The 120,018-nt window shown below is 46.8% G+C and overlaps 4 protein-coding genes across 6 annotated transcripts; 3 read left to right on the top strand and 1 right to left on the bottom strand.

Annotated features, from left to right (window-relative positions):
• The first annotated feature begins 20,180 nt into the window (after positions 1 to 20,180).
• On the top strand, positions 20,181 to 30,876 carry LOC137535254 (zinc finger protein 271-like). The gene is made up of 4 exons (XM_068257070.1): positions 20,181 to 20,608; positions 23,998 to 24,089; positions 24,215 to 24,868; positions 28,052 to 30,876. The coding sequence occupies exons 2-4, from the start codon at positions 24,029 to 24,031 to the stop codon at positions 30,052 to 30,054; spliced, it is 2,718 nt and encodes a 905-aa protein (XP_068113171.1). The 5' UTR covers positions 20,181 to 20,608; positions 23,998 to 24,028; the 3' UTR covers positions 30,055 to 30,876.
• A 7,648-nt stretch (positions 30,877 to 38,524) lies between these two features.
• Positions 38,525 to 53,504, top strand: LOC137535263 (zinc finger protein 391-like). Of its 2 annotated transcripts, none has more exons than XM_068257082.1 (7): positions 38,525 to 38,601; positions 44,407 to 44,584; positions 45,082 to 45,345; positions 45,455 to 45,566; positions 47,933 to 48,054; positions 48,154 to 48,271; positions 50,549 to 53,504. In XM_068257082.1, exons 2-7 carry the CDS (start codon positions 44,465 to 44,467, stop codon positions 51,349 to 51,351), a joined length of 1,539 nt encoding a protein of 512 aa, XP_068113183.1. In that variant the 5' UTR covers positions 38,525 to 38,601; positions 44,407 to 44,464; the 3' UTR covers positions 51,352 to 53,504. The 2 variants fall into 2 exon arrangements, with proteins under 2 accessions (XP_068113183.1, XP_068113182.1); XM_068257081.1 differs by lacking the exon at positions 38,525 to 38,601 and adding an exon at positions 39,801 to 39,839.
• Positions 53,505 to 67,557: 14,053 nt separating this feature from the next.
• On the bottom strand, positions 67,558 to 80,679 carry LOC137535255 (oocyte zinc finger protein XlCOF7.1-like). 2 transcript variants are annotated; one of them, XM_068257072.1, is made up of 8 exons: positions 80,626 to 80,679; positions 77,649 to 77,762; positions 75,199 to 75,366; positions 74,847 to 74,970; positions 74,618 to 74,715; positions 74,029 to 74,515; positions 71,480 to 72,868; positions 67,558 to 68,306 (listed from the first exon to the last, which is right to left on the bottom strand). In XM_068257072.1, exons 1-8 carry the CDS (start codon positions 80,647 to 80,649, stop codon positions 68,185 to 68,187), a joined length of 2,526 nt encoding a protein of 841 aa, XP_068113173.1. In that variant the 5' UTR covers positions 80,650 to 80,679; the 3' UTR covers positions 67,558 to 68,184. The 2 variants fall into 2 exon arrangements, with proteins under 2 accessions (XP_068113173.1, XP_068113172.1); XM_068257071.1 differs by lacking the exon at positions 67,558 to 68,306 and having other exon boundaries at positions 71,008 to 72,868.
• Positions 80,680 to 103,743: 23,064 nt separating this feature from the next.
• Positions 103,744 to 104,379, top strand: LOC137536161 (uncharacterized; the record flags this gene model as incomplete). Its single annotated transcript, XM_068258248.1, has 1 exon — positions 103,744 to 104,379. A coding segment is annotated over one exon (636 nt), but the record flags the coding sequence as incomplete, so codon positions are not given.
• Positions 104,380 to 120,018: the final 15,639 nt, after the last annotated feature.

Genomic DNA, 120,018 nt, shown 5'->3' with positions numbered 1-120,018 from the left:
TCTATTCCATGTCAGCCTACCCTACACTATCTTGCTCACTGTCTCTGCAGAACTTTATAGTTTAACTCACTATGCAACACTGCTACCACAGCTGTGTGTGGGGGAGGGGGGTCACTAAACACCACCAGAGAAGCTATATTGGGTGGAGGGGGCATTAGGAACCAAGGAAGCTATATGGGGGGAGCACCAGGCACCTGGAAAGCTATACACAGCACTAATTAAATTACATGATGACAGTAGCAGGAGGAATTGGTGGTAGCAGAATAGGCTGTGGAATCTGGCAGTGGGACTACAGCATTCAATTAAACAACGCCAGCAGCAGGAAGAGTTAATGGTATTAGAACAGGCTGTGGACCCTGGCAGTGAGACCACAGCATAAATTATATAAAATTAAATGAGTTATGAAAGCAGCAGGAGGCGTTGGTGGTAGCAGAATAGGCTATGGAACCTGACAGTGGGACTACAGCATTAATTCAATTATGACAACAGTAGCAGCAGGAGTTGGTGATAGCAGAATAGATTGTGGAGCCTGGCAGTGGGATCACAGCAATAATTAAATAAAATTATGACAGCAGCAACAGGAGTTGGTGGTAGCAGATTAAGGTGTGGAACCTGGCAGTAGGACTACAGCATTTATTAAATGAAACCATAACAGCAGCACCTGGAGGAGTTGGTGGTAGCAGAATAGGCTGTGGAACCTGGCGGTAGGACTACAGCGTTACTTAAATCATGACAGCAGCGGCAGTAGTTGAGGATAGCAGTATAGACTGTGGTACCACAGCAATAATTAAATGTATGACAACAGCGGCAGGAGGAGTTTGTGGTAGCAGATTAGGATGTGGAACCTGGCAGTGGGACTACAGCAATAAATTAAACCATAACGCCAGCAGCAGGCAGAGTTAATGGTATTAGAACAGGCTGTGAACCCTGACAGTGAGACCACAGCATAAATTATATAAAATTAAATGAGTTATGAAAGCAGCAGGAGGCGTTGGTGGTAGCAGAATAGGCTATGGAACCTGACAGTGGGACTACAGCATTAATTAAATTATGACAACAGTAGCAGCAGGAGTTGGTGATAGCAGAATAGATTGTGGAACCTGGCGGTGGTACCACAGCTATAATTAAATAAATGTATGACAACAGCGGCAGGAGGAGTTTGTGGTAGCAGATTAGGATGTGGAACCTGGCAGTGGGACCACAGCATTAATTAAATTATGGCAGCAGGAGATGATGATGGTAGCAGAATAAGCTGGCAGTGGGACTAGAGCATTAATTAAATGAAAGACTAACACCAGCAGCAGGATGAGTTGGTATCAAAATAGGCTGCGGAACCTGGCGGTGAGAAAACTGTATAGATGAAATAAAATTTAATTTTGAGTTATAACAGTAGTAGCAGCAGGAGGAGTTGGTGGTAGCAGAATAGACCGTGGAACCTGACGGCAACAGTTCCTCTCTTGCCTTCATCTATACCACCTTTGAGTCCCTGCAGAGGCGGTGCAGCATATTATTGGCCATTCTGAAAAGGTGGGCTTGCAGAGGTACACCTTCATGGCCAGAAAACACCTCCTCATTCTCTAGCTTCTGCTGCCGCTAACTCTCTGGATTCTACCAACCCGGGACTATTGCAGTTGCACTCAGATGCTCCCCCTCCTCAGCTTGGTCAGGCACCTCCACCACACTCTCCCCCCCCCCCCCATTTTCTCAGATGGTGCCTGACCCCTCACTAGATCCAGCTCTTCCTGGGCTGGCAGATGACATAGTGCCCTGTCCAGCAGAAAAATCATTGGGAGCCAGCTGCAGATATAAGCATGCTCCCTACTCACCAGGTTGGTTCCCTGCACAACTGGAGCCAATACCAGGCAGACCTGCTGCATTTGCCTCCACTCTGCAGAAGTCAGCACCAGTGGTGAATGAAAATACCAATATTTTTTTCACATTAATTTCTGAGAAAATATGGCTGGATAGTATACTGGTTAAGGGCTCTGCCTCTGACGTGGGAGACCAGGGTTCATATCCAAGCTAAGGTCAGTACCTATTCAGTAAGAAGTACTTGGGCAAGACTTCCTTACACTGCAGGGTGACCCCTTGAGTGTGTCCTCAGTGGCTGCAGCTCTTGAGCGCTTTTTGAGTCCAACAGGAGAAAATCACTATACAGATGTTAGGATTATAGGATTGTTAAATTAGATTTTCAAGTGAAAATGCCATTGACAGTAAGTTTATTTTCCATGTTTTTTTCGCACTTTTTGTGAATTTTTTCCGGTAAAAACATAGACTTTTCGTGGGGAAAAAAATTCCTGGTAAAAGTACAGTTCTGCATCTTTGTGCTTCTCGCAAAATTTCATGGTAAAATATAGAAATTTCGTTTTTGCATCTAAAATTCCATTTTCGATTTTGAGAAAATATTTGCAAAAATAATTTGAATTCTTGCATTTTTTTGTGAAAACCCGAATATACAAGCTATTTTTGCAGAAATGTTTTTGAAATCTAAAATAGCATTTTCAATCCAAAAATTCCCACAACACTGGTCAGCACACAGAGCGTTGTAACACCGGCAATGTTCTGCTCCAGGAGATACAGGGGCCTCCTGTGCTGGAGCAATCACTCTAACATTGCCAGGGTGGAGTTCCAACGCATTGGACAGGCAGCCACGAGCCTGTACGGTGGCAAGCCCTGAAGCAGCTGGATGTCAGACAGCAACCCGGTGGCAATGGGCGAGCGGTGGAAATGGGACACATCTCAATGTCCTTTGCAGCACATCTTCCATCCTGGATAGGTCTGAAAGAACCTCTGCACCACCAGGTTTAGGACGTGTGCGAGACGGCCTGTGGCTGAGGTCTGCATCACGGAGGGTGGTGAGCAGGTGGGTGCCATTGTCACACACTACCTGGCCAGAATGTTTCATGCCGACTGTCTCTCGGGGTCACCAATTGCAGTTGTGGTTGGCAATAGAGATGGCCCGAACGTCCGTTCCCGCGAAAGTTCGGTTCGTGCAAACTTTCGCGAACCGCAGTAGACTTCAATGTGGAGGCGAACTTTGAAAACTAGAAAAATTTATGCTGGCCACAAAAGTGATGGAAAAGATGTTTCAATGGGTCTTACACCTGGAGGGGGGCAGGGCGGAGTGGGATACACGCCAAAAGTCCCGGGGAAAAATCTGGATTTGACGCTAAGCAGCATTTTAAGGGCATAAATCACATTGAATGCTAAATTGGAGGCCTAAACTGCTTTAAAACATCTTGCATGTGTATACATCAATCAGGGAGTGTAATTAGAGTACTGCTTCGCACTGACACACCAAACTCACTGTGTAACGCACCGCAAACAGCTGTTTGCGTAATGACGGCCTTGCTGGAGTGGTGCGCACCATGGCGAGATTGCTCTTCCTCACTCAGTGATGTCAGGTAATGTCTGACTGCCTTATCAACTTTTGATGGTTCTTTCTCTACCATTGTTAAAGCTTACATCTATTTTTTTTAAATACTTGTTCTGCTTGCTGTTCAGTACCTGTAACGATAATCTGTTATGGAGGGCAAGTCTGCCATTGTGAGTGACCACGGGTAATGGCCGGGGAATCCTGGTTCGATTCCGGTCCGGAGTGGGAGCCTAAGAAACGACTACCACCATCACACATCCAAGGAAGGCAGCAGGCACGCTGTGGGCAAAGGAGCAGGAACGGCTACCACACACATCCAAGGAAGGCAGCAGGCATGGCATGCACGTCCCGAGGTAGTGACCAAAAGGACTTTCAAGGCCCTGCTGAGTATGACACTGATCAACTTTATTACCTTTAACGAGAATCTGTTATGGAGGGCAAGTCTGACATCCATTCAAGTGAAAGGTATGCACTGACTGCCAGGTATAATACAATGTGCAGTCAAAGATGCAGTGATAGGTATGCAGTGACTGCAAACAGCTGTTTGTGTAGTGATGGCCGTGCTAGACTGGTCCATGACGAGAGTGCAGTTGATGATGGTGGCTTTCCAGCCCATATGGTCGCCGGGCTGAGGTAGCTGAATGACAGAACAGTGACTATCCAGCTGATCAAATTTGGTCTGTCCACAATGAAGCAACGACCTTATTATCTTTGGTGTGCCACCCCCCCCCCCCCCCCCCCGGACATTCATATAGCCGGCGGTCATTGCTTCATTTCAGCAACTTGTCTCCTCCTACTCCTCTCTGACTCCCCCTCTGAACTGTCCCCCTGTGCATCTCCTCTATTGGGAACATACATGGGGTCCGTATCATCATCGTCATCATCATAATCAACCTGCCCAGCTTCGCTTGCCTCAGACACCACAAAAACTGCACCAACAGCAGGTACTTCATCATCTTCACACGTTACGTCCATAGTGTCACCGCCTAACTCAGACATATGAGGTGGTGTAACTTGCTTAGCGCCTTCATCTGGTTTTAACAATAATGGCTGTGAATCAGTTAATTCCCCACCAATTAACACCTGCGAAGTGTCAAATGCAACGGATGTGGTGCCTGTAGTAGCGCTGGTGGCTGTGGAAGATGAGGTGTTCTGTGTTAGTCAACCACGTCCTGACAGTCTTGGGAGTTGATGGGACAAGCCTTCTTCTGAGCACTGTACTTTAGTCGAGGGCCGCACGAAATCACATCAACACGACCTCGCACAGACCTGCCAGGTGCCCTTCCTCTGGGTCTGCCTCTACCTCTACCTCTGCCTGTTTTGTCCGTTGTGTCCATATCGAGGGGGGAAGAAGTGAAAGGTATGCACTGACTTGACTAATACAATGTGCAGTCACACAAGTGCAGTTAACAGGTATGCATGGAGTGGTATATCACACTGCGTGCACTCGCGTAGGTAGGTGGGTGCACTGAACCCAACAGGTAGGTATATGCAGTGACGGGTATTACAATGTGCACCTGTCACACACAGACAGGTAGCGGACAGGCACAGTGACACTGCGTGCACTCAACTCACATAGGTGGGTGCACTGTAATCAACAGTTAGGTAGGTAGGTATATGCAGTACTGGGTATTACAATGTGCACCTGTCACAGACAGGTAGCGGACAGGCACAGTGACACTGCGTTCGCTCAACTCATGTAGGTAGGTGGGTGCACTGTGAACAGGTAGGTAGGTAGGTATATGCAGTAATGGGTATTACAATGTGCACCTTTCACACACAGGTAGCGAACAGGCGCAGTGACACTGCGTGCGCTCAACTCACGTAGGTAGGTGGGTGCACTGTGAACAACAGGTAGGTAGGTATATGCAGTGATGGGTATTACAACGTGCACCTTTCACACACAGACATGTAGCGGACAGGCACAATGACACTGTGTACGCTCAACTCACGTGGGTAGGTGGGTGCACTGTGAACAACAGGTAGGTAGGTATATGCAGTAATGGGTATTACAATGTGCACCTGTCACACACACACAGACAGGTAGCGGACAGGCACAGTGACACTGGGTGCGCTCACGTAAGTAGGTGGGTGCACTGTGAACAACAGGTAGGTAGGTATATGCAGTAATGGGTATTACAATGTGCACCTGTCACACACACACAGACAGGTAGCAGACAGGCACAGTGAAACTGCGTGCGCTCACGTGACAGATGTAACATGATGACTAAGGCTGCTTTCACAGTGGGACGTTACAGGCGCACGTTAGTGCAGCCTGTAACGCAGCCCACCGCTCAGTAATGAAAAGTCAATGGGCTGTTCACAGTGCCCACATTGCGTTACATTGTAATGCAGCACGTCAAGTTAAAGTGCTGCGTGCTGTACGTTATAAGCCGCGTTAGACTGTTTGCACATGCTCAGTAGTGTTGGAGGAGGAGGTCTCCCCTCCTCCTCCTCGGCCAGCCACATGGCTAATTAATATTCACTGCACAGTGTGCCGTGCAGGCTTTACTTATTGGAGCGGCCGCTCTGTGCGGCGATTGGCTGGCGGGACCACGTGATGCCGCATACGTCCAAGAGTACACATCACAGACGCCAGAGTGAGCTGCACAACGCGGCTCAGTCTGACGTCCACATCCAACACCACCAGGTGTTGCGTTAGGGGCACGTTATGCGACCATAACGTCCCCTAAAACGCAACGTCCTGGTGGGAAAGTAGCCTAAAATGTATAACAGAGTGTGAGCTATGAAATGAATAACAAATTCCAAGACACAAAAGAGTGAGAGAGTCCTGCCCTTGGGAGCTTACAATCTAAAGGAATGGGGGGACAAAAGAGGTGGGGAAGTATGCAATACAGACAGTGTTTGTTTAGGTTATCTAGTAAGGAGCACAACTTGGTGAGAGGTCGAAGGGGGAATGGCCTAAGTTAGAGTGTATGCTTGTCAGAAAAAGTGAGTTTTGAGGGAGTGCTTAACCTGCTGAGCGGTCTGGACGAGCTCAGCTCGTCCAACACCGCCAGAGGCTGCCGCTCAGGCCCTGCTGGGCCGATTTTCGTCAAATAAAAAGCAGCACACGCAGCCGGCACTTTGCTAGCCGCGTGTGCTGCCTGATCGCCGCCGCTCTGCGGCGATCCGCCGCGAGCAGCGGCGAAAGAGGGTCCCCCCAGCCGCCTGAGCCCAGCGTAGCCGGAACAAAAAGTTCCGGCCAGCGCTAAGGGCTGGATCGGAGGCGGCTGACGTCAGGACGTCGATGACGTCACTCCGCTCGTCGCTATGGCGACGATGTAAGCAAAACAAGGAAGGCCGCTCATTGCGGCCTTCCTTGTTTATTCTGGGCGCCGGAGGCGATCGGAAGAACGCCTCCGGAGCGCCCTCTAGTGGGCTTTCATGCAGCCAACTTTCAGTTGGCTGCATGAAATAGTTTTTTTTTTATTTAAAAAAAACCCTCCCACAGCCACCCTGGCGATTTAATCAGAACGCCAGGGTGGTTAAAGATATCAGAGCTTGGAGAGTGATGGATGTGCTGTGAAAGGGCATTTCAGAGGAGAGGTGAAGCACGTGAGAAGTCCCCTCCATTGAAAATGAGGGGGGGGGGGAGGATCCCCGATGTTATAGGCATACATGGATTTTACATCATTTAATAATGGTGTTTCTCTTGCTTGGTTATAGTTAAAGTAGCCACCACAGTCAAATCAATAGATTTCCAAGTTTTTTTTCGATGTAAATAATCAACTGTATAGGAAATAAAAAAAAATATTTTTTCCCCAAATGTTTAATTTGATCATTTTGAGGTTTTTTTTTTATGTTTTGGTTGGAAAAATCGATCATACTGTATATGTATACTATTTTGACTAAATTTTTCATGTCATTTGATCAAGCGGAAAAATCAAACAGATTTCACTGACAGAATTTTATTTTTTTTTTAAACTGGCGATAGCGATGCAGTGCGTTGTTCCGCCGCATCGCTCCGCCAGAAACAGGCCTTCGAGGAATACCGCATTACTATGCGGAATTCCTCATCTGGCATTGGGTCAGGCAGGAAGTGATGCGCACTTGATGTCATTTCCTGTTTCGGGGTATGTGGAAGTGCACGGAAACGTATTCCGCACATGCGTACATGCGCCGTTCTTTTTTTAAACTACCCCACGTCGCCATAGACTAACATGACTTCTGGGCCGCAACTTGACACAGAAGCGTTGTAACGTAGTTCTGGACCTGCGTCGGGTATTCGGCGAAAACTTCACTTCCGTCATTTTTTTGTAGAGACAATTTTGATTCTCCAATGACTGGCCAATTTTACAGCTTCTGTTTGGTATCAGAGCTTACCTATACAACTTGTTCACAGTATTCAAAATCTGTTGGCCCCCACACTACAGGGAGGTGGGAAAATTGGTCAACCATTGGCCAATCAAAATTCGGATGTGTTTTTCAGGCTTAAGTGTATAAAAAGAGAGGGATAATGTATTATTATTATATAGTATTTATAGTATATATTTAGGATAAAGTACAAAGGGTTCATGTAGAGTAATGGGAAGACAAATGCAATGTGTGGTACAAGAAGGGGTAGGCCTCGTTCACATTGCACGCGTTGCCGTCCGTATTTCGGCAACGCGTGTAGGAGGCAGACATACACGAACATCAGAAGTGCATGTTCACACTGCATGCATTCCATACCAGTGCGGTAGTGATGCTCAAATACCCCTTTTTAAAATTCGAGTTTGGTCGAATTCGAATAGTAAATTATTCGAGGTCAGTCGAATATTCGAGTCGAATAATTTTTACTATTCGATTCGACCTCGGACTTCGAGCTCACTATTCGAGTCGGTATTCGAGCTAACTATTCGAGCTGACTATTCGAATTGGCCTTAAATAGCTTCCAACACTTGTTTTGAGGGTGAATGATGCAAGAAACCTCTTTTTTTTCCAAGTAACAACAGCAAGTGATTATGTGGGGATGTTCCTTTAAAAAAAAATGTGTAAAGAGAAGTTGTGTCCTTAATTTTGTTCAGTAGTGTTTCTTCTTCTTCTTCTTCTTCTTCTTCTTCTTCTTCTTCTTCTTCTTCTTCTTCTTCTTCTTCTTCTTCTTCTTCTTCTTCTTCTTCTTCTTCTTCTTCACGTATTTCTCTTTTCAATTTTTTTTTTTAAAGAAATGCAGCTATTTTTGAGCGTAACAAATAGCTGGTGGGCGCACGCATGTTGGAAGCGCCATTGTATGTGCTCCCTGGCAGTGGAAACACAAAGACAGCAGGAGGTAAATTCAGCAGCAGGAGGAGGAGGATGAGTGTGTGGCAGCAGGCAGTCAATGAGGCAGGCAGCTCGCCGTGACATAATAGCCCTGGTACCTAGCGGTGATACCAGGGCTGTAAATAAACACAACAGGAGGTCCCAGACAGCGGTCGTGCAGCCCACATTGTGTCCAATACACAACTGGGACAACACAGTTTTCAACCCGGGCACCTCAGAAAAATTAAACCTTTTTTTTTTTTTAATGGTTTGTTTGGTTTTGGTTTTGCAACCAATATAGCTATTGTTTGACGTAATAGCTGGTGGCAGAGTGGCAGCAGAAGGTAATTCTGTGTACCCTGGCAGTGGGAAACACAGACAGACAGCAGCAGCAGGAGGAGGAATGGAGGAGTAGGCGAGCAGCTATTGTTTGACGTAATAGCTGGTGGCAGAGTGGCAGCAGAAGGTAAATCATCTGTGTACCCTGGCAGTAGGAAACACAGACAGACAGCAGCAGCAGCAGCAGGAGGAGGTATGGAGGAGCAGTGTGAGTGTGGCAGCAGGTAGGCAGCGTGACATAATAGCCCTGGTACCTAGCGGTGATACCAGGGCTGTAAATAAACACAACAGGAGGTCCCAGACAGCGGTCGTGCAGCCCACATTGTGTCCAATACACAACTGGGACAACACAGTTTTCAACCCGGGCACCTCAGAAAAATTAAACCTTTTTTTTTTTTTTTAATGGTTTGTTTGGTTTTGGTTTTGCAACCAATATAGCTATTGTTTGACGTAATAGCTGGTGGCAGAGTGGCAGCAGAAGTTAATTCTGTGTACCCTGGCAGTGGGAAACACAGACAGACAGCAGCAGCAGGAGGAGGAATGGAGGAGTAGGCGAGCAGCTATTGTTTGACGTAATAGCTGGTGGCAGAGTGGCAGCAGAAGGTAAATCATCTGTGTACCCTGGCAGTGGGAAACACAGACAGACAGCAGCAGCAGGAGGAGGTATGGAGGAGCAGTGTGAGTGTGGCAGCAGGTAGGCAGCGTGACATAATAGCCCTGGTACCTAGCGGTGATACCAGGGCTGTAAATAAACACAACAGGAGGTCCCAGACAGCGGTCGTGCAGCCCACATTGTGTCCAATACACAACTGGGACAACACAGTTTTCAACCCGGGCACCTCAGAAAAATTAAACCTTTTTTTTTTTTTTATGGTTTTTTGGTTTTTGGTTTTGCAACCAATATAGCTATTGTTTGACGTAATAGCTGGTGGCAGAGTGGCAGCAGAAGGTAAATCATCTGTGTACCCTGGCAGTGGGAAACACAGACAGACAGCAGCAGCAGCAGCAGGAGGAGGTATGGAGGAGCAGTGTGAGTGTGGCAGCAGGTAGGCAGCGTGACATAATAGCCCTGGTACCTAGCGGTGATACCAGGGCTGTAAATAAACACAACAGGAGGTCCCAGACAGCGGTCGTGCAGCCCACATTGTGTCCAATACACAACTGGGACAACACAGTTTTCAACCCGGGCACCTCAGAAAAATTAAACCTTTTTTTTTTTAATGGTTTGTTTGGTTTTGGTTTTGCAACCAATATAGCTATTGTTTGACGTAATAGCTGGTGGCAGAGTGGCAGCAGAAGTTAATTCTGTGTACCCTGGCAGTGGGAAACACAGACAGACAGCAGCAGCAGGAGGAGGAATGGAGGAGTAGGCGAGCAGCTATTGTTTGACGTAATAGCTGGTGGCAGAGTGGCAGCAGAAGGTAAATCATCTGTGTACCCTGGCAGTGGGAAACACAGACAGACAGCAGCAGCAGCAGGAGGAGGTATGGAGGAGCAGTGTGAGTGTGGCAGCAGGTAGGCAGCGTGACATAATAGCCCTGGTACCTAGCGGTGATACCAGGGCTGTGAATAAACACAACAGGAGGTCCCAGACAGCGGTCGTGCAGCCCACATTGTGTCCAATACACAACTGGGACAACACAGTTTTCAACCCGGGCACCTCTGAAAAATTAAACCTTTTTTTTTTTTTTTATGGTTTTTTGGTTTTTGGTTTTGCAACCAATATAGCTATTGTTTGACGTAATAGCTGGTGGCAGAGTGGCAGCAGAAGAAGGTAATTCTGTGTACCCTGGCAGTGGGAAACACAGACAGACAGCAGAAGGGCAGTACACAGCAGCCCACTGTAGGTGTAAAATGTGTGGCTGCAGGCGACGTAATAGTCAAAGTGAACCAGGCTGGCTTAGTGAGCAGGAGCCAGGAGGTGGTAAAGGGTGGTAAGGCACATTAACGATGGTTCCGGCAGCCAGTTCATGTCCCCCTCTCGCCGACAACAGGGGCCAGGAACTCGCCTTCCACCCACGCCTGGTTCATCTTGAGAAACGTCAGTCTGTCCACAGACTTGTGAGACAGACGTGAGCGTTTCTCGGTGACCACGCCACCAGCTGCACTGAAGCAGCGCTCGGACAGCACGCTGGAAGGGGGGCAGGACAGCACTTCCAGGGCGTACTGCGCCAGCTCGCTCCAGATCTCCATGCGCTTGACCCAATACTCCATGGGATCAACAGGGGCATCGCTGTCAAGCCTGCTGTACGACCCCATGTAGTCAGCCACCATGCGGGTCAGGCGCTGGCTGTGACCGGAGGAGGATGCTGCTGCATGCATCTCCTCTCTAGTCACTGCTGCCGGAGCCTCTACAGTCCTGTAGAGCTCGTGGCTGAGAGATAGCAGGTCTGTGGGGCGCTTGCTGCTGCTGGATGCAGGCACCTGCTGCTGCCTCTGTGCTGGCTGCTGGACAGTGGGGGTGGAAGGCTGGGGGAAGGCTTCCTCCAAGCGCTCAACAAGGGCCTGCTGCAAGCTCCTTATTTGTTGCGCTGGGTCTCCTCCTGCAGGCGGCAGGAACTGGCTCAACTTCCCCTTGAGGCGTGGGTCCAACATCATGCTGATCCAGATGTCCTCCCTCTGCTTCATCTGGATCACCCTGGGGTCCCTGCGCAGGCACGTCAGCATGTGCGCTGCCATTGGGAAGAGGCGGGCCACGTCTGCTGGCACATCGACGTCAGTGCTGTCCTCATCCTCCTCCTCTGCCGCCTCATCCTCTCTCCACCCCCGCACCAACTCAGCTGCGCTGTGCTGATCCCCCTCATCAGCAGCCAGGTCAGGGACCTCCACCAAGTCCTCCTCCTCCTCCCCCTCAGAGGTGGACTGCGCAGCTGGTTGCCGCTCCTGCTGGTCCAAGGCTGCCGCTCCCTGTTCCAGCAAAGCATCGAGGGCCCTGTTCAGCAGAGAAACCAGGGGCACCCACTCGCAGACCATAGCATGGTCCCTGCTCACCATGTTTGTGGCCTGCAGGAAGGGAGCCAGCACTAAGCACACCTGCTGCATGTGCCTCCAGTCATCATCGGGGACGATGGACGGGAAGTTGCTGGTCTTGTCCCTTCTCTGAGCTGCGGAAACAGTGGCCAGGGCAAGGTACTGTTTGACAGTGCGCCTCTGTTCAACCAGACGCTCCAACATCGCCAGGGTGGAGTTCCAGCGAGTCGGAACGTCAAGGATCAGCCGATGGCGTGGCAGATCCAGCTCCTTTTGCACGTCTTCCAGGCTCGCACAGGCTGCAGCCGAGCGCCGGAAGTGACGCACAACATTCCTTGCCGTTTCCAGCAGTTCGCCCATCCCCTGGTAGGTGCGCAGGAACTTCTGCACCACCAGGTTCAGCACGTGGGCAAGACAGGGGATGTGGGTCAGGTTTCCCCTGTCTATTGCGGCAACCAGATTGGCCCCATTGTCGGCCACCACCTCTCCGACTCTGAGGCCTCTGGGGGTCAGCCAAATCCTCTCCTGCTCCTGGAGTTTGGCCAACACATGGGTTGCCGTCAGCTTGGTCTTCCCAAGGCTGACCAAGTGCAGCAGCGCTTGGCAGTGGCGGGCCTTCACGCTGCTGCTGAGGCGGGGGGTTTGGCCAGGTGTGCCGGAGGATGGCAGAGGATCGGAGGAACCTGCTGCAGTTCCCCTGAGCCTGCGGGGTGGCACCACCCACTGTGTTGCTGCTGCTGCTGTGCCCGCTGCTGCTCTCCCATCCTCACCCCCTTCCACCAAGCTGACCCAGTGGACAGTGAAGGACAGGTAGCGGCCTGTCCCGAAGCGGCTGCTCCAGGAGTCCATGGTGACGTGGACCCTTTCACCAACCGCGTGCTCCAGCCCTCGCTCCACATTGGCCATCACAAAGCGGTGCAGTGCAGGAATGGCCTTGCGGGCAAAGAAGTGTCTGCTGGGGAGCTGCCAGTCTGGGGCTGCGCAAGCAAGCAGCGCACGAATGTCGCTCCCCTCCTGCACGAGCGTGTACGGCAGGAGTTGGGAGCACATGGCCCGTGCCAGCAAGCCGTTCAGCTGCCGCACGCGACGGCTGCTGGGAGGCAGAGCCCTAACCACCCCCTGGAAGGACTCGCTCAAAAGGCTCTGGCGTGGCCTTTTGCTGACACGGGAATCAGCAGACACAGCAGAGGAGGCCACTGAGGACTGGCTGCCAGAACAGGCCTCAGTGTCGGCGGCAGGAGTTGCAGAGGGGGGAGGAGCAGTGCGTTTCCGCACTCCTGCTGGTGCTGCTGGAGGAGCAGGAGGGCGGGTGGCTGCTGTTGCTGCTGCTGCTGCTGAAGGCTGTGCAGTGATGGGTGTGGTGCCACTGCCAGCAGCAGATGCCTTCAGCCTCTGGAACTCCTCATGCTGGTGGAAATGTTTAGCCGCAAGGTGGTTGATGAGCGAGCTGGTGCTGAACTTTAAGGGGTCTGCACCTCTGCTCAACTTCCGCTGACAGTGGTTGCAAGTGGCGTACTTGCTGTACACAGTGGGCATGGTGAAAAACCGCCAGATTGGTGACAGAAACTTCCCCCTACGGCATGGAAGCGCTGCTGCCTGTCTCCCTGTGGTGGTTGGGGGGGGGGCTTGGGTGCGGCTGGTGGTGGTACTGGCTGATGCTGCTGCTGCTGCTGCTGAGCCTGAGACACCAGCAGGCTGTGGGACGCTGCCAATGCTTGCAATGATGCGCCTCCTTGCAAGGCCCACAAGCGCATCCTCCTCCTCCTCCTCAGAGCTGCTGAGGACGACATCCCCTGGAGGTGGTGGCACCCAGTCTCTGTCTGTCACCGGGTCATCATCATCATGCCCCTCCTGAAACATGTCCTGCTGGGATGATGACCCCCCAAACTCCTCTCCTGATGCATGGATGGGACGCTTGACTGTCGCCACAGTCTTGCTGTCCAATCCCTCCTCCCCCAAAGTGCCCATCAGCATCTCCTCCTCAAAATCGCCAACAACAGCAGACAATACCCTGATGGTGCCTGGGGTAAAAAGACTGCTGAGTGACAGGTCGGCGACTGATGGTGAACTGGCCTCCTCCCCAGGCCCTGCTGGGCGGCTGCTGCGAACAGGGGTGGTGGTGGTGGTGGTGGTGGTGGTGGTGAGGGTGGAGGCCTCGGATGCAGAGCTGATGGCGGGCTGCTCATCCTCCGTCATGAGTTGCACCACAGTGTCTGCATCCTTTTCCTCAATGGGACGTTTCCGACCCGGCTGGAGGAAAATGGGAGCAGGTGCTACACGCTGCTGCTGCTGTGTCTCTGCAGCGTGAGTTGCAGATGCTCCTGCTGGGCGGCGCCCAAGGCGTCCACGGCCAGTGGCTATGGGAGGAATGTTAGCCACTGACGCTGCTGCTGCTGCGGAACTGTGCATGGTGGCGCGCCCGCGGCCGCGGCTTGCCACAATGCTGCTCCCTCTCCTCCTGATTCCCTTGCTGCCCTTCCCCTTGCCCAAACCGCGCTGGCTGCCACTTCCAGACATCTTAAATGTTTTGGGCGTATAGACAAAAGTTTTGTAAAAGGGCGGGTGAAAAGTGGGGTACTTTAATGGAGTGGGTTGGTTGGTGAGGTGACTGAGTGAGTGTCCCCTAGTACAGTAAGTAAGTAAGTAGTAACAGTCAGGAAGTACAACTAGCAGTTACAATAATCAGTAGTAATCACAAGTAAATTTAGTGTGTGTACACTCAGACAGTGAGTGCACGCACGCAGGAGCTAGTAGCCTATGAACACAGTGACTGAGTGTCCTAGACTCCTAGTACAGTAAGAGTAAGTAGTAACAGTAAGTAGAACTAACTAATTACAATAATCAATCAGCGATCAGAAGGAAATGGAGTGTGGGTGTGTGTACACTCAGACAGTGAGTGCACGCACGCAGGAGCTAGTAGCCTATGAACACAGTGACTGAGTGTCCTAGACTCCTAGTATAGTAAGAGTAAGTAGTAACAGTAAGTAGAACTAACTAATTACAATAATCAATCAGCGATCAGAAGGAAATGGAGTGTGGGTGTGTGTACACTCAGACAGTGAGTGCACGCACGCAGGAGCTAGTAGCCTATGAACACAGTGACTGAGTGTCCTAGACTCCTAGTACAGTAAGAGTAAGTAGTAACAGTAAGTACAACTAACTAATTACGATAATCAATCAGCGATCAGAAGGAAATGGAGTGTGGGTGTGTGTACACTCAGACAGTGAGTGCACGCACGCAGGAGCTAGTAGCCTATGAACACAGTGACTGAGTGTCCTAGACTCCTAGTACAGTAAGAGTAAGTAGTAACAGTAAGTAGAACTAACTAATTACAATAATCAATCAGCGATCAGAAGGAAATGGAGTGTGGGTGTGTGTACACTCAGACAGTGAGTGCACGCACGCAGGAGCTAGTAGCCTATGAACACAGTGACTGAGTGTCCTAGACTCCTAGTACAGTAAGAGTAAGTAGTAACAGTAAGTAGAACTAACTAATTACAATAATCAATCAGCGATCAGAAGGAAATGGAGTGTGGGTGTGTGTACACTCAGACAGTGAGTGCACGCACGCAGGAGCTAGTAGCCTATGGACAGTGACTGAGTGTCCTAGACTCCTAGTACAGTAAGAGTAAGTAGTAACAGTAAGTAGAACTAACTAATTACGATAATCAATCAGCGATCAGAAGGAAATAGAGTGTGTGTTGTGTGTGTACACTCAGACAGTGAGTGCAGTGCGCACACGCAGGAGCTAGTAGCCTATATGAACAGTGACAGTGAGTGTCCCTACGGGTACAGTAAGAGTATAAGTAGTAAGTAAGTACAACTAACTAACAATAATCTATCAGTAATCAGAAGGAAATAGAGTGTGTGTACACACAGACAGTGAGTGAGTGCACACACGCAGGAGCTAGCTAGTAGCCTATAAACAGTGACAGTCAGTGAGTGTCCTACTCCTAGTACAGTATAACTACAATACTATTAGTAAAGGACAGCAGAAATACTGGTATAGATGAGAGAAATAAACAGAGGACAGCTGCCCACAGAGGCAAGGCCCCCCTGAGGCCTAAACCTGTAAGCTTGCAGCAGCTGCCTGTCTCTAATGTAACACACAAGCTACTAACTAAAATACAATGTCTATCTAACTAACAACAATATAGGTGTATATGGCAGGTGTAGGTGAGCAAAAACGCTAGGTAAATGATCACAATAGAGCACTTGCTAAGCCAAAGCACAAAGGAGCAACTCTCTCTCTGTACAAGTCTCAGGCAAGCATGGAGAAACGGAACATGGCGGCCGCTATTTATAGGGTAGGGGCTGGCCAGGGTCCCCCTCTGTGATTGGCTGCCGTCAGAGGGCCTGGGAGCCCTCTGATTGGCTCTAAGGACATCAATCTGGGCTATGACGCTATTCGAGCTCGGTACCGAGCTCGAATAGCGCCGAGTTGCTCGAATAGCTCGAATAGTGAATGGGCTATTCGAGTGTACTCGGATAGCCCATTCGAATAGCTCCAGCTATTCGGAGCTCGAATACCGAGCTCGAATACCTGAAAAAGAGCTCGAATATTCGAGCTACTCGAATATTCGAGCTCTGCTGAGCACCACTGCAGTGCGGTGCGCAAACACATGCTACGTGCATTTTTTCCCAAAACGCGCGGCTGACCCATTTACTTTTAGTTAATGGGCATCAGCCACGCAACGCATGCAAACGCAGATGGCGTGCGTTCGTACGCGTTCCGATCGCATGGCCATCTGCATTTGATAATGTGAACATGGCCGTACAGTTTAGGGTTAATGTTTAGTAGCAGGAGCTGTACCGTTAAATGTTAATGTATAGTAATGAGAGGGGTACAGTATGGAAATAAGGATACAGTAAGGGTTAATATAATCACCACCCACCAAATCTTATTAAGAAATCCAGGTGATCATCAGCAGTTAGCAAAACTTCCACTTTGCAGACATGCAATAAAAGGTTAGTGTACAGTAACTGGAGAAGTGCATTAAGGGGGTAAACTACAGTCATGGGAGGAATAAAGCAGGGGGTTACAGTATAGTAATGGCAGACATGCAATAAAGGGTTAAAGCAAAGTAATGGGAAAGATTCCCATAATCGGTTAATGTATAGTAATGGAAGGAATAAATAAGGGTTAATGTATAGTAAAGAGAGGGATACAGTACATGGTTAATGTCGCAACATTTTGCCAGTGTAACATTTGCACTATGTAGCGCTTTCCACCTGTTGGACTCAAAGCGTCCAAGAGCTGCAGCCGCTAGCTGGATGGTGTAATGGTTAAGGGCGCTGCCTCTGACACAGGAGACCAGGGTTCAAATCTGCTCTGCCTGTTCAGTAAGCCAGCACCTATTCAGTAGGAGACCTTTGGCAAGTCTCCCTAACACTGCTACTGCCTATAGAGTGCGTCCTAGTGGCTGCTGCTCTGGCGCTTTGAGTCCGCCAGGAGAAAAGCGCGATATAAATGTTATTTGTCTTGTCTTGTCTTGTCTACTAATGGGAGTAATAGAGTAAAGGGTTAATGTACAGTAATGTGAGGAATACAGTAAAGGGTAATGTAAAGTAAGGATAGTGATACAGTAAAGGTTTAATGTATAGTAATGGGAGTAATAAAATACATGGTTAAAGTATATTAATGGGAGGGATACAGTAAAGGGCTAATGTATAGAAATGAGAGGGATAGATTAAAGGGTCAATGTATAGTAATAGGATGGGTACAGTAAAGGGTTAATATATAATAATGGGAGGGCTACAGTAAAGGGTTACTATATAGTGATGGGTGAGGTACAGTTAAGGGTTAATTTATAGAAATGGAATGAGTACAGTAAAGGGTTAACATATAGTAATGGGGTGATACAGTAAAGGGTTAATGGGTAGTAAAGGGAAGGATACCGCTAAGGGTTATCTGTAGTAATTAGGAGGGTTGAATGGAGGTAAACATACATGTACTGCAGGGGTTCTCAAACTTTTCCAGGTCAAGGCACCCTTTATGACTCTAAAAAATTTTCAAGGCACCCCTTGACAAAACCGGTTGCCATATTGAGGCACACCCACCTCAGGGGTACTGCGTCTGCGCTCCCAGTCACGTGTATCCAAAGAGGGTGGTGGGCAGCAGAGTGAGGGGTTTGTGGGCAGCAGAGTGAGGGGGTGGTGGGCAGCAGAGTGAAGAGTGGTGGGCAGCAGAGTGAGGGGGTGGTGGGTAGCAGAGTGAGAGGGTGGTGGGCAGCAGAGTGAGGGGGTGGTGGGCAGCAGAGTGAGGGGGTGGTGGGCAGCAGAGTGAGGGGGTGGTGGTCAGCAGAGTGAGGGGGTGGTGGGTAGCAGAGTGAGGGGGTGGTGGGCAGCAGAGTGAAGAGTGGTGGGCAGCAGAGTGAGGGGATGCAGCAGAGTGAAGAGTGGTGGGCAGCAGAGTGAGGGGGATGGTGGGCAGCAGAGTGAGTGGGGTTGTGGGTAGCAGAGTGAGGGGGTGGTGGGAAGCAGAGTGAAGAGTGGTGGGCAGCAAAGTGAGAGGTGGTGAGCAGCAGAGTGAGGGGGTGGTGAGCAGCAGAGTGAGGGGGTGGTGGGCAGCAGAGTGAGGGGTGGTGGGCAGCAGAGTGAGGGGGTGGTGAGCAGCAGAGTGAAGAGTGGTGGGCAGCAGAGTGAGGGGATGCAGCAGAGTGAAGAGTGGTGGGCAGCAGAGTGAGGGGGATGGTGGGTAGCAGAGTGAGAGGGTGGTGGGCAGCAGAGTGAAGGGTTGGTGGGCAGCAGAGTGAAGGGTTGGTGGGCAGCAGAGTGAGGGGGTGGTGGGCAGCAGAGTGAGGGGTGGTGGGCAGCAGAGTGAGGGGGTGGTGAGCAGCAGAGTGAAGAGTGGTGGGCAGCAGAGTGAGGGGATGCAGCAGAGTGAAGAGTGGTGGGCAGCAGAGTGAGGGGGATGGTGGGCAGCAGAGTGAGTGGGGTTGTGGGTAGCAGAGTGAGGGGGTGGTGGGAAGCAGAGTGAAGGGTTGGTGGGCAGCAGAGTGAGGGGTGGTGGGCAGCAGAGTGAGGGGTGGTGAGCAGCAGAGTGAGGGGGTGGTGAGCAGCAGAGTGAAGGGTTGGTGGGCAGCAGAGTGAAGGGTTGGTGGGCAGCAGAGTGAGGGGTGGTGGGCAGCAGAGTGAGGGGTGGTGGGCAGCAGAGTGAGGGGGTGGTGAGCAGCAGAGTGAAGGGTTGGTGGGCAGCAGAGTGAGGGGTGGTGGGCAGCAGAGTGAGGGGTGGTGGGCAGCAGAGTGAGGGGTGGTGAGCAGCAGAGTGAAGGGTTGGTGGGCAGCAGAGTGAGGGGGTGGTGAGCAGCAGAGACAGAGTGAAGGGTTGGTGGGCAGCAGAGTGAAGGGTTGGTGGGCAGCAGAGTGAGGGGAAGGTGGGCAGCAGAGTGAGGGGAAGGTGGGCAGCAGAGTGAGGGGAAGGTGGGCAGCAGAGTGAGGGGAAGGTGGGCAGCAGAGTGAGGGGAAGGTGGGCAGCAGAGTGAGGGGATGGTGGGCAGCAGAGTGAAGGCACATTTAAGTTACTTATGTGTCAGAAAGAGATGCAGCAAAGATTTTGCACATACTAATAAGGATGTGCAAAATCTTTGCTGCAGAAGGGCGGGCAGGCAGACAGCGTTGTAGGCTGACAGTGAAGAGATGCAGCATTCACATTCCACCTTGCTCTGGCTTTCTCCCTGCTGTCCCTGGACTAGTGCAGAAAAGGCTGGAACCATTAGCTCCTTTCTGGATTCATAAACTCCCACCTCGCATCTCTAGCTGTACTACGTATGGAGGCGGGGCTAGTCCGTCTGGCCAACCATTGTGGTAAAGATCCTCTCCCCCTTCACTGTGCTGTGAAACAATGAACAGGGGGCGGGGAGGGATTAACTCAGGCTTGCTGGCTCTCTGCACGTGCAGGCACAGCCAGCCTGCATCTGATGATTTTACAGGCACTGGGCAGAGCAGTATTGTGACGTCCTGCAGAGGATTTGATACACGTGATTAGGAGGACAGCCGCGGCACCCCTGGGATCTGTTCACGGCGCACCAGGGTGCCGCGGCACCCAGTTTGAGAACCTCTGATGTACTGTTTAACAAGACATTTTCACCCTGCAGGTCCTGCTGGCACAGCTTGGCTACAAGAAAATGGCCGGTGCTGTTTTGCTGACCCCATGATGACCTATGAGAGGAACAGCCTTTCAGTCCCTCGGCGGCCATATTGTTTTCTGGCACTACCCACACTCCAAGGCTTGAGGGGATGTGATGTGGGGGGAGGGGTGGTGCTTTTCCCAGCTCTTACTAAAGGCTGCCTGTAGGGAAGGGGGAGGTTAGTGCTCCTTTAATTCCATCCATGTCTACAGCTGTGTCCCACTCTTCCATCTTCCCCGTGATTTCACTGGCAGCACCTTCTGCTTCACACGTCTGCCCATCAGTCACATAACCTCTGCTCCATTTAAGCTGATGGGACCAAAGCAACAATACACATATACTGATCATACTGCATTTTAAGATGGGCAATCTGGAAAAGTCCTCTGGTGATAGTGTTCTTCCTGTACTGGTTCTTTCTTCTGTGAGGTGAGGTCTGTTGACCACTGCAGTCCCCATCATCACTCCGACACCAAGAGAAGTATCTCTCTGACAAGACAACCTCGCCCCCTGGCAGAAACAAGAGGCAGATTCCACAAGCCAAACTTTGCCTTACTTCTGCAGATTGGAGAGGTGAGCGGTGCTGGGAATTATGGGACATCATCCAGTAACAGCAAGCGGAGTGTCTGTGTGTTGACTGTATCATTGTGTGTGTCAGGTTTCTATAAGGTGTCAGGATGTCACCATCTATTTCTCCGTGGAGGAGTGGCTGTATATAAAAGGACACAAGGACCTCTACAAGGAATAGAGATGAGCTGAAATTTTCGAAATTTCGCATTACTAAAATTACGCATGCGAAATTTGCGATTACGATGCGAAATTACAGTAGCGTAATTGCCATTAAAATCGTAATTGAAAATACCGTAAGCGTAATTTTCAACGCGAAATTTCGCGTTTCGTTCATGCCGTAATTTCGCATTAAACGCTACCGTAATTTCGCGTTAAACCGTAACGCTCCGTATAATATAAAAAAGCCGCCGACTTTAAGGGTTAATAGCAAAGCCCCCTTAAATGCTAAGAGCCTCAAATTTGGAGAATATATTAAGGAGATCAGGAGGAATAAGAGGAAAATTTTTTTTTTCAAAAAGACCTTATAGTTTTTGAGAAAATCGATGTTAAAGTTTCAAAGGAAAAATGTAAACATTTAAAAACCCGCCGACTTTAACGGTTAATAGCAAAGCCTGCTTAAAGTTTAGGAACACCAAATTCCCAGGGTATATTAAGGGGATCAGTGGGAATAAGAGGAAAATTTTTTTTTTCAAAAAGACCTTATAGTTTTTGAGAAAATCGATTTTTAAGTTTCAAGGGCGAAAATGTCTTTTAAATGCAGAAAATGTCAGTTTTTTTTGCACAGGTAACAATAGTGTATTATTTTCATAGATTCCCCCAAGTGGGAAGAGTTTTACTTACTTCGTTCTGAGTGTGGGAAATATAAAAAAAAAACGACGTGGGGTCCCCCCTCCCAGACCTCTTTAACCCCTTGTCCCCCATGCAGGCTGGGATAGCCAGAATGCGGAGCACCGGCCGCGTGGGGCTCCGCACCCTGACTATACCAGCCCGCATGGTCCGTGGATTGGGGGGTCTCGGAAGGGGAGGGGCAGCCAAGCTTTCCCCTCCCCCTCCGAGCCCTTGTCCAATCCAAGGACAAGGGGCTCTTCTCCACCTCCGATGGGCGGTGGAGGTGGAGGCCGCGATTTCCTGGGGGGGAGGTTCATGGTGGAATCTGGGAGTCCCCTTTAAAAAGGGGTCCCCCAGATGCCCACCCCCCCTCCCAGGAGAAATGAGTATAGAGGTACTTGTACCCCTTACCCATTTCCTTTAAGAGTTAAAAGTAAATAAACACACAAACACTTAGAAAAAGTATTTTAATTGAACAAAAAACATAACCACGAAAAAAGTCCTTTAATATTCTTAATTAACCATTAATACTTACCTGTCCCTTTAAATAAATGATCCCACGCAATATCCTCGGAAATGTTCTATCAGTTACAATGTAACAAAGTTATTACAATGTAACAACTTTGTTACATTGTAACTACGCCGCACCCGACGTCACTCACCGCCGCCGCCGCCTCCGCGTCTGTGCTGCAGGACCCGACAGAGCTCTGAGCTATATAGCTCAGATCTCTGAGAAGCATCTTTGTATTTTGGCTCCAAGGAGCCCCATTGGTCCTTAGCAGACCAATGGGGTTCCTTCTGATTTGAAGGAACCCCATTGGTCTGCTAAGGACCAATGGGGCTCCTTGGAGCCAAAATACAAAGATGCTTCTCAGAGCTCTGAGCTATATAGCTCAGAGCTCTGTCGGGTCCGTGCAGGACGCTAAGTCCCCGCCGGCTCCGCTGCCCTCCCCGCCTCTCCCACATGTCACCCACATGTCACCCACATGTGGGTGACATGTGGGTGACAGATGTGGGCGGGGTGGACAGCGGGAGCTGCGGGGACTTCGCGTCCTGCACGGACGCGTAATTGCTGCGGCGGCTGAGCGGCGAGTGACGTCGGGTGCGGCGTAGTTACAATGTAACAAAGTTGTTACATTGTAATAACTTTGTTACATTGTAACTGATAGAACTTTTCCGAGGCTATTTCGAGGGATCATTTATTTAAAGGGACAGGTAAGTATTAATGGTTAATTAAGAATATTAAAGGACTTTTTTCGTGGTTATGTTTTTTGTTCAATTAAAATACTTTTTCTAAGTGTTTGTGTGTTTATTTACTTTTAACTCTTAAAGGAAATGGGTAAGGGGTACAAGTACCTCTATACTCATTTCTCCTGGAAGGGGGGGTGGGCATCTGGGGGACCCCTTTTTAAAGGGGACTCCCAGATTCCACCATGAACCTCCCCCCCAGGAAATCGCGGCCTCCACCTCCACCGCCCATCGGAGGTGGAGAAGAGCCCCTTGTCCTTGGATTGGACAAGGGCTCGGAGGGGGAGGGGAAAGCTTGGCTGCCCCTCCCCTTCCGAGACCCCCCAATCCATGGACCATGCGGGCTGGTATAGTCAGGGTGCGGAGCCCCACGCGGCCGGTGCTCCGCATTCTGGCTATCCCAGCCTGCATGGGGGACAAGGGGTTAAAGAGGTCTGGGAGGGGGGACCCCACGTCGTTTTTTTTTTATATTTCCCACACACCTAGAACGAAGTAAGTAAAACTCTTCCCACTTGGGGGAATCTATGAAAATAATACACTATTGTTACCTGTGCAAAAAAAACTGACATTTTCTGCATTTAAAAGACATTTTTGCCCTTGAAACTTAAAAATCGATTTTCTCAAAAACTATAAGGTCTTTTTGAAAAAAAAAATTTTCCTCTTATTCCCACTGATCCCCTTAATATACCCTGGGAATTTGGTGTTCCTAAACTTTAAGCAGGCTTTGCTATTAACCGTTAAAGTCGGCGGGTTTTTAAATGTTTACATTTTTCCTTTGAAACTTAAAAATCGATTTTCTCAAAAACTATAAGGTCTTTTTGAAAAAATTTTTTTCCTCTTATTCCTCCTGATCTCCTTAATATATTCTCCAAATTTGAGGCTCTTAGCATTTAAGGGGGCTTTGCTATTAACCCTTAAAGTCGGCGGCTACCTAACATTGATACATGCGTCAACTTTTCCGCTTCGGGAGCATGACCTTACGCATTAATTTCGTAATAACAGTTCCATTGCGAAACTTACACGAAAATTACGGTTACGCGAAATTTCACGAAATCCTTCTTCATTACGACTTACGGCCATAAACGTAATTACACTAATTACGCGAAATTTCGCGAAATCGTAATTACTCCATTACGCTCATCTCTACAAGGATACCATGATGGAGAATCATCCGCCCCTCACATCACCGGGTAAGAGAGATTTTAATTTCTTGTAAAGGAGAGAGCAGTACGGAGGGTCCAACTAGATCCCCCCATCATCTGATAATCACATAGAGACAATATACCATATTCAGTCAGTCAATGTGTTTCCTACAGATGGATCCAGTAACAGAAACCCACCAGGGAGATGTACAGGTCCTCTTTATGCCTGGAATTGTCCACAGGAAGATCAAACCATTCCCCATCAGGTAGGTTGAACCAATTGTTTAGATAAGAATTTGCAAATATCTTCTCGCTGTAAGACATTATATGTATTTCTGCATGTTGTCAATGTAATAATTCTCACATTTGTTCTTTGATGTTTTACTATTAGAGCGACAAACTGATATAAAAATTGAAATCAAAGAGGAAGAAGTAGAGATATATGTGAGGAGTGATCAGCAGTCTATGGAGGTGGGTGACATGATGAGAACAATTAAAGAGGAAGAAGAAGAGACATATGTGAGGAGTGATCAGCAGTCTATGGAGGAGGGTGACATGATGAGGACAAGTAAAGAGGAAGAAGAGATGTATGTGAGGAGCGATCAGCAGTCTATGGAGGAGGGTGACATGATGAGGACAAGTAAAGAGGAAGAAGAGATGTATGTGAGGAGTGATCAGCAGTCTATGGAGGAGGGTGACATGATGAGGACAAGTAAAGAGGAAGAAGAGATGTATGTGAGGAGCGATCAGCAGTCTATGGCGGAGGGTGACATGATGAGGACTAGTAAAGAGGAAGAAGAAGAGACATATGTGAGGAGTGATCAGCAGTCTATGGCGGAGGGTGACATGATGAGGACTAGTAAAGAGGAAGAAGAAGAGACATATGTGAGGAGTGATCAGCAGTCTGTGGAGGAGGGTGACATGATGAGGACAAGTAAAGAGGAAGAAGAAGAGATGTATGTGAGGAGTGATCAACAGACTGCAGAGGAGGTTGACATGACATGGACAACTAAACAGGAAAAATCTGGTCTAGATATTGTCACTGGTAAGTTTTAAATACGAAAGGCAGAAATATTTCACATGATCACAACTGACTTGAGGTTTACAAACCTTGAGGTGCTTACAAGTAAATTCTTGTGAATTTTCTGTGCTGTTTCAATCTGAGTTTAAAGGACAACTGAAGCAAAAATGATATGGAGGCTGCCATATTTATTTCCTTTTCAGCAATGCACATTGCCTGGCTGTGCTCCTGATCATCTGCCTCTAATACTTTTAGCCATAGACCCTGAACAAGCATGCAGCAGATCAGGTGTTTCTGACATTATTGTCAGATCTCACAAGATTAGCTGCATGCTTGTTTTTGATGTGATTCAAACACTTCTTCAGCCAAATAGATCAGCAGGACTGCCAGGAAACTGGTTTTGTTTAAGAGAAAATAAATATGGAAGCCTCCATATTCTTCTCACTTCAGTTGTCCTTTAAGTTAACCCGAGGGGAACCTCAGGTCAAGAACCAGATACTTACCTAAGAATCCTGCAGTCTTCTCACGTCACGCCCGGGACCCTCCTGAAGTTTATGATCAGTTGATCACACTTTTCTTCATAAATGAATGCTCCTGTGTGAGTACAGCCACGCCTGGACAGTAGCACAGAACCTCTGGTGAACATGCCGTCTTACTGCCCAGACACGGCTACACCACACAGATGTAGCATAGCCGTACTCCTGCATGAAGAGTATGGTGGTCTGGAGGATGAGAAGCCTCTGCAAGATCCAGAGGTATCTGATTTTTGACTCGAGGTTAGGCTCAGGTACACTTTAAGATGTGATCTGTTTTTCATAAAAATCCTAAAACTATATAGACAAAGACAAATAACATTTATATTGCGCTTTTCTCCTGGCGGACTCAAAGCGCCAGAGCTGCAGCCACTAGGACGCGCTCTATAGGCAGTAGCAGTGTCTAAGGTCTCCTACTTAATTGGTGCTGGCTTACTGAGCAGGCAGAGCCGAGATTCAAACCCTGGTCTCCTGCATCAGAGGCAGAGCCCTTAACCATTACGGTGTAAAAAGATGTGAAGGTTGGCACTGCAACAGAGGGTTTAGTCTTGAGTGGGGAGTTGGCAGGGCCCACTATGCTTCATACAATATGGTTGTGATTGCGTGCTCTGGTGTAAAACGTAGCGTTGCTATACAAAAGAAGGAAGAGAGAGGAGAGGAGACCGGCACTGCATTCAGCTATTTAATCCATATTGTGACAGTTGCATAAAAAAAACACATAGCAGTGTAAGAGCTGAAACATACCAGTCAGTGAAGCAGTGTGGGTAGCGGTGGGTGCTGGGTACTGTGGGCCTTTCAGCCGTTTCGCGCAGATATGCGCTTCCACGGAGGCTCTAGTGTGGGCTGGATGCTGGCCGGGTGTTAAATACACTTCAAAGTCAGCGTTCAGCGCGGTCGCGCCGATAGAGACCGCCCACTTCCTCAAAAAATCTCCAATAGCACACTGGAACGCATACGCGTTCCAGCTAGAGCTTCCTGGAGGATGGCGTCTCCCTTCTACCCCTGCCCAAGCAGTCCACACTTATTAAATGGCTGCTATTACATGCATTGGGCAGCGCCGAAAAGGGATAAGCGCCTTCTTGTGGCCAAAAATGAGAGGACAGTGCTAATAAAAAATTTATGTGAAAACAACAACAACAACAAATAACATATGTAAAGCGATTTTCTCCCGTGGGACTCAAAGCGCATAAGCATGGCTCCGACCATCGTGGTACAGAGGAAGAATTTTATAAATCTGGAAATGCCAGACTAAACAGGTGGCTTTTTAGTCTGGATTTGAATAGCTCCAGGGATGGTGCTGTCTTTACTGGGTGTGGTAGGGAGTTCCAAAGAGTAGGGGCAGCATGACAGAAGGCTCTATCTCCAGATTTTTTGAGGTGCACTCTGGGAGTGACCAAGTTTATAGAACTTGCTGATCTGAGGTTGTGAGAGGTGTGGTGCAGCTTCAGCAAGTCCTTCATGTATCTAGGGCCCAGACTGTGCAGGGATTTGAATGTCAGCAGTCCAATCTTGAAGAGTATTCTCCATTCTACTGGTAGCAGCATTCAAACAGTGAAACACAACACTGCAGTGTAAAGCTGAATGCTGAGGTTGAGTAAGTGATTACATTGTCTTTTTTATGTTACCTTATCAGCCACTATTAGTAAACATTGCTAGCAGTGCTTTAGCTGAACACAAGCAGAAAGTATACACAGAAGACAAATTCTCAATGTGTACATTATAATATATTGTGTAAATATAGCAGCCATGCAATAAATGGGAACTTGTAATTTGTAAACGGAAGATAATACTTGTGCACAAAAGCAAAAATGATACCCGTATTGGTAAAAAAAAGTAGGAAAACACGTTTTTATTAAATGTTTTGTCAGAGTTGAACCCTTTTTAATTGTTATGTAAAATAACCATGGACCACTTATATTGGTTTTTTTTCAGCATAACCAGTTATTATGCAAACTAACCGATTGATCGAGTTAAAGTGAACCTGTGACGAAGGGAACAAAATTATTTTGTACTTACCTGGGGCTTCTTCCAACCCCCTATTTTCCAACATCTACCTTAATGCTCTACCCCTTAAAGTCCACTGTGCATGTGTGGTTTCGTCTGTGCACCTCCATGATCACGCTCCTGTGGCCGGGGCATTCTGTACATGCGCAGTTAGTTAAGACTAGTAACTGCCCCTGTCTAGAATGCTCCCAAGTATGGGAGTCCCAATGAGGAGGCATGTGGCCTGGAACAGTGTATGGACAGTAGCCCACAACTCAGCTGAATCGCAGACTTCACAGCAGCATGATGGATAGTGTAATGGTTAAGGGCTCTGCCTCTGACACAGGAGACCTGGGTTCAAATCTCGGCTCTGCCTGTTCAGTAAGCCAGCATCTATTCAGTAAGGAGTTTCTTGGGCAAGTCTCCCTAACACTGCTACTGCCTACTGAGTGCGCTCTAGTGGCTGCCTCGCAAGCGCTTTGAGTCTGACAGGAGAAAGGCGCTATACAAATACTGCAATTATTATGATGGGTTGGACTAGGAGGACATCAAGGGGGCTGACAGATCACAGGGGGCTGGAAGAAGCCCCAGGTAAGTAAAAAAATCCTCTTGTTCCCTCTGTCTCACTTTGATTTTACTTTATAGAGAAATGTGGAATGTGATTTTATTTACAAATGTTTCTTTCTAACAGATGGTCACTATGTCCACAATGGTTCCTTTTTGTCGTTACCGAATTGTAATGCAGAAGTCCATGGTTCTAAACAAAGTTCTTCGGAGGGAACCTCAATCACTCAAGCAAAATATCAAATGACTTGCCATGCCAATGATTCAAAGGATTCCACCCCTGAGGATACTCCTTCTGAATCCTCAGATATAGCTATTAGAACATCTAAATCTCCTGGTGCTCATCAAAAGACTCTCATCCCTGCACAAAATCACAAGCATTCCGTAGAGGAGACTTCATCTTCTAAATCGGAATCTGCCCTCAATACACTGCGAAGAGTGAAGAAGTTTGGGTGCTCAGAGTGTGAGAAATCATTTACAATAAAGGCAAATCTTGTTCTACACCAGAGAGTTCACACTGGCGAGAAGATGTTTGCGTGCTCTGAGTGTGATAAGACCTTCACGATAAAGGCTAATCTCGTTGTACACCAGAGAATTCACACTGGGGAGAAACCCTTTTCATGTTCTGAGTGCGGGAAATCTTTTTCACGTAAAGGAATCCTCAATACCCATTTAAAACTGCACACCAACCAGAGGCCCTATTCATGCTCTGATTGCAAGAAGTCCTTCAAAACAAAATATCAACTTGTTATACATGAGAGGGGACACACTGGTGAGAAGCCCTTCTCCTGCTCTGAGTGTGGGAAATGCTTCACACAGAAAGGAAACCTTAATGTCCATTTGCAGCTCCACACCGATGAGAAGCCATTTTCCTGCTTGGAGTGTGGGAAATCATTCAGAAAGAATCCTCAACTTGTTCTACATCAGAGAATTCACAGCGGTGAGAAGCCCTTTTCATGTTCTGAGTGTGCCAAGTGTTTCTCGTTGAAAAGAAGCCTCAGAGACCATTTGAAAACACACAGCAATGATCTGTTATTTCCATGCTTGGAGTGTAAGAAATCATTGTCCACCAAGGCGGAATTCTTTCTGCACCAAAAACTTCACACCGGCAAGGAGGTCTTTTCATGCTCGGAGTGTGAAAAACTATTTGCGAAGAAGTCTGAACTGGCTGTGCACCAGAGAGTCCACACCGGCGAAAAACCCTTTTCATGCCCAGAGTGTGGGAAATGTTTTCCACGAAAAGGTAACCTCAATGTCCACTTGAAGCTTCACATTGGAGAGCAGCCGTTCTCCTGCTTTCAGTGCGAGAAATCATTCCCGACAAAACCACAACTTGTCTTGCACCAGAGACTTCACACCGGAGAGGTGTTTTCATGCTCAGAGTGTGAGAGACAGTTTACGAAGAAGTCTCAACTTCTTGCCCACCAGAGAGGTCACACTGGAGAGAAACCCTTCTTGTGTCTTCAGTGTGGGAGATGTTTTGCACAGACAAGAAGCCTGAAGTCCCATCTAAAACTCCACATCATTGGAAAGCCCTTTTCTTGTCCAGAATGCGGCAGATGTTTTTCCCAAATAGAAAAGCTTGAAGCCCATTTCAAGCGCCATACTGGCGAGAAGCCATTTTCATGCTCTGAGTGCGAGAAGGCCTTCAGAACCAAACCTGAACTTGTTCTACACCAGCGACTTCACACTGGTGAGATGTTTTCATGCTCCGAGTGTGAGAAATCTTTCCCGAGAAAATCTCTTCTGCTTAAACATGAGACTATTCACACTCCTGAAAAACTGTTTTCCTGTTCTGTGTGTCAGAAACTGTTTACCGTAAAGTCAAATCTCATCAATCATGAGAGAGTCCACACTGGTGAAAAGCCTTTCTTGTGTACCGAATGCGGTAAGAATTTTTCCACAAAAGGGAACCTCAATGCCCACTTAAAAATACACAGACGTGAGAAGTCGTTTTCCTGCTTCGAGTGCAGAACAGGTTTCGGAACAAAGTTAGAACTCCATGCTCATCAGATTTCTCACATTAGCAAGGAAACATTTGCATGTTTGAAGTGTAATAAATTGTTCATCAGTAAATCGCAGCTTGCTGAACACCAAAGTAGCCATGCCAGTGAAAGGCCTTTTTCGTGATCTAAATGTGGAAAATGTTACTTACATAAAAGAAACCTATGTGTCCACTGGACAGTTTGCCAAAATGCAGAGCCATTTCAGTAGGCATGTATGGAGACTGAGGTTCATGAATCACCAAACGATACCCCATTGTAGCTTTTTTTTTTCCTTGTAGCTTACCTTCCCTGCAGGAACTTTACGCTAGCAGGTGCAGAAAGAGAGCGATCAAGATTGCCTCTGAATCCTCTCACCCTCCTCACCCCATCTTCCAGCTCTTGCCTTGAAGAGTCAGATACCGGTCAGTTGCAACAAAAACTTCCAGGCACAGGAACAGCTTTTTCCCTCAGGTGGTAGCCATGCTTAAAGAGGAACCATCGCGAAAATCTTAAAATTTAAAACACATACAAATGAATAAGTAAATTTCTCCCAGAGTAAAATGAGCCATAAAGTGGAGGCAGGAAAGTGATCTGCTAAAGCCTATGAAAGCGTATCGCGCGGTTGGCGGGCGGAGGAAGTGCAGGGATTTAAAAAAAAAAAAATAGGCATTTTTATTTTAAGAACATAAAAATAAATATTTATTTAGAAATAAATAAACATCCCAGCAGGGTTCACAGCCCACCAACAGAAAGCTCTGTTGGTGGGCAGAAAAAGGGGGGGGGGAATCACTTGTGTGCTGAGTTGTGCGGCCCTGCAGTGAGGCCTTGAAGCTTCAGTGGCCTTAATTGTAAAAAATAGCCTGGTCACTAGGGGGGTGTAAGCCCAGGGTCCTCAAGTAGTTAAAATCAATTACAGGCAAATAGTAGCATGAGGGAGAGAGGGATAGGCAGTGGGAGATCGACGCCGTTTCTCACCTTACAGCATGTGGTACTTCATCAGGATCAATGATGAAGCGCCACATGCTGTAAGGTATGAAATGGCTTTTGATCTCCCACTGACTGTACCTCTCTCTTTCATGCGACTGTTTGCCTGCAGCCAAATGCAAATCATATTACGCAGCACTAGGTAATGAATAAGGTTACAGACAATGAGAATAGGGGTGTCGGACAACACAATACAAGTAATAAGAAGTAAGAATGCATGATATCCCTCTCACCTGACGTGAAAGGGACAAGGAAACTGACATATATATTTATTTTTAAAGAGAACCAGAGATAAAGAATTAAAAGTTAGTTATACATACCTGGGGCTTTCCACAGCTCCAGAAACCCTGATGGCTCCCACGCCGCGGTCCTCAGCCTTCCCCGTTTGCCACACCGGTTCCCGTGACTTCAGCCGACTGGCCAGTCAAGGCGTAGCTGAAGTGCACTCCTTGCGTACCTCTCCAGCGGCTGCTGGAGAGATACGCAAGGAGCGCACTTCACTTGCGTAGGCTGGCCACGCCCCCTGGAAGTCCGTGAGCCGGTGCGGCGAACGGGGAAGGCTGAAGACCGCGGCGTGGGAGCCATCAGGGTTTCTGGACCTGCAGGAAGCCCCAGGTATGTATAACTAACTTTTGTTTCTTTATCTCTGGTTTCCTTTAAGCAACACCAGTTGCCTGGCTGTCCTGCTGATCCTCTGCCTCTAATACTGTAAGCCATAGACCCTGCAGGATGTTTGCTAAGCATCCAACATGCCAAATATTCAGTGATTTCCGACACCTAAGGGCTCAAACCCACTAGAGCGATTTTGTGAGCGTTTAGGGAGCGATTCAAACCACTAGCGATTTCCCTAAACGCTCAGCTAATGTTAATGGATGGGCAAAATTCCACTGGAGTGATTGCGATTACCAAATTGCAAAACACAGGACATGCAGCATTTTTCGCGTTTAGCGTTACCGTTTAGCGTTTCTGCGATGTTAAGTATATAAACGCTGGCATTGCTTATCAAAACCTACACAGAGCGATTTTTCTAGCGTTTAGAAATTACTACGCACTGTAAAAAAATTTAAATTAATTGAAAGGACCAATCAGAGTTAAAACCGCTAATCGATACACAATCGCTGGCAAAATGCTTACACTTTTTAAAATCGCTATCAAAATTGCTAGAAAACTCTCATGAAATCGCTTACAAAACACTCATACAAAACGCTGGCAATTGCGTTTAACAATAGGGATTTGTAGTGGGTTCCAGGCCTCAGTATGCAATGACACCACTGTTGCCAGAATGGCAAGCAGGGCTCCAGGGAACTTGTATTGTTTAAATGGAAATAAATATGGCTCCATATCACTCTCATTTCAGATGTCATTTAAGATCATAACTTTATTAATATCTTGTTATGAAGAATATTTTGAAAGTTTATAGTCAGTTTTCCCACATCAGCCCAATAAAGTATATCTGAGAGAAATAAATGGGTCTAAATTCTCTTTTGGTGTCCCAGAGTCACAAGGGAATGATATCGGCAGAGTGCAGAACATGATTTGGCTGCAGCCATCTCAGGAGACAGAAGCAGGATGTGACCAGTGACCACAACCAGCAAATCTGAGCCTTACAAATCTATATCCTGACAAACTGATCATGCGCTTCACTATAAGTTCAACCCAGCAGCGTTCGTAGGGGGAAGCAGCAGGGGCAGCTCACCCTGGGTGTCGACATGGTGGGGGGGGTGATACCTGAAGCCCTGTGCAGCCGCCTTTGTCCGCTGTGCTTGGCTCCCCAGCATAGCCAATGATAAATGCAGAGTGTTGCGCTGCAAGCGAAAGCTGTGCTGATATCTCACCTGCACATACAGTGTCGTCCGACCTCCTGTCACCACTCAGCTCTCCCCCTAGTACTGCATTCGTGTAATCACGTGATACAGGAAGAGATGACGGACGCTAGAAGGAGAGCTGGGTGGACAGGAGGTCAGAAAATGCTGCATGGCGGATGAGGTGAGATATCAGCTCAGCTTCCACGTGTGCACAATACTCTGCCTTCATTGCTTCAGCTGGGGGAGCCAAGCACAGTGGGGGCCACTAACCCACACCAAGTCATGACAGTAAGTCCAGCTCACAGTGATGAGCACACCAAGCCATGACAGCAAGTCCAAGTCACGGTGATGAGCTCACCAAGTTATAACAGCAAGTCCAGGTCACGGTGATGAGCACACCAAGTCATGACAGTAAGTCCAGGTCATGGTGATGAGCTCACCAAGTCATAGTAGCAAGTCCAGGACACAGTGATGATCATACCAAGTCATGACAGCAAATCCAGGTCACGGTGATGAGCACACCAAGTCATGACAGTAAGTCCCGGTCATGGTGATGAGCAAACCAAGTCATGACAGCAAGTCCAGGTCACGGTGATGAGCAAACTAAGTCATGACAGCAAGTACAGGTCACAGTGATGAGCACACCAAGTCATGACAGCAAGCCCAGGTCACAATGATGAGCACATCAAGTCTTGACAGTAAGTCCAGGTCACGGTGATGATCATACCAAGTCATGACAGCAAGCCCAGGTCATAATGATGAGCACACCAAGTCATGACAGTAAGTCCAGGTCACGGTGATGATCATACCAAGTCATGACAGCAAGCCCAGGTCACAATGATGAGCACATCAAGTCATGACAGTAAGTCCAGGTCATAGTTATGAGCACACCAAGTCATGACAACAAGTCCAGGTCACGGTGATGAGCTCACCAAGTCATGACAGTAAGTCCCGGTCATGGTGATGAGCTCACCAAGTCATGACAGCAAGTCCAGGTCACAGTGATGATCACACCAAGTCATGACAGCAAGTCCAGGTCACGGTGATGAGCACACCAAGTCATGACAGCAAGCCCAGGTCACAGTGATGAGCACACCAAGTCATGACAGCAAGTCCAGGTCACGGTGATGAGCACACCAAGTCATGACAGTAAGTCCAGGTCATGGTGATGAGCACACCAAGTCATGACAGTAAGTCCAGGTCACGGTGATAAGCACACCAAGTCATGACAGTATGTCTAGGTCACGGTGATGATCATACCAAGTCATCATGACAGCAAGTCAAGTTCACAGTGATGATCATACCAAGTCATGACAGCAAGTCCAGGTCACGGTGATGAGCACACCAAGTCATGACAGCAAGTCCAGGTCACGGTGATGATCATACCAAGTCATGACAGCAAGTCCAGGTCACAGTGATGAGCACACCAAGTCATAACAGCAAGTCAAGGTCACAGTGATGATCATACCAAGTCATGACAGCAAGCCCAGGTCACAGTGATGAGCACACCAAGTCATGACAGCAAGTCCAGGTCACGGTTATGATCATACCAAGTCATGACAGCAAGTCCAGGTCACAGTGATGAGCACACCAAGTCATAACAGCAAGTCAAGGTCACAGTGATGATCATACTAAGTCATGACAGCAAGTCCAGGTCATGGTGATGAGCTCACCAAGTCATAACAGCAAATCCAGGTCACAGTGATGATCACACCAAGTCATGACAGCAAGTCCAGGTCACGGTGATGAGCTCACTAAGTCATGACAGCAAGCCCAGTTCACAATGATGAGCACATCAAGTCATGACAGTAAGTCCAGGTCATGGTGATGAGCACACCAAGTCATGACAACAAGTCAAGGTCACAGTGATGATCATACCAAGTCATGACAGTAAGTCCAGGTCATGGTGATTGAGCACATCCTTTTCCAGCATACCCCGTATAGAAGTATTAAATCAAAATTGGGCCCAAGGCAAAGTAGTAGCTTTGGCTATTCTTGTCAGTCTTTTTTGGTAAGATGTAGTGGAAGAGGGGTCAAATAAGGTGGTGGTTGGGTCCCTCAACACCCATCAGGCCCCAGGCACCTGCCTAGCTGACTTGTGGCCGGTCCTGCTCTACTGCCAAAGGTATGCCGCATGCTTAGGTAGAAAAAAAATGCTGCTTGTATAGTTGAAAGGGTTTTCCCGCAAGCGGGAACTGCGTATAAATGTGTTTCCTCAGACCTTGTTCCTCTGCTCCATGGCCCAGTTCTAATATCTACATACCTATTGGAGGCACTTTCAATGTGAGCATGGATGACTGGTCTGTGGCTACACATCACCATATTCAGCAAGGTAGGATGCGCTGTGTGTACTGACAGCTCTCTCTTATGGCCAGCATTAAAGTCGCTATGTAAAGAATAGCGGAGATGCCGCCGCATGGGCAAGCGGCATAGCGGCCATCTCCGCGTTCCAGCCGGCGGCTTCTGCCGCGCAGCTACATGCTGCTGGTTCGCCTGGTCCTTCTAGTGCACACAGATTAAGAGCTACGCGCGCGCGCCAGGCGACAGGACCTTTATGCAAGTAAAAGGGGAGTCAGCTGATCAAGCCAGTCAGCTGACTCCAGCTATGCTCCGGATTGGCTGAGTGACTGGGGCGGCGCTGTGGAGCGCTCTGGGTATATATAGGACTTGCCTGTCAGTTGCGAGTTGTCTGCTGTTGCGAATGCTTACGTGTGAGCACTCAGACCCTAGTCAGATCTTACAGTGTGATAGAACCAGCCGGAGCTGGGAATTCACACTTAGTCAGATTCCGTTAATAGCTTTAAGTACTATTGTATTTTAAGACTTGTGTACCATCCTTTAGTCTAGTTCCCAGGTGTTGAAACCAAGGACTTCACACCTAGACTAGGATATTGCTATATTACTACTGTTTATCTGTTATGATCTCTCGCCTTCCTGACTACTCTCTTGCTTACTGATTCGGTACTTCTGCCTATCTGATCTGTTGCCGACACTGCCTGTACCTTGATACCGAATCAGTTTTCCGCCTCTGTACTATATCTGTCTGTTCGTTGCTGACCTTGCATTGTCTGACCTTTCTGCCCTCACTAGTGGGTCTTGCTAGTGAGGGAGTTCTTAAGGGCTGTCTCCTAACCCTTAGGTGATCAGCCTTGCTGTACTGTCTGTGACACTTGCTCTTCAGGTGCCTGTTAGCTGCAAGCAGAATCTGCTGATCACCTGCTCCTCAAGAGATCATCTTGCAGCATAGTCAGTGGTCCCTGCTCCTCCGGGGTCCACTGGCTGCAGTACAGTCCGATTCCCTGCTCCTCGGGGAATTCTTGGCTGCAGTACAGTCTGTATTCCCTGCTCCTCAGGGGATCCTAGGCTAGAGCTTAGTCTTGATCACCTGCTCTTCAGGTGATCATACTCTCCAACACCGTCAGTGGTCTCTGCTTCTCAGGTGTCCACTGGCTGCAGTGCAGTCTAAATCCCCTGCCCCTCAGGGGATCCTTGGCTGCAGTATTGTCTGTATCTCCCGCTCCTCGGGAGATAACTTCTCCAATTACTGTTGCACCAAACACAATACCACATTAGGTGTCCTGTGTCTAGCTATACTATTATTATTGGTGATTCTGCAGATCACCACATAATCAGGTATAGCATCTGTATTATTGGTGATACTGCAGATCACCAATAATCAGAAAAATCTGTGTTGCTGACACCAATCGTTACACGCTAGTTTGATGACGCTAGTTTGCGAAACCGGTCGGGAAGGAGACAGGCGGCACCTTTATACTGTCCTATACTGCTGACCCATACACGCGTGCAACTTTCTTGGGGTTCCCATTGCATGGGCCCCGTATGTAAGTTTTGCTTTTATGCTATTTTTTATGCTGTTTTTACTATGAAAACTCTATATTAAACGGTTTACACTTAGAGTTGCCGTTTGTTTGTTTTTATGATGTTTACTGATATTAATTTGTGAGACAAATCATTGCTGAATTGGTGGATCCTGGACAGACTGTTTTTTCCTGATGTCCTACCAAAGCGTTGATACAACCTTACAATGTGGGTTGTCACCTTTTTCTGGGTATCCATGATTGCAGAGCTGTGCCTTGACCCAGATATTTATTGTGGTGGAGATTTGCCTGCTCTTATTCTTTGTTGAAGACTTGTCTTCTGTTTTTGGATTCTGCACTGATTCTAAATAAGATACTTTAAGGATCACTATCCTGAACATTTAAAAATCATAAAAAGTACATTTCTTAATTCTCCCAGATTAAAATGCACTATGAATTACTTCTATTTCTTGTTGTCACTTACAGTAGGCAGTAAAAATCTGACAGTTCTGACAGGCTTTCGACTAGTCCATCTCCTTATGGGGAATTCTCATGGTTTTCTTTAAATTTCACAGGCACTTTCTGAATGGCATTTGCTTGGTCCAACTGGCAAAATAGGGTGCAAATGAGTAGGCGTGCTGGCCGCGAGGCAGGTGGTTTACGCACACGAGCGGCGAGCACTGAACTAGGCACCGCTATAGCATTAATGCGATAATGTGCAGAGCACGCAAGGGTAATTCGGGGACCCCAAATTGCTTCTCTCTCTGACTCATACAGGAAATAGTATTTATTGCTGCCGGCGATATGAGAGGAAGTGCTCAGCTCACCAGCGGCGTATGCTGCTGGCCGGCATCTTTGCGTAGAGTCTTTCTAGGGAGTGCTTTTTTTTGAAGAATAAAAAAGATACTGAGAATCCTCCATGAGGAGATGTACTAGTAAAGAAGTCTGTCAGATTTGTTTTGCCTTCTGTTAGCGACAGCAACATAGGAGAAATGTTATTTATAGAGCATCGTCAGGCTACATTCACACTCATTCCACCAATGTAGAAAAAGGCACTCCACAGGCTTCAAACTTGCGTTTGTGTTTATTGAGCAAGACACACTACATGTTACGAGTCAACTGACCCTTCCTCAAGTGTCCCGCCCACCACAACTACATCCCATTTCAAGGATTTCCCACAGGAAGTCCCACCTTAGTGCAATAACAAACAGGAAGTGAACATAAAAAGTATCATATACAACATTTCCTATACAGGGAACTACTATACCGTCTACCCTGCAATGATTAGTGGAGGGGTCATCATGAATCCCGCAGTACATATAATCCCACCTTTTATTCTTTCCTGTAATAGATCACAAAAAACATTTGTAACTGATTTGTTCGTTTAAACCCCTAGGGGATACACAATCTAATTTACTGATCCACTCCACTTCTTTACGGAGTAGTAACTTCTCCCTATCACCTCCCCCTCCTTAATGGAGGGACCGTGTCCAACACCATCCATCTTAATTGAGATACAGAATGTCCAGCCTGAACAAAATGTCGGCCAACAGGGACATTCTGCTTCTCTGGATGTTTCACACAATCGCCAACGCTTCGCTTGTGCTCTTGTATACGTGTCTTCACGTTGCGAGTTGTCTCACCCACATACAGGAGCCCACATGGGCATTTATTAGCATCAGTTACAAATGTTTTTTGTGATCTATTACAGGAAAGAATAAAAGGTGGGATTATATGTACTGCGGGATTCATGATGACCCCTCCACTAATCATTGCAGGGTAGACGGTATAGTAGTTCCCTGTAAAGGAAATGTTGTATATGATACTTTTTATGTTCACTTCCTGTTTGTTATTACACTAAGGTGGGACTTCCTGTGGGAAATCCTTGAAATGGGATGTAGTTGTGGTGGGCGGGACACTTGAGGAAGGGTCAGTTGACTCGTAACATGTAGTGTGTCTTGCTCAATAAACACAAACGCAAGTTTGAAGCCTGTGGAGTGCCTTTTTCTACATTGGTGGAGTGTACGTTTGGCAGGAGTGGTGGACCTGCAGAGAAAGAGCACCGGCATTTGCTACCTATATCAGGTTAGCTGGATCTGAGCACCAAGGTGGATTATACATTCACACTCATGTTGTGGTGCTACGTTTCCACAACTCACTCAGCTATCATTCCCCTATTGTGTGTGAAGCAGGGAGAGATAAGAAAAGGGGATACATGGCAGTGACTGCAAGCCAGACAAGTAGAGATTAAAGGACAACTGAAGTGAGAGGGATCTGGAGGCTGAGATATTTATTTCCTTTTAAGCAATACCAGCTGCCTGGCTATCCTGCTGACCCTCTGCCCCTAATACTTTCAGCCATAGCCCCTGAACAAGCATGCAGCAGATCAGGTGTTTCTGACATTATTGTCAGATCTGACAAGATTAGCTTCATGCTTGTTTCTGGTGTTATTCAGACACTACTGCAGCCACATAGATCATCAGGGCTGCCGGGCAACTGGTATTGTTTAGAAGGAAATAAATATGAGAACCTCCATATCCTTCTCACTTCAGTTATCCAAGGTGTTGGACTCGCTTCTTAGTGTAATAGCAATCAGTGTGTGACGGCTGGGGTGGGAGGGATGGAGGGGGGCGGGCACTTTGGTGTCTCAGCCTTGGGTGCTGGAGGACTTTGTCCCGCCTCTGAAACAAAGTACAAAAATGCTGACCCTGTAATCTCTGCCGCATGATGCAAATGTATAACCTTGCCTCATGAGAGAACCAGCCCTGTCTGTTGCTAATCCACTCATACTGCAGTCAGAAACATCTGATCTACATGCTTGTTCAGGGTCTATGCGGCTAAAAGTAGTAAAAAGGCAGTAAAAAGACAGAGTTGTAAAAAGGCAGAGGACCAGCAGGACAGCCAAGCAATCTGCCTTGTTTAAAGGAAATAAATATGTCCACCTCCATAGCTCTCTCACTTCAGGTGGCCTTTAATTTGAGATTTCTTCTTTGCCTAAATATATTTGCACAAAAAATGTATAATTTTCCCATTTCAAAAGCTCAGAGGCTGATCTGTGTCCCCTTTGGATGACTCAGGTAATGCCATCTCTGCTAGGGAAAATGTCATATTGTATCGCCGCAGTAAATACTACAGTTACAGTACATGAACGCCTGGTGAGGTAGCATTTGGTTAACACTAAATAGAGTTCTTGGTTAACCAGTGCCCCCTAGTGGCTGCAAAAAATATTACATGAACAGGAAAGTCCACAGACAGGAAGTTCAGAGTGAAAAAAAACAGGCGGAAGTAGAAAGAAGACATTGCTGGGACTGGCAGCAAAGGAGGTAATAATTAAAGACTATTTTATGTTATTGTACAATATATATATTTTATATTTACACCCATTATCTACTTCTGTGACCTCCTCAAAGTCCAGCAGCAGCTGATATATAAATATGTATGGACTGATCTCACTAAACAGTGGCACTTACTATATGTGTTGTTATTTGTTAATTACATAGCACCAACATCTTCCATAACGCTGTACATACTACAAAACAAATAGTAGGGAGCATAGATACAGGAGACATTCAGAGCTCTGTACAATCAGGACAAAAACATACATAGTTGATGTGTGGGTTGAGTCACCTATACTGGTTCATCTTCACACTTGAAGGAGGTTCCTGTCCTTGCAAGCTTACAATCTAGAGCAGGCATGGGCAAACTTGGCCCTCCAGTTGTTAAGGAACTACAAGTCCCACAATGCATTGCAGGAGTCTGGCAGCCACAGTCATAACTCATAAAAGCAAATGCATTGTGGGACTTGTAGTACCTTAACAGCTGGAGGGCCAAGTTTGCCCATGCCTGATCTAGAGGGTAGTGGGTTGCAGATACTAGAGAGAAGACACAGGAGTTAGCAGATGAGGTAGTAAACCTCCAATGCTACCTATAGCAACTTATAGGCTTGTCTGATCAGTTTTGTTTTGAGAGTATGTTTGAAGGTTTCCAGGCTTGGAACATGACAGACAGGCTGAGGGAGAGAATTCCAAAGTAGAGGTAATGCTACTGAGAAGTCCTGGAAGCGGGTGTGATTGGAGGTGACCATGCTAGAAGACAAGCGGGTCTCCTGGGAAGAGTGAAGGTTCTGGGTGAGATGGTATTTGGAGATTAGTGAGGAAATAAGGACGCGGCAACTTATGTAGAGCTTTGTATGATAGGATGAGGAGTTTAAACTGGATCCTTTGGGTAATTGGTAACCAATGGAGGGATTAGCAGAAAGGGGCTGCCTCAAAGGAGCAGGAGGAGAGGTGGATGAGATGGACAGCAGAGGACAGCAGAGTCTGGTTATTGGTGGACCGTAGAGTAGGGTGTTACAGTAGTCAAGACGGGATATGATTAGAGTATGTACAAGCAGTTTAGCAGCCTCCTGTGAGGGGACGAATACTGGAAATATTATACTGTATGTGTTTTTAGTTAATCAGAAGTCATTTGATTTGGACATAATAAATGAAATAATGATTGATTACAAATTAGCACCTAACCCAATTAATTTTGACTAAATAATGCGCGGAAAATTGCGAGGGAGAGGCAGTCGGTTATGGATGGGGCGTGGGGAGAGGTAGGGCATCGACAACTGCATTGTATGGCGATGATCGACATGACCTCGACCGATTGTCTGTTTCCTTTCTGCTGAAATCAAGCAGTAACCACTGTCACTTAGTGTATACCTGGCTCAAAACCGACCTGAACTCAAAACTTCCTGTCTGCTCTAAAACATAAGATGCAGCTGTAATGCATTGCGGAGACCCGCCGCGCGGACTGACAGCGGGGCGGCTGAATCCGCGTTCAGGCCGGCGGTTTCTCTGCAGCGGCATGCGTCTGGTTTGTCTGAGCCTAGTAGTGCACACAGATGGAGAGCTACGCGCGCGCGCGCTGACAGGCAGGCCCTTTATGCCAGTAGGAGAGGGATCAGCTGATCCCAGCGCAGCAGGCGATTGGTTGAATGGGACTGGGTGGCGCTGAGAAGCGCTCTGCTATATATACTTCTCGGCTATCAGTGGCTGGTTGTCTGCCGTTGTGAATGCTTATGTGTTAGCACTAAGACCATAGTCAGATCCGTCAGTGTGTTAGAACCATGTGGAACTGGGAATTCACACTTAGCCAGATTACTGTGTATTACTGTGTTATACTTTAGACCAGTCCCAGGGTGTCGAGACCACGGACCTCACACCCAAGACTATGGAAACTGTGTTATTACTGTGTTATACTGTAGACCAGTCCCAGGGTGTCGAAACCACGGACCTCACACCCAAGACTAGGGAAACTGTGTTATTACTGTGTTATACTTTAGACCAGTTCCAGGGTGTCGAGACCACGGACCTCACACCCAAGACTAGGGATATTGTGTTGTGCTTAGATCAGTTCCTGAGTGTTGAGACCACGGACATCACACTTTAGACTAGGCCTCTGTTTGATATCTGTTATGACCTATTGCCCCTTTGACTCTGCTCCTGCTCTCTGATTCGGTACCTTTGCACATCTGATTACCTGTTGCCAACTCTGCCTGTCCCTGGTTACCGAATCAGCCTTCTGTCTCTGTACTTTATCTGCTCGTGTGTTGCCCACCCGGCCTGACCGACCCTTTTACCTGTGACACCCCCCAGTGGGGTGTCCAGTAGCTGCAGGGACTCCCTGTCTCTCAGAGGGACCTCTCTGCAATCCAGTCAATCCAGTCAGGGACTCAATCTTACAGGAGTCCTTTGACTGCAGTAGTGTCTGATACCCAACAGTTCAGGGAATCATTGACTCTCGGTGTACTCCAAGCCTATCAGGAAATACTCATTATACGGTCTGGAGTCACCTGCTCCTCAGGTGGTCCAGACTCACATACTGTTGCACCAAACACTTACATTTATCAGGTGTTCAGAGGTTAGTTATACTTGTATTATTGGTGATTCTGCAGATCATCAATAATCAGGTATAAATCTGTATTCTTGGTGATACTGCAGATCACCAATAATCAGATTCTCTCTGTGTGCTGACACCAATCGTTACAGCAGCATAGTAACCTTTAAAGGACAACTGTAGTGAGAATAATATGGAGGCTGACATATTGGCTGCAGTAGTGTCTGAATAACATAACACCAGAAACAAACATGCAGCTGATCTGTCAGATCTGACAATAATGTGAGAAACACATGATCTGCTGCATGCTTGTTCAGGGTCTATGGCTGAAAGTATCAGAGGCAGAGGATCAGCAGGGCAGCCAGGCAACTGGTATTGCTTAAAAAGAAATAAATGCGGCAGCCTCCTTATCCTTCTTGCTTCAGTTGTCCTTTAAAGAAGAACATGCCTTGTTATAGTTTATAGAACTACTACAGAGATGCTGTAGTGTAATTACATCCGGATTTGCTGGGAGCACAGAAGGGGTTAATCTTCTGTGTTTACATATTAGCTCAGAATTCGTCAGTCTCGGCAGACAGTTGACAGCTCAAATTACACTGGCTCATTACTGGCTGAGGAGGTAGAATTAGAGAGGCTGTTCTCTATAAACACACCGGGTGGATTTCTCTGTTTTCCCTCTCTCCTGTGTAAGAGTTCAGGTTCTCTTTAAAGAGAATCTGTACTGTCCGATTTGTACAATAAAAACATACCAATTGAGTCGCTGTGATCTCCTGGATCCCTCTTTGCCATTTCCGTCGCTCCCACGCCGTGATCCTGGCTTTTAATCGCCAGTTTTAGGCAGTGTTTACAAACAAAAAACATGGCCACTAATCAGGAAGTGATGTATATATATATATATATATATATATATATATATATATATATATATATATATACACGTACGTACGTACGTACGTACGTACATACATACATACATACATACATACAAATATATATATATATATATATATATATATACACAAGTTTTTATTACATAGTGAATTTTCTGTACTCCAGCCAGGGATTCTCACAGTTTCTCAGCATGGGCAGCTCCCTCCCCCCTCAGACAAGCTGAAATTGAGAGCAGAGAACTTTCTGAGAGGGATAAACAAAGCACACACACACACACACACACACAAAGCCTGCAGGGGGCATGGAGGGGGCATGCATAACTTGTCCCTATCACAGCAGAGGCAATGCATTCCTCTCTGGGTTGACAAAGAAAAGAAGATTAGATATATTACAGAGACAGTGCAACTAGAAAAGGCTGCAGTAATCCAGCCCACATTAGAACAGGTATAGGAACTTATAGGATAGAAGAAATAAGGCTGAAAATTTTGTTTCAGAGTCTCTTTAAAGTGCGCCTGTAAGTGCTGTGTTTACATAACCTTGGAATCTACTCAGTAAGCACTGATTGCTGGCACACTGATAATTCATCAGTGGGTGTGGAAGGTGTCATTGTGACACATTGGGGTTTCAGCAGTGGAAGTGCTGTTTTCAGCATTATTTCAAAGCAGGGGGAAAGACTATTTAATTGCAAAAAACTGATATAATTAGGAGATGCACTTTAATTTTAGCTAGGTATCCTTTAAATAGGGTTCCGTTGATTCATCCATCCATGATTTGTTGAATAACTAGACAAAAATAGAGTAAATTAAAATAGCTAAAGTATAATGATATTTTATACTTCCTTCTTTGTTAAAACTTTGTGTTATGTTGTATGTAAAAATGAGGATTTTGTGAGTAATGTAACATACAGGTATCAGCGCTTTGGCTCTGTGTAAAAATACAAACATGTTTACATTAAAAATAAACTTCATCACTGGCCCATACTACCACAATAATACGGGCTGCTAACATCTGCACAGGGATGATAAGAAGAGAAAATAGAACCATTCATGTATAAAAATGTAATCCAAGAAGATTCTTGCGTAAATTGAATTGATTGTTTTTTCTGAATCTGCACAGGTGATCGATTGGTTCAGTCGGGAGACGTGGACACGGCTGGAGATAAAAGCGACACAGGATGGCCTGGAAAAGCATCTGGGTGGACAATCTGATGACTATACTGAGCACGGACAGGAGTCATTTGTCACTCAAGATATTAGACCTCACCCTGGAGATCATCTACCTGCTGACCGGAGAGGTGAGGAGGATTCTGGGAGGTCACATGATACCACTCATCTCTGCTAATAAAACACACACCTGACTGAAGAGGTGAAGAGGATTCTGGGAGGTCACATGACATCACTCTTATCCCTATTAATAAAACACACACCTGACTGGAGAGGTGAGGAGGATTCTGGGAGGTCACATGACATCACTCTTATCCCTATTAATAAAACACACACCTGACTGGAGAGGTGAGGAGGATTCTGGGAGGTCACATGACACCACTCTTATGTCTATTAATAACACACACACATGACTGGAGGGTTGAGGAGGATTCTGGAAGGTCACATGACATCACTCTTATCTCTATTAATAACATGCACACATGACTGGAGAGGTGAGGAGGATTCTGGAAGGTCACATGACATCACTATTATCACTAATAATAAAACACACACCAGACTGTAGAGAAGGATTCTGGGTGGTCACATGACATCCCTCACACGCCTGATGCATTTGGCTTTCTTGCAGAAATACGCAGCAGTGAAGGTGGCGTCTGTTGAGGGTCTGTTACAAAGCATGTATCCACGTACGCTGGAAGGCTGTAGAATCAGCGAGGACCCCATCACAGAGCCTCTTTCTTCCCTAACCTCGGACAGTGAAGAGAAGATCGTAGAGGTCACCAGGAAGCTGGTGGAGCTGCTGACTGGAGATGTGGACAGCGAGAGGTGTGCAAGCAGCCCTTATTCCTGGGATTGTACAGCAGGAGACACACCCATCCCTCACTATTACCAGGTAAGTGGAACTGAAGAGGCCAGAGTGACTCCATATTTCTTGTTCTGTGTAGAGCCTGCATGACGTGTACAGTTACTCATCATCTTCTGGCTTATTGGGCTTATGTTAGGATAAAGGTACAACTCCTTTAAAAGCTGAAATTAAAGAGGAGGAAGAAGAGACGTACGTGAGCGGGGAAGTGCAGTCTGCAGGGGAGGAGAGCGCATCGGAGCTCATTGCAGGTGAGTACAGGCTCTCATTTATTAAAGTGTACCGGAGGCGACATGTGACATGATGATATAAACACATGTATGTACAGTACAATACATATAAACAACCAGGCTGTTATACTTGTTTTATTTTGCCGCTTGAAAGAGTTCATTTCTAGGCATGTAAATAACAGCTTCTGTCCTGTCGGTAGCTTGTCGGGAATATAGTAAAAGCAAATTACAGCCATAAAAGTTTTCCTAGCAGAATACAACTTCTTAGGGCAGGGGAGAGGAAGGACAAGGTCAATAGTTCATGTATTTTCACTCTGGGACACTTGGTAGTCTTCCACTGATTAGAGGCAGTGAACCATTCAACCTCCTTTGTAAATGTTTAAATATAAAATAAAATCTTGGGATACTTAAAAAGGTAATATTTAGGAGTAGTAAGATAAATATGATTGTTAATCTCATCAGTTTATTTTCTCCTTGGATTCACTTGAACCCCCTTAGCAGTATGCCTGACACTGTGTCCCAGGCTGAATAAATGTGCAGTAATAGATGCAAAGCCTTTAGCTAGCACTAGGCTAGTTAGTACAAGTGTCCGGCACCCCTCGATCACCTGCGATCCCCCTGTTTATACATTACCCAGCCTGGATCCAGCGATTGCGCAGCCTCCCTGCACAGCTCCGGTCTCTCTATGGGGAGGATCTGGTTTGGTCATGACGTCATGAGCGATCCTCCCCATAGTGAAAACCGGGGCTGTCCGGGGAGGCTGCGCTGATCGCTGGATCCAGGCTGGGTAATGTATAAACTGGCTGGATCAGGGGGGGCGGGGTTGCGGACACTTTTACTAGCTAGCCTAGTGCTAGCTAAAGGTTTTGCAACTATTACTGCACATTTATTCATCCTGGGGCACAAAGTTAGATAATCTCCTGAGCGGTGTAACGCTCAGGAGGTTAAGGGCCATCTAAGACTAAACCTGAACAAGGCGGATTGTCAGGCGTATCACGGATCATAGAAGCAATGTGATGGCCTCAGTACTTTGTATGGGCCAGATGGGCAAACTCTTCTGTGACCATTTTAATAGCATACTGTACTTTTCCCAGGTGTGTGATTCACACACCCCTGAAGCAAGAAAGCTCGGCAGGAAAGGGAAAAATATGGCCGCCTCCATGTCCCTCTCCCTGTGTGATATGCACGTTCAGCAATTATCTTTTTGGGAGGGATCTCGTTAGAGACGCAGCACTCTGCAGCCTGGTCTTTACTATGTACCGGGTACAGGAGAGGACCAGTAAAATCTTGCCCCATTTACAGGTCTTATGGGTGGGACAACAGAGGTCTGTCGTGATCATCTAATAATGCAATCAGTGGCATTGGGGGACAACTCTTCTCACACTAGATTCCAAAAATTCTTTTCCCCCACGAAAGTCAGTCGATGAAAATGTAGTGTATGTACTTAGCTTAAAGATACTTACCTAAGAAGAAGGAGGATCCAGAGGCTTCCCATGTCCTCCTGCAGACTACCGCCACTGCCCGGGACCCTCTGAAAGCTGGTGTCCATGGACCTCTTCGTGCACAAGTGTAGGCGTTCTGCACCAGCGCTAGTATGGCCACACCTGGGCAATAGCACGAAGCTGCTCGTGGATGATGGGGAGGGTGACCACGAAAACATACTCGGCAAGCACTTGTTGGATATTTTTAGGGAGTCCACGTGTGGCTGCAGCTGGGGCCAGGAGGATGTGGGAAGCCTCTTCAGGATCCAGGAGGGTTCAATCTTCTTAGGTAAGTATCTTTTTTACTTTACTCTGCCACTGGTACACTTTAAGTTTTTCAGTGCTCTGTAGAACATGGCCTTAAACCCTGGTATAGAACAGAGGTGCCGGCAGAATAAAAGTAAATAAAACTCTTAAAATTAGGAGAGGTAGTGGTGGACTTACCTACTCCAAAGTACACGAGATAAACGTAGTGATATTTAAACAAAGAAAATGTATTCATATACTCCACAAAGTTTTGCAACGCTTTTCGCAGGCATGTCCCGGCTTTATCAGGCAATAAAAAGGAGCATACAGCTAATCTCGTCCAAGTATTAAATGCCTCAGTGCTTCAACAGGCAATGAGAAGGAGCATACATGGCCTTAAACCTTGTACCAACATGTTGCCCGTCAGCACGTGCGGTGCGTCATGTGATGAGTGCACTCTGCCAAGTCGATTCGCCAGCCTGATCTCTGGTCAAGGCGTTAGGGAACATTGGGGGACCACTGTGCACATGCTGGATTCTCAGCAGAGGTGTTTGTTATCGGACAGTGTTTCAACTAGTGTGTGTCTAACTTTAGTAATTTTAAAAATATAAGGTTTTACAGACTATTCAACCTCACCCACAATCTCTTCTTCCCCTTCAGTCAGTACCTACGTGTTTCCAGTCAATGAATCCAGTAACCGAAACCCACCAGAGAGACGTACAGGTCCCATCTATCTTCAGGAATCTGCACAAGAAGATCACACCATCCCTCACCATTATCAGGTAAAAGGTCATTGATAAGTCATATATCTATTAAGGATTGTTTGTAGATGAGTCGTGCAGTGACAATTGAGTGTATAATTTTTTAATTAATATCCTTAGAGTGAAAGCCTGAAAGACTTTAGAAGGACCAGTAATACCAGGGTGGTGGAAGAGGAGGAGGAGGAGGTGTTGACACCAGAAATGGTGAAGGAGCAAAGCCCTTCAGAAACTGCCACGGGTTAGTATGTCAGCAGGGTCTAGATCTGAGGGTGGTTAGATGATGAAGAAGAGAAGGTCTCATACGTAGCAGCAACCACAGGTAAGCTCTGGACCACTATGGGGTTATCAGGGAGTTTATCAGAAGAACTTGGATCTACCACCTGTAAATCATCCAACAGCTCAAGGCTCATGTTATGCCATGTCCCCAACCTGACAAATGGCAAGTTCCCAAAATATCTGTTTACGACATTGAACAATAATTAATTGTCAGGAATTCAGTACTTAGGTAGATGTCCAATCAAGAAAGACTTGACGTTAGATACTTGCCTGTCTCTGTTTGTGTCATGGACCAGCAGGCTTATTTCTTCGACTCATCCTGCTGTCATTTTGAATTGTCCTGATTCTGGAGAAGCTCATGGTTGTTTGATGGTTGGTAACAGTATTGGTAAGACAGGGCTTAACACCACATCAAATAATAATAATAATAATTATTATTATTAGTGATTTATAAAGTGCCAACATAGTCTGTGGCGCTGTACAAAGTAAGAAACAAACATGGGGTGCAAAACAATACAGACAATGGTTTACAACAATATACAAAATACAGAGTTGTTACAAAATACAGAATTGGTAATGACAGTGATAAAAGTAACATGATGAATAAAGTGTGTAATGATTTCCAAGACACAAAAGGGTGAGGGAGCCCTGCCCTTGCAAGCTTACAATCTACACAAATAGGGAGGAAACAAGAGGTGGGGTAGCATACAATAAACATACCTAGAGGCAGTGTGTTTTAGGTTATCTAGTAGGACAGTGATCTGCAAACTTGGCTCTCCAGCTGTTAAGGAACCACAAGTCCCACAATGCATTGCAGGAGTCTGACAGCCACAGTCATGATTCATAAAGGCAAATGCATTCTGGGACTTGTAGTTCATTAACAGCCAGAGAGCGAAGTTTGCAGATCACTGTAGTAGGAGTACAACTTGGCCAGAGGTAATTTTGGCTGATGTCCACTTTAGTCTGTTATATCTAGTCACAACTCGTTTCAGTTATGGCAGGAGGGGAACATCTGGTCCTGAACTCTAAAAATCCCAGAAGCCAGGTAGCCTATGTTATTTAAGGCTGGCATCTTCTTTTTGAGTGTTTTCTAAGGCTGGGAGCACACTTGTCTGTGCAGAAGTCCATGAGTTTTCTGCCATATGCGTTTCTCTCTGCGTTTAGGCTGGGAGCACACTTTCAGGGGTATTTCTGGCGATCTGTGGTGTTCTGCGTTTCTAATTGCCTTTCCCGCTTGCAGTTTTCTACAAATGGTCACGACTTTTCAGGTTGTGGCATGCATTACGAAATGCATGGAAATAAGTAGAATGCCAGGTTGTTTAAAACCGCAGAAAAAAAATAGCTACCGAAAAATGCGGAAAACACATATGATGTGCGATTACTGAGTGGGCCATTGACTTCAATAGCCAGTGCTATTTGCTGTGTGAGTGCGTTTTGCTGTGTGCAGCAAAATGCGAAAGATTTAAACAAGTATTCTCCCAGCCTTTGTGTTTTTTGGATAAAGTTTTTGTATGTGTTTGTGTTTTTATGGGTTTTTAAACAAGATTTTTTATCTAGTGGGATAAATATGTTTTTTTGGCCCAAATGCAAATCGCATACAGTATGCTGGAAGATCCAACATGTTGTGTGTTTTCAAACTGTTACATTGCAGACTCTCTTGGTTAAAAAAAAAAAAAAAATTATATTGCAGATCGCAGATGTTTCATTATGTGCGATATCGGGTGCGTTTCCTGCACCTGCAGAAAACGCACGTAATTCAAACAAGTGTGCTCCTAGCCTAACTTGTTATCAATGAAACTGGCTCTTACAAATATTGTGGTGGGCCCTTTAAAAGTACAGACTAGCTTCTAAATTCCAAATGAATTTGACCACACACAGCTTTGCTTTAGCCTCTTCCAGTTGAATTGTGTGCTGCTGGTACCTGCTACCGTGTACATGTAAAAGGGTGCCGGGAAAGTTGAGCGCAGGGTGAGGCCGAAAGACGGCTCAACCTGCAATTGCAATTTCCTGGCAGTGTTAATTACTATTCCCTCTCCAGACCACCATGGACTCAGGGGGAAGATGCAATTTGGCTGCCAGCTGGCTGAATTGCACTGTTTTACGCTATAGCCGTAATTCAGATTACAGTCCATGGCGGTGCCCAAATGTCTGGCATCCTTTTTACCGGTCTCACCTGCTACCACCTGTTTCCTTCACTTCATGGAATTATGAAAAATAATCATATTTTTGATATTTTTAGGACATGAATACAATGTGAACACAGTTTTGGAGGGTCGTATGTCGTTGTCTCCGGAATGCAGAGAGGAGGATGATGATAGCGTACAATATGCTCCAGAAGAAGGCTGCTTGTCCTCCCATGTACCTCCAGATCTGCAGTGTATGGACAGATTGCCTGATCCCCGTATACCTGAGCAACAAGAGTCACACATCATATCTGATGAGTCATGTACTGAAGTTGAAGCAGACTCTAGATTGGAGTCATCTTCTGTCCAACGTGGGCCAGCTGACATCAGCAGCAAGCCGTTTTCATGTCCTCAGTGCAAAAAATGCTTCTCAAAGAAGGCCTTTCTCCTGAAGCATGAGAAGACACACCTGCACTCCTGCTTGCAGTGCGGCAAACATTTCACCCTCAAGTGGAATCTTCTCCAACACCAAAAGATCCACACCGATGAGAGGCCCTTCCAGTGCAGCGAATGTTACAAATGGTTCAGCCGGAAGTCCAATTTGGTCAGGCACTGGAAAACGCACACGGGGGAGCGGCCCTTTATCTGTGTGGACTGTGAAAAAAGTTTTCCCACCAGAGAACAACTCTTTTCCCATTACAGCCTTCACAGCAACAATCTTCCCTTTGCGTGTTGGGAATGCGGCAGTCGTTTCCTGTCTCAGGAGCAGCTAACAGAACATCAAAAGATGCACTTGGGTTTGGGCCAAAACTATGAAGAACAGAGCTTTATCTGCTCGGAATGTGGGAAAGCCTTTATATCACAGGAAAAGCTCCGTAGACACATGAGGACTCACATCAGAAGGACTGAGGATGCTTAGACGACAATTATGGACTCTTCCAGAGTGAACACCTGTTCTCATCTTTCTGCCAAACGGAGATCTTCTTAAATCCCACTTTACCTTGTCCCTCATGCATACAAAAGACAAGGGTATTACAAGTTACCCACAACAGGTCTGCAAATGTACCTTCAGCAAGACAATTTCCATGTATGACCTTCCTCAGGGTGTATTTGTGAAGGTCCTCATTTTTCCAGATCACGGTATGTCCAAAGAAAGATTAAGGTAACTTCGATTGGAGGCCTCTTTCTGCGTTTGAAGGTGTTTGGCCACTCCTATAGAATAAAGTCTTCAGTTCTTGTAAGTGAAGGAGATCCCTCAGTTAGGCTATCCACTCACATAGTGACCAGGAATCTCACAAGAACTGAAGTAGACTCTAAAAATAAGGTTTTGTTCAAAAAAAGAAAACATTGTACAGGTTAAGTTACTTCAATGGTTACCTTAATTTTTCTTTGGCTGCGTCTCATGGTGTATCGCCGTGGTAGCCGGAAGTTCAACTTTTTGGGTTCACCACACCAGCAGCTTACACCATATATGGAGGGCAGCAGCCCACCACTGGTTAATAGTAGGGATGGTCAATAATATGCTACAAAATTTTTGGTTTTTAGGGGACGTTATGGTCGCATAACGTACCCCTAACGCAACGACTGGTGGTGTTGGATGTGGACGTCAGAGCGAGCCGCGTTGTGCAGCTCACTCTGGCGTCCGTGATGCCGTGATGCGCACTCTTGGACGCATGCGGCATCACGTGGTCCCGCCAGCCAATCGCCGCACAGAGCGGCGCTCAAGGAAGTAAACACTGCACACGTCACAAAGTGCAGTGAATATTAATTAGCCATGTGCCTGGCCGCTCTCCCCTCTTCCCCAACATTACTGAGCATGTGCAAGCAGTCTAACGTGGCTTAGCCGCGTATAAAGTACTGCATGCAGTACGTTATCTTGAGGTGCAGCGTTACAATGTAACGCAACGTGGGTACTGTGAACAGCCCATTGATTTTTCATTACTGTGCGGTGGGCTGCATTACAGGCTGCTCTAATGTGCTCCTGTAACGTCTCACTGTGAATTCAACTAGTGAAAATCGTCAGCTATTGCACAATTGCTTCGGGTTCAAGTTGCCTAAATTCGCCTAAGCTTAACATGACATTTGCATCATCTCAAAATGATTAGCATCCCTCCTGACCATCTGTAGCCATGAGAGTTGGTGAATGAGATGATAATACTGTCATTTCAGCTTGTATTTAAATTGAAAGTGGACCTGAACTCTTGCACAGGACAGAAGGAAAACAGAGAGAAATGCACCCTGTGTGTATTTTGAGAGAGTTTAGCCTGTCTAATTCCCCTTCACCTGTGACTAATCACAAGTTATAATTGGATCTCTCAGCTGTGTCAGCACAGAAATTCAACAGTCTTGGCAGAACCAGCTAACATGTAAACACAGGATGTTAACCCATTGTCTGCTTCCATGAAAGCAGGAAGTAGACACACTGCGGATTTATTGCAGGATTTGTATCAGCTGTAATAAAGACATTTTTTCTTTAAAGGTTATTATGCTGTTGCTTATCTTTTAGAGCACAGAGGAAGTCCTGAGTTCAGGGCCCATATGCAATTCCCTTGTTCTCCTGAGTTTTCTCCTAGGAGATAATTTTCATCTTCTCTTTAACCACTTGAGGACCTAGCCTTTACCCCCCCTTAAGGACCAGCGCTGTATTTTCAGATCTGTGCTGGGTGGGCTCTACAGCCCCCAGCACAGATCAGCTGGCATGCAGAGCGATCAGATCGCCCCCCTTTTTCCCCCCTAGGGGAATGATGTGCTGGGGGGTCTGATCGCTTCTGCATGCTGTGGGTGGCGGGGGGGGGGGGCACCTCAAAGCCCCCCTCCGCGGCAACATTTTCCCCCTCCCTCTTCTCCCTCCCTGCCTGAGAGATCGGAGGCTGCACAGGAACTGATCTGTCCTGTGCAGCCTCTAATAGGATCCCCGCTGTCATGTGACAGCGATCCCCGGCCGGGGATCGCTGATCTACTACAACGCTGCTACTGTAGCAGCGTTGTAAAAATGTAAACAAAGTGGATTATTTCCGCTTGTGTTTACATTTAGCCTGCGAGCCGCAATCGGCGGCCCGCAGGCTATTCACGGAGCCCCCCGCCGTGAATTGACAGGAAGCAGCCGCTCGCGCGAGTGGCTGCTTCCTGATTAATTAGCCTGCAGCCTGCCACTTTGCCGACGCGCGTTATGAGTGCGCGGTCGGCAAGTGGTTAAAATAACTTTTAAGCATTTTACAATTGAAAAAGTACCTAAAAGCAAGTGAAAAAGTACTAGCAAAATTATTTTGAGTATTTTGGTGGCTTAAAAGGCATTTTATCACAAGGTGTGAAAATATCACCTGGGAGAAAAAGTGAATTGCATGTGGGCCACGGTCTGCTTTAATGCAAATTCTACACAGCTTAGAATGGTGCCAGTCCCAAGCTTGGCCCAAATCCTAGCTGCATACAGTTTGCATTATATACGCATACAAGCCAGGATAAGCTTCTCCTTCATCATCTCTATGAGCTACCGTTATTCCAAAAACGACGTCAGAGAGGGAGGCGGAGTCTGACTGATGCTACGAGAGAGGGAGACGCGGCAGAGGCGGGATCTGTTAACGTCGGAGAGGGAGGTGGAGTCTGACCGATGCTTACAAGAGAGGGAGACGCGGCAGAGGCGGGATCTGTTATGCTTTGTTTTTGCAGTTGAAAACAAGAGTGCAAATCTTTGTCTTCAGTATTTTAATAAATGTTTTTCTACACTGTTGCTGTGTGTTGTTGAGTGCTGAATAAAAAGTGGATAAGGAGCTGGGAGGACTGGTACGGGCGTGAGATAAAACGTTATTAGCTGGTCTGTGGAATTAGCAGCCAGGATCTCTGATGAGCGCATATCACGCCTGGAGGTTTTCGCTAGTCCCAGACCTGGGGCAATATGCAATTGCTGTAGCAAACTCTCAGTGGTTTTGCTAGCATTTGCTACAGTGATTTCCTGTGCAATTTGTATGGCGATAGGAAGTGCTGTGCAAACTACTGCCAGCGATTGTACAGCACTTCTGAGCGATTATTACTTTGTGTGCACATAAAGTATACTTACCCGAGGTTCATTTCTGCCGACTTCCAGCGTGTAGCTCCACCCACTAGCACAAGAGGTCAGAACTAGTGCTTCTCTATCTTCAATTAGAGAAACGCCAATGACCTCTTCTGTAGGGGCGGGGCTATGCGCCAGAAGCCAGAGCGCGGGAGATCCAGCAAGTGGCTTAAACTTTATTCATCTAAGAAAATATCCCACGCAGTTACTTCTCCCTCTGAGTGGCTAGGGGTCGGAGGGGGAGTAGTATTTAACGCCGCCTGGAATTTATGTGGCAGCCGGGTGAGCAGTCAGCTCCAAGCTGACCAGCGCCGATATTAAATAGATACATACAAAAATCCTAATCAATATGTATTCCATCTGTAAATTGAAGTTACAGGTTAATCAGTTTCCCACCAGTAATCTAACAGTCTATAAGGCCTGGAACCCACTAAAGCGTTTTTCTGAGCGTTTAAGGAGTGCTATCCATCGCTAGCAATTTCCCTAAACACTCTGCCAATGTAAATGGATGGGACAGATTCCACCAGAGCGATTGCGATTAAGGAAATCGCAATCGCAGGGCATGCAGCATTTTGGGAGCGTTTCAATTCTAATGAATTGTATAGGAGCAGAGAAATCGCTCTCAAAATCTCTTGCACATCGCTATCACAAATCGCTAGCCATTGCAATAGTGCTTTGCGCTTTTTAGTGGGTTCCAGGCCTAACGCTTCCTAGACACGCCAGATAAAAATAATTGGTAACTAATGACGCACGGTCAGTTGGTCGGTCATCAGACAACCGTGCATTGAAACGCAGCCCAACGCCTCAAAAGGATAATGGCCAACCGCGGTCCTGGTGCATAATGATCATTCTACCCCACAGGATTCATTCTAGTGACTAGCCTTCATGTGATACCGCGTGTAGATCATAGACGACTGGTACACGAGCGCATGCACCAGTCTTCTCATACATGAATGTCACCAGGCTGTTTCTCTACAGTGTGTGCAGTGATGTGAAGGAATGTGTCATCGCAGTATGTACAGAACTGCAGCACGGCACACTGGACTCCATCCACTCACCATGAATCATTTATACACAACGATTGTTATCTGCTGTGTGTAGTTATCTTCAGGACCCTTTCCCCCTGGGGCCGCACTGCTACTGCAGCCTAATGCAACCCTATAAGGAAGTTCATACTTCCCACATTGCGGTACGCTGCGCCAGACGTGCCTAATCTAACGCTAGCGCAGAACTATGCTACCGTGCGTGATCCGCAACGATCTGCGTCAACCCAGAAGTCACGTTAGTCTATGGCAACGCGGACTTTTCTTAAAAGAGTTGCGGTGCAAATGTACGGAAACTTATTTTTACAATACGCTTCCGCATACCCCGAAGCAGGAAGTGACTGCAAGCATGCGTCACTTCCTGCATAGCCGAATGCCAGACAGGGAACACCGTGTACTAATGTGGTGTTCCCTGAAGGCCTGTTTCTGGTGGTGCAATGCGGTGCAGCGCGCTTGCCACACCACAACGCTACAGCCAGTTTGTAGTGCGAAACTGGCCTACCAGAGCTGAAAAAACCTAGAGAAGCAGGGAGGCATATACTGTGACCTGTCTTGATACCTACCGCTCCCCCCGTTCTCCTTTCTGCCCCCCTTCCTACCTAAATGCCCTCTGGCAGCCTCTTCTGGGTGGCCGGAGTCGGGCACTACTGTGCAGGGGCTGGCCAGGCTATGCACATCCTACAACAGGCGTATGACATCATGCGTATAACATAGTGACACACAACCGCAGGCTGTTGGAGTAGGAAGTGTGCAGTCCTGCCAGCGCCTGCACAGTAGTGCCAGACTCCGGCGACCCGGAAGAGGCTGCCAGAGGGGAGAACGGGAGCAGTAGGCATCAGGTCACAGTATATGCCTGCTTCCTCTGTTTCTCTAGGTTATTTCGGTTCGGGTATACTAGTGACACTGACGCGAAAAAACCTTATGATATAATGTATTGTATGAGTAGTACGGTAAATGATAGAACATTAGTAGCAAAGAAAAGAGTCTCATGTTTTTATTTTCAGGTATATAGCTTTTTTTTTCTTTATAGCATTGCTATAGCAGGCAATGCGTTTCACGGGTCTGAGCCCGCTTCCTCAGGCCAATACAAGTGCCTAAATCATGTACAAAAATACAAGTGTATTTAATGATTTTAGGCACTTGTATTGGGCTGAGGAAGCGGGCTTAGGCCGTGAAACGCATTGCCTGTGCAAAATAAACTCTGTTATCGTATGAGACTGTAGCTATTGAGGTAAGCTGCCTCACTTTATCTGTTTTGACTGATTTTAACCTAGTTTAATCCAAATCTGGGCACCTCTATATCCCTATTGCATTTTAAAGTATGTTGAATGGAAAATGACACAAAGAGGAGAAATAAGAACACCAAGAAGTTTATTGAAAGATGCCAGAACTTTATTGCATGTCTACAACACATTAGATTCAGAAGATTGAGGAAGTGTCTGCTAATTTTGCTTCCTATACCACTGAAGAACGTCCTACTACCGCTAGAAGAATTGATGCTCTGTCCTCCTGCTTGTTGCTGTGCTGGCTCTGTTTTGTGTTGTCCAGATGTGTCAGTGTTTCCACGCAGGTAGGGATAGTGGCTTTCTTCATCTTTCATTATATTATTGCTTATTGACACATCAGAATGCTGAATATATGGGTGAAAAGCAAACTTTCAACAACTAATGCTCTCTGTTCGGCAGGGCCGGATTTACCATGAGGCACACTAGGCACGAGCCTACAGGCGCCTGGTGATGGAAAGGCGGCTCACTCCCCTCCCCTTGTGCCTCCCTCCATTTTTCCCTATGCAGAGTCCTGATGAGAGTGTAAATGAAAGGTCACTCACCTGGGTTTTGGCATTCCACTGACAAGATCTCCCTGCAGTCAGGGGCACCTGTAGCTACTTAGTATTAGGTAGCCAGAGGTACCCTCAGTATTAAGGGGCACCTGCAGCTACCTATGAGAGGCAAGTGAAGTAAGGGAGGAGTGACCGCTGGGGCAGCCAGCACACTAGCAATGCGGTTCGGCAAGTGTTTGTAGGTTCATGGAGGGCGAAGTCTAGGGTGCCAGGACATCTGTATAGCACACAGATTATTTCAAGACACTTCCTAAAGACAGGGGTGTAACTATAGGGCAGCAGCACCTGCAAGTGCAGGGGGGCCCAGAGCTTTGCGGGGCGCCCCCAACTAGTACTTACATTCCCTCCCTTTGGTTTATCAGATCAAGCATTGTTGTGGGCACAGATGTTATGGGGTGGAGATTTTTTATGAGCCATAACAGATGAAACCCCAAGCCGTGGGGTCACCAGAGAGAGTCAGGGAGAGGGGTGGGAATGTTGGCAGAGGCCCCATTAAATATTTGCAGGGAGGCCACTTCCGAACAGTGGTGGCCCCAGCTTAATTTTTTTTTTCTTTTTGGTGGTGGTGGTGGTGTTTGTGGTGGGTGGGGGTCGGGGCACAAAGAGGCATGGTGGCTGGCTGGTGGCAGGGCCGGGCCAAGGCAAGAGAGGCTCCAGCCTCAGGGCGCAGCGTAGAAGGGGGTGCACAACTCACTCAGCTATCATTCCCCTATTGTGTTTGAAGCAGAGAGCAGTAAGAAAAGGCGATATAAGGCAGTGACTGAAAGCCAGATAACTAGAGATTAAGGTGTTAGGGGCGCCTCTTAGTCTAATAGCAATCAGTGTGCGATGGCTGGGGTGGGAGGGATGGAGGGGTGCACTTTGGGGTCTCAGCCTTGGGTGCTGGAGGACCTTGTCCCACCTCTGGCTGGTGGGGCCAGTTTAGGTGATCAAAATCAACGTTTGTATGGAGAGCTTTCGATATTTTTTGCTTAAAGGACACCCGAGGTGAAAATAAGCTGATGAAAAAAAATTGTATCTGCCCTTCTTGTCCTTAAAATGACTTTTTTTTAGACATGCCACAGTATTATTTTATATTTAAATCTAGTTTTTACTCTTTCATTGTCTCTGCTCAACTACACCTTTATTGAAGTATGCCAAAGCTCAAATCTATGAACTATTGACCCATACTATCTATTTCCTGCTCTCAGAAGCCATTTACTGACAGGAAAGTGTTTTATGGCTGTCATTACTTATCAGTGAGGGTTATTCTATAGTCTGACCCAGTCCCGACCCGGGCAGGAACTGTCACTTGCATACCTGATGTTTCGCTTTTTCAAACAGAGAAAGAAAAAAAGGAACACAGTCTAGTTATTTGTGTGCTTGGTACTGTACATACACATGTCTATCATCATGGCACAGGTCACATTGGTTGTCTGGTTGTCCTTTAACTAAGGTGATAAAACTGGGTACTTGGCTAGTTTGCTGGTATGCTTTAAAGCGGACTTTTACTCAGAACAGAAGTCCTCTCTGCTCTAAAAGATACATAACAACATAATAACCTTTAAACAAAACAAAACAAAACCATCTCTTTGTTGCAGCTGATTCAAATCCTAAAATAAATCTGCACAGTTTCTACTTCTTGATTAATGGAAGCAGACATATTGTTAACATCCAGTGCTTTCAAATGGGCATCTCTGCCATAGACAGTCACACAGGGGAGAGATCAGATTACAACTTGTGATTATACACAGATGAGGGGGAATTAGACAGGCTAAACTCTCTAAAAACATACAGGGTGCATTTCTCTCCGTTTTCCTTCTCTACTGTGCAAGAGTTCAGGTCCACTTTAATCTTTATTTGCTAGCAAGCTGTTCCTGTGTGGAAAGATCACAGACTAATCATTCCAGCCCCCAGCCTGTGCGAGAGGGAAGAGGCAGGAGGGAGAGAAACACCGTGTGTGGAAGGGCCCGTTTCCACTATTGTAAATTTGCATGCGTTTGCTGCATGCAAATTCGCATAGCCAATACAAGTGGATGGGACTGTTTCCACTTGTCAGGATTTCTGAGCGTTTTCGTCCGCATGAAAAATTCGCATGGCAGAGCCATCAGAATTCGCATACCGCATACTGCTATGCGGGTGTATGCGAATTTGCGTGCAAATTCGCATGGAATCAATGGAAAAGCACACAGGCACTGATATGGTTAAATTCACATACAGCGTCATTCATGCGAATTCGCATAAAAATTTGCATACAACCGCATGCACATTTTTTACCGCAGCGATTCGCACCGCACAAGTGGAAATGGGCCCTAACTCCTTATTTTAGTACGAGGTAACTAAGCATTAGTGGGGACTAAGCTCTAGTTTATTGGTGAATTTAAAAGAAATACAGTAAGCTTGTAAGCCGCCTTCTTCTGTTCCTGTTGACTGACAATAATAAAACATACAATCAGAAGGAGGTAGAGATTTACTTTGCAAAAATAACTATGATCTAAATACATGAATTACAAGGTATCTGGCAACTATTATGTGGTATTTATGGTAAATAGATAAGACCCTTGGTTTACTTAACATATATAGACTCAGGCTGACATGGAGAGTTTTATTTATTTATTTTTTTACAGGCCTTATCCTGTTCACTGTACACTGCTGGAACCTGGAAGCAGTTAAATTAACTGTATGTTACTGAGTGGGGGAAGGGGGGGGGGAGGGCACTCAGAGGAGCACAGTGATTCCAGGGGGGCAGTGACCCAGTGTAGCGCCGGCCATGCTTCCTAAACAGCTAACTTATAAAATTAAAGGAAAATGATATTATCAAAAGCTAAACGGCAACACATAGGAGATTATTCATATGTCAATAATGATTAGATATCAAAGCTTTAAGTATCAACTTTGTTAATAGTTTTCAGAAGATTCAAATCAGCTCAGCCCCCAAGGCTCAGTAACTACCCTGGTGTTCATTTCTGAGAAGCTGTACCTGCACTCCACCTCCACCCCTCCCATACTTCCTCCTTCACTGCGGAAGCATTGCAGCCTCCTCCTCGGTGGGTACAGATTAGCATCCAAGCTGTGCTTGCTCACCCATAGCTGCCACACTTCACACCATTATCATTAACCTCCCTGGCAATATAAACGTTTCCATATTTTAGGTGGTGCAATTTTCTCACACGCTTTTTAGATCTTAAAGACAGGAAAAAAAATCATACCACATTCAGATCGCAGCACTGCATTTTACTCGCATCCCCGGGATCCAGTGCTGCAATTCACCCTTCTGTCCTCTGAGTGGTGCTGTACCCCTATGGTGAGATTGCCATCCAGAAGAAGCTGAAGAAGTGTAATGCTGGGCATACACGGCTCGTTTTTTATTATCAATCAAGCCGCTGATGGCTCGATTGATAATATCTGAGGTGTCCGATCCCCGCGCCGGATCGATACCGTGCTCGATCCCCGCGGGCGGACAATGGAAGAAACGAAGCGCAGATAAGGAAGTGCCCGCGGGGACGAGTGGGAATCGATCCGGGCTCCGGCGGGGACACGCCAGGATCTAGCCAGCGGCTCGATCCCGGCTACAAACGAGCCGTGTATGCACAGCATAAGAAAGCAGAGTGTTGAGGAAGCAACAGGGGCACTGCTCCTGCCAGCAATGTGTGCCCCCACACCCAGTGGTGCCCTACCTTCCTATTCAGGTACAAAAACTGACCGGTATATGACAAGTCCAGTTTTCCAGGAGACTAACCTTCTAGTATGTTTGAGAAGTGCAAGAAAACACTCAAAACCAAGAGAACTGGATGTGTCTGAATAACTCTAAGCTCCATGTGTTTTATTACCTGTATTTGACCAACAATGAACTCCTGAAACTAGTAGGGACCATGGGATGGTCTCCCAGGAAAGAGCCCCAGGCTACAGTAAACGCCAACCCAGAGACCTGCATGCCCCATCATGACATTGCGTGGATTGTCAGTCTAGTGATGAGTCAGCAGAGAGTGATTTAAATTCACAGCAGAACTTGGGAGCTGTTTTGAGGTTCTCCATGTACTTCATTCAATACATTTTTCTCCTACGTTTTCTCAAATTGGAAGTGTTTGCAACTTAACATTAAAATACTTACTTATTACGCAAGACTAGACAGGAAGTTGTGAAAACTCTCATAGATGGGGGCACAGGCCCACTATAAAATCCCAGAGGTCCTAGCCTCTCGCCTATTATTTCCCCTGGGGTTGGGCTTGTCCACAAACTTCAGGTTTTCTGAGTAAGGCCTGAAACACACCAGAGGAGTTTTTCTGAGCGTTTTGAGTTTTTAAATCTGCTGCTAATGTTATCCCATGTGTCTGTGCACACTGGAGCAATGAGGTTTTGTAAAAAAAACCCATAGCATTACATTGGGAAGAGGTTTTGAAACCTCTAAAAGCTCTTCCCAATGTAATGCTATGGTTTTTTTTTTACAAAACCTCATTGCTCCAGTGTGCACAGACACATAGGATAACATTAGCAGCAGATTTAAAAACTCAAAACGCTCAGAAAAACTCCTCTGGTGTGTTTCAGGCCTTACAGAAGATAAGGTAAGCACCTGCATCTTACTCCAGCGTTGAGATGCTGTCTCTTTGCTCTGTTCTTCTTTGGCATTCTTGGTCACATGGTTCTGCTCTTCATGCACCTTTCTATTTACAGCTATTGCATGCTGCTTATTTGCACTTACTGCACTGTATTGCACTTTATTGCTTAATTGCACTATCTTTTCCCCTCTGTGGGAATCTACCTCACATGTTTTTGTTTTATGGGTATTGTTACACTGCATTGCTGAGGCTTCCTGGTATATATTCATATCATTGTACTGGCAGTGGGTTTCATTCATTTACCTAACATTCATTAATTTTGCTATTATTTATGGTATGTGGTGTGGAAACACATGCATTTGTTGATTATGTATACTGTATATATTGATTTGTTTCCATGCATGGTTATCCTTATTGTTTTTAAGTGTTTTTATACCATTTTTGTGAATAAAGATGATTATATATTGATTTATATGAGTGGTGCGGTTTATTTAGGGGATTACTGTTCTTTGTATGGTTACATTATCTTTTTAAGCAGGAAACACACCCAGAAAGGGCACAGCAGGAACAAAGCCGGGAATTATGGGTAAGGCAAAGGCAACAGACATTAAAATTGAGTGGCAGATGATTCAATTTCCGCCTCCCTCATTTGGGGGCCAAATGGTTAAATTTTTATTAGAATCAGCGCACAACAACATAACTAAGGCTTCACAGTTAGATGCCCGTGAGATGTTACCTGGGGCCCGATTTACTAAAGTCCTATTGGGCTCATCAGTGGTCCAACCAAACTGGGTCATGTCATAGCATAGTGAGGGTTACTAAAATATTACTTCAGGGAGTTATGAGCTAAAATAAGAAAAATGAACTTTACCCACCTGAGGCTTTCTCCAGCCCCTAGCAGCCGACTGTCCCACTCCGACCGCTCCGCTCCCTGCCGCCGTCCCGGTCTCCATATTCGGTAAGGAAGCCAACCCCAAGGTCGTCCGCACTGCGCCTGCACGAACCGCCGCTTTCAATCAGGCCCACGTTGTACGTGGGCTTACTGCGCAGGCGCAGTAGTTCTGCGTTTGCGCAGTGCGCCACGGTCAACGTGGCCATGATTGACAGCGACGCTTCACGCAGGCGCAGTCTCTGCACCATGCAGGGAGCCCGGGACGGCGGCGGAGATCGGAGCGGTCGGCATGGGACAGTCGGCTGCAAGGGGCTGGAGAAAGCCCTGGGTTGTAACGCTGATTATTAATTTTTAGCCTGATGATTCCTTTAACGCAGTCCTAAATTCAGAACATCCTCTCTTCTCTAAAAGATAAGCCAACGCATAATAACCTTTAAAGAAAAACATTTCTTCATTACAACTTATAGAAAATCCCCCCCCCCCCCAAAAAAAAACCCCAAACCTTGAAGTGTTATCTTCCTGGACATTGCTGGGAGCACAGAAAGAGTTAACCTTCAGTGTATACATATTAATACAGATCTGGGCACAGCTCCCCGTCCTGATTAGCACTTACTGATAAAGGCTTCTTAACCAGGCTGATCTCCCTAGACCAGGCATGGGCAAACTTAGCCCTCCAGCTGTTAAGGAACTACGAGTTCCACAATGCATTTGCCTTTATGAGTCATGACTGTGGCTGTAAGACTCCTGCAATGCATTATGGGATTTGTAGTTCCTTAACAGCTGGAGGGCCAAGTTTGCCCATGCCTGCCCTAGACACACACACAGTGAAATTCTTAAGATGCGTACACACCTTTGATCGATGTCACCTGTCGGGGATCGAGATACAATTCCCTTGGGCAACATCACAATGGGCAGGGGAGTGGCGTGAGCAATGCGATCACCTGTCACTGGGGGGGCAGGGAGATCGCTGTAAACATGCCTGATTATCTGCTGAGGCAGTCATTACCGGCTTCAACTGACTTTAGTCTGGCATGTGTACAAACCTTTAGCCACTATATGTGTTTTCATTGCATGCTGTACAGGAGTTTAGGTCTGCTAACCAATCGATGATTATGGGATTGCAGTCACAGCGAGAAATGTCGTTATTAATTCGATTCATGGATCATTTATATTCTCCAATGATCTGCAGCCCACCGAACCTTTAAGAGAATCTGTACTCTAAAATGTTTGCAGCAAAAAGCATACCATTCTATTCATTATGTTCTCCTGGGCCCCTCTGTGCTGTTTCTGCCCCTCTCTGCTGCAAACCTGGCTTGTAATTGCCAGTTTTAGGCAGTGTTTACAAACAAACTAACCAGCTTGTGATAGGCTCACATAAGCAGAGTGTGTGAGTCATACAGAGCCTACAGGGGGCCTGGATGGGGTGTGTATAGCTTCTGCCAATGACAAGCAGTGCAGCACATTCCACACATTCCAGCCTCTGCCAACAGAGCCCACAGAAGAGAGAAGATTAGATTGTATAACAGAGATAACACAGCTACTGTGCAATTAGGAAAGGCTGCAGTAAGCCAGAGCACATTAGAACAGGCAAAGGAACTTATAGGATAGAAGAACTAAGGCTGAAAATTTTGTTACAGAGTCTCTTTAATGCCTGTGCTCAAGCATCATTTTTCTTTACAAGTAAGGAAAAATGTTTTTTAAAAAAGAAATAAATACGTGCTGTGTTGGCTGATAGATGCTCATCTTCTCCTCTGTAAGTAATTTACAGCTGGTAGCCTAAGGCCACACCTACTAGAGACTGAGAGCCATGATAGGCTACATCGACAAGCTGTGCAACTAAAAGGGGAGTGCTCATACCTTGGCATACGTATTCCCTCTTCACTAAATGATTTGTACAGACTCAATTTTGTCCCTTTGACCCAAACTCTAACTTCCGATCTACAGCGTTGGGACAAATCTTGCTTTTCCTGGTTAGGAAGGATCAACATTATAAAAATGAACATTTTACCAAGAATACTATACCTTTACCAAACCATACCAATAGTCTTGCCAGCGGAACACTTGAAGACTTTACGGAAGCGGTTTGCACGGTTCATCTGGAAACGCAAGCCCCCACGCATCCGTTACACTGCACTTGTTCTGCCCAAAGATTCTGGTGGTTTAGCTGTACCGGACATGGGAAAATATCACTCCGCAGCATCCTTGACTCGCCTAGTTGACTGGCACAGAAACTCCAATCAGAAAAGATGGGTACAACTGGAGCAAGATCTTGTTGGCACGGAGCTTTGTGTTTATCCTTGGTCCTCTTTTAAAATACAAAATGAATACCTCTTTGTGAACTCCACCTTAAATGCTCTCTTTAGGGTCCGCCATCTCCCAGATTTATCTCCTTGGCCTTCCCCTATGGTGCCCTTACTAAACAACCCATTATTCCCCCCCAGGCTGTTCTTCTCAAAGCTATGCCTGCTGGAGAATGGGTGACATAATTAGATGCCGTGACCTCATACAAAATAAAGCTTGGATCCCACTCTCACAGATACGTGACTCACGTTCATGTCCATTTTTGGACGAATGGAGTCACATGCAATTTGTCCACTTTCTCAGTTCTCTGGGAAATAGGGAGCAACTTTCTAGACCACTCTCTACTTTTGAGAATTTATGTTTATCTAAGGGCACCATTAAAAAAACGCTTTCCCAGTTATATCAACTTCTGCTCTCAGATACCACCTGGTCGCTAGAACTCAAATCTAAATGGGAATCAGAACTTAACTGTGTATTTTCTGACGAGCGTTGGCAGAAGATACTCACGCTAAATCAATCTGCCTCAATGTCCTCTCGGATCAAAGAGTCCAATTATAAAATCTTGTCGAGGTGGTACCTGACTCCGAGCAGATTAAATAAAATCTTCCCTAATACTAGCTCTCAATGTTGGCGATGTGACAATGCAGTAGGTTCATTAACCCATATATTCTGGGACTGCGAAGCTATAAAACCATTTTGGCAATCGGTCCAGAAATACATTAAAATTTTAACAGACAGAGATCCGATTGAAGATCCCTCATACTACTTGCTCCATAATACCCCAAAACCCTTTAAAAAATTCAAGCGCTCTCTTTCTCGCCATTTGATCCAAGCTGCAAGAGTCCTTATTGCTCGCCACTGGAAATCACAATCTGTGCCTTCAATAAGGGAATGGATCAATGAGATAAAGTTTGTCTATCAGATGGAGTCTTTGACCCACACCTTACACGATAGGGATGAGGCCTTCTCACGTACATGGATTCACTGGGATATGTTTCTAGAATCAGAAGAATACCTACAAATTCCCCAGGATACATAAATATTTTACATTTTCCCCTTCGTAATGGGGTGATTCCACATTTTTCCTCATAAACTTGAGTTTTTTACTAGATCATGTGAGGTCTATTTGGGTTCGGCCCGGCGCAGATCTTTCTATAAATCTTTCCTTCTTTATTTCACTCTAATGGGTTCTCTGGATCTGGTCTTCAGAGGACCCATTCTATTTCTCTCCTTTCCTCTGGTTTTCTTTCCTTCCCCCTCTTTCTTTCTTTCCCCTTACCCCTCTTCATATACTCTGTTTAATAGTGGTAACACTATAGTTTTACTCTTTAAGCGTTAATAGTGGGGGAAGGGATAGGCCCCCGGGTTTAGGATTTTAACTGTTGTGCACAATAGTTTGGAATGTTATATCTGACCTGTGGCTAGGAATGCCCCTCCCCACTAAGTGCTATTGTTATCTGTATTTATTTTGTTCAAGACTGTGATGAACCACTTGTTGTTTTGTTTAAAATGCTTTTTCTTCTTCAAAATAAAATAAAGAATTTTTAAAAGGGGAGTGCTTTAGACTGATGGTGTGTAAATAGCTAACAGTCACCGAGGAAGAGCACAAAATCTATGAACTGGTGCAACAGATATTTTACTTTTTGAAGGAAACTACAACATTTTCTCTTTTTTTTTAAATGCAATTTTTTTTAAGGAAAAAAGGGTTATATAAAATTAATGTTAACAAAAACTGTAAGCCCAAGCTGAACACAAAACAGGATGAGGCAAAGGGCTTGATTCATTAAGCTGCACTGCTAAAGCAGTGCACCCTAATGTGGAGGAGTGGCCACTATGCATGCCTTACATAGCATTGCTCACTGCTATATAAGGAGCGTGCCTTTCTTAGATAGGAGCGTGCCTTCCTATACATAGTAACTATGGTTATTATGTATAGGAAAGCATACTCCTATCTAGGGAAGGCACACTCCTTACATAGCATGTAAGACCTGCATAGTGGCCACTCCTTCACATTAAAGGACTACTGTAGGGGGATATGGGGGGAAAAAAAAAGAGTTCAACTCATAGTGGCCACTCCTTCACATTAAAGGACTACTGTAGGGGGATATGGGGGAAAAAAAAAAGAGTTCAACTTACCCGGGGCTTCTAATGGTCCCCCGCAGACGTTCCAGTGCCCGCGCAGCCACTCACTGATGCTCTGGTTACCGTCACCAGTTCAGCTCTGGAATTTCCGACTTTAAAGTCAGAAAACCACTGCACCTGCGCGGCCGTGTCCTCGCTCCCGCTGATGTCACCAGGAGCATACTGCGCAGGCGCAGACCGTACTGGGCCTGTGCAATACACTCGTCGTTACGTCAGCAGAAGTGAGGGTGCGGCCGCGCAGGTGCAGTGGTTTTCAGACTTTTAAGTTGGAAATTCCAGAAGTGAATCAGAGGCGGGGCCTGAGCATCCATCGGTGAGTGGCTGCACGGGCACAGGATGTCTGCGGGGGACCATTAGAAGCCTCGAGTAAGTTCAACTATTTTTCCCCTACCCCCCTACAGTATTCCTTTAAGGTACGCTGCTTTAGCAGTGCAGCTTAATGAATCAAGCCCAAAATGTCAGAGGAATCCTTTAGGGTTCTTCCTGCCTTGTGTGTCACACGTCTTAACAGTCACTAGGATCCACCTAGCACACTTTTAGGACTTTAATAAATTGGCCCATTCCCTTTGTAGCCAAAACTTAGCAGCACAATATACATTTTTTTATCTTCACAGTATCTATAAATAATTCTCTAGAGGAAAGTTTATGCTGTAAATCTCTTACAATAAGAATCCTACCGATAAAAATAAATATATACATTTCAGGCCATTCATTCAAAATGGACCAAAAAAAGTCGTAAGCATAAACAGGAAAAAAAAGTAGAGTCCAGATCCTGGTGCTATCATTAGGACAGAGCACATTCATTCCTGTGTAGTTCCAACGTTGCAAACTTGTATGTCTTCATTCACCACTTACATGTAGAGTTCTAAAGTCCTAAACGCCTGTGAGCCAACAGGAAGCAGACTGCCAAAAGGATGGCGATGGAAAATGATGCCTGGATGGAAGCTGCAGTCAACTGTGAAGCGTGGTGGAGGTTCTCTGCAGGTCTAGGTCTGAAGTTACACAAATGGAGTTGGTGATTCGACCAAAACATATGGCACCCTCACTGTTAGGAAGTGTAGACAGATTCTTATCTATTAAGAAATACCAGTAGTGATCATCAATCTCATTTCTATTATGTAGCAGAAGGACTTCAAATAAACCAGACTTAACTCATAAACGATACTAGGTTTGCCACAGCACTCCGATTCTACAGCAGATAGTACAGCCTTCGTAGAATCCTGACCTCACAACAGATTGTATGGCCTTTGCAGAAATCTGATCTCATGTCAGTGCATCTCACTGTAGATGGTCCCCACAGAGGCCTGATCTCACAACAGATTCTATGGTCTCCACAGTACCGGGACATACAACATATGGTATGGCCCCCACAAAGCCCTAATCTCACAAAAGAGGGCATGGCCCCCCTTGTACCCTGATCTCACAACAGATTGTATGGCCCCACAGAGCCCTGATCTCACTATGGGCTTGATTCATTAAGAGAAATAGCATGCCTTATCCAAGTTAACACGCCTTATCAGATATAACACGCCTTATCCAAGTTAACACTCCTTATCAGAGATAAAACTCCTTATCAAAGTTAACACGCCTTATCAGAGTAGCATAGCAAGCGCTACAAACGTATGCCTGCTAATTGGCAATGATGAGAGCTCCACTCGTTCTGCCCTTAGCCCCTGCGGGTTCGTAGCACTCGCTATGCTACTCTGATATGGCGAGTTAACTTTGATAAGGAGTATTATCTCTGATAAGGTGTGTTATCTCTGATAAGGAGTGTTAACTTGGATAAGGCATGTTATTCTCTGATAAGTCGTGTTAACTAGGATAAGACATGCTATTTGTCTTAGTGAATCCAGCCCTATAGATGGTATGGTCCCCACAGTACCCTCATCTCACAACAGATTGTATGGGCCCACAGTATCCTGATCTCACAAAAGATGGCATGACCTCCACAAAACCCTAATCTCACAAAAGACTGCATGACCTCCATAGAACTCTGATTGCACGACAGATGGCATGGCACCCACAGAGCCCTCATCTCACAACAGATAGTACGGTCCCCACAGTACCCTGATTTCACTAGAGATAGTATAGCCCCCACAGAGCCCCCATCTCACAGTAAATTGCACTACCCCCACAGTTACCTGATCACATTACAGATGGTACGGCCCCCACAGAGCCCCAATGTCACTTCAGATGGTACAGCCCACACAGGCCCATGATTTTACTAGAGATGGTATGTCCCTCACAAAGCCCTGATCTCACTAAAGATGGTACTGCCCTCACAAGCACATGATCTCATAACAGACGGTACAACTCCCACAAAGCCCTTATCTCATAATGAATAGTAAATAATATGGCCCCCACAGACCCCCTGATCTCAATGCACCTGGTACAGCCCCCACAGACCCCTGATCTCACTGCAGATGGTACAGTCCCCACAGAGCCCTGATATCACCAGAGATGGAACAGTCCCCACAGAGCCCTGATCTCAATGCAGGTGGTAAAGCCCACAGAGACTCATGATTTCCCTAGAGGTGGTATGGCCCATATAGACCCCTGATCTCACAACAGATGGTACAGACCCCTGATCTCACTGCAGATGGTACAGCCCAAACAGAGCCCTGATCTCACTACAGAGGGTACAGTCCCTACAGAGCCCTGATCTCACCAGAGATGGTACAGTACTCACAGTGCCCTGATCTCACTGCAAATGGTACAGTCCCCACAGAGCCCTGATCTCACTGCAGATGGTACAGTCCCCACAGAGCCCTGCTATCACCAGAGATGGAACAGTCCCCACAGAGCCCTGATCTCAATGCAGGTGGTAAAGCCCACAGAGACTCATGATTTCCCTAGAGGTGGTATGGCCCATATAGACCCCTGATCTCACAACAGATGGTACAGACCCCTGATCTCACTGCAGATGGTACAGCCCAAACAGAGCCCTGATCTCACTACAGAGGGTACAGTCCCTACAGAGCCCTGATCTCACCAGAGATGGTACAGTACTCACAGTGCCCTGATCTCACTGCAAATGGTACAGTCCCCACAGAGCCCTGATCTCACTGCAGATGGTACAGTCCCCACAGAGCCCTGCTATCACCAGAGATGGAACAGTCCCCACAGAGCCCTGATCTCAATGCAGGTGGTAAAGCCCACAGAGACTCATGATTTCCCTAGAGGTGGTATGGCCCATATAGACCCCTGATCTCACAACAGATGGTACAGACCCCTGATCTCACTGCAGATGGTACAGCCCAAACAGAGCCCTGATCTCACTACAGAGGGTATAGTCCCTACAGAGCCCTGATCTCACCAGAGATGGTACAGTACTCACAGTGCCCTGATCTCACTGCAAATGGTACAGTCCCCACAGAGCCCTGATCTCATTGCAGATAGTACAGTCCCCACAGGTCCCTGATTACAGTGCAGATGGTACAGTCCCCACAGGGCCCTGATCTCTTTGCAGATAGTACAGTCCCCACAGGTCCCTTATTACACTGCAGATGGTACAGTCCCCACAGAGCCTTGATCTCACTGCAGATGGTACAGTCCCCACAGAGCCCTGATCTCACCAGAGATGGTACAGTCCCCACAGGGCCCTGATCACACTGCAGATGGTACAGTCCCCACAGGGCCCTGATCACACTGCAGATGGTACAGTCCCCACAGGGCCCTGATCACACTGCAGATGGTACAGTCCCCACAGGGCCCTGCTCACACTGCAGATGGTACAGTCCCCACAGGGCCCTGCTCACACTGCAGATGGTACAGTCCCCACAGGGCCCTGCTCACACTGCAGATGGTATGCCTCCATGAAGCAATAATGCTCATGTTATGTGCCGTGACAGCTACAAAGAGAACCTGCGAAGTCTGCAGTGTAACTGTGGTGAGTGATCTGCGGACACATTAGAAACGGTGGTCACATCAAATACTGATGACAAATCTAGCTATTATTTGTATATTTTCTCGTTGTGCTTTGTGTTATTTCAAAAGCTGTGGCTCTGTAAGTGTTTGGTTAAAAGTTCCTTCTGTGTGAAGGTTTTCTCACACTCTGAACATGAGAAAGGACGCTCCCCTGTGTGACATCTCTGATGCCTAACTAGGCTTCCTTTCACGCTGAAGCACCTCCCACACTCGGAACACGGGAAAGGGCGCTCACCCGTGTGACGTCTCTCGTGTTTAATAAGGGCTGCTTTCACAAAGAAACATTTCCCACACTCTGAACAAGGAAAAGGCCGCTCACCGGTGTGACTTCTCTGGTGTATAAGAAGGTCCGCTTTCCGGTAGAAACCTTTCCCACACTCGGAACATAAAAAAGGGCGCTCTCCCGTGTGGCTTCTCTGGTGTCTAAATAAGTCCCTTTTGTGAATGAAAGATTTCCCACATTCTGAACATAAGAAAGGGCGGCTGCCAGTGTGGCCTCTCTGGTGCCTAAGAAGGCTTCCTTTAAATCCAAAACATTTCCCACAATCTGGACAAGAAAAAGGGCGCTCACCCGTGTGACATATCTGGTGCATACTAAGGTGGTGCTTCTGAGCAAAAGCTTTCCCACACTCTGTACAAGAAAAATTCCGTTCACCGCTGTGAGTTTTCAAGTGTGTACGAAGCGTTCCTTTAAGAGGGAAACTTTTCCCACACTCTGGACATAGGAAAGGACGCTCGCCTCTATGGATCCTTCGGTGTGTGAAGAGCTGGGCGTCCTGCGAGAAACGTTTCCCACACTCCGGGCAGGCAAACGGCTTCTCACCAGTGTGGAGGCACATGTGGATATCGAGGTTTCGTTTTCTGGAAAAAGATGTACCACACTCAGGGCAGAAGAAGGGCTTTGTGCTGGGGGGACCTCTCTGCTGGTGAAAAAGCCCAGAACTTGCTTCAAGAGATTTCCCATACTCTGTACATGGCAATGCATGGAGTGCCAGGTGCTGGGCAAGAGAGGATTGATGACTGAAACGTTGGTTGCACGCTGGACATGGAAACTCATTTGTGGGGCTTCCATGGTGCATAGGGAGATGAGAATTCTGTGGTCCTGATCCGTAATTCACAGACATATAGGGCATCTCACTCATGAGAGGTTTGTCCTGCATTATAAACTGTCTGTTCTGAGGAGGTCCAACATGTGGTCCACATAAGGAAGGCTGCCCATTAAGTGTAGCAGGAATCACATCCGATGAATATCGCTTGGTGAAAGTACCTCCAACATTATAATCTTTGGGTATATCATATTGTCCCCACGAGGCATTCCCAACATATCCAACCCTCACATCTGCTGCCTGTCCATCTGCACTGTGAAATCTTGGAAGAAGATTCTGGTTGATAAGATGTGGGTTAACAGAAGATCCCTCAGGAACCGATGGACCCGTTGATCTATCTGCATGGAAGACTGCACACTGCACATTTCCAGGAATGGGGTGGCCTCCATGAGGATACTGTGTGAGGCCATTATCTCTTGGATTAAATTCTCTGGATAAAAGATGTCCATTAGAGGGGTTGCCAACATCGTAAACTCGCTGAAACATATTTTGAGGAACAGGGATTACTCCTGGGGGATATTGTGTGATGCCATTAGATTCTGTATTGTAATTTGGAGGTGGAATAACATGTCCTTCCAAGGGCTTCCAGAAGTTGTGTCCAACTATTTATAAAAATAATAAAATTAGATTAATTTTTCCAGTCAGCCAGGGTTTGTATATGTAATAGTCAGTAACTTAGCAGATCTCAGGCAAATAGTTGGGTTCAACAATAACATATATGAGAATTAAAGTACACGGTTCATAAAATAACTATGGCTTCTTCTGAAAGAGCATATGCTGATCATGTGGTTAAGAAAAAGAAAGGAGACGGGCCTTTCATATGGTGTACAGTATTTTCCTCCTCATTTGTTGGTACTATGATGTTATACTGAGGAATGGAAATGGACCTTTCATATGATGTACAGTATCTCCTCCTCATTTGTTGGTACTATGATGTTATACTGAGGAATGGGGATGGACTTTTCATATGGTGTACAGTATCTCCTCATTTGTTGGTACTGTGATGTTATACTGAGTAATGGAGATGGGCCTTTCATATGGTGTACAGTATCTCCTCCCCATTTGTTGGTACTATGATGTTATACTGAGGAATGGAGATGGGCCTTTCATATGGTGTACAGTATCTCCTCCTCATGTGTTGGTGCTATGAGGTTATACTGAGGAATGGAGATGGACCTTTCATATGGTGTACAGTATCTCCTCCTCATTTGTTGGTACTATGGTGTTATACTGAGGAATGGAAATGGGCCTTTCATATGGTCTGTAGTATCTCCTCCTCATTTGTTGGCACTATGGTGTTATACTGAGGAATGGAGATGGGCCTTTCATATGGTGTACAGTATATCCTCCTCATTTGTTGGTGCTATGATGTTATACTGAGGAATGGAGATGGGCCTTTCATATGGTGTACAGTATCTCCTCCTCATTTGTTGGTACTATGATGTTATACTGAGGAATGGAGATGGACCTTTCATATGGTGTACAGTATCTCCTGCTCATTTGTTGGTGCTATGATGTTATACTGAGGAATGGAGATGGACCTTTCATATGGTGTACAGTATCTCCTCCTCATTTGTTGGTACTATGATGTTATACTGAGGAATGGAGATGGACCTTTTGGTGTGCAATATCTTATTTTTGGGGGGACAACCTTATTTTAGGAATGTAGATGGACTAGTTATTCAGTTAATGTAAAGCTAAAATATGAAGAGTGATCATGGTTCAAATGAATGCCTAAACAGGCAGGATAAGGATTTCTCACCTGAAATTGGTGGTACTAATTCGGTGGTCCCAGTCATTTTATTCTCCTCCACAGGCTCTTCATCACTTATCACACATGTCTCGTCTTCTTCCACTTTAATAATCCTCATTATTTCCCCCTCCTCTATGGATTCTTCACCTCCCACCTTAGATGTCTCTTCTCCCTTTTCTTCGAGTGTCCTCATAAATTCGCCCTCTTCCGTACAGTTGTGATAACATGACTCTTCTTCTTCTTTAATTGTTCTCACTATTGCACCTTTCTCCAGAGATTCCTGATCCCCGATTTCATATGTCTCTTCTCCTTTAGCTTTACCTGTCCTCATAATTTCACCCTCCCCTGGAGACTGCAGGCCACTCATAACACACATTTCTTCTTTTTCCTCTTTAATTGCCGTCATCATTTCTCCATCTTCTGTAGACTGATGACCGCCCATCACATAAGTCTCTTCCTCTTTATCCTTCATTTTCATATCAGATGGTTTTTCACTCTAATTTAACAAAACAATACAAAGTAACTCTAACAATATGAAATTGCAGAGAAGAATATAGAGTAATCACATACTGAGTTGTAGAGAATCAGTTGCACCTACCTGATAATGGTGGGGGATGGTGGAATCTTTCTGGGGACAATCCTGGGAATAAATAGGGCCTGCACATCTTTCTGGTGGGTTTCTGTTACTGGATCCATCTGTAGGAAACATACACACTGACTGAATACATTGTCTGTATGTGATTATCAGATGAAGGGGGGGGGGGGGGGATATAGGTGGACCCTCTGTACTGCTCTCTCTTTACCACAAAAATAAACTTTCATCTTACCCGGTGATGTGAGGGGTGGCTGATTTTCCATCATGGTGTCCTTGTAGAGGTCCTTGTGTCCTTCTATATACTGCCACTCCTCCATGGAGAAATAGATGGTGACATCCTGACACCTTATAGGAACCTGACACATACAATGATACAGTCATCACCTAGGCCAGGCATGGGCAAACTTGACCCTCCAGCTGTTACGGAACTACAAGTCCCACAGGAGTCTGACAGCCACAGTCATGACTCATAAAGGCAAATGCATAGTTCCGTAACAGCTGGAGGGCCAAGTTTGCCCATGCCTGACCTAAACACTTTCCTTGCTGTTACTGGATAATGTCCCATAATTCCCAGCACCACTCACCTCCCCCACCAGCAGCTCTATAATCTTGTCAGTGACTTCTAGAATCTTCTTCTTGCTTCTCCCTGGCTTTAGGGAGAGAGGTGGGAGCTCTGTAGTAAGGGATGGTCCATCAAATTGGCTGTTGGGTGTCAATAGTTCACAAGATGTCTTCTTTACTACTTCATAATCCTGTGAAATAATATACAGCAACAATCATCATGATATACATTTCCAGAATCCTCCTCACCTATCCTGTCAGGCGTGTGTTTTATTAGTAGAGATGAGTGATGTCATGTGACCTCCCAGAATCCTCCTCACCTCTGCAGTCAGGTGTGTGTTTTATTAGTAGAGATAAGAGTGATGTCATGTGACTCCTAGAATCCTCCTCACCTCTGCAGTCAGGTGTGTGTTTTATTAGTAGAGATAAGAGTGATGTCATGTGACCTCCCAGAACCCCCCTCACCTCTGCAGTCAGGTGTGTGTTTTATTAGTAGAGATGAGTGATGTCATGTGACCTCCCAGAACCCCCCTAGCCTCTGCAGTCAGGTGTGTGTTTTATTAGTAGAGATGAGTGATGTCATGTGACCTCCCAGAACCCCCCTCACCTCTGCAGTCAGGTGTGTGTTTTATTAGTAGAGATAAGAGTGATGTCATGTGACCTCCCAGAACCCCCCTAGCCTCTGCAGTCAGGTGTGTGTTTTATTAGTAGAGATAAGAGTGATGTCATGTGACTCCTAGAATCCTCCTCACCTCTACATTCAGATTGTAAGCTCACAATGGCAGGGTCCTCCTCATATTGTTTCTTATTTTGTCGTAATTCATCTCACATTAACCACTTAAGGACAAGCGGTCTCTGGGCACTTAAGGACCAGAGACCGCTGGACCAATCCCGCCGAATCGCCGCACATACCCGCCGCAACTGCCGTCATCACCGCTCGCCGGAACCACCAGGAAATAGATGTGAGCCGGTCAGGAGCCGCTTTCATTGGCTCCTGACCCTGTTTTTCAATGTAAGCCAATGGGAGTGGTTTACATTGAAAGACAGGGCCAGGAGCCAATGAAATCGGCTCCTGACCAGCTCACATGACTCTGCCGTCATAGAGACAGGCAGAGCCTGTGAGATGCGGCGAGAATCGTCGGGTTTGAGCGGCGCGATCGGCGGGGAGCGGCAGATGTGCGCTGCTGACAGTGATTAAGATCTATGCCCCGCCAGCCAAAAGCCCAGCAAAACAGGGCGTAGATTTCAATCACTGCGGTCCTTAAATGGTTAAATAAGTATGTATTTGTATTTTACATAGAGAAGAAGGTGTAGGCAGCGCTTCCAAATACAGAAGGCTGCACCTGAGTTGATTTAGCTGCAAAGAAGTGCAGAGCTCCAATGGACCATATTACACAACATGCATTCAAACAGGTACAGCAATGGAGGGCGTTAGCTTCAGCAAATAATGTGTGCACAAATCATTTCCTACTAGACTTCCCCACGGCGTTGACGTGCCCCCTCGGGGAAGACCTAACCACTAACCTAACATTAAAAGCATAACTTACCTGGTGCGACTTATCATACAATGGTATACACATTTCTTCAAGACAGACAAACAAAAATGACAGCGCTCACAGGCTGCAACTGGCTTATAAACTATCAAGGGTTCTAAGTATACTTGTGGTAGCCTGCATCCAATCTGCATTCAAATTTTAGATTATGGACTAGCACATAAATTTGCACTTAATTTGCATAATTTTGCATCAGATTTAAATTCAAGGCGTGTATTTAGCCCCTGGGGGTCTGTACACGCCCCTTGATGGTTTATAAGCCAGTTGCAGCCTGTGAGCGCTGTCATTTTTGTTGGTCTATGTATTTGTATTGCTGGATTGACATGATCGTACAGTGTCTTCAACTTCTCATGTTCCCCAATATTTGTTTTGCTCTATGTACAGTGCTACAAAGATGTTGGTGCTACATGAATAAAAAAATAAACAACAATAAGAGTGATGTCATGTGATCTTCCAGAATCCTCTTCACCTCTCCAGTCAGATGTGTGTTTTTTTAATAGGTAGAAAAACAAAGTTTTCTAAAAGTAATACCTTTTAATGGCTAACTGACAAAGTTAAATGATGTAAGTTTTCTGGGATCTAGTCCCCTTCTTCAGGCATATTTCCAGATGTAAGCTGAAGTAAAACTGATGTAGGTAAAAAAGAAAACACGAAGATCTTTGTGTTTACTATTTACCTGCTTCAGTGTCTTATTTCAGCTTACATCTAGAAATATGCCTGAAGAAGGGGACTAGATCCCAGAAAGCTTGCATCATTTAACTTTATCAGTTAGCCATTCAAAGGTATTACTTTTTTACAAAACGTTGTTTTCTCTACCTACATAATTTGCTTGGCTAACACAGTACAGAAACTTTTTTGCTACTCTGATTTATTAATAGAAATAAAAGTGATGTCATGTGACCTCCCAGAATCCTCCTCACCTCTCCAGTCAGCAGGTAGATGATCTCCAGGGTGAGGTCTAATATCTTCTCCATCACGTGACTCTGGTTCTGGTCCATTCTCAGTGTCGTGTGATGTGTGCAGGAAGATGGTATCTGTAGAGGAATTGTAAGCAGAGAATAGAATGGACTGTATAAGGATCGGAATATAGTATGTGTTCTGCACACTGAGCAAAGACTGCCTTACTTGAATGAAACAAAACCTGTGCATAGCTATTATTTTCCCAGAGTGCATTTACTGCAAATGGTAAATTCTTATTTTGGTTTGCTTGTGGCTCCAAAGACAATAGGCAATGATATCCAGGCTAGTTTAAATACAGCAAGGAGCCATGGTTACTCCCAGAGCTGAGAATAACTCCAGTATAATAGAGGGTGAGAAAACACCATGGCGAATACTCCCTTCCGAAATGCTGCTAAATCCTTTTGGGAAGGGGACCCTAAGCAGAAAAGGATGAAGCTGAAATGGGGCTCTAGGCAGGATACCAGTTTTTGCCCTCCACTGATGGTCACCTGGCATTATTTAAAGTGAACCTCTGGACTAAAAATCTACTCAGCAGAACTGAAAAGGCTTGCTGTTTCTTTAACAATTTCACAGCACCAGAACTTTGTTTTTCTTACCAAAGCATCATTTTTAGCTGAATTTTTATCTAAGCTCCACCCATCAAAGAAAAAAAGCCCAGGCTTTTTTCCCCTGATGCTGTGCAAAGCATGATGGGATTTCCTATGTTGTTATTCACGTTGCCTAGCAACTGGGAGAGGTGCTCAGGACACAGGACAGTTGGAACTGTGTCTCATGCTCCCTGTCACCTCCTTTCAACCAAAAAGATGGCTGCCATCATGAAATCAAACATTTGCCTGTTCTTTTAAAACAGGGTGGGTAAGAGATTATATTACCTATCTATTTTAATTAACATAACTAATGTAACTTAATGACAGTATGTTTGTTTCGGCTGGAGTTCCTCTTTAAGTAAGATTTGGTGGGGGCTAGCATCCACCAGGCCCCGAGACTCTCTCCAGGCCCTAGGCAAATGCCTAGGGTTGCCTTGTGGATGATCTGGCCCTGTCCTGAAGGTGTTTTTTTGTAATTCTGAAGACAACAGGCTGAACAAAGTGCTGGAAACCTGGAGGGAACCCCTGCAAGCTGCAGTGTGGTGTCGGGATCACAGCATGAGCAATGTCTGCGGCACAGTTCAGACAACACTGGCAAATTACAAGCATGACATGCAATAACTGGCTATAGATATCAGCCTCACCATACTAATAGCAGGCGCAGCTGAATGATGAGCAGTCTTGTCACCTGCTTCTTTAAAATGACCCTGTAAGGAGAGTGGCATGGAGGCTGCCATATTTATTTCCTTTCCATCAATGCTCTTTGTACAGCTAGAAAACTGATGGTATTTAAATGGAAATAAATATGGCAGACTCCACATCCCTGTAACTACAAGGTAGGGCCACTGGAATATGAGTGGAATATCTGGAATATGAGTGATTGGGGACACTAGATTGTAAACTCCTCTGGTGCAGAGACTGATGGGAATGGATCAGTGATCTTTGTACAGCGCTGTGGAATATATCAGAGCTATATAAATGTACAATAATATTGTGAGACTGTGGACATTAGAGTGTAAGTTCCCCTGGTGCAGAGACTGATGGGAATGGTTAAGTGATCTCTGTACAGCGCTGTGGAATATGTCAGAGCTATATAAATGTATAATAATATTGTGGGACTGTGGACATTAGAGTGTACGCTCCTCTGGTGCAGAGACTAATGAGATGGATCACCGATTTCTGTACAGCGCTGTGGAATATGTGAGAGCTATATAAATGTATACAGTAATAATAATATTGTGTGACTGTGGTGAGGACATTAGAGTGTAAGCTCCTCTGGTGCAGAGACTGATGGGAATGGATCAGTGATCTCTGTACAGCGCTGTGGAATATGTGAGAGCTATATAAATGTATAATAATAATAATAGTGTGTGACTGTGGTGAGGACATTAGAGTGTAAGCTCCTCTGGTGCAGAGGCTGATGAGATGGATCACAGATCTCTGTACAGTGCTGTGGAATATGTCAGAACTATATAAATGTATAATAATATTGTGGGACTGTGGACATTAGAGTGTACGCTCCTCTGGTGCAGAGACTAATGAGATGGATCACCGATTTCTGTACAGCGCTGTGGAATATGTGAGAGCTATATAAATGTATACAGTAATAATAATATTGTGTGACTGTGGTGAGGACATTAGAGTGTAAGCTCCTCTGGTGCAGAGACTGATGGGAATGGATCAGTGATCTCTGTACAGCGCTGTGGAATATGTGAGAGCTATATAAATGTATAATAATAATAATAGTGTGTGACTGTGGTGAGGACATTAGAGTGTAAGCTCCTCTGGTGCAGAGGCTGATGAGATGGATCACAGATCTCTGTACAGTGCTGTGGAATATGTCAGAACTATATAAATGTATAATAATATTGTGGGACTGTGGACATTAGAGTGTAAGCTCCTCTGGTGCAGAGACTGATGAGATGGATCACAGATCTCTGTACAGCGCTGTGGAATATGTCAGAACTATATAAATGTATACAGTAATAATAATATTGTGTGACTGTGGACATTAGAGTGTAAGCTCCTCTGGTGCAGAGACTGATGAGATGGATCACTGATCTCTGTACAGCGCTGTGGAATATGTGAGAGCTATATAAATGTATAATAATAATAATAGTGTGTGACTGTGGTGAGGACATTAGAGTGTAAGCTCCTCTGGTGCAGAGGCTGATGGGATGGATCACTGATCTCTGTACAGCGCTGTGAAATATGTCAGAGCTATATAAATGTATAATAATATTGTGGGACTGTGGACATTAGAGTGTAAGCTGCTCTGATGCAGAGTCTGATGAGTGATGGGATTGGGCTGCTGGATGGAAATAAAACAAGACAAATAATAGATCATTACCTCTTCTGCTTCCAGCCTCAGCATTGTCTCCTATGCTTCTCCCACAGATTCTCTAATCCGGAAGTTGAAGTCTTTGTGTTCCACCAATCCTTCTCTCTGCGTTCCATTTAGCATAGGCGAGTTCGCCATCTTGTGGACAGCATGGGAACGACGGTCTTCATAGCTCTAATGTGATTTTGTAGTTCAGTCGCTATTTATTCATGCTGGACTCATGGTCCACAGCACGCCGGGCCCCTTTATCTTCTACTGCCTCCTGAAACTTGTCTCAAGCTCATGTTTTAGCCATGGGGTTTTCTTTGCAAAGAAACTAGAGTGGGTTGTCTAGCGAACTTCAATGCTTTAGACCACATTGAGACCCAAGTACATAGCGGATCTATTGGAGCTATGCGCCCCTCCATGCATCCTCCGCTTTGGAAGCAAGACTAACGTGTTTATTCCCAGGATCCACTTAAAAACAGGCCAACCAGGCCATTTTTTACTAAATAGGCCATTGCAGCTTTAAGGCCTTGCTGCAGGGCCATACAACTCAGCACACAAGTGATTAACCCTCCCTTTTCTCCCCACCAACAGAGCTCTCTGTTGGTGGGATCTGATCCCTGCCAGCTTGTTTATTTATTTATTTTGTTATTAATTATTCTTAATTTATTTTTTGCTTCCAAAACTTTTTATTGAGTGGAATTTGGCAATATAAACATGACATATTGAAACATGTAATCACATACTACTCATTTCTTATATGATTAGAGAAACACGAGTAACATTGTTTGTAAAAGAAAAGAGGAAAGAAGCATGAACAACAGTTAGTATAAAAACTAATAAAGATAGTAAAAGACTGAAAATCTTTACTATGTGAGGTCTGAAATTAATACTGATGGTAGGATTCAGTATTATATACTTCATCATAGTAAATAATAAGTATACTTATTAACTATAATTCAAATCAATGGGTAATAGCATACCTCCCAACATTTTAAAGCTGGGAATCGTGACACTTAGGCCACACCCCTATACCATCACACCTACCACCCCCCCATCACACCTACCATAGAAAAAAATTTGATTTTTTTTCGATTAATAATATCCCCTAATATTTTTTAATACACATTTCCCCCATATATGATGGGGAGGAGGGTGTCCGTGGGTGGGTGGGTGGGTGGGTGAGGAGGAGGGTGTCCGTGGGTGGGTGGAGAGGAGGGTGAGGATGGCCATGAGAGTGGGGAGGAGGGTGCCAGTGCAAGAACAAAATGATCAAGGCGCCAGCCGTGGGTAAGTGGGATGCGGGACGCGTGCATCCCATTACTACCTCCCTCCGTCCCTTGGAATCTGGCCCCCCGTGTCTCCCCCCTGCTTGCAGAGTGCGCAGCTAAGCGGAGCGGGCTGTCAGCTTACCGGTATCCATGGACGCGTACCACCATCTGGCTTCCTGCTTCCTGTGACGTCACAGGAAGCAGATTGAAGCCGGACATCGGTATGCGTCCATGGATACCGGTAAGCTCACAGCCCGCTCCGCTTAGCTGCGCACTCTGCAAGCAGGGGGGAGACACAGGGGGGGGCCAGATTCCAAGGGAGGGAGGTAGTAATGGGATGCACGCGTCCCGCATCCCACTTACCCGCGGCTGGCGCCTCGATCATTTTTTTTTCCACCCTCACTGCCCACTGCTGCCCGGGACTTGGGGGGCTCATACCATGACAGCGGGAGAGCCCCCCAAAATCGTGACAGTCCCGACGAAATCGGGACGGTTGGGCCCTATGGGTAATAGCCATGTATACACCTGTGAAGTTAGGATGCACTCCAATGATGCCTTTTAACTTATTCAAATTTAAGAGAGTACCTTTTGTTAACTAAGAGACTGTATTTTCCCCCATAGTTCCCAATCCTGTATAAATCTTGAGATTGTGTTGTGTAATTTAGCAAACATTTCTTCATATTTATTATTCATGTTAATTGTTTGTATAACTTCTTCAATTGTAGGTGGGTTGGATTATTTCCAGTGTGTAGAACTCAGTGGTGCTCATCCGGATTCCGGTAGTATTGGTGGTATAATGGTTAGGATAGCAGCCTACCAAGCACTAGACCTGGGTTTGATTCACGGCCAATGTATGTAAGCTGGCTTTTGAAATCCTACAATTCCCTAAGCAAGCTCATTTTTCTCTTGGATATATCATAATGGTACATGCTAGGCTGGCTTCAGCATGTAGTGTTGGTGGTGGTATAGTGGTGAAGAGAGCTACCTACCAAGCACTAAGACCTGGGTTCAATTCCCGGCCAAGGTATGTAAGCTGGCTTTTGAAATCCTACAATTCCCTGGAAGACAAGACCCTCCTCCCTCCAGGAAAGGGAGGAAGGGAGTCTATTGAATAGAAATTCTTATTAGGCAGAAATCAGTTTGGGGGGGGGGGGGGGGGGGGGGTGGGAAATTTGAATTCCGTAAAATTCCGCGGGAATTCATTTTGTTCCACGGAAATTCCGATTTAGGGCTATGGCAATTCCGTTCCGTCGAATCGGAATCGGAATTACCAAATTCCGGCCGGAATTGCGGAATTTATAATTCCGCAGAATGCAGCGACCATTCCTGCCTGAGACCCAGGGCTTCCTCCAGCCCCATAAGTGCCTCCGTTCTCCGGCTATCAGTCCCGGTAACTGGCTTAGGGCCATGCATGCGCAGAAGATCCCGACTAACGCAATTGAGCAAGATTCCCGGGACTGATAACCGGAGAACGGAGGCACTCGGGAGGACAGCGTGGGACTCAGCAGTACTTATGGGGCTGGAGGAAGCCCCGGGTAAGTATCAAATTTTTCTTTATTCATGTCTCAAGTACACTTTAAGAAAAGGCTAAAACCCCACCTCTTTTCCCGAGCCTTTGACAATACAGAATGCAGGGTCACAGTGCTTTGGGTCCCCAGGGAGAAAAGCACTATAAAAATACATTTTTTTAATTATTATTTTGTTTTCCAGGGATTTGCACTTTGGCTCTGCTGGGTGGCCCTGCACAGCATAACTCAAAGCTTCACAGAACTGCACAACCCCTTTCACCCCAACAAGGCAGCAATCCATGAAGGGGTTACAATGTACTATGTTCTCTCCTTTGTTCAGCATGGGTCATTTCATAATACCCACATTACTAATGACTGAAAAAGAGGGGCAGCGTGTGAGGAGTGATGGACCATCCAGTAAAGGGATTGGCAGAGAGGGCAACATGTGAGGAGTGATGGATTACCCATTAAAGGAATTGGGAAGAGAGGGGTGGACAGCATGTGCGGAGCGATGGACCATCAGATAAAGGGATATGAGGAGTGTGTGTGTATACATATATATATATATATACAGAGAGAGAGAGAGAGAGAGAGAGAGAGAGAGAGAGAGAGAGAGAGAGAGAGAGAGAGAGAGTGTGAGAATATATAAGGGGTGATGGATTATCCAGTGAAATGATTGGCAGAGATGGGCAGTATATATGAGGGGTGATGGATCATCCAGTGAAATGATTGGCAGAGATGGGTAGTATATATGAGGAGTGAAGGATCATCCAGTGAAATGATTGGCAGAGATGGGCAGTATACATGAGGGGTGATGGATCATCCAGTGAAATGATTGGCAGAGATGGGTAGTATATATGAGGAGTGAAGGATCATCCAGTGAAATGATTGGCAGAGATGGGCAGTATACATGAGGGGTGATGGATCATCCAGTGAAATGATTGGCAGAGATGGGCAGTATACATGAGGGGTGATGGATCATCCAGTGAAATGATTGGCAGAGATGGACAGTATATTTGAGGAGTGATGGATCATCCAGTGAAATGATTGGCAGAGAAGGGCAGTCTACATGAGGGGTGATGGATCATCCAGTGAAATGATTGGCAGAGATGGGCAGTATATATGAGGGGTGATGGATCATCCAGTGAAATGATTGGCAGAGATGGGCAGTATATATGAGGGGTGATGGATCATCCAGTGAAATGATTGGCAGAGATGGGAAGTATATATGAGGAGTGATGGATCACCCAGTGAAATGATTGGCAGAGATGGGAAGTATATATGAGGAGTGATGGATCACCCAGTGAAATGATTGGCAGAGATGGGCAGTATACATGAGGGGTGATGGATCATCCAGTGAAATGATTGGCAGAGATGGGTAGTATATATGAGGAGTGATGGATCATCCAGTGAAATGATTGGCAGAGATGGGTAGTATATATGAGGAGTGATGGATAATCCAGTGAAATGATTGGCAGAGATGGGCAGTATACATGAGGGGTGATGGATCATCCAGTGAAATGATTGGCAGAGATGGGCAGTATACATGAGGGGTGATGGATCATCCAGTGAAATGATTTGCAGAGATGGACAGTATATTTGAGGGGTGATGGATCATCCAGTGAAATTATTGGCAGAGATGGGTAGTATATATGAGGAGTGATGGATCATCCAGTGAAATGATTGGCAGAGATGGGTAGTATATATGAGGAGTGATGGATAATCCAGTGAAGTGATTGACACAGATGGGCAGTATACATGAGGGGTGATGGATCATCCAGTGAAATGATTGGCAGAGATGGGTAGTATACATGAGGGGTGATGGATCATCCAGTGAAATGATTGGCAGAGATGGGTAGTATATATGAGGAGTGATGGATCATCCAGTGAAATGATTGGCAGAGATGGGTAGTATATATGAGGAGTGATGGATCATCCAGTGAAATGATTGGCAGAGATGGGTAGTATACAGTGGAGGAAATAATTATTTGACCCCCTCACTGATTTTGTAAGTTTGTCCAATGACAAAGAAATGAAAAGTCTCAGAACAGTATAATTTCAATGGTAGGTTTATTTTAACAGTGTCAGATAGCACATCAAAAGGAAAGTCGAAAAAATAACCTTAAATAAAAGATAGCAACTGATTTGCATTTCATTGAGTGAAATAAGTTTTTGAACCCCTACCAACCATTAAGAGTTCTGGCTCCCACAGAGTGGTTAGACACTTCTACTCAATTAGTCACCCTCATTAAGGACACCTGTCTTAACTAGTCACCTGTATAAAAGACACCTGTCCACAGAATCAATCAATCAAGCAGACTCCAAACTCTCCAACATGGGAAAGACCAAAGAGCTGTCCAAGGATGTCAGAGACAAAATTGTAGACCTGCGCAAGGCTGGAATGGGCTACAAAACCATTAGCAAGAAGCTGGGAGAGAAGGTGACAACTGTTGGTGCGATTGTTCGAAAATGGAAGGAGCACAAAATGACCATCAATCGACCTCGCTCTGGGGCTCCACGCAAGATTTCACCTTGTGGGTTGTCAATGGTTCTGAGAAAGGTGAAAAAGCATCCTAGAACTACACGGGAGGAGTTAGTGAATGACCTCAAATTAGCAGGAACCACAGTCACCAAGAAAACCATTGGAAACACATTACACCGCAATGGATTAAAATCCTGCAGGGCTCGCAAGGTCCCCCTGCTCAAGAAGGCACATGTGCAGGCCCGTCTGAAGTTTGCCAATGAACACCTGAATGATTCTGTGAGTGACTGGGAGAAGGTGCTGTGGTCTGATGAGACCAAAATAGAGCTCTTTGGCATTAACTCAACTCGCTGTGTTTGGAGAAAGAAAAATGCTGCCTATGACCCCCAAAACACCGTCCCCACCGTCAAGCATGGGGGTGGAAACATTTTGCTTTGGGGGTGTTTTTCTGCTAAGGGCACAGGACAACTTAATCGCATTAACGGGAAAATGGACTGAGCCATGTATCGTGAAATCCTGAACGACAACCTCCTTCCCTCTGCCAGGAAACTGAAAATGAGTTGTGGATGGGTGTTCCAGCACGACAATGACCCAAAACATACAGCAAAGGCAACAAAGGAGTGGCTCAAGAAGAAGCACATTAAGGTCATGGAGTGGCCTAGTCAGTCTCCGGACCTTAATCCAATAGAAAACCTATGGAGGGAGCTCAAGCTCAGAGTTGCACAGAGACAGCCTCGAAACCTTAGGGATTTAGAGATGATCTGCAAAGAGGAGTGGACCAACATTCCTCCTAAAATGTGTGCAAACTTGGTCATCAATTACAAGAAACGTTTGACCTCTGTGCTTGCAAACAAGGGTTTTTCCACTAAGTATTAAGTCTTTTATTGTTAGAGGGTTCAAAAATGTATTTCACTCAATGAAATGCAAATCAGTTGCTATCTTTTATTTAAGGTTATTTTTTCGATTTTCCTTTTGATGTGCTATCTGCCACTGTTAAAATAAACCTACCATTGAAATGATACTGTTCTGAGACTTTTCATTTCTTTGTCATTGGACAAACTTACAAAATCAGTGAGGGGTCAAATAATTATTTCCTCCACTGTATATGAGGAGTGATGGATCATCCAGTGAAATGATTGGCAGAGATGGGTAGTATATATGAGGAGTGATGGATCATCCAGTGAAATGATTGGCAGAGATGGGTAGTATATATGAGGAGTGATGGATCATCCAGTGAAATGATTGGCAGAGATGGGTAGTATACATGAGGGGTGATGGATCATCCAGTGAAATTATTGGCAGAGATGGGTAGTATATATGAGGAGTGATGGATCATCCAGTGAAATGATTGGCAGAGATGGGTAGTATATATGAGGGGTGATGGATCATCCAGTGAAATGATTGGCAGAGATGGGTAGTATATATGAGGAGTGATGGATCATCCAGTGAAATGATTGGCAGAGATGGGTAGTATATATGAGGAGTGATGGATCATCCAGTGAAATGATTGGCAGAGATGGGTAGTATATATGAGGAGTGATGGATCATCCAGTGAAATGATTGGCAGAGATGGGCAGTATACATGAGGGGTGATGGATCATCCAGTGAAATGATTTGCAGAGATGGGCAGAATACATGAGGGGTGATGGATCATCGAGTGAAATGATTGGCAGAGATGGGCAGTATACATGAGGGGTGATGGATCATCCAGTGAAATGATTGGCAGAGATGGGCAGTATACATGAGGGGTGATGGATCATCCAGTGAAATGATTGGCAGAGAAGGGCAGTATACATGCGGGGTGATGGATGGATCATCCAGTGAAATGATTGGCAGAGAAGGGCAGTATACATGAGGGGTGATGGATCATCCAGTGAAATGATTGGCAGAGAAGGGCAGTATACATGAGGGGTGATGGATCATCCAGTGAAATGATTGGCAGAGATGGGCAGTATACATGAGGGGTGATGGATCATCCAGTGAAATGATTGGCAGAGATGGGCAGTATATATGAGGGGTGATGGATCATCCAGTGAAATGATTGGCAGAGATGGACAGTATATTTGAGGGGTGATGGATCATCCAGTGAAATGATTGGCAGAGATGGGCAGTATACATGAGGGGTGATGGATCATCCAGTGAAATGATTTGCAGAGCTGGGCAGTATATATGAGGGGTGATGGATCATCCAGTGAAATGATTGGCAGAGATGGACAGTATATTTGAGGGGTGATGGATCATCCAGTGAAATGATTGGCAGAGATGGGCAGTATACATGAGGGGTGATGGATCATCCAGTGAAATGATTTGCAGAGATGGGCAGTATATATGAGGGGTGATGGATCATCCAGTGAAATGATTGGCAGAGATGGGCAGTATATTTGAGGAGTGGTGATGAATAATCCAGTGAAGGGATTGGCAGAGGGGCAGCACATGAAGAATGATGGATCATCCAGTAAAGCGATTGGCATCATGTGACAGGATATGTAAGAGGAGGTGCTGGACAGCAGTGCTAGTTGGATGAGCAGCAGTTGGATGCATCACCCCAATGACAGACCACCTGTATCTTCTTCTCCCGGCCTCCTGTGTCTGGTAAGACATGTGCAGCCTGTTCTGCTATCTATGTGGGTGGTTGGCAGGTAATTAAGCTCCATGTGTGGGCAAAGCCTCCAGAGCAGAACCTGGTGCCATGATATAGAAAGCACTAACAAGCAGTCAGAGTCCAGGATACATACAAAGTGTGTTGAACCTCCAGCAGGTGTCACTAATCTGTGATCCTCATCGCTCCTTGCCACTGACCCTATCTATATTTATTTATTTAAGGATTTATATAGCGCCGACATATTACGCAGCGCTGTACAGAGTATATTGTCTTGTCACTAACCGTCCCTCAGAGGAGCTCACAATCTAGTCCCTACCATAGTCATATGTCTATGTATGTAATGTGTAGTGTAGTCTAGGGCCAATTTAGGGGGAAGCCAATTACCTTATCTGTATGTTTATGGGATGTGGGAGAAAACTGGAGTGCCCGAAGGAAACCCACGCAGACACGGGGAGAACATACAAACTCCTTGCAGCTTTTGACCTGGCTGGGATTCGAACCAGGGACCCAGCGTTGCATAGCGAGAGAAAGCTAACCACTACGCCACCGGGCTGCCCACTACGCTGCCTACTGTATATACGTCATCTATATTCACTGCTCCCTTACTGATATCCCAATAGATCATCCAGACTCCAGTCCAAACACCTCCAGTCTCTGACCAACTGTCAGGAGCAAGTCTATGCCAACACTGCATATTCGTATGGGACCTATGCACACTGAAGCCCAGTCTATGCCAACACAACATATTCGTATGGGACCTATGCACACTGAAACCCAGTCTATGCCAACACTACATATTCATATACCAGTCTATGCCAACACTACATATTCATATTGGGACCTATGCACACTGAAACCCAGTCTATGCCAACACTACATATTCATATACCAGTCTATGCCAATACTACATATTCATATGAGCCGTAAGCACACTGAAAACCAGTCTATGCCAACCCTACATATTTATATACCAATCTATGCCAGCACTGGATATTGGTATGAGCCTTCCGTACACTGAAACCCAGTCTATGCCAACACTACATATTCATATTCATACACCAGTCTATACCAACACTACATATTCATATACAAGTCTATGCCAATACTACATATTCATATACTGCATACACTGAAAACCAGTTTATGCCAACTCTACATATTTATATACCAATCTATGCCAACACTACATATTCATATAAGCCCTACGCACACAGAAAACCAGTCAATGCCAACTCTACATATTTGTATGAACCATATGCACACTGAAACCGAGTCTATGCCAACACTACATATTCATATGAGCCCTACATACACTGAAAATCAGTCTATGCCAACACTACATATTCATATACCAGTCCATGCCAACACTACACATTCATATACCAGTCTATGCCAACACTACATATTCATATGAGCCCTATGTACACTGAGCTCTGTCTATGCCGACACTACATATTTGTATGAACCGTACTATGCACACTAAAACTTAGTTTATGCAAAGACTACATATTCAAATAAGCCCTATATACACTGAAAGCCAGTCTATGCCACCACTACATATTCATATACCAGTCTATGCCAACACTATATATACACCAGTCTATGCCAACACTACATATTCATATGAGCCCTACGCACACTGAAACCCAGTCTATGCCAACACTGCATATTCGTATAAGCCCTACGCGCAATGGAACCCAGTCTATGCCAACACAACATATTTGTATGGAACCTATGCACACTGAGACGCAGTCTATGCCAACACTACATATTCATATGAGCCGTACGCACACTGAAACTCAGTCTTTGCTAACACTGCATATTCGTATACCAAGCAATCTATGCCAACACTATATATTAGTATGAGCCCTACACACACTGAAACCCAGTCCATGCCAACACATCATATTAATATACCAGTCTATGCCAACACTACATATTCATATTGGGACCTATGCACACTGAAACCCAGTCTATGCCAGCACTACATATTCATATACCAGTTTATGCCAAGAAGATTTCCTGTGCAACTAAACTCACTGCAAGAAGATATCCCGTCCATCTTACCCCACTGCAAGCAGATATCCAGTGAATCATACCTTACTGCAAGCAGATATCCAGTGATTCATACCTCACTGCAAGCAGATATCCTGTGCATTGTACCCCACTACAAGCAGATATCCCATCCATCTTACCTCACTGCAAGCAGATATCCCGTCCATCTTACCTCACTGCAAGCAGATATCCAATCCATCTTACCTCACTGCAAGCAGATATCCCGTCCATCTTACCTCACTGAAAGCAGATATCCCATCCATCTTACCTCACTGCAAGCAGATATCCAATCCATCTTACCTCACTGCAAGCAGATATCCCGTCCATCATACCTCACTGCAAGCAGATATCTAGTGCATCGTACCCCATTGCAAGCAGATCTATTTTCCTGTGCATCGTACCCCACTGCAAGCAGATGCCTGTACATTGTACCTCACTGCAAGCAGATATCCTGTGCATCATACCCCACTACAAGCAGATAGCATGTGCATCGTACCCCACTGCAAGCAGATAGCCTGTGCATCGTACCTCTCTTCAAGCAGATATCCCGTGCATTGTATCTCACTGCAAGCAGATCTCCTGTACATTGTACCTCACTGCAAGCAGATATCCCGTGCATTGTATCTCACTGCAAGCAGATCTCCTGTACATTGTACCTCACTGCAAGCAGATCTCCTGTGCATTGTACCTCACTGAAAGCAGATCTCCTGTGCATTGTACCCCACTGCAATTAGATATCCTGTGCATTGTACCCCACTGCAATTAGATATCCCGTGCATTGTATCTCACTGCAAGCAGATCTCCTGTACATTGTACCTCACTGCAAGCAGATATCCCGTGCATTGTATCTCACTGCAAGCAGATCTCCTGTACATTGTACCTCACTGCAAGCAGATATCCTGTGCATTATACCTCACTACAAGCAGATCTCCTGTGCATTGTACCCCACTGCAAGCAGATACCCCGTGCATTATACCTCACTACAAGCAGATCTCCTGTGCAACGTAACTCACTGCATGCAGATATCTCGTGCATTGCACCCCATTGCAAGTAGATATCCTGTGCATTGTACCCCACTGCAAGCAGATATCCCGTGCATCGTATCTCACTGCAAGCAGATATCCCGTGCATCATACCTCACTGCAAGCAGATATCCTGTGCATCGTACCTCACTGCGAACAGATATCTCATGCATCATACTCCACTGCAAGCAGATATCCCGTGTATCGTACCTCACTACAAGCAGATATCCCATGTATCGTACCTCACTGTAAGCAGATCTCCCGTGCATCGTACCCCACTGCAAGCAGATATCCTGTGCATCGTACCCCACTGCAAGCAGATATCCTGTGCATTGTACCTCACTGCAAATAGATATCCCGTGCATTGTACCCCACTGCAAGCAGACATCCTGTCCATTGTACCTCACTGCAAGCAGATATCCCATGCATCGTACTCCACTGCAAGCAGATATCCCGTGCATCACACCTCACTGCAAGCAGACATCCCGTGCATCGTACCTCACTGCAAGCAGATATCCTGTGCATCGTACCCCACTGTAAGCAGATCTCCTGTGCATCGTACCTCACTGCAAAATTTGCTGTGCAATTTACCTCACTGCAAGCAGATATCCAGTGAATCATACCTCCCTGCAAGCAGATATCCCATGAATCATACCTCACTGCAAGCATATATCTAGTGCATCGTACCCCACTGAAAGCAGATATTCTATGCATCGTATCCCACTGCAAGCAGATATACTGTGCATCATACCTCACTGCAATGTTCATACAGGGTAAGGACCCCCGCCGCACCTTCTCCTCTGCCTGTTATGCTGCTCTACTGTTGGCTGCTTCCCTGGCCCTTCACTCATGCTGTTCCCTCTGCCTACCTGTAGCCACTGACCTCTTGCTACGCCAAGCCACCCTGCTGCTGGACTCTGCTGAGCCTGAACTCTTTTGCTGAACTTTTCTTTCTGCTTGCACACCTTTCAACTATTCAGCTGTGCTGCTTATATACTCATCTGTGGATGTTGTCTGGTCCGCTCGATGACCCGCGCATGGTCACCTTTGCTCTTTGACGAGGAATGCCATGCTCCGCCACCCCTCGCTGGTCCCCCACCACCCATTGCCTACAAGTCTGGGGCCATGGCCCATCCACGCCACCTGCCAAGCTCATCACACACACCAGGGAGCAGCTTCTTGAGTGGGAGAAACGCAGCCCCCTGTCCCCTGAGAACGGTCTAATGTCCGATCAGGTTTGGAATCACATCCAGAAATTACTGGCTTCTGCTACAGGATCCCATGTCAGTCAGAGACGGAGGGGCTGTCGCGCGGGTGCCCACGTGAGGCTACAGAAGAAAGGACTGCGATCAGCCATCCCCTCAATCCTCCTGGCAAATGTCCGCGCCCTCCCCAACAAACTTGACGAACTGCGCCTTCTCTGCGACAGGAGGGATCTCGGCAGAAACACTCCAGCCCTCTGTTTCACAGAAACATGGCTACACGAGGACATCCCTGAGGTTGCCCTCCATCTCCCTGGCTTTAACCTTATCTGAGCGGACCGCGACCCAGCTCTCTCTGGGAAAAAAAGGGGTGGTGGCATCTGCTTTTACATCAGCCCCACCACGTCAGTGCTTGACACAAAGTGCTCCCCTGACCTTGAACTCCTACTCATAAACTGCAGGCAGTCATACTCGCCAAGGGAGTTTTCCTCTTATGTCCTCGTTGGAGTGTATATACCTCCTGATGCTGAGGCCAAATCCGCCCTGCGGGTCCTCAGCGAGACCATCTCCCAGTGGGAGATGTCCCTCCCAGACTCTCTGTTCATCGTCATGGGCGACTTTAACAGGGCCAACCTTCGCCAGGAGATGCCATGCTATCACCAGCATGTAGCCTGCCCCACTAGGGGCCTGAACACCCTTGACCATTGCTACACTGCACTGAAAGATGCATACAAGGCGGTGCCAGGGGTTGCTCTTGGCTCCTCAGACCACTGTATCATACATCTTATCCCAACTTACAGGAGGCGCCTGGAATCGGCAAAACCAACCCTCAAGTCCACCAAAGTGTGGTCAGATGAGGCCAAGCTCTGACTCCAGGCCTGTTTTGACTGCACAGGCTGGAAGTCCCTGGAAGCGCAAAACTTGGATGATTGGGCAGATAACGTTGCCTCATACATCAGGTTCTGTAAAGACTCTTGTGTACCATCCAAATCCTTCAAGGTCTACCCGAATAACAAGCCGTGGTTCTCCAACAAACTACGGCAACTGCGGAAGCACGAAGAGGTTGCACACAGGTCCGGCAACCAGCGAGAACTGAAAGCTGCCAAAAAGGAGTACGCTGAGAGGTTGAGGCACAACCTGCGCTCAAATGACTCACGGGCTGTATTGAAAGGGCTCAAGGCTGCCACAAACTACAAGCCTCCCCCCCAACCGGAACTACCCAGCACTGAACTAGCGGAAGATCTTAGCAAATTCTACTGCAGGTTTGAGGGTCAGGCAACACCTGGGGAGCACCTAGCAACACCTACTCCCCCTCCGGGCCCTAAGAACGACGCCACAGACCAATCCCCCCCCCCCTTTGTGGTGGGGAAGGCTGAGGTCCTGCGCCTCCTGTCAGCACTAAACACCAGGAAAGCCTCTGGCCCCGACGGCGTGTCCCGTCTGCATGAAAACCTGCTCTTGGCAACTTGCTCCCATCCTCTCCTCCATCTTTTCCAGGTCACTAAAGGAAGGCAAGGTCCCCGCATGCTTCAAAAGGTCTACTATCATACCGGTCCCCAAGAAGCGGGGTGTTTCCGACCTTAATAACTTCAGGCCCGTGGCACTGACGTCCGTCATCATGAAAACCCTGGAGCGTGTGGACCTATCCATCCTTGCCTCTCCTCGACCCCTACCAGTTCGCCTACAGGGCAAACAGGTCCATGGACGATGCAAGTAGATCTCCTGTGCATTGTACCTCACTGCAAGCAGATAGCCTGTGCATCGTACCTCTCTTCATGCAGATATCCCGTGCAATGTACCTCACTGCAAGTAGATATTCTGTGCATTGTACCTCACTGCAAGCAGATCGCCTGTGCATTGTACCTCACTGCAAGCAGATCTCCTGTGCATTGTACCTCACTGCAAGCAGATCTCCTGTGCATTGTACCTCACTGCAAGCAGATCTCCTGTGCATTGTACCTCACTGCAAGCAGATCTCCTGTGCATTGTACCTCACTGCAAGCAGATAGCCTGTGCATTGTACCCCACTGCAAGCAGATAGCCTGTGCATCGTACCTCTCTTCATGCAGATATCCCGTGCATTGTACCTCACTGCAAGTAGATATTCTGTGCATCGTACCTCACTGCAAGTAGATATTCTGTGCATCGTACCTCACTGCAAGTAGATATTCTGTGCATCGTACCTCTCTTCATGCAGATATCCCGTGCATTGTACCTTACTGCAAGCAGATAGCCTGCACATCATACCTCTCTTCAAGCAGATCTCCTGTGCATTGTACCCCACTGCAAGCAGATATCCCGTGCACCGTATCTCACTGCAAGTAGATCTCCTGTGCATTGTATCTCACTGCAAGTAGATCTCCTGTGCATTGTACCCCACTGCAAGCAGATATCCCGTGAATTGTACCTCACTGCAAGCAGATCTCCTGTGCATTGTACCTCACTGCAAGCAGATCTCCTGTGCATTGTACCTCACTGCAATTAGATATCCTGTGCATTGCACCCCACTGGAAGCAGATAGCCTGTACATCGTACCTCACTGCAAGCAGATATCCCATGCATCGTACCCCACTGCAAGCAGATATCCTGTGCATCGTAACCCCCTGCAAGCAGATACCCCATGCATTGTACCTCACTGCAAGCAGATCTCCTGTGCATTGTACCTCACTGCAGGCAGATCTCCTGTGCATTGCACCCCACTGCAAGCAGATCTCCGGTGCATCGTACCTCACTGCAAGCAGATATCCCATGCATCATACCCCACTGCAAGCAGACATCATGTGCATCGTACCTTACTGCAAGCAGATCTCCTGTGCATCATACCCCACTGCAAGCAGATATCCTGTGCATCGTACCCCACTGCAAGCAGATATCCCATACATCGTACCCCACTGCAAGCAGATATCCCGTGCATCGTACCCCACTACAAGCAGATATCCTGTGCATCGTACCCTACTACAAGCAGATATCCCATGCATCGCACCTCACTGCATGCAGATATCCTGTGCATCGTACCCCACTGCAAGCAGTTATCCCGTGCATCGTACCCCACTGCAAGCAGATATCCTGTGCATCGTACCCCACTACAAGAAGATATCCCATGCATCGTACCTCACTGCAAGCAGATATCCTGTGCATCGTACCTCACTGCAAGCAGATATCCTGTGCAATGTACCTCATTTTATCTTACCTGAGTCCCTGACTGAGGCCAGAAACCCACTAGGAGCGTTTTCTGAGTGATTTGAAAACTCTTGCTAAGGTAATGCTATGGGTGTGATCACACTTGAACCATGTGATTTTATAAAAAAAAACCATAGCATTGCATTAGCAAGAGCGTTTTCAATTAGAAATCACTCCTAGTGGGTTCCAGGCCTGAGGGTGAAAACCAAATTCTGAGTAGATACGTTTAAATGGCAGAGGAGAAAATCCTAAAACACAGATACACACCATCAATCCTGAGACACCGATACACACCATCAATCCTAAAACACAGATACACACCATCAATCCCAAGACACCGATACACACCATCAATCCTGAGACACCGATACACACCATCAATCCTAAAACACAGATACACACCATCAATCCCGAGACACAGATACACACCATCAATCCTAAAACACAGATACACACCATCAATCCCGAGACACCGATACACACTATCAATCCCGAGACACCGATACACACCATCAATCCCAAGACACCGATACACACCATCAATCCTAAAACACAGATACACACCAGTGGTGCTCAGCAGAGCTCGAATATTCGAGCTCTTTTCCAGCTATTCGAGCTCGGTATTCGAGCTCCGAATAGCTGTAGCTATTCGAATGGGCTATTCGCGTACACTCGAATAGCCCATTCACTATTCGAGCTATTCGAGCAAACGGCGCTATTCGAGCTCGGTACCGAGCTCGAATAGCGTCATAGCCCAGATTGATGTCCTTAGAGCCAATCAGAGGGCTCCCAGGCCCTCTGACGGCAGCCAATCACAGAGGGGGACCCTGGCCAGCCCCTACCCTATAAATAGCGGCCGCCATGTTACGTTTCTCCGTCCTTGCCTGAGACTTGCATAGAGAGAGAGTTGCTCCTTTGTGCTTTGGCTTAGCAAGAGCTTTATTGTGGTCATTTACCTAGCGTTTTTACTCACATACACCTCCTATACACACCTATATTGTTGTTAGTTAGTTAGACATTGTATTTTAGTTAGTAGCTTTTGTGTTACATAGAGACAGGCCAGCTGCTGCAGGCTTACAGCTTTAGGCCTCAGGGCCTTGCCTGTGTGGGCAGCAATCCTCCTGTCCTCTGTTTATTTCTCTCTATTCTATACCAGTATTTCTGCTGTCCTTTACTACTGATTGTATTAGTATTGTAGTTATATATATACTGTAACTGTACTAGGACACTCACTGTCACTGTTCATAGGCTACTAGCTGCTCCTGCGTGTGTGCACTCACTGTCTGTGTACACACTACACACACTCTATTTCCTTCTGATAACTGATTGATTATTGTAATTGAATATTGTAATTAGTTAGTTGTACTTACTGTTACTACTTACTGTACTAGGAGTCTAGGACACTCAGTCACTGTTCATAGGCTACTAGCTCCTGCGTGTGTGCACTCACTGTCTGTGTACACACACTACACACACTCTATTTCCTTCTGATAACTGATTGCTTATTGTAATTAGTTAGTTGTACTTACTGTTACTACTTACTCTTAAGCAGCCCATACACTCAGCCGATTTTCTGGCCGACCGATCGATCCCGATCGATCGATCGATCAATCGATTGCAAATCGGTTGGCCAATCGACCGATCGACGGCCGATTTCGATCGATTTCGATGGATTTCCATCGAACTTGCAGGGTGGAAAATTTAGGTCGATCTGATGAGATTGCTTATCAGTTTGCATTGGCCTTAATGGAAATCTGATGGCAAAAAAATGCCATCAGATCGAATTTCAATAGATTTCAAACTGAAATCTATTGGAATTCTATCCTGGTAAAAAATGTTCTAAAAACGCATCAGATAGATCATCAGATGCATTTCTTATCTATCTGCTGCCAATCTGACGAGTGTATGGGCACCTTTACTGTACTAGGAGTCTAGGACACTCAGTGACTGTTCATAGGCTACTAGCTCCTGCGTGTGTGCACTCACTGTCTGTGTACACACACTACACACACTCTATTTCCTTCTGATAACTGATTGCTTATTGTAATTAGTTAGTTGTACTTACTGTTACTACTTACTCTTACTGTACTAGGAGTCTAGGACACTCAGTCACTGTTCATAGGCTACTAGCTCCTGCGTGTGTGCACTCACTGTCTGTGTACACACACTACACACACTCTATTTCCTTCTGATAACTGATTGCTTATTGTAATTAGTTAGTTGTACACTTACTGTTACTACTTACTCTTACTGTACTAGGAGTCTAGGACACTCAGTCACTGTTCATAGGCTACTAGCTCCTGCGTGTGTGCACTCACTGTCTGTGTACACACACTACACACACTCTATTTCCTTCTGATAACTGATTGATTATTGTAATTAGTTAGTTGTACTTACTGACTGTTACTACTTACTTACTTACTGTACTAGGGACACTCACTCAGTCACTGTTCATAGGCTAGCTCCTGCGCGTGTTTGCGCGTGCGTGCACTCACTGTCTGTAGTGTACACACACTAAATTTACTTGTGATTACTACTGATTATTGTAACTGCTAGTTGTACTTCCTGACTGTTACTACTTACTTACTGTACTAGGGACACTCACTCAGTCACCTCACCCACCAACCCACTCCATTAAAGTACCCCACTTTTCACCCGCCCTTTTAAAAAACTTTTGTCTATACGCCCAAAACATCGAAGATGTCTGGAAGTGGCAGCCAGCGCGGTTTGGGCAAGGGGAAGGGCAGCAAGGGAATCAGGAGGAGAGGGAGCAGCATTGTGGCAGGCCGCGGCCGCGCCACCATGCACAGTTCCGCAGCAGCAGCAGCAGCGTCAGTGGCTAACATTCCTCCCATAGCCACTGGCCGTGGACGCCTTGGGCGCCGCCCAGCAGGAGCATCTGCAACTCACGCTGCAGAGACACAGCAGCAGCAGCGTGTAGCACCTGCTCCGATTTTCCTCCAGCCGGGTCGGAAACGTCCCATTGAGGAAAAGCATGCAGACACTGTGGTGCAACTCATGACGGAGGATGAGCAGCCCGCCATCAGCTCTGCATCCGAGGCCTCCACCCTCACCACCACCCCTGTTCGCAGCAGCCGCCCAGCAGGGCCTGGGGAGGAGGCCAGTTCACCGTCAGTTGGCGACCTGTCATTCAGCAGTCTTTTGACCCCAGGCATCATGAGTCAATTGTCTGCTGTTGTTGGCGATTTTGAGGAGGAGATGCTGATGGGCACTTTGGGGGATGAGGGATTGGACAGCAAGACTGTGGCGACAGTCAAGCAGCCCATCCATGCATCAGGAGAGGAGTTTGGGGGGTCCTCATCCCAGCAGGACATGTTTCAGGAGGGGGAGGATGATGATGACCCGGTGACAGACAGAGACTGGGTGCCACCACCTCCAGGGGATGTCGTCCTCAGCAGCTCTGAGGAGGAGGAGGAGGATGCTCTTGTGGGCCTTGCAAGGAGGCGCATCATTGCAAGCATTGGCAGCAGCAGTAGGCAGGTCCCACAGCCTGCTGGTGTCTCAGGCTCAGCAGCAGCAGCAGCAGCATCTGCCAGTACCACCACCAGCCGCACCCAAGCCCCCCAAGCCCCCCCCCCAACCACCACAGGGAGACAGGCAGCAGCGCTTCCATGCCGTAGGGGGATGTTTCTGTCACCAATCTGGCGATATTTCACCATGCCCACTGTGTACAGCAAGTAAGCCACTTGCAACCACTGTCAGCGGAAGTTGAGCAGAGGTGCAGACCCCTTAAAGTTCAGCACCAGCTCGCTCATCAACCACCTTGCTGCGAAACATTTCCACCAGCATGAGGAGTTCCAGAGGCTGAAGGCATCTGGTGCTGGCAGTGGCACCACACCCATCACTGCACAGCCTTCAGCAGCAGCAGCAACAGCAGCCACCCGCCCTCCTGCTCCTCCAGCAGCACCAGCAGGAGTGCGGAAACGCACTGCTCCTCCCCCCTCTGCAACTCCTGCCGCCGACACTGAGGCCTGTTCTGGCAGCCAGTCCTCAGTGGCCTCCTCCGCTGTGTCTGCTGATTCCCGTGCCAGCAAAAGGCCATGCCAGAGCCTTTTGAGCGAGTCCTTCCAGGGGGTGGTTAGGGCTCTGCCTCCCAGCAGCCGTCGCGTGCGGCAGCTGAACGGCTTGCTGGCACGGGCCATGTGCTCCCAACTCCTGCCGTACACGCTCGTGCAGGAGGGGAGCGACATTCGTGCGCTGCTTGCTTGCGCAGCCCCAGACTGGCAGCTCCCCAGCAGACACTTTTTCTCCCGCAAGGCCATTCCTGCACTGCACCGCTTTGTGATGGCCAATGTGGAGCGAGGGCTGGAGCACGCGGTTGGTGAAAGGGTCCACGTCACCATGGACTCCTGGAGCAGCCGCTTCGGGACAGGCCGCTACCTGTCCTTCACTGTCCACTGGGTCAGCTTGGTGGAAGGGGGTGAGGATGGGAGAGCAGCAGCGGGCACAGCAGCAGCAGCAACACAGTGGGTGGTGCCACCCCGCAGGGTCAGGGGAACTGCAGCAGGTTCCTCCGATCCTCTGCCATCCTCCGGCACACCTGGCCAAACCCCCCGCCTCAGCAGCAGCGTGAAGGCCCACCACTGCCAAGCGCTGCTGCACTTGGTCAGCCTTGGGAAGACCAAGCTGACGGCAACCCATGTGTTGGCCAAACTCCAGGAGCAGGAGAGGATTTGGCTGACCCCCAGAGGCCTCAGAGTCGGAGAGGTGGTGGCCGACAATGGGGCCAATCTGGTTGCCGCAATAGACAGGGGAAACCTGACCCACATCCCCTGTCTTGCCCACGTGCTGAACCTGGTAGTGCAGAAGTTCTTGCGCACCTACCAGGGGATGGGCGAACTGCTGGAAACGGCAAGGAACGTTGTGCGTCACTTCCGGCGCTCGGCTGCAGCCTGTGCGAGCCTGGAAGACGTGCAAAAGGAGCTGGATCTGCCACGCCATCGGCTGATCCTTGACGTTCCGACTCGCTGGAACTCCACCCTGGCGATGTTGGAGCGTCTGGTTGAACAGAAGCACGCTGTCAACCAGTACCTTGCCCTGGCCACTGTTTCCGCCGCTCAGAGAAGGGACAAGACCAGCAACATCCCGTCCATCGTCCCCGATGATGACTGGAGGCACATGCAGCAGGTGTGCTTAGTGCTGGCTCCCTTTCTGCAGGCCACTAACATGGTGAGCAGGGACCATGCTATGGTCTGCGAGTGGGTGCCCCTGGTTTGTCTGCTGAACAGGGCCCTCGATGCTTTGCTGGAACAGGGAGCGGCAGCCTTGGACCAGCAGGAGCGGCAAGCAGCTGCACAGTCCACCTCTGAGGGGGAGGAGGAGGAGGACTTGGTGGAGGTCCCTGACCTTGCTGCTGATGATTGGGAGCAGCACAGTGCAGCTGAGTTGGTGCGGGGGTGGAGAGAGGATGAGGCTGACGAGGCAGAGGAGGAGGATGAGGACAGCAGCACTGCCGTTGATGTGCCAGCAGACGTGGCCCGCCTCTTCCCAATGGCAGCGCACATGCTGACGTGCCTGCGCAGAGACCCCAGGGTGATCCAGATGAAGCAGAGGGAGGACATCTGGATCAGCATGATGTTGGACCCACGCCTCAAGGGGAAGTTGAGCCAGTTTCTGCCGCCTGCAGGAGGAGACCCAGTGCAACAAATAAGGAGCTTGCAGCAGGCCCTTGTTGAGCGCTTGGAGGAAGCCTTCCCCCAGCCTTCCACCCCCACTGTCCAGCAGCCAGCACAGAGGCAGCAGCAGGTGCCTGCATCCAGCAGCAAGCGCCCCACAGACCTGCTGTCTCTCAGCCACGAGCTCTACAGGACTATAGAGGCTCCGGCAGCAGTGACTAGAGAGGAGGTGCATGCAGCAGCATCCTCCACCGGTCACAGCCAGCGCCTGACCCGCATGGTGGCTGACTACATGGGGTCCTACAGCGGGCTTGACAGCGATGCCCCTGTTGATCCCATGGAGTATTGGGTCAAGCGCCTGGAGATCTGGAGCGAGCTGGCGCAGTACGCCCTGGAAGTGCTGTCCTGCCCCCCTTCCAGCGTGCTGTCCGAGCGCTGCTTCAGTGCAGCTGGTGGTGTGGTCACCGAGAAACGCTCACGTCTGTCTCACAAGTCTGTGGACAGACTGACGTTTCTCAAGATGAACCAGGCGTGGGTGGAAGGCGAGTTCCTGGCCCCTGTTGTCGGCGAGAGGGGGACATGAACTGGCTAAGAACCATCGTTAATGTGCCTTACCACCCTTTACCACCTCCTGGCTCCTGCTCACTAAGCCAGCCTGGTTCACTTTGACTATTACGTCGCCTGCAGCCACACATTTTACACCTACAGTGGGCTGCTGTGTACTGCCCTTCTGCTGTCTGTCTGTGTTTCCCACTGCCAGGGTACACAGATTTACCTTCTGCTGCCACTCTGCCACCAGCTATTACGTCAAACAATAGCTATATATCTGTGTAATTTGTTTTACAAACAAAACCAAAAAACCATAAAAAAAAAAAAAAAGGTTTAATTTTTCTGAGGTGCCCGGGTTGAAAACTGTGTTGTCCCAGTTGTGTATTGGACACGATGTGGGCTGCACGACCGCTGTCTGATACCTCCTGTTGTGTTCATTTACGGCCTGGTATCACCGCTAGGTACCAGGGCTATTATGTCACGCTGCCTGCCTGCTGCCACACTCACACTACTCCTCCATTCCTCCTGCTGATGCTGCTGTCTGTCTGTGTTTCCCAACGCCAGGGTACACAGATTTACCTTCTGCTGCCACTCTGCCACCAGCTATTACGTCAAAAAATAGCTATATCTGTGTAATTGGTTGTAAAACCAAAACTACAAAACCATAAAAAAAAAAAAGGTTTAATTTTTCTGAGGTGCCCGGGTTGAAAACTGTGTTGTCCCAGTTGTGTATTGGACACAATGTGGGCTACACGACCGCTGTCTGGGACCTCCTGCCTGCTGTGTTTATTTACAGCCCTGGTATCACCGCTAGGTACCAGGGCTATTATGTCACGCTGCCTGCCTGCTGCCACACTCACACTACTCCTCCATTCCTCCTGCTGATGCTGCTGTCTGTCTGTGTTTCCCAACGCCAGGGTACACAGATTTACCTTCTGCTGCCACTCTGCCACCAGCTATTACGTCAAACAATAGCTGCTCACATTACTCCTCCATTCCTCCTGCTGCTGCTGCTGCTGTCTGTCTGTCTGTGTTTCCCAACGCCAGGGTACACAGATTTACCTTCTGCTGCCACTCTGCCACCAGCTATTACGTCAAAAAATAGCTATATCTGTCTGTGTAATTGGTTGTAAAACCAAAACTACAAAACCATAAAAAAAAAAAAAAAGGTTTAATTTTTCTGAGGTGCCCGGGTTGAAAACTGTGTTGTCCCAGTTGTGTATTGGACACAATGTGGGCTGCACGACCGCTGTCTGGGACCTCCTGCCTGCTGTGTTTATTTACAGTCCTGGTATCACCGCTAGGTACCAGGGCTATTATGTCACGCTGCCTGCCTCATTGACTGCCTGCTGCCACACACTCATCCTCCTCCTCCTGCTGCTGAATTTACCTCCTGCTGTCTGTGTGTTTCCACTGCCAGGGAGCACATACAATGGCGCTTTCAACATGCGTGCGCCACCAGCTATTTGTTACGCTCAAAAATAGCTGCATTTCTTTAAAAAAATGTTTTTGAAAAGAGAAATAAGTGAAGAAGAAGACGATATAGAAGAAGATGAAGAAGATGAAGAAGAAGAAGATGAAGAAGAAGATGAAGAAGAAGAAGAAGAAGGAGAAGAAGATGAAGAAGAAGAAGAAGAAGGAGAAGAAGATGAAGATGAAGAAGATGAAGAAGATGAAGAAGATGAAGATGAAGAAGATGAAGAAGATGAAGAAGATGAAGAAGATGAAGTAGATGAAGAAGAAGAAGAAGATGAAGAAGAAGAAGAAGAAGATGAAGAAGAAGATGAAGATGATGAAGAAGAAGAAGATGAAGAAGATGAAGATGAAGAAGATGAAGAAGAAGAAGATGATGAAGAAGAAGAAGATGAAGAAGATGATGAAGAAGAAGAAGATGAAGAAGAAGAAGATGAAGAAGAAGAAGATGAAGAAGATGAAGAAGATGAAGAAGAAGAAGATGAAGAAGATGAAGAAGATGAAGAAGAAGAAGATGAAGATGATGATGAAGAAGAAGATGAAGAAGAAGATGAAGATGATGAAGAAGAAGAAGATGAAGAAGATGAAGAAGATGAAGAAGATGAAGAAGAAGAAGATGATGAAGAAGAAGAAGAAGAAGAAGATGAAGAAGAAGATGAAGAAGAAGAAGAAGATGATGAAGAAGAAGAAGATGAAGAAGATGAAGAAGATGAAGAAGATGAAGAAGAAGAAGAAGAAGAAGATGAAGAAGAAGATGAAGAAGAAGATGAAGAAGATGAAGAAAAAGAAGATGAAGAAGAAGAAGATGATGATGAAGAAGATGAAGAAGAAGACAATATAAAAGAAGAAGAAGATATAGAAGAAGATATAGAAGAAGAAGATATAGAAGAAGAAGATATAGAAGAAGAAGAAGATATAGAAGATAAAGAAGAAGAAGAAGAAGTATATACAGTACTGAACAAATTTCTGGACACAACTTCTCTTTTCAACTTTTTTTTTTTAAAGGAACATCCCCACATAATCACTTGCTGTTGTTACTTGGAAAAAAAGAGGTTTCTTGCATCATTCACCCTCAAAACAAGTGTTGGAAGCTATTTAAGGCCATTTCGAATAGTCAGCTCGAATAATGAGCTCGAATACCGACTCGAATAGTGAGCTCGAATTCCGAGGTCGAATCGAATAGTAAAAATTATTCGACTCGAATATTCGACTGATCTCGAATAATTTACTATTCGAATTCGACCTAACTCGAATTTTGAAAAGGGGTATTTGAGCACCACTGATACACACCATCAATCCCGAGACACCGATACACACCATCAATCCTAAAACACAGATACACACCATCAATCCTAAAACACAGATACACACCATCAATCCCGAGACACCGATACACACCATCAATCCTAAAACACAGATACACACCATCAATCCTGAGACACCGATACACACCATCAATCCTAAGACACCGATACACACCATCAATCCTAAAACACAGATAAACACCATCAATCCCGAGACACCGATACACACCATCAATCACTGTCCCAAACACTTCTCAGGGAACACTATATGTAGAAAGTGTGAAGGTTTTCTGGCTTGGCACACCTTTCCTGAGTGGTGGGTGCATAACCTGGGGTGCTAAGCCACGGCACCCAAAAATGATCAATGGTTAAAGCAGAGTCTGGTTAGCATACCTCACTTATGTGCAGAACTTGTCAGCACAAGCTTGGCAATTGTTTCAGGGCCACAGCGGGTTCCCTTCTTCAGAAAAGTAGCAAAAAACTATTAACCCTTTACACACTCGCATGCAAATGTTCAAACTAATGCATTCACAGATCCACTCATCCAGGCACCACTGTGATCCCTACAGCTAAGTTAAAAGTCTTAGTTCACAAAAGAATGCATTCTTATGCTTTGTCACCTATACTGCGCAGAAGTACCCAGGTAAACGTAGGCGTCCTAACTCTGGCCCTGTAACATGCATAGTGCAGACATGCAAACATTCATTGCATCAAACCTATCTAGGGATTAGAAGCACACATCCTGACGTCCTCTCCTGGGACAGACAGTGCATCTTACCAATCGCACAAGGGAGCTAACGTAATGTATCCATGTGCACCATGCACATACACCAGCATAAGCTGTGTGCATGCTGACAAAAACACATACAGGGGAAGGAGGGAGTGCACTGAATTAAAACCCCAGCCACAGGGCTCAGTAACAAGAAAAAAAACACATATATCCAGGCACATCGCCTCTAGTTAAGACATTAAATAAGTTATTAAGGAAAGAGAGGTGCTGAAGGGGGTGTGGCCAGAAAACAGCAAAAATCTATTAACCCTTCGCACTCTCGCATGCAAATGTTCAAACAAATGCATTCACAGATTCGCTCATCCAGGCACCACTGTTATCCCTACAGCTAAGTTAAAAGCCGGGGTCTTCGTTCACAAAAGAATGCATTCTTATGCTTAGGGCCCATGTCCACTATCGCGAATTCGCACGCGTTTTTGGCATGTAAATTCGCATAGCAATACAAGTGAATGGGACTGTTTCCACTTTTCAGGATTCCTTTGCGGTTTTCTGTGCAGAAAAAATTCGCATGGCAGAGCCATCAGAATTCGCATGCCGCATACCGATATGCGAATCGCATACAATGTATTTAATAGGAAATTCGCATGCGGTTTGGGTATGCGAATTTTCATGCAAATTCGCATAGAAACAATGGAAAAACACACCAGCACTGCCATATATTGGTAGGTGAACAGAGGCGCCAGAAGGATAAAAGTACATAAAATTTTAAAAAATTGCTGGGAGGAAGTGGTGGACTCGCCTCCGTTATAGCAAGCTGCTCTGCTTGCTATAACTGAATTGCTGTTGTTTATCCCCTGCTTATTGCCTGAAGAAGTGGGCTGTGCCCGCGAAACGCGTTGCATCTTTGGGGTATTTTCAATAAATGTGTATATCTATATATTTACAGTCCTTGGTGTCTGCTTTAACGGAGGCGAGTCCACCACTTCCTCCCAGCAATTTTTTAAAAATTTTATGTACTTTTATCCTTCTGGCGCCTCTGTTCACCTACCAATATATTTGAGTCCACCCCAGGTGGAGGGGTGATCTACCCCCTTTCTTCCTATCTGCAGAGAGCGACTTCTTAATCCTGAGTGAGGACAGGTCTAATCTCCTCACCTGCCTAATGAGTGGTTACCTAGGTGGTAACCTGTGTTTGTGAGTATTACCATCTCACTGTTTCATTTATCCAATCAATTTTGACATACTACACCATATTGGGCTCTCGATTTCTCTTCAACTTCAGCACTGCCATGGTTAAATTCGCATACATCGTCATCCATGCGAATTCACATGAAAATTCGCATAGACCCGCATGCAAAATTCGCATCCTCATGTGAATTTTTACCGCTGCGATTCGCACCGCTCAAGTGGAAATGGGCACTTAGTCACCTACACTGCGCAGAAATACCCAGGTAAATGTAGGTGTCCTAACTCTGGCCCTGTAACATGCATAGTGCAGACATGCAAACATTCATTGCATCAAACCTATCAATGGATTAGGAGCACACATCCTGACGTCCTCTCCTGGGACAGATAGAATTCCTTATCAGGACATGTAGTTTCATCACCCAAACCACAGTGGTCAGTTCTATTGTCACTAGTTTTTCTTCAATGTAACATTTGAAAATAAGAAATATATCAATTAAATGGATGAAAATAAAGTTTAGAATCAGTTAAAGTGGACCTGAGGACAGAAGGAAAACATGTGTGACTAATCACCACTGTAATATGATCTCTCAGCTGTGTCCACTGACAGCCTCGGCAGAGCAGCTCATTTGTAAACACAGCATTTTTAGCCTACGTCTGCTTTCGTGAAAGCAGGAAGTAGACACACTGCAGATTTATTGCAGGATTTATATCAGCTGTACCAGAGAAATGTTTTTCTTTCAATGTTACTATGCTGTTGCTTATCTTTTATAGCAGAGAGGAAGTTCTGTGCTGAGGGTCGCTTTAAACAGTTTTAATCCATATAGTAACACAGATCTGTTCATCGGTCTTGAAAGAGGGACACATGAGGAAAAACAGAGGGATTGGGATTTCAAAGAGGGACTTTCCCTCCAAAAGAGGGACAGTTGGGAGCGATGAACATGACACCTGAGAGCAGGTCTTGCCCGAAGCGGTGGTTCTGTCAGTACAATCGGGGCGTACAGAAAAGCAGGCAGGCGACTTTAATGCTCTTGTAGACCTGTTTATAATCAGTTCGCCTTATGCGGTGGGGGAGGGAGAGAAGTGGCAGCGGAGGAATCTGGGAAAACTCTGTATGAATCCAACTTGTGAATGGGGGCATGCATTCATTTGCATTTTAATGGCGTTCATTTGCATTTCAATCATCTCTGTATGAATAGCATATTTTATGCCTCACCTCCCACCTTCGCCATTCGTGAGCAATTCAATGCGAGGCTTCGAGCAGAGAGAGACGCAAATATAAATCTACTCAGGCAGACCAGAGATGCAAATACAATGCTATTCAAACACAAATGACATGCAAATGCCCGCGTACACAACCCCCGCTTCCACCGCCAGCCGCAGTTCTCACACGCAGCTGTGCGCGCGCCCGCTGTCACCCCCCAGGAATAGGCAGAGGTGGCAAATTATTCTGAAGCATCCTCAGCACAAATCTCTGAGGAGGAATGTGCCATAAACATATTATTATTATTATAGACCCAGTTCAGGATGAATTATATAGCATTTATACAAGATCCTTTTCCATTTATTCTGCATCACAAGGTCTAAGCAAATTACACTAAGCATTGCTTTTTAGAAAGGAGATCTCTTAGTCCCCTATACTTTCCTAGTGGTTTGGGTCACCCCGAGCTGCTTGGTTACTCGGTTGTGCTGGTCCAAATCCCTATTCCATAGAGCCGTATCAATCCCTGCCATACACTGATGAGGACCAACAGTCCGAAACAGGCTGTCTGCATGTTGGATTGATGTGGCTCTGTACAATGTATAAGCTATTGGCGTGCTATACACCAGCGGTTCTGGATGTAAGCCTGGCTTCAGGAGCATAAAGAGTTAACGTACATATTCCGTAGGGATGCGATGTGGGTAACCACAGTTGCTTTTATCGCAAATACTTTGTTTTAAAGAGAATCTGTATTGTTAAAATCGCACAAAAGTAAACATACCAGTGCGTTAGGGGACATCTCCTATTACCCTCTGACACAATTTCGCCGCTCCTCGCCGCATTAAAAGTGGTTAAAAACAGTTTTAAAAAGTTTGTTTATAAACGAACAAAATGGCCACCAAAACAGGAAGTAGGTTGATGTACAGTATGTCCACACATAGAAAATACATCCATACACAAGCAAGCTGTATACAGCCTTCCTTTTGAATCTCAAGAGATCATTTGTGTGTTTCTTTCCCCCTGTTCTCATGCACTGAAGTTTCAGGCTGCTTGTTTCTTCCTGCAAACAGCTTTGCCCTTGTCTGTAATTCTTCAGTATGTGAAAGCCCAGCCAGCTCAGAGGACGATTTATCCAGCTTGTAAAAGATGAGAGAAGAGAGAAGCTGCTCTAATCCTAAATAACACACAGGCAGTGTGCACAGAGGGGCCTGGAAGGAGGAGTTCATAGCAGAACCACAACACTGAAGAACTTGGCAGCCTTCCAGACACAGGCTGACAAGTCTGACAAGAGAGAGATGAGTTGATTTATTACAGAGATGGTGATAGTAGAACGTGCTGCAGTAAGCCAGAACACATTAGAATAGCTTTTTGAACTTGTAGGATGATAAAAAACAGGATGCAATTTTTGTTACGGAGTCTCTTTAAGAAGGCAAATTACACTGAGCAAGGTTTTGTTAGAAACGTTATTGGAAATGGAAAACAACTGCTCCACTAATTCACAGATCCTCATCTCCTCCTCAGTGACCTAAAGCTGTCTGCTCAACTCCAGTGAGTCTGAGCCACTCCCCCTTGTCACTCACAGTAGGGCTGAGCCACTCCCACTCAATCTGAGCCTCTACCCCTTATGACACTCACAACCCAGTCTGAGCCAGTCCCCCTTTTGTCACACCCAGCCAGTCTGAACCACTCCCCCTTATGTCACTCACAGCCAGTCTAAGCCACCCCCCCTTATGGCACTTACTGTCAGTCTAAGCCACTCCCCCATATGTCACTCACAGTCAGTGTAAGCCAGTCCATCTTATGTCACTCCCAGCCAGTCTGAGTCACTATCCCATATGTCACTTACAGTTAGTCTGAACCACTCCCCCAGTATAATTTGTGCTTCTGAATAATTGGTGTCGGAATAACACCAGAAACCACCATGCAGCTAATCTTGTCAGATCTGACAATAATGTCAGAAACACCTGATCTGCTGCATGCTTGTTCAGGGTCTATGGCTAAAAGTATTAGAGGCAGAGGATCAGCAGGATAGCCAGGCAACTGGTATTGCTTAAAAGGAAATAATTATGACAACCTCCATATATCACTCGCTTCAGTTGTCCTTTAAGACCTGTTGTAGTTTCCTGTTAGAAGACTGACAACAACTTATCCCCTCCTACTTCCTGTGAGGCGTGACCCAAAAAGCAAACCTTAGATACTTATGTCAATAGAGGGTAGTAGTCTCTAGATAATCCAGAGTCTTTCCTCACCCCCCGTGAGCTCGCCATTCCAGTGCCGGGACCCTCCACACCTATTTGACAAGGGCTTGTCCAATATGTTCGTGCGACCACACTGCCAACCCTGTATGAGCGCCGGCATAGGAGGGACCACACCTGTGCTGCAGCATAAGTCATCAGTGTGCCTGTCCGGTGCAGACAGGCTCCTTCACAGATGGGAGCAAACCCCGAAGAAGAAGACGGTCCCAGCCAGCTGCAGTGGGTTCAAGAAGGATGGAGAAGAGTCTGCATCATCCAGCGGCTTCACTCTACTGATCATCTAAAGGGTTTGCTTTAAAGGACCACTACAGCAAAAAAAAAGTAAGAAGTTCAAATCTGACAGAACCGACAGGTTTTGGACTAGTCCATCTCCTCATGGGGGATTCTCATGGTTTTCTTTGCTTTCAAAAGCATTTCCTGAATGGCAGTTGCTAAGTCTAACTGACAACATACTGTGCAAGTGAGCAGGGAGGCTGGCTGGCATCTTACTATTTTGACAGTTTAACTGCCATTCAGGAAATACTTTTGAAAACAAAGAAAACCCCATGAGGAGATGGACTAGTCCAAAACTTGTCGGTTCTGTAAGATTATAACTGCTTACTTTTTTGCTGTAGCGGTCCTCTAAAGTAGGAGTCCGTGAACAGTCATTGGATTGCGAAAGTGCCCAAAACAGCTCCGAAAATTTGGACACACCATGCGCTGCCATAGGCCGCAATGTAAATTACAGCTCTATCGGTGCTAAAACAGTAATTTGGGCACCATCAAAAGACAGAGCCCAAATTACTTTAAAAACAGGGTTATTTGGCCAACAGCAATAGCTGGAAGCTGAATTGCATCTTCCCCTGAGTTGGCTTCACCCTGTGCTCAAATTTCCTGGTGACATTTTTGCATTAATACATTAGATTGGGCATTAAAAGGAAGAATATACTAAAGCATTATAAGGAAGAATATACTAAAGCATTATAAGGAAGAATATACTAAAGCTTTAAAAGTAAGAATATACTAAAGCATTTTGAATTAAAAAAAAAGACATAATACATGTAGTGATGCTCGGATACCCCTTTTTATTATTCGAGTTTGGTCGAATTCGAATAGTAAATTATTCGAATTCAGTCGAATATTCGAGTCGAATATTTTTTACTATTCGATTCGACCTCGGACTTCGAGCTCACTATTCGAGTCGGTATTCGAGCTCATTATTCGAGCTGACTATTCGAATTGGCCTTAAATAGCTTCCAACACTTGTTTTGAGGGTGAATGATGCAAGAAACATCTTTTTTTCCAAGTAACAACAGCAAGTGATTATGTGGGGATGTTCCTTTAAAAAAAAAAAAAGGTGGAAAGAGAAGTTGTGTCCAGAATTTTGTTCAGTACTGTATATACTTCTTCTTCTTCTTCTTCTTCTTCTTTATCTTCTATATCTTCTTCTTCTATATCTTCTTCTTCTATATCTTCTTCTTCTTCTATATTGTCTTCTTCTTCTTCTTCATCTTCTTCTTCTTCTTCTTCTTCTTCATCTTCTTCTTCATCTTCTCCATCTTCTTCTTCATCTTCTTCTTCTTCATCTTCTTCATCTTCTTCATCTTCTTCTTCTTCATCTTCTTCATCTTCTTCTTCATCTTCTTCATCTTCTTCATCTTCTTCTTCTTCTTCATCTTCTTCTTCTTCATCTTCTTCATCTTCTTCATCTTCTTCATCTTCTTCTTCATCTTCTTCATCTTCTTCATCTTCTTCTTCTTCATCTTCTTCTCCTTCTTCTCCTTTTTCTATATCGTCTTCTTCTTCTTCACTTATTTCTCTTTTATATTTTTTTTTTAAAGAAATGCAGCTATTTTTGAGCGTAACAAATAGCTGGTGGCGCACGCATGTTGGAAGCGCCATTGTATGTGCTCCCTGGCAGTGGAAACACACAGACAGCAGGAGGTAAATTCAGCAGCAGGAGGAGGAGGATGAGTGTGTGGCAGCAGGCAGTCAATGAGGCAGGCAGCGTGACATAATAGCCCTGGTACCTAGCGGTGATACCAGGGCTGTAAATAAACACAGCAGGCAGGAGGTCCCAGACAGCGGTCGTGCAGCCCACATCGTGTCCAATACACAACTGGGACAACACAGTTTTCAACCCGGGCACCTCTGAAAAATTAAACCTTTTTTTTTATGGTTTTTTGGTTTTGTTTGTAAAACAAATTACACAGATATATAGCTATTGTTTGACGTAATAGCTGGTGGCAGAGTGGCAGCAGAATGTAATTCTTCTGTGTACCCTGGCAGTGGGAAACACAGACCGACAGCAGCAGCAGCAGGAGGAATGGAGGAGTAATGTGAGCAGCTATTGTTTGACGTAATAGCTGGTGGCAGAGTGGCAGCAGAATGTAATTCTGTGTACCCTGGCAGTGGGAAACACAGACAGACAGCAGCATCAGCAGGAGGAATGGAGGAGTAGTGTGAGTGTGGCAGCAGGTAGGCAGCGTGACATAATAGCCCTGGTACCTAGCGGTGATACCAGGGCTGTAAATAAACAGAGCAGGCAGGAGGTCCCAGACAGCGGTCGTGCAGCCCACATCGTGTCCAATACACAACTGGGACAACACAGTTTTCAACCCGGGCACCTCTGAAAAATTAAACCTTTTTTTTTTATGGTTTTTTGGTTTTGTTTGTAAAACAAATTACACAGATATATAGCTATTGTTTGACGTAATAGCTGGTGGCAGAGTGGCAGCAGAATGTAATTCTGTGTACCCTGGCAGTGGGAAACACAGACAGCAGGAGGTAAATTCAGCAGCAGGAGGAGGAGGATGAGTGTGTGGCAGCAGGCAGTCAATGAGGCAGGCAGCGTGACATAATAGCCCTGGTACCTAGCGGTGATACCAGGGCTGTAAATAAACACAGCAGGCAGGAGGTCCCAGACAGCGGTCGTGCAGCCCACATCGTGTCCAATACACAACTGGGACAACACAGTTTTCAACCCGGGCACCTCTGAAAAATTAAACCTTTTTTTTAATGGTTTTTTGGTTTTGTTTGTAAAACAAATTACACAGATATATAGCTATTGTTTGACGTAATAGCTGGTGGCAGAGTGGCAGCAGAATGTAATTCTGTGTACCCTGGCAGTGGGAAACACAGACCGACAGCAACAGCAGCAGGAGGAATGGAGGAGTAATGTGAGCAGCTATTGTTTGACGTAATAGCTGGTGGCAGAGTGGCAGCAGAATGTAATTCTGTGTACCCTGGCAGTGGGAAACACAGACCGACAGCAGCATCAGCAGGAGGAATGGAGGAGTAGTGTGAGTGTGGCAGCAGGTAGGCAGCGTGACATAATAGCCCTGGTACCTAGCGGTGATACCAGGGCTGTAAATAAACACAGCAGGCAGGAGGTCCCAGACAGCGGTCGTGCAGCCCACATCGTGTCCAATACACAACTGGGACAACACAGTTTTCAACCCGGGCACCTCTGAAAAATTAAACTTTTTTTTTTTTTTATGGTTTTGTAGTTTTGGTTTTACAACCAATTACACAGATATAGCTATTTTTTTACGTAATAGCTGGTGGCAGAGTGGCAGCAGAAGGTAAATCTGTGTACCCTGGCAGTGGGAAACACAGACAGACAGCAGCAGCAGCAGGAGGAATGGAGGAGTAATTATGTGAGCAGCTATTGTTTGACGTAATAGCTGGTGGCAGAGTGGCAGCAGAAGGTAATTCTGTGTACCCTGGCAGTGGGAAACACAGACAGACAGCAGCAGCAGGAGGAATGGAGGAGTAGTGTGAGCGTGGCAGCAGGCAGGCAGCGTGACATAATAGCCCTGGTACCTAGCGGTGATACCAGGGCTGTAAATAAACACAGCAGGCAGGAGGTCCCAGACAGCGGTCGTGCAGCCCACATCGTGTCCAATACACAACTGGGACAACACAGTTTTCAACCCGGGCACCTCTGAAAAATTAAACCTTTTTTTTTTTTATGGTTTTGTAGTTTTGGTTTTACAACCAATTACACAGATATAGCTATTTTTTGACGTAATAGCTGGTGGCAAAGTGGCAGCAGAAGGTAATTCTGTGTACCCTGGCAGTGGGAAACACAGACAGACAGCAGAAGGGCAGTACACAGCAGCCCACTGTAGGTGTAAAATGTGTGGCTGCAGGCGACGTAATAGTCAAAGTGAACCAGGCTGGCTTAGTGAGCAGGAGCCAGGAGGTGGTAAAGGGTGGTAAGGCACATTAACGATGGTTCTAAGTTCCGGCAGCCAGTTCATGTCCCCCTCTCGCCGACAACAGGGGCCAGGAACTCGCCTTCCACCCACGCCTGGTTCATCTTGAGAAACGTCAGTCTGTCCACAGACTTGTGAGACAGACGTGAGCGTTTCTCGGTGACCACGCCACCAGCTGCACTGAAGCAGCGCTCGGACAGCACGCTGGAAGGGGGACAGGACAGCACTTACAGGGCGTACTGCGCCAGCTCGCTCCAGATCTCCAGGCGCTTGACCCAATACTCCATGGGATCAACAGGGGCATCGCTGTCAAGCCCGCTGTAGGACCCCATGTAGTCAGCCACCATACGGGTCAGGCGCTGGCTGTGACCGGAGGAGGATGCTGCTGCATGCACCTCCTCTCTAGTCACTGCTGCCGGAGCCTCTACAGTCCTGTAGAGCTCGTTGCTGAGAGACAGCAGGTCTGTGGGGCGCTTGCTGCTGGATGCAGGCACCTGCTGCTGCCTCTGTGCTGGCTGGACAGTGGGGGTGGAAGGCTGGGGGAAGGCTTCCTCCAAGCGCTCAACAAGGGCCTGCTGCAAGCTCCTTATTTGTTGCGCTGGGTCTCCTGCAGGCGGCAGGAACTGGCTCAACTTCCCCTTGAGGCGTGGGTCCAACATCATGCTGATCCAGATCTCCTCCCTCTGCTTCATCTGGATCACTCTGGGGTCCCTGCGCAGGCACGCCAGCATGTGCGCTGCCATTGGGAAGAGGCGGGCCACGTGTGCTGGCACATCGATGGCAGTGCTGCTGTCCTCATCCTCCTCCTCTGCCGCCTCATCCTCTCTCCACCCCCGCACCAACTCAGCTGCGCTGTGCTGATCCCCCTCATCAGCAGCAAGGTCAGGGACCTCCACCAAGTCCTTCTCCTCCTCCCCCTCAGAGGTGGACTGTGCAGCTGCATGACGCTCCTGCTGGTCCAAGGCTGCCGCTCCCTGTTCCAGCAAAGCATCGAGGGCCCTGTTCAGCAGACAAACCAGGGGCACCCACTCGCAGTCCATAGCATGGTCCCTGCTCACCATGTTAGTGGCCTGCAGAAAGGGAGCCAGCACTAAGCACACCTGCTGCATGTGCCTCCAGTCATCATCGGGGACGATGGACGGGATGTTGCTGGTCTTGTCCCTTCTCTGAGCGGCGGAAACAGTGGCCAGGGCAAGGTACTGGTTGACAGCGTGCTTCTGTTCAACCAGACGCTCCAACATCGCCAGGGTGGAGTTCCAGCGAGTCGGAACGTCAAGGATCAGCCGATGGCGTGGCAGCTCCAGCTCCTTTTGCACGTCTTCCAGGCTCGCACAGGCTGCAGCCGAGTGCCGGAAGTGACGCACAACGTTCCTTGCCGTTTCCAGCAGTTCGCCCATCCCCTGGTAGGTGCGCAAGAACTTCTGCACCACCAGGTTCAGCACGTGGGCAAGACAGGGGATGTGGGTCAGGTTTCCCCTGTCTATTGCGGCAACCAGATTGGCCCCATTGTCGGCCACCACCTCTCCGACGCCTCTGGGGGTCAGCCAAATCCTCTCCTGCTCCTGGAGTTTGGCCAACACATGGGTTGCCGTCAGCTTGGTCTTTCCAAGGCTGACCAAGTGCAGCAGCGCAAGCACTGTGTTGCTGCTGCTGCTGTGCCGGCTGCTGCTCTCCCATCCTCACCCCCTTCCACCAAGCTGACCCAGTGGACAGTGAAGGACAGGTAGCGGCCTGTCCCGAAGCGGCTGCTCCAGGAGTCCATGGTGACGTGGACCCTTTAACCAACCACGTGCTCCAGCCCTCGCTCCACATTGGCCATCACAAAGCGGTGCAGTGCAGGAATGGCCTTGCGGGCGAAGAAGTGTCTGCTGGGGAGCTGCCAGTCTGGGGCTGCACAAGCAAGCAGCGCACGCATGTCGCTCCCCTCCTGCACGAGCGTGTACGGCAGGAGTTGGGAGCACATGGCCCGTGCCAGCAAGCCGTTCAGCTGCCGCACGCGACGGCTGCTGGGAGGCAGAGCCCTAACCACCCCTTGGAAGGACTCGCTCAAAAGGCTCTGGCGTGGCCTTTTGCTGGCAAGGGAATCAGCGGACACAGCAGAGGAGGCCACTGAGGACTGGCTGCCAGAACAGGCCTCAGTGTCGGCGGCAGGAGTTGCAGAGGGGGGAGGAGCAGTGCGTTTCCGCACTCCTGCTGGTGCTGCTGGAGGAGCAGGAGGGCGGGTGGCTGCTGTTGCTGAAGGCTGTGCAGTGATGGGTGTGGTGCAACTGCCAGCACCAGATGCCTTCAGCCTCTGGAACTCCTCATGCTGGTGGAAATGTTTCGCAGCAAGGTGGTTGATGAGCGAGCTGGTGCTGAACTTTAAGGGGTCTGCACCTCTGCTCAACTTCCGCTGACAGTGGTTGCAAGTGGCGTACTTGCTGTCAACTGTGGGCATGGTGAAAAATCGCCAGATTGGTGACAAAAACAACCCCCTACGGCATGGAACCGCTGCTGCCTGTCTCCCTGTGGTGGTTGGGGGGGGGGGGGGGGGGCTTGGGTGCGGCTGGTGGTGGTACTGGCAGATGCTGCTGCTGCTGAGCCTGAGACACCAGCAGGCTGTGGGACCTGCCTACTGCTGCCAATGCTTGCAATGATGCGCCTCCTTGCAAGGCCCACAAGCGCATCCTCCTCCTCCTCCTCAGAGCTGCTGATGACGACATCCCCTGGAGCTGGTGGCACCCAGTCTCTGTCTGTCACCGTGTCATCATCATCCTCCCCCTCCTGAAACATGTCCTGCTGGGATGATGACCCCCCAAACTCCTCTCCTGATGCATGGATGGGCTGCTTGACTGTCGCCACAGTCTTGCTGTCCAATCCCTCCTCCCCCAAAGTGCCCATCAGCATCTCCTCCTCAAAATCGCCAACAACAGCAGACAATACCCTGATGGTGCCTGGGGTAAAAAGACTGCTGAGTGACAGGTCAGCGACTGACGGTGAACTGGCCTCCTCCCCAGGCCCTGCTGGGCGGCTGCTGCGAACAGGGGTGGTGGTGGTGAGGGTGGAGGCCTCGGATGCAGAGCTGATGGCGGGCTGCTCATCCTCCGTCATCAGTTGCACCACAGTGTCTGCATCCTTTTCCTCAATGGGACGTTTCCGACCCGGCTGGAGGAAAATCGGAGCAGGTGCTACACGCTGCTGCTGCTGTGTCTCTGCAGCGTGAGTTGCAGATGCTCCTGCTGGGCGGCGCCCAAGGCGTCCACGGCCAGTGGCTATAGGAGGAATGTTAGCCACTGACGCTGCTGCTGCGGAACTGTGCATGGTGGCGCGGCCGCGCCTTGCCACAATGCTGCTCCCTCTCCTCCTGATTCCCTTGCTGCCCTTCCCCTTGCCCAAACCGCGCTGGCTGCCACTTCCAGACATCTTCGATGTTTTGGGCGTAAACACAAAAGTTTTTTAAAAAGGGCGGGTGAAAAGTGGGGTACTTTAATGGAGTGGGTTGGTGGGCGAGGTGACTGAGTGAGTGTCTAGTACAGTAAGTAAGTAGTAACAGTCAGGAAGTACAACTAGCAGTTACAATAATCAGTAGTAATCACAAGGAAATAGAGTGTGTGTACACTACAGACAGTGAGTGCACGCACGCGCAAACACGCGCAGGAGCTAGCCTATGAACAGAGACTGAGTGAGTGTCCCTAGTACAGTAAGTAAGTAGTAACAGTCAGGAAGTACAACTAGAAGTTACAATAATAAGTAGTAATCACAAGGAAATAGAGTGTGTGTACACTACAGACAGTGAGTGCACGCACGCGCAAACACGCGCAGGAGCTAGCCTATGAACAGTGACTGAGTGAGTGTCCCTAGTACAGTAAGTAAGTAGTAACAGTCAGGAAGTACAACTAGCAGTTACAATAATCAGTAGTAAGCACAAGGAAATAGAGTGTGTGTACACTACAGACAGTGAGTGCACGCACGCGCAAACACGCGCAGGAGCTAGCCTATGAACAGTGACTGAGTGAGTGTCCCTAGTACAGTAAGTAAGTAGTAACAGTCAGGAAGTACAACTAGCAGTTACAATAATCAGTAGTAATCAGAAGGAAATAGAGTGTGTGTGCACAGACAGTGAGTGCACGCACACGCAGGAGCTAGCCTATGAACAGTGACAGTGAGTGTCCTAGTACAGTTACAGTATATAACTACAATACAAAATACAATCAATCAGTAGTAAAGGACAGCAGAAATACTGGTATAGATGAGAAATAAACAGAGGACAGGAGAGAACAGCTGCCCACACAGGCAGGCCCTGAGGCCTAAAGCTGTAAGCCTGCAGCAGCTGTCTCTCTCTATGTAACACAAAAGCTACTAACTAAAATACAATGTCTATCTAACTAACAACAATATAGGTGTATATAGGAGGTGTATGTGAGCAAAAACGCTAGGTGATTGACCACAATAAAGCTCTTGCTAAGCCAAAGCACAAAGGAGCAGATCTCTCTCTGTGCAAGGTCAGGCAAGGACGGAAAAACGGAACATGGCGGCCGCTATTTATAGGGTAGGGGCTGGCCAGGGTCCCCCTCTGTGATTGGCTGCCGTCAGAGGGCCTGGGAGCCCTCTGATTGGTTCTAAGGACATCAATCTGGGCTATGACGCTATTCGAGCTCGGTATTTGAGCTCGAATAGCGCTGTTAGCTCGAATAGCGCGAATAGTGAATGGGCTATTCGAGTTCACTCGAATAGCCCATTCGAATAGCTCCAGCTATTCGGAGCTCGAATACCGAGCTCGAATAGCTGAAAAAGAGCTCGAATATTCGAGCTACTCGAATATTCGAGCTCTGCTGAGCACCACTGAATACATGTACATTAAAGTTTATAAAATGTATTTTATAATCCAAAGGTTACTCTTTTGAAGGATATTACAAAACATATATTAAGCCAGGAAAAAATAGCAGAGATCAGTTACTGTAACAGACAGAACTTGAGCAATATGTTTACTGAACACGCCTTGGAGATCAGATTAACTTTGCAGTTACTGGAGAAGTCAGGTGCTTCCTCAGGATTGGACAGTCTCCATCCCAGTTTTCACATCAGTGAGCAACACTTGTGATCCCATGGAACCAAGGCTCGGTTTATTAACAACTGTCTGATATTAGTTGCCAAACGTTTGCAGCTCTTCCCGGGGGAGTTGGAATCAGATCTCTGATAGAGCAGAGATACAGATACACAAATCAATTTTACCAAGAAGATTCAACCACTTTGCCGGAGATTGATGCCATAACATGACCGCCCGATTGTAATTCTCCCATCAGGTGCGATCGATATTTTCAATCAATTTTGACCGGAGGGAGTGCCCTGGCTGGATAAGTGAATGCGTTCCACTGCCAGGCGTACTCTGAAGGGGCCCAGGGGAGCGCTATTAATGGAGGGGAGACAGAGAGTGGGGGGGCTGTCAGTCAGTTCTGGGCCCCCGGGGAGACGACACTATCAGAAAAATCTATTACAATTCTATTTTAGGAGTGTGGCAGGAATCTGTCCCTCATTGATTAGATTCCAATCACAGAGGAGTCTTTCTTTTGGGCACATTGGGTGT

Source organism: Hyperolius riggenbachi, chromosome 10 (assembly GCF_040937935.1).
Source record: "Hyperolius riggenbachi isolate aHypRig1 chromosome 10, aHypRig1.pri, whole genome shotgun sequence".
In the NCBI taxonomy this organism is placed as follows: domain Eukaryota; kingdom Metazoa; phylum Chordata; class Amphibia; order Anura; family Hyperoliidae; genus Hyperolius; species Hyperolius riggenbachi.
Note: the sequence above shows the minus strand (reverse complement) of the source record. Positions and strands in the feature narration are given on the sequence as shown.

What these genes read in the sequence shown, in the direction of transcription:
- LOC137535254 (XM_068257070.1), top strand. Translation starts at nt 24,029, where the DNA reads ATGTACAGGTCCTCTTTATGCCTGGAATTGTCCACAGGAAGATCAAAC. An exon ending in ATCAAACCATTCCCCATCAG is followed by an intron (nt 24,090 to 24,214) that starts GTAGGTTGAACC and finishes TTTTACTATTAG; the next exon opens with AGCGACAAACTGATATAAAA. An exon ending in TGGTCTAGATATTGTCACTG is followed by an intron (nt 24,869 to 28,051) that starts GTAAGTTTTAAA and finishes TCTTTCTAACAG; the next exon opens with ATGGTCACTATGTCCACAAT.
- LOC137535263 (XM_068257082.1), top strand. Translation starts at nt 44,465, where the DNA reads ATGGCCTGGAAAAGCATCTGGGTGGACAATCTGATGACTATACTGAGC. An exon ending in CGCATCGGAGCTCATTGCAG is followed by an intron (nt 45,567 to 47,932) that starts GTGAGTACAGGC and finishes CTTCCCCTTCAG; the next exon opens with TCAGTACCTACGTGTTTCCA. An exon ending in CCATCCCTCACCATTATCAG is followed by an intron (nt 48,055 to 48,153) that starts GTAAAAGGTCAT and finishes TAATATCCTTAG; the next exon opens with AGTGAAAGCCTGAAAGACTT.
- LOC137535255 (XM_068257071.1), bottom strand. Translation starts at nt 80,649, where the DNA reads ATGCTGAGGCTGGAAGCAGAAGAG. An exon ending in TGAGGCTGGAAGCAGAAGAG is followed by an intron (nt 77,763 to 80,625) that starts GTAATGATCTAT and finishes ATTCCTCTACAG; the next exon opens with ATACCATCTTCCTGCACACA. An exon ending in TAGAGCTGCTGGTGGGGGAG is followed by an intron (nt 74,971 to 75,198) that starts GTGAGTGGTGCT and finishes TGTATGTGTCAG; the next exon opens with GTTCCTATAAGGTGTCAGGA.